Source organism: Epinephelus fuscoguttatus, linkage group LG23 (genome assembly GCF_011397635.1).
Source record: "Epinephelus fuscoguttatus linkage group LG23, E.fuscoguttatus.final_Chr_v1".
Classification (NCBI taxonomy): Eukaryota; Metazoa; Chordata; class Actinopteri; order Perciformes; family Serranidae; genus Epinephelus; species Epinephelus fuscoguttatus.
In genome coordinates, this window is record NC_064774.1 from 26,649,958 (window position 1) to 26,771,853 (window position 121,896).

The following is a 121,896-nucleotide window of genomic DNA, read 5'->3' on the forward strand; positions in this document are numbered from 1 at the left end:
GTTACCACCTATAACTTAACTACTTCTTACCTCTTTCAGCTTTTAACTGTATTGCCCATTCACAATACTGTAGTGGTTAATAAAGGCAGATAACATGACATTTTCATGGCCATCGTGAAACAAAAACGCACAATTTCTACTAATTACTGCTTCTTCTTTTTTTTTTTTTACATCATCTTGAGGCTTTTTACTATTGATTTATATTATAAATTACTGTAAAGACATAATAATATTCTGTGTATCACCCACAAAATGTGCAATTACCTTTTTTTCTGTATAATATAATGGCTTTTGAACTTGGTGGGTTTACCCCTCCTCTCAGCCAGTGGTGGATCTTCCTATAGGCTACATATATTGCTGCCATGCCATGGCCACTGGCATTGTGAACATTTACACTTGTGCAGTGGTGTGTCTGTGCCGCTCTGCAGTTACACCTCCAAAACATTAGTTGGCGGTAGGGTTTCTGTGAAGTGCTATAAAGTTTGACTGGAGAAGTTTAGGAGTATAAGCCTATGACATTTTACATTGCATAAATTAGCGTAGTGGCTAGCGGACTTTCCTCTACTCATAGGCAGCCAAGACGACTCAAACACAAGACTTAAACTGCTGTGTTATGGAGGCTTTATTGTCTTCACAATTTATTGCGTCTTATATGTGAAATAAAAGTATATAAAAGCTTCGTTTCCACTGAGGGAAATGGTTTTCAGCTCAAAAAAATAGACAGGAGGTCTGCATCACTGAGACGTGTAGTTTCTTGGGGAGTGCACATCAGGCTACGCTGTAGGCAAGGGCGTCAGGTAATCGTCTACGAAGAGATTACACTGTAGGTACGGCATCAATTCAACGCATAAGTATCAGTCTCACTTTAGCCATCCAGGGCGCAGTACAGTGTTTATTTGTGTTGATTTTTTAATTTTTGTTTGAAATATAAAAGAAAATAATACCTTTGGGGGGAGGGGCAGGTTTGGTACTGCTTACAGCCCTTATTGTTACATCTTTTTTCCTTTTCTTTTCTTTTCTTTTTTTTTTTTTTTACCAAAAATGTCCTCTGAAACAGTTAAATCATATCTGTAAATTCAGTTGTGTTTCAATGGAGCAGAGACAATGGCCACCCCAAAGTCAATATAATCTCTTCCTTTTCCAATCTGCCCAGAATACTCCCCCTTTTTTCACTCACATAGTGCTATAGAGCTAATCTAATATTAGCTCTGCTCAATGGAGGTAGATAACCTTTGAGTCAGGGTACTTTTAAGCCTGCCATGGCCTGAACAGCTAATGGTGTATGTATAGTCTAAGCAAGTGGGCACAGAGAGCTTCATTGGCTACTTAATGGTGACTGTTTAATCGAATTCTTCTCCCTCTCTTAATTCCTTGTGTCTTTTTTTATTGGTAATGTTTTTCAAAGGGAAGAATCCACTCACTGTGTAGAGAAGAAAGCGGAGGTGGGAACCAGATGTACACTCTGAGTGTGTGTATGTGCGTGTGTTTGTGTATGGGGCCCCATGGCTCAAAGGATAAGACATGGATAAGACAATGGTGTTTGCTGCTGGCACTAAAGGCTCATCATGGGCGGCCCCAGCTGACACACACAAACACAAACATATACACACGGAGAAATACACACTCCAGCTGGGACGGTACCCAATGACAGGCACTAGGACTCACAGATGCCCAGGTGGCGCAGGAAACCCTGGAGCTATGCCCAGACTGGCATAGGAGAGACTGCCTACACACTTAAAAGAAAACGATCACACACACACACTCACACATATAGAAATGTGCACGTATACAGTTGCAACGGCTTACACACACCTATAAAACTCATGTTCCTGTGCACTGACACACACACACACACACAAAAGCACACCCTTGCTCACTCCCCACCTTCTTGCAATTAACACTGCTCCTATAGCTCGAGGCACAGAGGAAATGAGGTTTTGGTTTTGTAACTGTGTGTGTGTGTGTGTGTGAGAGGGAGAGAGAGTTGTAAGAGGTAGAAGGATTAAGGAGGAGGTGGGTGGAGGGTTATGGTTGGCGAAGGAAATATAATGTGTGGCATGGAACTATGTACTCAGGGTACGGTAATGACTGTGCATGAGAGGTGTGTGTGTGTGTGTGTGTGTGTGTGTGTCCGTGTCTATGTGTGCCCGGATGTGTGCATACCCGTGTGTGTGCATACATGCGCCCACATTAAGTTGTTCCCACCCATTCCCTCTCTAAGTATCATGTTCAGAGGCTGCAGTTCATTCCTGTCTGTCTGATTGTGTTGTTGTGCAGTCATGGCTAATTACCTTGATAGTCTGTTGACAGCGCTGAGACAATTAAACAGCCAAATGGAAAACAGGAGGGGGAACTTGTCTGAAATGTCCTCTCTGAGAGTTGAACTAAGGAGTGATTCATCTCCAACATGTGTTTATAATAGGAAATCGTTTACAGGCAAAAGGGATGGAGTTTGTTTAGTAAATTGTAGGATGCCCGCTCCGATGTTAGCTTCAGAGTCAAGGCAATTACCCTTTTGTTTGTCTTGTTGTTAAGACATCTCAATGTATACATCTCAAGCTTGTTAGAGAACAACTTATTCAACATAATCATGAACTTCTGAAGAATGTAGCATTATCCCTGTAAGCTGATCACCAGATGAGTTGATACAGGCTGCTGGTATAAAACAACCAGCATCCAGTTTGCCTGATGATGACTAAAACCCCTCCCAACCAAAAAAAAAAAAAAAGTGAAAAGAGCCTAAATTAAATCAAAAACCAGTTTGCTTTACATGGACTAACAAGCACAAACAATTCACTTTAGTATTCCAATAATTTAGGAAATAATTTCAAGGCTTTCATTTCAGTATGAAATTGTATGTCATTATACTGAACATCTGTTTCTCTTCATCTGTTTTATGATATTATAATCGGAACAATATTTGTTTGAACGTTTTGACCCCTTTTTTATAGTTCTTCCACATGATGTTTACTTTTTTTCTCTGCCTTGCTAGGGGCACGACTCTATGGATGGCAATGCTGGTCTGCTGATTGGTTCAAGACTTTGGTCTGGACTGAAATATCTTAACAACCATTGGATGGATTGCCATGGAATTTGGTAAAGACATTCATGATCCCAAGAGGATGGATCCTATTGATTCTGGTGAGTTTTCATTGAGTAGTGCCACCAGAAGATCAAAGGATTCACTTATCCAGTGAAATATTTCAACATCCACCAAATGGATTTGGACAACTTCTTTTTACAGATGTTCATGTACACCTAAATTTGATTTTTAATGACTCTATCTTTTCATTTCACACAATCATCAGGTCAAAATGTTAATGAAGTCCAATACTGTGGTTCATGACTATTACCTCTCAAAACTAATGAAATTCCCATCAGCCTCAGATGTACTTTGTGTTGAGTGCTAATTAGCAATGCTAACATGCTGAACCCAAGGCTGTTCAGTGAAGGCTGGGACATGGTCTTTGACCCGATGGAAGCTATGGGGTATGACACATGCAGAGTGTAACTGGAGCTAAGATGATGGAGGGTTACAGCAGACAACACTAAAAATAAAGCAATGGTGTCTGTTCAGGTGCTCTTAAGGTGCGCTCTTTTTAGCCTCCTTGGGTGTGCCCGGGCTGACAGAGCTTTTCAGGTATGCTCCAGTGGCGGCTGATATAACATACAGTGTTTTCATATATAAAGCATGTGTTTATGGTGGGGACCTTTTCATTGCAGGACTGTAATTCTCACCCATTTCTTTCTTTTTTTGTATCGAATATATTCTGACTCAAGGCCAACCACGGGCGCCCCAGTGAAACAAATCATTCATCTCCATATTCTATGATAGTGCGCCAGCTATTGAGATTTCACTGGGCATGACAACTGCAGACTACTGTTGAGGACCAACAAACAACTGGTTGTTTTTTAGTGAGCCATTGCAACAGCAGCAACTGTTCCACCAAACAGGTATTTCAAGCCAAGACATGATCTTTTTATAACCATAAGCAAGTGCTGTGTAGTTATGACTCATAACCACACAATAACCACAGCATTGTTGAAATGTAAAGTGTCAACATATCTGCTTCATTATAACATACAAATGTTACATGTCCATGATCCACAGTACAATAGCAACATCTATTCTGGCGATTGCGTTGTCATTATACCTGCTGAACATCAGTATGTTAGCAATGTCACTGGGAGCATGGGATTAGGATTAGAGTGAGCATTGTGCGGCATGCTAACGTGCCACTGTGACTAAGTCCACCCTCACAGAGCTGCCAGCATGGCTGTAGACTTTTAGGCTTTTGTTTACTGTTGCCCTGTCCTTATTTATGCAAAGACACAGCCCACACACCTCAGCTCTTTTTCAGACTACCATTTGAGATAACTTTGTGAAAAACAACCCGAGACAGTTGTGAGTGATCACAGTGGCAATGCTTTAACCAAATCTTATCATTATTTTACCAAACTATCTTTGAATATGACTCTACACAGCACCCCCAGGTTACAGTACAGTCTTTACATAATCAGATTTGGGAGCCTAGCTAGTCTGAAATATCAAAAACCCATTTCTCCCATCTGCAGACTCCACATATAATCTTTATCAGCCTCCCTGTAATAGAGAAACCTGCATATATAAGCCAGGTCTGTCCCATAGGTGATAGCAGCATCCATTATGTACACACATTACATACAAATGGAATTTGCATAAACATGATTAGGGAATTAAGAGGGTTAGGGGTTAGTGTCGCTTGGAGGCTGGGGGCTGGGCTGAGAAGAGGTTTAAAGATGCATTATGGGATTTCTAACAATGATTTTTGAGGCATTTCTCATAAGATTGCATGTATTTTATACAGATGAGGACAACTAAGAGAGGGGACGTCATGCAACAAACATCGTGAGCGGAATTTAAATCCAGAACAAAAGCCGTAAATGTTACTACATGTGGCAGTTGAATCATCACTTCACCCTGGGGAGCAAATAAATTGCGGGTATGTACACAAAGGTTCTCAAAGGCTAATGGTTGCCTATGGAAAACAATCTCTTGACAACTTTGCTCCTAGCATTACACAAGATCCAGGATGATTTTGCTTTCGGAAGAATACAAATATTCTCAAACAATTCACAGCTCAAAAATGCATTTCGACCTCCAAGCGCTGTGATGTGTAATCAGTCTTTGTGTCGAGAGCTCAGTCAACCCGCGCTCTAACTCAGTGAAATATACACGAGCAGGGCCGGCAGCAGGGCGAGCTTGGCACCAGAGTTGTCGCTGTAGACCGATTCCAGATTGGGTCTCTAGGGGTGAGGGTGGATGGGTGGTGGGGGTGGCGGTTGTGGTGGGGGTACAGTTGGCAGAGTTGTTCACACACTTAGGGCCAGGCCTGAGGGTGTGTGTGCGCATGTGTGTGTGTCTGGCTCCTGGTGTGTGTTGGCAGGATGTGTGCTGGCAGCAGCCCCGTCTGACACCACTACAGTTGGTCCCCTCTGGATATCCTTCGCACCCCCTGCTCTCCTGCTCCACAACCTGCCCTCCCTCCACCTCCTCTCTTCCGGGGAGGAGGCCCGGGTGCCTTCTTCCCACTTTTCATACTTCTCCCTGTCGTCCTCCTCCATCGCTTCCCCCTGATTCTGCATATATGAGTTTCAAGGGCCAGTACTGATATTATGAGACTAAAATTGCCAATGTCCAATATTTTCATGCGGCTATAGCTGGCATTTAAAAGGAAAAATTAAATTGCAAAATAATATAACTGAACACTAAAATAATGAAACATCTTCTGCACAGAATATAAAACTTTATTGCGGGTTTAACAGGCTGTTTTCAGGCCGCTTTGGTCAGAGAGGAACTGCCATCATATTGCCAGTGGATGCCATTTGGTATAATATAAAAGCAGTAACTGGACGATGTAACTGCAGATCATCCATCATCACATAACTATAACCAGATATGCACGACAGACCCATCCTCCCTGTCTTTGTTTCTGTTTGGGAGCTACACCTATGCACCAAAAAGTTTCCATAAAACATCTATGAATTTCCTTTTCAACTGGAACAGATTTTCTATCAATATTACAAGTTTCAGCATTGAGGAAAACCTCATATCTACAGTGGTTTTAATTTAATGAACTGTTTTGTAAGCGATTTGATAAGCCTGCAGAATTAGGCTGATATAATACCATCAATGGAAATTAAAACGTGGAGATGCACAGTTTTTACATGGCAACAGTAAGTTCCTCCTTCCCCCCGCAAACCCTCCCTCGCCTCTGACGTCTTTGTTCCCTCTCTGTTCCTCATCTGTTCTACATTCAGGACAGTAGTCTGCCTGCTTCTCTAAGTATTTTCTTTATTTACCATAAGAAGCCTGAGACGGCTCCAGTTTTAAGGAGACAGCGGACAGGAGGTTCTGTATAGATCAGCCTCGGGCTAACAGGAATACATTTTGTTTCTTAGGTGTGTGTGTGTGTTTGTGTGTGTGTGTGTTGTGTTGATATGGAGGGGGAGGGCATGGAGGAAGAACAGAGGGGGGGATCTAAAACCACTAAAACTTCTCAAGGCACCAAACAACACATCTGTGCAAAAGTGAACTGAAAATTTACCGTGAAGACACATTCTTTCTTTCCTAAGTTGCTCCGGTGCCCCCCCCCCCCTCGCCCCGGAGCACTTACTCACTCCCCCTCCCTCAAGACACCCCCACCCTTGTCCCCTCCCTCTGTGCCTCTCTGTGGCAGATGGGCACTGTGTGTGACAGCAGGGTCATTGGGTCACATCCACATGGGGTAGGGCTCTCCTTTTGTGCGTTTGTGTAATTTGACCTTTTGCATGCACACATGTATTTGCGTGATATTTTTCATGTGTGTGTCTACTAAAGTACATGCTCGCGTGCAGATTTTTGGGCCTCTTTTTTTAAGAGCGTTTGTTTTTTATATTTTTACGTGTGTGTTGTTGCATATTTGTGTGTGCGGGAGCTACTGTGTTTGTGTTTGTGTGTACGGGGGTATCCAGTGCAGCCATGTACAAGGGAACTGGGGGAAATGGTTTGTAACCCCCGAAACGGTTTGTAACCTTAAGCAGCCCCTTTTAGCCTCACCGCACACACACACGTATGCAGACACACACACTCCCCCGCCGTGCCTCCAGTCTCAGACATGATATGCGTGACTGTGTCTGTGTGGCACAGTCACGCATGTTTTCACGAGTGTCTGAGCATGTGTGTGCGAGAGTGTGTGTGGGTAAAAGGGACACAGACTGCATGGATGAGAGTATTTATATGCGTGAGTGTGTGTGACTGAATGTTTGTGTGTGTGTGTGTGTGTGTGTGTGTGTGTGTGTGTGTGTGTGTGTGTGTGTGTGACTGTGTGTGAGAGCTATTGTGTATGAGACAGAAGCCTGAGGGCATGCTCATCAGCAGAGAGACATAGATTTGCATAATGAAATTCCCTCTATCGCACTGCCGCAGAGGACAAAATAAAACAAGACCCTTAACAAACCCTTTAAACACCTAGGTGAATATAACAAAAGTACACACACGCACACACACACCCTTATCCTTTAGACCTCTGATTGTACCTCAAGCCTTGCAAGAGGCTTTGAAAGTTTTTTACTATAGGTACCATTTCTGTTGTTGTGCATGTTTGAGTGTGTCCCTTCTCTTCTGCAACAATAACAACAATGCTATTCTGCTTTGCACTTGTTCTCCTCTTCACAACTGTATGTGAATAGCCTTTGTGATGTGTATGTATGTGTGTGTGTGTGTGTGTGTGTGTGTGTGTGTGTGTGAGTGTGTGAATTTGATTCTTTCATAACAGCACACAGACAATCAGGAGCACATCCAGCCTTTCATGGCTAGATTTGTCTGTAAAAAAAATCTCATCACTCTGACCCGGTCATTCAGTTGAAGAATCTACTCTGGAATGAGCATCGTGTGAACGCCCCAGTCGTGTCTGTGTGTGTGTGTGTGTGTGTGTACGTGTGTGTGAGTGAGAGAAAGACAGAAAGTCTGTGCTTTCGTGCGCCACGGTGCTATCAGTGTATCTGTCAGGCGAAATGATAAAGGCAACCGGGGACCTTCACATGTGCACGCCTGGCAGACAGGAAATCTCCCATCACCACTGTTCTCTGCCTGCCTGAATGTAATGTGGTACACGCTTCAACTGCAGAGAGAGGAAGAGAGCGAGGGGGAAGGAGTGGTTGAGGTGGTGGTGGTAGTGGTGGTGGTGGGGGAGTGACTGGTCGATAGAGGAGGGGAGGTGAGGGCACAGAAGGAGGCTGAGTGACAGAGAAAAAGGAGAAGGAGAGAGAAAGAAATCACTTGTTTTGGGCACAAATCATTTTTCCTCCAAAGGACACTGGCAGCTGTTGCGTGTAATGGTGAGGGGTGAGGAGGGAGGGAGGGAGGAGAGAATGGGGGAGACGGGGATGCCGTGAAAGAATTGGGGAGGAAAAGCATCCTTTGGCTATTACAGAGCAGACCTAAAGGGAGTAGGAATGTGTCTGTGTGTTTGTGTGTGTCTGTGTAGGGAGGGGGTGCTGGATCTATACAGAGACCACCTGTTTCATCAGAGGAAAAAACAAAAACATAGATTGAGCATGTCGGCAAACAAGGGCAGAAGCAGCAGAGGATTTCACAGGTCTTAAGGATGTTATTCCTCTCTGTGCTTATAGACAGCATTTAACTACTGCTGGCAGCGGGTCTCTTGAATGAGGCCTTCCACACACGCTCAGCTGGCATTTCCAACCCCATAAAACAGTGCTTTTCCAAAACGCTCTCCACTGTGCATACATTCACATGCAGTGTGTATGGGGGGAAACCAATTGAAAACACTCATGTATGGCTGTAAACTTTTGCAGACGTGATTAAGCCCTTCTGTGTAGCAACCACATTATGCCAGGTTTCTGTCACCTCCAATTGCCTCCGCGATCGCTCATTTTGTTTGTCAATGAAGCCAATCACAAGGTCTCAATGCAGTGACCCAGGAACCACTATTAAGCTGCGTTCAAACCAACATTAGCCCTGCGTAAAAAAAGCCCTTATTTATCTTAATGAGGCCACTAGGTTCAAGCAGCAGGGGTGCCAACGCCAACGTACAGGATAGCACACATTCCTGGTAGATTACTTTGAAATAGGAACACAATATTTCCTCTGTCTACCAGGTGAAATAAAAAATGATTGTCATTGTGATGAATTACAAAATACTTTCTGGAAATACTATAAACCACTGTGCAGTGTTTCAGCAGTTGATAAGCCTTCAAACTCATAGATCTTTTACAAAAACGACCCCTCCTGAATAAGATTACACCGTCTTGCTGGTAACTGAAACAACATGCCATGCACAGAGCAGTCCAAATTGCAGGCTTTTAACACATTTCAGTCTGAACGCCCACTTAGCCTGGGTTAACATGTAGTACTTAGAATAAATAAATTCATACAGGTCTAATGCCAAAAAAACAAAAGATCTGACAATGACAGAACATCTGTTGTGTGCTCTGTTACTGAAACAGAAAGTAGGTGATAACAGTCAGAGGTGTCAGAGAGGTCTGCCAGATTAAATTGTTCTCCTATTGTTGGGTTGTGAGGCGCACTGGCCGTCGTGGCCATAGCCAGAATTGCAGGTCATATGACCTGCAATTCTGGCTCTCCAAAATACTTTTTTTCCATTAAACTATGCAATCACTACAAAGAAATGAAAAAAAAAAACGAACTGTTTTTTCTGATCACAAACACGACAGAATGGCGTGTTTTTAACCATTAGATCTTATAAAAAAAGGTCTCAAAAAGCAGTATCTGTAGCCTATATTATTTTCATGCTACTCTTGTAGGTGTCATAGCCCTTTTCCACCAAATGAGCGCATGAACGCGAGTTTTTAAATACAGCTAAACCTGCTATAAATAGGTAATATTTTGTGCTGGCCTGTCATTGCATCTTACTGGTAAAGTAGCTAAAATGAACGCGTTCATCTGGGTGTTGTGTTTCCATCAATGCCAATCAGAACCGGAGCGAATAAATACCTGTGACTAAGGCAGAGTTGCAATTGGTGTGTATGCTGATTGTAAACTTTCCCATTACGTTAAAAATCCAGATGTTAGCGGGTGTCACCATTTTCTTTTTGTGCAGTAGAAAAGGGGCTTCAGTCAACAAAAAGTCAGTTAGGAGGACTGTAAGCCAAAAATTGTAGATGCCTGATGAACCGGTTTGTGCAGAGCTTTTATTGAAATGAATGTGGCACCACCTTGGAACAGAGTATCCAGTTCTCTTTAAGGAGCTGTACATGCAACATTCACAGGATATCTGTGACTCAGAAGCCCCTTTTACACTGCCAGATTCTTGGCGAATGTTGGGACATTTTGCAGGCAAGCTGAGAGCGTTTTGACACACAGAGGCGGATTGGCGAGTTGATCCGAGGTGCCAAATCTTCCATCGCGTAGGGTAGTCATATTGGTGGAACCCTTTTCGGTTTAAAAAGAACAAGGCGCCCTTCCGCCACAGGAGGAGCTGTTGATGACGCCTGCGCTGATAGCAGGAATGAGCAGCTAGTAGCAAGAGGGATAGCAAACCTGAAAGACACTGTAAAGATGACCAACTGGGGAGACAAGGAATTGCATGTCCTCCTTGCCCTCGCAAACGAAGAGGCCATTAACTGTCAAATGACGGGAATGGTGAAGAACGGGCCAACTTATGAGAGAATTGGCGAAGGACTGACCAGCTCCGGCTTCCCTACCATGTTACTGTTCACGTCACACGCTGAGCTTCACGGTTTGTTACTTGCTCATGCCCCCCATTGCCCCGAAAAAGGCGCATTCTGTATGAACAAAAGTAGGCAGGCGACATCTCGCTGCAATCCCCGATTTTGTTTTTATACTGCCAATGCTGAAAAAAGACTGACTGGGCTTTCCTGCACATTTGCACAATTCCTGTTTAAAAAGGGTTAGAGTCTGGGGCAGGATTGTCTGCACATGGCTCTCAATATGGAGCTGGCTGTGCCAATGGTTAGCAGCTAACTGTGCTAACTCAGCTAACAGCGCTAACAGTGTTAATAGTACTGGCAGTAATAGTTAATTAGGTTAATACTAATAGTATTAACCTGACAAGGACCCAAAGGAGTGGGCGCTATGCTTCCACAACCATATGGTCCCAATATTAGTGTTAACCATTATATAAGTAAGTAAGAGCAGTGGCTATTAGCTAGCAAGTGGGATACACACTCACAAGGACACACATGCACTACCATGTACACACAACTGGACCATCTTCCACACCAACAAACAGAGAGGCTTGCATTACAGCACACACAAAAGGATTGTGACTTCATCCTCTGTCCAGGACGCCATGACTCCACTATATCTTGACATCGCAAATAGCTACTCATTGCTATATTAATGCTCTAAATGTTGCATACAGCTCATTTAATGCATCTCTGGTATGTCTAAATATGTATGTCACCTGACAATACATTCTGGATGTGTAAACATATGCATGTGTGTGCCTTGCATGTAATTTTCTCAAGGAGCTGTGCATGCATAATGTGTCTGGTAACATGCGTGTATGAGCATGTGCTTGCATGTGTTTAGTGTGTGTACAAATGTATGTGCATATGTGTGTCTCTGTAATTATGTAAGTACTTTGTACTTAAGTGTCTGTGTAATGTGTTCATGATTTTGCATAATGTATTTTATAGGACAACGGCACCATGTTTGTGTGCATACAAGTGCACTTGCATGTGTTTGGCGTTTAAGTATGCATAAGTACTTTACTGAGGCATGTGTGTATATGCTTGCTGGTTGTGTAAGTGTTTGATGCAAATGGGACGTGTGTATGAATGTCTGTATGTACAATACAGGCATGTACATTCCTACATGTGTGTGTTAACAGAACATCTGCGTGAAATTCCATGTTTTTCCAGCATCAAAGCAATACACGTATTTACTTTGTGTGTGTGTGTGTGTGTGTGTGTGTGTGTGTATAATAATCGGTGCCTTTTGAGATGCTTTATTTTAGTGGTTTTAGTGGTTTTTCACATGTCTCTCCCCCATTTAGAGATACTGGAGTGTTTTTTGACCCCCCGCCCATCTCATCCCATCAATGCTGCCCCCATCCCAGAGATAAAATCTCTACCCAGAAGCCAAACTTCTTCACCTGCACCACTTCACAAAACTCTTCTCCTGCTATTACGAACCACTTACCACACCTCACACACCAGCTAGAAAATCAATACTTTTACTGTGTGTGTGGTGGTGGTGGTGGTAGGGGGCTGATGCCATCCCCCCAGTTTGCTTTCAAAGCAAAACACCCTATCATTGAACCCCTGCTCCACACACACACACACACACACACACACACACACACACCACATTCAAAGTCTCCACTCAACTACCAGCACCCCCACTCTCTTCCGCCCCTACAACTATTCAAACACTTACACACACTCGCGCACCCTCGCACCCGCATCTTTGAAACAAAGCGCGATGAACACCTTTGTCTGCAGCCAGCTGCGCGGTGTGTAGTCTGAAATAGTTTGAACGCAGGGCATGCACACATCACGACGACACACACACACACTCACAGATAAACTTAATGAGGACTTGGTGAATGTAAAGCGCTAACCGTACTGATGTCATTGGTACAGTGAGGAGCAGGGCCCCTTTGGTATGCTGGCCACACACACACACACACACACACACACACACACACACACACACACGTCTCGATACTGGGCCTTGTGTTCTGTTTCCTTTGGCAACGGAAGTTCAGTATTTAAGAGCGCTGCTAGACAAAACAAATACCCTTCTGCACTCCTCTGTCTCTCACTCCCTCTCTCCCATCATTCTCCCTCTTACTCTCACCCCCTCTCACCCGTCTCCCTCATGCCTCTGTATGTCTTTCTCTATCTCATCATCTTCCTTCCCCCCCCCACAGTCCCCTCATCTAGTTTCAATCTCCATCATTTGTCTTCCTCTTTTTCCTCCCCTTCCTGTCTTTCTCCCTCTTTCTTATGCCCTCTCTCTGCCCGGTTCGCACACTAACACGGCTCAGTGCCTCCCTGGACACACACCATTCTCCATGCTTATTGTTCCCCCTGACAGCTTTTGTAGTAGGGAGAAAAAGCGACCTCTCCCCTCCTCCCTTCTTTCTCCATCGCCCAAATTCAGCAACTCACCCCCCTCGTCTTCTCCTCCCTGCCTGCCTTCACCCCTCTTCTCCCCTTTAGCATAGGCCCTCATCACCACTGATCCACACACACACGCATTCCACAAGCGTAAAAGGTCAAAGGGTGCAGCTGCCTCAATAAAGAGATGGGGGAGGGAGAAAGGGAGAGAGATGGAGATGGAGAGGGAGGCGGGTGACTCATTCACTTTCCTCCCTTTCTGCAGTGGGCAGAAAGAGCATCAGGGTTGGGGGGATTGTTCGGGGGGTTGGTGGGGGTTTAAGGATGGAAGGGAGGCTGGCTCGTTTTTTGGCTCGTTTCGCAGCGTTTTTAATAGCAGTTGTTGTACCTCTTTCTCACACTCTGTTTACTCTCTTTGGCTGCAGCAGATGTAAACACAAACGGTTGGTTACAGCTATTTACCAGAGAGGATCCTTGGCCGTGTCTGCTTTGTATTTATGGCCGCTAACATGCTGGATCTGCTGTTGGCTAATGGACAAAAGCCTCCACTGCTGGGCATGTTTTGGAGCTGAACTGATTTGTGGGGCTGATATTGGCCTTTTTGTGATATCAGATAGCAGCCAGTCATGTCATCCACCTCCGATTAGATGAAGATTTCTATTTGACTGTAACTGCTTGACAGCTATTTGCAAAACCTGCAATTTCTATGTTGTCCATTACTTCATCTCCTAAATACAGCAGTGATATTTACCCAGGATTGAATAGATGTGGTGGGTCGCTTTTCTCGTAACAGAATTTCATCAGTTGTTGTTTCACTGAGGTCAGTAGTAAACGGACGTTTGGAGGACTACGTTTGAGAGAGAAGCAGATTTTCTCTGAGACTTTGAGAGAGGCTTGGTTGGCCACTGGAAGCTTCATGGAGACGCATCATGTAACCTAGCCATAGGCCCTTTTCATGGCAGACATCTTGACATGTCAAAGAAGAAACGCACATGTGTAAATAATCAAATTAATGATGGCTGAATTCAGTTTAGCTGCTTCGGTTTCATGGTCCTGGCATTGTGCATGCTGGCTCACTGTCACACTGTCATGGCTTACTGGGACACTTGAAAAGAACAGAGCCATCGTAAATGTTATTAGTAACACCTGCGCTTTTCCTACTGTGACAAGTCAAAATGTCTGCCAAGGAAAAGGCCTTTTGCACTACTAACCCATTCTTATTCAGTATGTAGACCTCTCTAGCCCCCTCTTTGTGTCCATATATAATGTGTCATTTGTTGTGTTTTGATTTGAAGTATAATAGTAAAAAAGTGGAGCTTTAGACTCTGTGATATTTTGAATGATGAGACTTTTTGATCCTGATAAACTCACAGTTTTGGAGATAATACTGAATAAATGTACATTTTAAGCATAAAATGGTCAAATCTTATCAAACTGGATACTGAGACTTTCCTCCAGCCCACACAACCTCATAGGTCTTTTGTTTCTACCCTGCAAGGGCTAATTTATATTCAGTTTACATATGAAATTACATACGTTCATTTCAAACACTGATGGCACTAAAGGGCAAAGTCCAAAGTTTCTGACAGCAACAAACATTGCAATGTCGGAGGAGTTTGTAATAATGTAACTCTAAACAGAGGCAGCATTGTAGATGGCCATGTGGACGATGAATTCTTTTCACCATATTACTGATTTGTTGTGTTCCTCCACTTCTTAAATGTCTTAGTTGTGTCCTATGGTTGTGACTTGCTTGAAATATACTACACACTACCCTTAATGTTTCCAGTGGTACTGCTCTGTTTCATCCGTATCCGTAAGCTTTCAGAAAACATGCGCAAATACAGATGAAATTAAAACAGACAACACACAGAATGCTTGGTTTGTGTCCGTGTATGCATCTAACGTTGAGCATGAGATCATGAGATCAACACTTCCTCATATCTAAATAACAGAATAGGTTGTTTGCCAATACCTCCCAAAACAATATGTGTGACTGTTGGAGAGTCCCACAAGCACACATGTGGTTAACATTGTAATACAGTCACAGTTTGGTTAGGTTAAGGCAACAAGACTGCTTAATTAGGTTCAGAAAAGAATCATGCTTTGGATGACGATAAGTACAATTGTTACGTAACTTAAGTTTAATACATAAGTTAACTTACATAATGTACATAAACTAAGTTTCATACATTACACATAGTGGTACAAGTGAAGTACGTTATATTAGTTACCTGAAATAACTCAACATTGACTTTTAGTTTCACACCAACATTGATCTCCTGGGTGAAAGTCCTGTGCTTGTTTGACTCATTCATCCACCCAAGCTCTTCCTACACAGACTTTCTCGCTCTGTATACCACGTCACCTGACTTCCCTCTGCTACCATCATCACTGCTATGGCTACTAGAGATTGCTTCACAATAAATGTAAAATATGGGTTGGAAAAAGCTGTTTGTACCTATGGGGTCATTTTTTTAAATAAACAGTTTTGAATATTCATATCAACACTGGTATTCACACAGGCCTCCTACCACCACAACTGTAGCCAAATAATCAAGGTTTTTTACAGACGGTTTAAAAACATGGCCTACCTTCCAAAAGAGGAGATGGCAAAGTCCTTAAATTGTAACACAGTCCAGAACAACAGATCAAACTATTCCCCCTATTCACCCTCCTATCCATGTGGTACAAATCAACATCTCCCTCAGTTCTCTCCTGGCATCTCCCAGGTGTGTCACATCAGTGGCTAATTACAAGTCAGACCCTTTCCCCAATGCATGACATCAGTTCTGACCTTCAAGTCTCTTTCTACACAGTCCCTGCTCAACTACAGCACAAGACTTATTGTAACATTTAAGTACAATCAAAAAGAAAAAAGGAATCAATATCTCAAGGATTGTAGGTGCAGATCATTATGGACCTTTCCTACAGTATTCGTCCTGAGATCTTGCAGCGGTGTTTTTTATACAATAAATATCACGTTAATATTACTACAGAGACAGATAATGTGTTTAAAAACGACACAATAAACTTTTCACAACTGCCACTCTCACACAATGATTGATATCTTTAATACCAAAAACACAGTGGGATGCTGCTGAAGGTAAAATATATCTGATTTAATATCTTTTAAAACACCTGGCTGTGGATCACAGCGGTTGTCCAAGGACTGTAAGTTCCAAAATCAGGGAATGAGCCAGAGAACTGTGAAGAGTGAGAGAGAGACTGACATTATGAATAAAATTCTACTCTCATGGACCGCTACTACCTGCAAAAGCTAATGGGAGGCTGCCACAGCACAAGTGGTGTGAAATCCTTCTTGATGGATTGAAAAGTGTCTTTAGGGATCCAAAAGCTCGCCTTCTTGAGCATCTCAAAGGGTGTGGTGCTAACCAGGATGACTTTGGCATGATCACATTTAGACTTGACTGAGTGAAAATTAAATCAGATTTCCTTTGAACAGGATTCGCTTTGAACTCTGCCCAGGCATCATTTAGAGAAAGGTCTCATGACACAATTTGATCGTGGAAATGTGTGCAGGTAGAAATCCGCCTCCCTGTGGTTAGTCCTAAACTTTGAACTTAACATGAAAAACTTCCCGGCTCTTCATGCAACCTCTCATCTCGTTATGCACACACTTCCTTGCGGCAATGATGATGCATTAAAGACTTGAAATAGGTGTGACATGCACCAATTGGTATGATGAAAATTGTTCTGTATCTTGCATGTTGCGCACTTCTTTGCAAAACAGAGCAAGTCTTTTATTGCTAATTAGTGTGGCTTTACAGTACATGAAGTTCCAGCACATTCCTATCAAATTCCAGAGATACTTGAAAAACAGCACAGATACAGAGGGTGATTCTGGTAAGGAAGTTCTGTCTTTTCTTCCTCCTCTGCAGGGAGGTCAGAAGTCAGGTTCTGCTACACAACACTGTACCCAGCTGGTAGAGATTCACATCTAGAATGCTCTGTGAGGGCTATCTGCATATTTTTTGCGCTTCAGTTGTTTGAACTATAAGTGGAGATTTCTCATCTCAGTCTTAGAAATGTATGCAAATCAAGTTGTGGCACAAACAAGCCCACGAAGACGAGCACTGCTCATCCAAAAAGCCCCCTTCATCACCAATCGCGAGAGCAAATTGCGTGCTTCAGCTGTTAAGACTAATCCAGCAAGTCTGGCACCCGTACACCCTAAAGCCCCTACGTAACTGGAGCTTTTTCTGTTCTGATTTGAGATTCTAAGATGGAAAACCCTTTCCAATGCTTCTACAGCTATTTCTGATGTAAGTTTACAATGACAAGAGTGATTCAGAATGGTGAAATTGCACAAAGGATTTCATCCCATTTTTGTTGAAATCTGGTAAAGAAATATAAAAATATGGATAAGTGTTGCAGTGTTTGAGAATTGTACGCAACCTTGCTTTTTTCTGACCTCGCTTATAAATACTTCAACATGTAAAGTTACTAAGCACATTTTCTAAATAAGCACAACATTAAGTGATAATTTCCTCCAATATTTCAATAATGAGAGACTTAATGTTTTAATCCACTACATCACAGAGGTAAATATCTTACTTTATTTTGGTTTGACGGCATATTTACCTGACAGAATAAGGGCTTAAAGGAAGTTTGTAAGATATAGGAGGATTTAATTGCATCTCGCGGTGAGGATTATAGACAACAACCAGCTGAAACTTCCTCCAGTTAATTTTCCTTTAGTGTTCATCATTCAGAAGGTTTTTACTAAGAGCGAAATTATCCACAGAGGCATCTTCCTCTTCAAAACAAACGGACTAGGTAATTAAAAATGTTTAAAACACTGAATAGATCAGTTTCACATTAGAAATCTGTGCTTCTCCACAGCTGTTTGGCGCATCACAGACAGGCCACTAGTGCCGCACCTGCTAATGTGAGCTTACGTTTTACTCTGATAACTTAATGAGTGCTCACCTTATTTCTGATCCAGACGTTCAGGAACCAAATTAACCGTTAAGGTCTCCTCCTCTCCAAAACAAATGGACATGGTGATTAAAACCGTTAAAGACACTGAATGAAGCAGTTTAACATTACAAATCTGTGTTTTTCCAACACTGTTTGGCATGTGGAAGCGGGCTGCTAGCTTAGCATCGGTTAATGTGTGCTCACCTTTTTTCTCTGATAACTTGAGATCCTTGCAACTTGCACGTGATATCTGCAGAGGTCTCCACCTCTAACTACAGTGGCCAGTGTGAAAACATGAATATCCCTATGAGCCAGTGGTTTGCCTGTTCTGGGCTACTGTAAAAATATAGTGGTGCAACATGGCCTCCTCTGAGGATGAGCACCAACTCCCTATGTAGATATAAACGGCTCATTCTATGGTAACGAAAACACAACACTTCTTATTTACTCAATTTTTTACACACTCAAGAAAACATATTATATTCCATTTTTGTCAATATATCCTTCTAAATCCTGCACACTGGACCATTAATAGATAAAACATACACCGAGCTTTTACAATATAAAACACTGTTATAGTGTAGCCAGTATGACAGACACAATTGTGTTGGCTCCAAAAGAATTTTCATTTTCATAAAACATTTTCCAAGAGCTGCTTTATGGTAATGCGCAGTTAGTAATACAAATGTTTATTTTTGCACATTAAATCTTTAACTGTGCTCAATATGCCGTGATTGTTTCATCATTACTTGACTGGCAGTGCCTTGGGCTTTGTGTCCCTTCACATAAATTTCCTCCTTTGAAAGAGTACAACAGCAGGGTTGTATAGAGCTGTTAGACCAACTACGAGCTAGAATACTTCTCACAGGTTTGTGCAATAGTCATGTAACACTGTGAAAGAAAGTCTTCACAATGGATGCATATACTTCCATACTTTATGATTTGGTCATTTCGTGCGTTTTCTTTGTGGCACAACTGACTCAAGGCTCCCGTGTCTTGCTCAAGGACACGTTAGTGGAGTATATGTTTGTGAACAAAGAACCCACAGCCTTCAGCTGTGGCATTCTTTAACCACAGGACCACCCCGATGCCAGTAATACAGCCTCTTTGTCAGAAAGCGTATGTCAGTTTCACAATGAACTTGAAATCTAAGAAGATTTTTTAATAAATGAGGTTCCTGGTAAACTGTCAGATGAAACAATAGGAGGGTGTTTTGGAAATAAACTTCAGTCGTGACACACCCGCTCACCAGTATGTAGGGTTTGTTTTGCAGGGTTAGATTGGAATGTCTCTGAGAGTGCGGTTTATGTAAAGTCTGCTCCAGTTTGTTTATCTGCTCTGGATGTCTGTGTATGAGTGGGGAATGTATTTGTGTACAGTATCTGGCTGTGCTGGAGTCCTGTGTTGTTCTTTCGTGTGAGTGTGTGTGTGTGTGTGTGTGTGTGTGTGTGTAAGAGAAAGTGACACCTGGAAAAGTACTTTCACAGTATAATTACTTACAATACCTGGATAAAAATAGAATTAGTGAGATAATATACAGGTTTTAGGTTTTATAACCAGATTACTTTCACAGTTTTCATTTGAAATCTCCACATGGCCAACTGAAATTAATTCATCCCACTGCAAAATATTACATTGTGAAGTGCTATTGCCACGATAACCACATAAACAGTACTCTTATGTAAAGTTGGTAAATTAGGCTATTACTACTTGCAGCATTTACCATTACATAGCATTTAGACTAATGCATTTTATTGCTTAGAACATTTAAAGCCCCACTGAAGATTTAAGCTGCTATCTAAGTATCGTAAAATAGTTTGAAATTTTATATTACAAAGTAGGAGTTGTTGCACCAGTACATTCCCTACAACACAAAATATTGCTTTGCCTTTTTGTTATCAGGGTTCAGAGTTAATGCTGATAAATTCACTTTATAACTAATCTAGGTCACCCTACATGGACACAACTAATGGTTACAACTTAAGAAATTACATGTGAGCAAAAATGAATATGCAATATATAAAATTGTTCCTTCACATCAACCAAATGTACTTTCACCCACCATGTTTGCCCATATTATGACGTCAGCCAGCCAGCCCCTTGTCAAGTTTGCTGTTCTTGCATGTCACAGTTTACAATAATAAAAAATTTATGGTAATTTTTGAAATAAGTGATACCCTGGTTTTACCCAGAGGTAGACAAAATCAGGTTTCTCATCTCTGATCAAACTGGCATTTTTTTCTATCTGTTACTTGCAGATTTTATCAGCTGTAGCTAGCTAGCTAGCAAATCAATGCTAACACTGACTTAGTTGAAATTACAGTTTCCAGCTGAAGCTTCATTTCTGAACAGGGCATTTTCTAATGTAACTTGTACCCCTACAAAATAGCTAGTGCAGCACAAGCCACTGATGTGCTAATAAGCCTTGGAAAACAACACAACTTCAGTATGTTATTATGATAGGTAGCCTAGGAAGGTAGTTAGCCAGATGTGCTAATGTTACATCTTACCTGGGGCCCGCAAATTTGCAAATCCTAGAATATTGAAGGAATGACCTGCCCTACTTTTCCTATGATTGGCTAGTACCCGCTGCCTTTGTTGGTTGGATTGCTTAGGTGTAGCCAAGAAGAGTGGGATTGATTGGGGTTAGGTTATATCAGGGTAAGCAAATCAGAATAAGGCAGAGTAAGGATTGCCATTCCTTCAGTATCATAGGATTCATAAAGTCTTGTGGGGCCCATAGAGCAGGCCGTGCTAGAGCCAAGTGGCTGACTTCCAGTTTGGCCCTCCACTAACTTGAATAGAAACAAAGCGATTTAGTTAGCCAACGGAAAGGATCAAATCCTGCTAGTGAAACAAGTTATTTTGCAAAGGTCATTGTAATTTGACTTTTGGCCACTATGTAAAATTGACTTCAGCTCAGCTCAGCTCAGCTCAGCGTACTTCCTGGAGGCTTAATCTGTCCTTTACATTTGTGTTTTTAAAGCCTTATGGACACTGCTTCAACATGTGAAGAAATCCCAAGCATGACAGAGCTGCTGTGCCTAGTTACAGTTGCTAAGTTATGATTGGACAAGTTCTGTGGAGGGTTTAACCAAATGGTCAATTTGATGTGATTACTCCCTGGACCAGAATATTATGCCTCCTATTATGTCTTATTTTTTAAATGCAAAGAAAGAGAAAAAAACTAGGCCTAAAAGCAGTCGGGAATAATGATGAGATCTTTCTAAAGCAGCTGAGGATCAAATTTAGAGGCAAGGCTTTTTAATTGAACACAACCTACTTTGTTTATTTCCTGCGGCTTGAGTTGTGTGCATAATGGTGTGTGTGTGTGTGTGTGTGTGTGTGTGTGTGTGTCTGTGTGTCTGTGTGTATGTGTGTGTGTGGTAGAGGGGGTGGAGGACTTTGGGGGAGTTGTTTGCGTGACAAGCAGAGGCATTACAGAACTTTTGCTTGTCTCTAACAACGAGGGCTGCAGTGGCGCAATCCACTCAGGAATATTAACAAGTTAATCATCTGAAATTAATGCCGTTATATCCTGAAGCCAAACACATAATGTACAACATGCTCCCCCCCACCCCCCCACTGTGCAACCAAGCTATTTTCTAACCGTTTTCCCATCCCTCCCTTTCACTCTCTCCATCAGCTCTGCATTTGCAGATCGCAGCTGCACTTGTCATCAGGCCTGTTATTAACTGCAACATTTTTCTCACTCTGAGATGGAGGGAAAGGTACAGAAAGGGAAAGATTCGGGGAGGTGGGGAGAGAGAACAGGAGAAAAAAAAGACAAAAGACGAGTGAGAGACAGGTGGTGAAAGAGGAGAGAGATTGAGTTAGACGGAGAGCAGAGAATGGTGGAGGGAGGGAGGAGGGCAATGAGAGCAATCTTGAGGCAGAGAGAAATAGCTGCCAGCATCAGTACTGTAAAATCATGGATTTTCTACGATAATTCCTCCTCTGCTGAGGTTTAATTACCCTCTGCCAGAGCTATCTGTCCGCCTCCAGGTCTGGCCACACACTAAAGGCCTTTGCATCCAATCAAACAGCTTGACCTTTTAACCCTTCATCTCTTCTCCAATCATGACATGACATTTCAGGTCTGTCAGGTGCGAGCCATCCGTGCACTCTGTGCAGCTCTCCTCGGGGTTCTAAGGCGCTACACTACATTAATCACAGTGACATTGTAATCACAGCAGTTTTACCCTGATTCAGTATGCAGATTCCTGGGTATATTTCTTTGATTTAGAGCGTTGTCTCCCTCTCTCCCCACTTCTCCCTTACTCTCCTCTTATCCTTGACCTTCACTCATTACCATGGTAACTGCGTCTTACTCGAGGATTGTTTCGTTGGTAAGTCAAGTGGGCCAATCCTTAGGTTTTAAGTTGCGCATCAGCGCCGAAGCTTTTCAAAATCTAATTTAGGGGATTATCTCTCTATTGATTTCACTTAAAACTGATTCTTTTCTCTTTCCATCCTTCTGCTGCTGTGATAAAGTATCAGGGAAGGAAGCGGCGTGTGTGTTTCTGTGTGTGCGACGTATCAAGCTTTCCTTCCTCCACGGAGTTGAAGAGGAGGCTCAGCCGTCTCACTTGGCAAAGCACAGAGAGCACGCAAGATTGCGCGTGTTCGTCTTTGTGTGCCGCCGCGTGTGTCGTTCCAACTTTTTGGCGCCTATCTGCATCTGTCTGTGTGTGTTCATGCAGCACACACACACACACACACACAAACGGCTATCATCCTCCATGGCATTAATATTCATCTGTGTGTGCATTGAGCAGAACAGATTAGCAGGAGTAATGATGAGCATGTAATGATAAGGGGACCACAGCAGTCCCGATAGTCTAAACAGGCCTCCTTTAAACCCGACTGGAAAGAGGCAAGCAAACTCATTACAGCTTAACAGCCATTAGATTAGCATTAGTTCCTCTTTGAAGGGAATATTGCTGCTGGTTTCCATGGATTAGCAACAGTGGTGAGCCATTCAAGGAACATCATCACTACTGGTTTGGTATTACAGTTAGTGATTTGTTGGCAGCGACCAGCTGTTTCCTATTACTATCCAGTCAGGGTTGGTTTTTGCAGATTAGAAATGCATACCGATCATCCAGGTACTCTACGGGTAGAACTAATGGACTACTGACCCACTGGCTTTTTTTCTGAGTATAGGAAGGCTGTGGCAATATCATGGGATGAAAATAAGCCAAATAACATTGCATAAGACTAATATGGACTGTAAAAGTAGTATAAGTTACTTGTTATGAAGGGCCATAGAAATATAAAGGCTCTCAATTTTAGGGCTCTGCACTTACTTTATTCTCCATATTTTGCATCACTTTGGAGAAAAAAAACAGTTACTGCTCGCCTAAATAGAAGCACCAGTTACGGTATGCTTATGTAGATGACATAAACAGGAATGACACCAGCAAACCAGGACACCACTTTCAACGTCACTGATGACATCAATGGATTTACTGAGTCTGTGGTGGATTTAATTTGTCAATCAACAGAGGCAACTGTGTCCAGAACTACAGTTAAATCATTCCACAACCAGAAACCATGGATTACCAGAACCAAACGCACACACACACACACACACACACACACACACACACACACTCTGCAGCCTACGACTTCAGGCTGCAATCTGGAAACATGGACAATTATAAAGCAGCCACCTATAATGTATTAAGAGCAGTTAAAGAGGCAAAAAAAAGGACTATGGGAAGAAAGTGTATCTGCAGTTCTAAGACGGCAACCCCAGAAGCATGTGGAAAGGTCTACGAACTATCAAAGATTACAAGACACAACTGCGTCCATCATAACCTTGTGCGTCATAAAGTCCACCATCATTCCTGTGCCCAGGGAAAAAAGATCAGCCTGTTTAACACCCCTTTTCCTACAACATAGTATGGGTTCTGTTACAGTTCCTGACCTAATTTTGAACTGTTCGGTGAATTTAGACCAAAAATAAATTGGTTCAGAACCCACAAAGTTGGTTCTCAGCTTGCACCAAAAAATGGCAGTTTTTTCTTAACCTGAGGAGTGAACTGTGATGACATCAGTGGGTGTGTCATAATCTCTGCAATGGGAAGAGAGTATAGAGAAGGAAATAAAGGAGAAGTCAATTGAGGAAGTGTTGTCAAAAAAAGAGCAGCCAGTGTTCTCAAAAGTTGGTCCATGCTTATTTTTTGGACAAAATTAATCACCTGTAATAACAGAACAAAATCTCACAGATAATCAATGCTAGCTGCAATTTTGTTACTACTGTTTACTCCTGTTGTGCATTGTGCAGCACTCTGTGTTGATGACACATCCTTGATTACAGTGGCTCTTTTTTAAAATGGTAGACACACGGGCTGGTTGGCTAGAATCCTGAATGTAACCTGTTCACGAACCACAGCTAATTTAGTGGAAAAGGGGTATGAATGACTGCTGCCCAGTGGCACTTACCGCTGTAGTGATGAAGTGCTTTGAACAGCTGTTCAAGGGTTACATCTGCTCCTCACTACCCAACACACTGGACCCACTACAGTTTGCCTACCATGCCAACCAATCTACCAAGCAGGCCATAGCACACATCCTCCACACCACCCCATATCCCCTAGCTATGTCAGATTGTTGTTCACTGACTACAGTTGAGGGAATTGACAGGATTACATTTCACTGAAATTTGTAGGTTATATGATTACATGTGATGTTACTGTTGCAGACCTCTGCTCAGGTTGAAGTTGGGTGGAGCTATGCAGGGTTTAATGTGATGTCACCAAACTAAATGTATAAATACACATTACAGAGGTGTAAGATCTCAGGTGCAACAAGAGTGTGAAGTAGATGTAAATCAAGCCCAGTTTGCACATGACCACACTCCTAAGAAGAGGTCTTTAAGGTAAAATGAGTGTACACTGGGTGTGTAGGAGCTTTAATGTTTCCAATGTGCAATGGCGTTATAGTAATACATAGGTTTTTTTTTTTTTAACAGAGCACATTTTGACATGTCACAGTAGGCAAAGCACAGGGGTACATAATCAAATTAATCATGACCGAATTGCATTTACTTGCTTCAGTTCCAGGGTCCTGGTTACGGAGCATGCTGGCTCACTGTCACACAGTCATGGCTTACTGGGACACTTGAAAAGAACAGAGCCATCGGTAATGTTATTAGTAACACCTGTGCTTTTCCTACTGTGACAAGTCAAAATGTCTGCTGTGAAAGAAAGGCCCCACAGACGCTGCAGGAAATGACAGGAAGTGGTTTAAATTTGGCCAAGCTCTAATTAGAAACCACTTCTGAATTCCAAATGCTAGTCACAGTAAATAACCAGTTTTGTTTACAGGCAGGTTATGATTATGGTTTATGAGATTATGGTTAAATAACTTGCTGCTGAAGTGAATTTAAAAAGGGAAGAAAAGGGGAGGAAATGACAAAATTGCTGCAGAAGGAAGCAGTGGCACTGACTGAAGGTAGATTAGCAGCCTTAGCAGGTTGCTGGTAAATGGAGGTTTACTGTTTGCCAACTTTCATTGTACTTGCCCTCAGTTTCAGTGGCAGGTTGTCATGGCAGAGGCAGTGACAAGTGTCTACTAGGATCAATGCCGGTGTGTTGCAGTGTGAAAGACAACACACCGACATGTGCTAGTGTTTGTGTAGTTGAGGTCAGTGAATGTGAGTGTGTGTGTGGCATGTGATCTACTCTCACACATCACAGATCAAAGGGTAAAGGCAGCTGCCTGGTCATCTCACCCGAGGCCACCCTGGTGGCACACCACGCTATGGAAGGGCCTTTAAAACACACACACACAGATGTACATCCACAACCGGATGAGGCAGATTTCGGAAGGGAGCAAAAGACGCTACCAGTTACCATAGAAACGTGCCACAAAGCCAGAGGGAAAGAGGGGGAAATAGAAGAAGAAGAGTGGTGTTAGAGGGGGAGATAGAGAGTGAAATCAGCTCTGTCAATACGTTGCCAAGCAACACTCAACACTAACGAAGCTGGGTTTGATAACTTGTTGATAACACCAGTGGGGGAGCCAGTGTGTGTGTGTGTGTGTGTGTGTGTGTGTGTGTAATGGCAGTGTTATTAGCAGAGGCAGTGAAAGAGCCCCTGCTGAGACAAGCCCAAAGCAGAGATAAGGGGAGAGACCTTCTATTAAAGGCAGGGTTACTTGTGGGCCTTAGGAACTCTTGCTCGCTCTCTCACACTCTCTCACACTCACACACACACACACACACACACACACACACTAGAACAAAAGACCTAAGCAGACCCTCACACAATAATGAATCACACAACAGGACCCAAAGAGTGGTGCTTAAACATTTTTGTTTGTTTTTTTTATTCAACCTTTTTTTCCAAACCAGGAATGTACTAGTTTTTTCCTCTCTTTTGAGGTGTGTTGGGGGGGGGGGGGGGGGGAGGGCCGGGAGGGGGGGGGGGAAGGAAGGGGTCGCTGTGATGAGTAGACAAAGGGGTAAGGAGGAGAGAAGAAGAGGAGGAGAGGACACAAAAAAAAACCTTCTCACACAGAGGTGTCCCAAATACAAAGTCTCAACACGTTACATACGAGAGCCACCTTCGCTCCGCGGCCTCCGCTTGCTGTCTATTGGCACAAAAAAACCACACACGCACACTCACACACATGTACACACACATACACACTTTCACCAACGGTAGAGGTGAGGGAGCTAGGCGGTAGCTGCTGCTTTTTTTTCTCTCTCTCCCCCGTTCCATAGAAACAGCACTTTTCTTCTTTCTCTTTTCAACATGACAACCAGTGGCTGTGTCCGTGGTTTTTAGAAACACGTTGAGTCGACCAGTCAAACACAAACAGTGAGAGCCAGAGACACAACTTGAAATAACATCGACATGGAAATCAAACAATAGAAAGGAAAAAAAACAGAGTCCGAGAGATACTTGACATTCTGCTGAGGGGGAGGGGGGACAGGGAGCGAAATGGACTGAAAACGGGGCAGTGGCTTCTTCGTCAGAGTTGACGTCGTAAAGTCCGAGGAGATTTGTTTCCCCCCACGCAGGCAGAGGCCATTTTCGGATGAAAAACACTGTCATTTTGGATCGGAGTGCTCCAAAGAGTTGCAGAAGTTGTTGAAGAGAGAGAAACAGACACTTCATTTGGCTTGGAGGATATTTTAGGTACTCTGAGCATGTTTAAATAGACATAGACTTAACAGCATACATAAAAAAGAAACAAAACACAAGTCGGTAGTTGTACAAAAAGAAGAATTTGAGGTGTTTCCAGCCTCATTTTCATCTTTGAAATCAATTTCGATACAGTCAAATACAATCCAAACTCATTCATGGTATAAAAACATATCTGAACATCATCACTGTGTTTTTGAACAAAGTCATTTGGGACGAATGTGACACTTAAGTATGAAAGATATCTCATTATATGATGTTAGATACTGATACAAAACACAGCTGAGAAATGTTGTAAGGTCCAGATTTAACACTGGCTTCACACAGAAAACATGGCTACATCACTGGAGGCCTTATGTGTCTGAAAGGAAAAATAAAAAGCTTAAGCTCTCCACTGCCACCCATTTTACACATAAGCCATAAACATGTTTGAGCAACACAAAACAGCTTTTTTTTTAGTATGCACATGTGAACATATTGCACCTCTGAACACAGCGTTGTGTTATTGCCCTCGAGGTCGAGGTGCTGGGGCACTGGCGTGTTTGTGTGAGTGTGTGTGCGTGAGGGCGTGTGAAAGAGAGGAGAAAACACACGGCACACAAACGCTCTTTTCATCCCTCCCGTGTCCATCGGGTTAGTCTTAATCACAGAAATAGAGTCATATGAAAGCAATCAGCGTTTCTGTCGAGTGTGGGTGAAAGTGTGTGAGAAAGCAAGCGGCAGCGAGAGAGAATGTATGTCATTCAATGCAATCAGTAGGCATTTGTGACAGTCATTAAAAGGTGTGAAATTTGTGTTAGGTTTTGTGGGAGGGGGGTGTGTGTCAAACAGAGTGTACCGACTGCTGGGGGGGAGTTCTCCTGTGTGATTTCTCCTGTGTGCGTCCGCAGCTAGGACTGTACTGTGTGTGTGTCATTATAATAAACGAGAGCGTGTGTGTGTGTGTGTGTGTGTGTGAGATGCATTTCAACACAAATTTTGGCGGAAAAGGAGGAGCAAATCTGAAATGTGCCACCTCACGTTAAGTGTGACCGAGTCACAGTAGATGTGTGTGTGAGAGAGTGAGTGATGAGATCTCTCCTTTCCGTGGTTAAAGTTCAGCTCCTCCGAAATCCGTTTTGGCTGTTGGTTCCGTCGCCTTCGTCGAGGAGGCTCAGACCCCTCCGTTCAAAGAAAATGTTTCTCTCCTTTCGCCAGTCCCTCTGTCATCTGCTCTCTCCATCCTTCCTTCCTTGGGATCCTTCATCTCTCACTCCTGCCGCTCCCATCCTTCCCCTCCCCTCAGCTTCTTTTTCTTTAGTGTGCAATTCCTTCACAGTCTTTTCTTTCCTTGTCTCCCTCCCTCCCTTCCTCTCTTTCTCTCTCTCTTTTTTTAAAGTTCTGCATTCAGACGCCGCTTTATTCCTCCTCCCCAGACAGCACTCTCTCTCGCCCTGTTCTTTTCCCTTTATTCTTCTTTTTCATTTCATCCCCTCTCACCCCCCCACCCCGCCATCACCACCCCTCCCCCCTCACTTCTTTTCACTTCTGCGTTTCAAAAAAAGCGTTTGAAAAAAAAAAAAAACTTTCATAGATGGTTCTACCTCAACACTTCCACAAACGAGGTCTAAACTTCAAAACTACAGCATAGTACAAGGAGCTATAAAAATATACACAGAGTTCAGAGACCCTAGAGGGGTGGGAGGGGGGGTGGGGAGAAAAAGGGAGGGAGGAAGTGAATGAGAGAGGGAAGAGAGGAAGAGAGACACAACCTCTGTTCACCGGGAAAATTAAAAAAGGGATTAAATTAATATACAACGCAAAGGGAAAAGGCAGGAAACAAGGTCGTTCTAAGTTGTGGAAAAAAAACAAAAACAGCAGATAAAAAAATGTCTAGCAACAGAAGTGTAGTTTAAGAGAGTGGGTAAAAATAATAAAAACAATAGAAAACAGAAAAAAAACATCTAGAAATTATTTACTGGATATTCATATATATAATCTATAAGTGTTGATAGCGATAAAAAATCTCACTTTTTTGATATTCGCTCACTATTTTGTGTTTTGGTATTTAAGACAAGTCTAAAGAACGCACGCGTACGCACAGTCACTCACACACAAAGCGTACACACACACACACACAAACTAAACCCCACGCGTGCATATGCAAACTCATATGCAGACTTGCTGTACTGAAAGCACACTAACTGCACGCACACGTCTAATGTGGAGCAGCAGCGCCATAATTATTATCCAAGTTGTATGCACACTCGCGCAGTCACACACGCACATTATTAAAATATACAAGATTCTGAGTGTCACCGATTGGTCAGACCTCCTCAGGCCTGGGCCTGGTCATGTGACCGCCGCCCGGGGCTTGCTGATTGAGTGAGTCCGAGGCCCCCTATTTTCTCAGGAGAAACGAACACAAACAAACTAGAATCCTATTGGTGAGTTAGTGGCAGGGGCCGGTCTCTGGTTGGCTGATGGAGCTCTGAGGGGTGGGGCGTTGGGCTAGGCAGGTATGGCCTCTGGGAATCAGAGTTCTCTGGCGCTAAGTGGGATCAAGGGTGTAGTTTTTTTTTAGTTGTAGTCCTTTTCTTTTTCTTTTTCTTTTGTAAAACATCTCAAGTCCCAACGCCAGGTCCATACTCCTAGAAACAAAGTGTGTTGCCACACACACATACACACGCTGGCGGTATGGGGACGACTCTTCAATTCAGCACGGGTGGGTCTCGTTTAGCTCTGAGTTAACAAGAAGGGGGCACTCAGAGGCTCTTGCCCATTCGTGAGGGCCTTGTTAAGAAGGGCTACGACTTTGCCCTTAACACACGCTTGGTGGCCCAGTTGTGTGGGAATGGGGTGGGGTGGTTTATTCAGCTAAAACACAACTGTGGCTGGGCTCACGGGGCAGTGATTTGGGGGAGGGTCCATGGGGCAATACTGGTAGTATTGAGAGGCTCAGGGTCGGAGCTGTGATGGCGAGCTTTGCTGTGGCTTCATTTGGAGCAGGGGATTGGTCGGTAACGGGTAGAGGGAGGTGGATGTGTCCAGTCGGCCAGAGCAGCGGCCGTCTCATACTTTGTAGTAGATATTGGCCGGGCTCTGAGGCGGCATCTCCTGGACGATGTAGACGGGGTGCCCGTAGTCTCCGCTCACCTTCTCGTAGTGCGGGCAGTAGGCTGAGTCCGACGTCCTCAGTGGGATGATGATGTCGCTGGGTTCGGAACCGTTGTTGTTGGAGCTGCTGATGCCTCCGCCCCCTCCCCGCTTGGGGCTGGTGAGCGAGGACAGCGACAGCGGAGGGTGGTGGGTGTCCGAGTGCTTAGCATGCCGCCTCCTGTAGCACACCACGCAGATCACGGCGGTCACCAGCAGGAGGAAGGCAGAGCCTCCTGCCGCACCGGCAATGAGGGCGATGTTGGAGGGTTGAAGGGGGCCGTTCTCACCGCTGCCCTCGCTCCCAAAGCTGTTGGGTCCTCGAGACTGGGTGGAGTTCCCTGCTCCGCCTGAAACAAATCAGAGCAATCTTACTCCAACATCCACAATATCACAAGCTGCTTTCTCTTTGATTTATATATGCATATGAATCATCATGAATATATCAGAGCAATAACACAGCTTGCTTTCACAATTTGTGTTTTCATGAGCTTTTAAACAAACATACCAATCCTTATGGTTCTGAACCACAATGACATGAGTAATGGCACTGGGTTAGCTCTGCTAGTGAAGACTGCGGAGACTTAACCCAGTGGAATGCGGCAAGTATGCAGCAAATCTCACAGACGCTTATATGTGGTCTCTTTATTGATGTAATGAAGTGGACAGCAGCGCTTGTAAAATGGAGAGGGATGTCCATAGACTTGGAGTGAGAGAGCCCCGCGCAGTATATACTCCTGTGGACAGCCTAGCAAAGCCACAGTGTGTATCAAGGTAACACACTCTATTTCCCTAACCTTAACAACTGTATTTACTTAGCATTACAGCCGACCACATGAAGAGAGCCTCCCTGGTTCAGCTCCTACCACCAGACCACACACTCTGCCTGCCTGCTGGCCTTCCCGCCCGCCTGTCTGTCTTTCTATCTGTCTGTCTATTTATCAAACCGTCTGTCACGCTATCTTTCTGTTTGTCAGCCCGATTGCTCCCTCTGCCTGTTGTGTGTCTGCCTGAAACCTAAGATCTTCACAGCCTCGGGGCTCCGAGTTTTCTCTGCAGGAGGTCGGGTCAGAACTCAGCAGGTGAATGATGGTCTGGACGTGTGTATGTGCATCTTTGTGTGTGTGTGTACGTTTACAGAGTGAGGTGGGGTGGGGGGGTCTAAGGCTCTGGCACAGGACCGTGTGAATGTGTGTGGCGTACTGCTTAAGGCCGGTAATGTGAGTCCCTGCTATATAGAGCCTTTGGATTGGTCTATCATTATTCTTGGCACACATCGCTTTCTTCTCTCCCTGTCCGTCTCTCTCCTGCGTCTCCTCTGCTTCCTCGCCCTCCCTTGCTCCGTGGTTCTCTCTATCTTCGAGTTATTGTAGCTGTAATGACCTACCTTGCTCTGAGCTCAGTGCCTAGCAACACAAAACACACACGGACACACTAAGGTCTGAATATACACAACCACGCAAGGAAATACATGCAAACACACCACCTTGCTGGGCCCCCCTGTTGGGCTGGACTGACTGGGCGAGCAGCGCTAATACCAGACGTCGATTACACTCCCTTCTCGTCCTCCCGCTGTCTTCCTCCCTCCATTAACCCAACATCCCTCATTCTCCATCTCCATTATGATCGCCGCCTTTCACCGGCTCTCTTTATTATATCCTCTTCCTTCACCTCTCCTCCTCCGCCTTTTCTTCTCACTCCCCCTATTTTCCACCTCTCACTCCCTCCTGTGTTTCCTTTTTTTCATCTTGCAAGTCCAGACTTTGACACCTTCTTTTCCCCTTGATCCCACTTTTTTATTTCATTAGTGGATTTCACCTCAGACAGAGACGTTCAACAGGTCAAAAATGAAAGAAAAGGTCAAGGTGATAACATAGTTTTGTTCTCGCTGTTGAGCCAGCTGTACTTCCCCCTCTATTTCTTGAGTGTGATTCACACAGTCAATCTCATATATACAGTTTTTTAAACATATTTTTTGGAACTGTTTCATAATGCTAGAGACACTATCATTTTCCACCAAAGTGTTGCACATGTTTTATGCAAATATCTGAAGATTTTGTCAGCATAAAGTGTGAATCAGTGCGTGTTTCCATCAACAACCTTTATATGAATACATTCAGGAGGATCCGAGAAGATTACATAATTAATGGAGCACCAGTAACTCTGATGCATCGTGGCATTTCATCGCAGCTTCCCACACAAGATAGCTTTTTTTTTTGTATGAATTAATTTGTCTCTATCCATGTGTGCTCTGTGGTGTTTTATCAACCACTATGGTGATACAGAGAGAGCTTGATGTGCACCAAGGGCCCCTGCCTGGCCTCGCACTGGGGACTTTGCGGTTGCAAACACTCCTGACACCCTTGCTCTTTCTGTTTTTTTTTTGTTCCTAATGAATACCTTTTATTTTTATACAATAAAAGATGCAAAAGCAGCGCGTTTGAAAAATCCATCCATTCTATCTTTTTAGTACTTCTGGATAAAAAATTCTCACAGTTTCACTCATGTTATCTGAAAAGCACAGTCTCAAAATGAGGAACTGCCCCATTGACTATGGCAATAAGGGTTGAATTTCAGGTGATTCACGTCTTGGATTGATTGGATATGGGGTGTTATGCAAAGATGCTATCAGTCTATATCTGTTTATTTCACACAAATGTTTGTATTCAGCTTTATACTGGAGGTAAGTGTGGTCTAGGTTGGAAGCTGTTAAAAATGATTAGATTACTCACTGCTGTGTTAAACTTGCATTATTGGCATCATTGTCTTATTACTGTCAAGGTGTGCACAGTGCCAGGCTTCAATATCAGATCATGAGGTAAAACTATCACCTGTGCAACAACAGTGAGCTTCATCCTGCACGGTTCAACTAATGTGATAAAAACTTGAGAATGAATCTTGCCAAATGCCTGAATATTAAAACTGAAAAGGATACTTCACCCTCCAAATAACCATTTGTGCATCAATTACTCACTGAGTGTTATGTTGAATTTCTATAGAAAACTTTGCTTTACTTGCATGCCTCCATGATAAACAAAGAATCCAAAAATTCCCGATTGACTGAAGTCATTGGGTCCATGTTTAACACCTGAAAAATTATATCAAAACATCAATTTACAAACTCTAACACAACTTGTGCGGTATAATCCAAGTCTTATTTACCCAGTTGTATGCTCAGTACTTTTTAAACAGACAGTCCTGTTGATGGGGATCCTAACTAAAGTATACGCTCTTCAAAGCCAGGCTCCATTGACAAAAACTGTAATTTTACCTTGCTGAATACAGGAGCTGCTGGTCCATCGCTGCCTTGATCTGTTAGTTTGTTTGTGTTATTGTGTGACTTTGGTGTTTTGAAGGGTTAGTTTGGATTCACCAAAGTCACACAATAACACCAACAAATTACCGATCTGGGCAGTGGTAGACCAGCAGCTCCCGTGTCCAGCGAGGTAAAATTACTGTTTTTGTCAATGGAGTCTGGCTTTGAAGAGAGCATAGATAAGTTTCACTTAAATCAGGCTCCCATCGGAAAGGGATGTCTGTTCTGGAAGTACTCAGCATATGACTGGATAAATGAGACTTGGATCATAGTGCACGAGTTGTGTCAGAGTTTGTAAACGGATGTTTTGATATAGTTTTGCTGTTGTTAAACGTGGACCCCTATGACTTCAATTCATCAAGAACTTTCTCTGTTTTTGTATCCTTTCTTCACCGTGGAGGCATGCAAGAAAAACAAAGCTTTCTTCATGAATTCAAAGTAACACGGGTGAGTAATTGATGCATAAATGGTCATTTGGGGATTCAAAGTGTCCCTTTAAACTACCTACACCTCCATGCTGCAGGGTATTAGTTTACATTGTGCAAACCTGCACCATGAAAAATCATGCTGCTTTACTAACTAACAGCTCCTCTTTACATTGACAATCAACTGGATTACTGTGATACTGAAGAAAAGTCTGAATCCAAATAATAATAAGACAAGCTCTTAAGTTTTAAGGAGCACCTCTTTTCTATGATTTCTAAGCAGATTCACGGACGTCTATACCCAACAGATTCAGCCACCACTGTAAAGAGTGAGTTATTGGTCTGTGTGTGTGTGTGTGATGTCTGTGTGTTTTGATTTGACTGAGTTATGACTCTGAGGAGGAGTTTGGTTTTGTTTGTAGACCGTTATCCGTTCATATCCCAATCATGCATTTGTTTACATCCCTAGAGAGGACCAGATGAGACAAACAAACAAAACGACTGCGGATAGCCAGCAATATTCCAGTTATTAGCTGAGATGATTCACATGAGGATTAGAAATTCTGGCATAACTATCGTGTCAGGAGTCAAAACAATCATTTCAGACAAGTGTGTGCTAATATGTCCTCGTCGGAGCGTCACGAATGTGTAAAATCCCTCATTATGTGTGTGATGTAAATCAGTCCTGCAGTGTGTCCAGTGCTGTTTGTCTCATTCTAGTAAAAACAATACATACTATTGTTGCTTCCTTCACACATGCAGTTCTCACCTACGTGAGGTATGGACAAGTGATGGGACAACGTGTGAATGCCCTGATTCATGCATTTGGCATTGTACACAAATTCACCACCAAAAACGGGGGGGCAGAAAGGAGAGAGGGAGAAATGAACACAGCTGAGAGCAGATCATGTTCTCTCTCCACCACTGAATGACTTTGAGGGAGAGCATGAATCTAGCCTCTCTCCATTTCCATCTCCTTGTTCTATTCCCTTCTCCTCTTTGCTTTTCAATTATTCTTTTCTTTTTCCTCCTTATGTGCCTCCCACTTCTACCCGCTCCCTTCCATCACTCCCCTGTCTCTTCGTCTCTCTCCCCTCATCTTTCCGTAATTCTCATTTCTTTCTTTCTTTTTCTCTCTTGACGGAACTACAGAATCCAGGCCACCCAAACTAATGACAATAATAACTCTCTGAAATGTCGCCGCCGGTCTAGCCCTCTCTCCTGCCGCCCTCTCTCCCTTTCCCTGCCTCTTTCTTCCTCCCTCTCTTTTTCTTGTCCTTCTCCCAAGGTAGCTATTAGCCATCCATTCCCCGCCTGCAGCACTTAGCTCGGAGGGGCCGGGCGCAGAGACCGGGAGGAGAGGGAAAGAGAGCAGGGGAGAGAGAGAGATATGGAATTAAATAGAGAGATCCACAGATGTCACCGCTGCACATTCTCCATCTGTCGCCTTCTCCCTCCCCTCTCCCCACTGCTTTTCTTTCTATCTACCAGTCTTTGCTTACTCCCTCCATCCATTTTGTGTATGGATCCACTGTGGATTATCTTCACTTGGTCTCCTGCTTACCTGGGTTTCTGCTGGTGGTGCGTCCCGCTGGCGGCTCCTTCTTCGGAGGCAGCCCATATGGGCCTGTGGAGGGAAAAAATAAGGGTGGAATATGAGCAGAATGGAAGAAATACCGAGACTATCTTCCGCGACAGCCAAGGCTCTCGGAATTGGAACCAATAAGTGACATTAGTGAAGAAGGAGCCAGCCAGAAAGAGAAATAGCGACAGAGGAGCTTTAATAAAGGCTTCCCTCCCTTCCATTCCCATTATAGGAGAGCACATATTGATTGGGCTTCAATGTGCCGTGTATGAGCACTTTTCCATTTGTTTGAATGGGGAACTAAAGAGAGGCCGTTTGTTGTTTTGGCCAGAGTGAATTTACACAAGGCCATAACGGCTTGTAATCTGTAGTCGCTAAATCAGGCCATCTGTCTAGCAAGCCCTCAGTAATGGTGATGGCATTAAAGTGCGTTTATGTGACACATGCAAGCACACGCACGCATGCACGCACACACACACACACACACACACACACACACAGATGCAACCATTGTACAAGTGTCACTCCTCACCGCTGAAAGAGATGGTTCAGAAAATACTAATTTTGCTTGCTTCTGAGCCATCTGGCTAACAGTAGGCTGCAGGAATAGAGTTTTATATCGGGATATGACTATTCAGCTCTGCCGTTTATGCAACATTTTAAGAAGAAAGGCTGTTATTGGTCATTGCAGCAGCAGGGGAGAGCTAAATGGATATGACGATGGGGTGCTTATGGATAAAACTGTACAATAAACCCACAGAAACCGCTCACTGCGTCACGCCCATGCACAATCTGGTGAATGTGTGTGTGTGTGTGTGTGTATGTGTGTGTGTGTGCACAGCCATCAACCTATACATACTGACATTTAGAGAAGTGTGAGGCTATTGGCTGGTTGCTCCCTCATGACAGTCGACCAAACAGAAGTTAGGGGCGGTGCTGTCTGGATCAATAGAAACTGCTGTGTGGTCAACAGGGGCTAGCGGAGGGAGGTTCAGGCTGTGTGTGTCTGAGAGAGAGTGTGTGTGTTTGTGTGTGTGTGTGTGTGACAGAGACGGAGAGCAAGCAAGATAGATAAAGAATAAAATAAGAGAAGACAAGTCAGTGTGTGTGTGTGTGTGTGTGTGTGTGGGGCAAGGGTGCAAATGTGTGTTTCACGAGTGTGTGTGTCCCTCGGAGCGAAGCAGAGCGGCATATCTCATCAGAGATCACCACAAGGCAGCACGCCGCTTATTTAGATGACAAACAACACAGACGTGACCTTTCAGCCACATAGCAGATAAGACAGAAAGACAGAGGAAGAGTGGAAATAACAGAGAGGGGGGACTGAGAGGGAGAGTTGGAAGGAGAGATGGCTGGCATGCAAAGTGAAAGGGAAGTGATGAGGACGGGGAAAAGGGGAATTTAAAAAGGAAGCAAGCAATGTTTCTTGAATGGAAAGGGGTTAAAAAAAAGCAAAAAGGCAAATGCAGAGGGAATCGAGAAGAAGTGGAGGAAGGACAGAGGAGGAAAAAAGGCAAGATGACAAATTAAAAAGAGGTGTGTGTGCCTCTTCATAGTAGTAGTTGTGTAAAAGTGGCAGAGAGGTTTGAATGTGTGTGTGTGGGGGGGTAAGGTAGCATTTCCATCGCCCATGTGGTGAAAAAGCCATGGGAAAAAGAAAGTGTGTGTTTCTATTGAGCCGAGCTGACGATGCTGATGTTGTGGCCTGATAGAGCCACAGCAGCGCCACTTGGCTCTTTTGCTGAAGATCACCAACAATACATAAGGCCTGATAACACAGGATAGGCTAAAGAAATAGAAATAGGCGAGTGTGTGTGTCATGTGTGTGTGAGGGGGGTCGTGTGAAGGACAGGTGCCTATTATGTGCAGGAATGCGCAGGTCAGTGAAAATGCTTAAATGCACCTTTTTTCCTGCCGCCTCTCTGAAAAGCCTGCATGTGAGGGTCATTACCTGTGAATATTTCTCCAAACAAATTAGAAGTGTGCGCAGCTACGAGTCATTAAAAATCCCTGACTGCGTGCTTTAACACTGAATGGAGTCATTTTGTTATCGTGCTTGCTCCTGGCAGGTCAGCTGTGAGGGGAAATGTGTGTGTTCTGGTGTGTCCGCACGTCTGCATGAGCACCTCAGTTTGCATGTCTGCGCCCCATGTGTGCGCTCATGCCCTCGCGTGTGTGAGCTAATGTTTATACCTGTAATATGAGTCCCGCGCAGGGATGTGTGAGTGTCAAAGTGTGGGTTTGAGTGTGTGTGTCCAGCGTGAGTCAGTGGTAGTTAAAAGGCAGAGTGAAAAGGGAGTCAACAGGGCTCATTAGAGCTGACTGATCCCACACTTCTCCGCTGTTCTCACCACTTAATGATTCCTAATATGCTCAGAGAGAACACACGCGCGCCGAGAAGTGATGTACGTGTGTGTGTGTGTGCGTTTTGTATGTGTGTGTAAGAGAGCGGGAGATAAGAGGGATGGCTTAAAAAGTGGAGGAGGCTGCGTGTCAGATAAGGAATGTGTACCACTCGGTGCTGTACGGATGGGAGATGGTGTGAGATGCGGTGGACTGGAGCCAATGGTTGTAGTCACACTGTGTGTTAAGTGAGTGGTTGTGCGTGATGCATGAATAACAATGTGTGTGTTATGAGGGAGTGTGTGAAGAAGGGTCCATGTGTGGTGGCGTCCAGGAGTTACACATATGGGAGAGCTCACGTGTGTGTGTGTGTGTGTGTGTGTGTGTGTGTGTGAGAGTGAAAAAGTAATGTAGGACGAGAGAGCTGAGAGGACTTACTCTGCCCCACTTTCAGGACCACCTTCATGCCTTGCGTGGCACACACTCCTCCTCTCATGCTATCCAGGCCTTGACGCGTCCCATCTGATGTAGCTGGAGGGGAGGAAACACAAAATTGCACAATTAGCCAAGTAGCAGGGTGGCATACACACACGCACACACACAGTGAAAACCCATCCGTTAAAGCCACACAAATTCACACTCCCTCTCAATCTATAGCCGACGCCAACAACAGCTTCTATTCATATGGTCAGCCATTCCAGAGTCAGCGAGTGACATTTGCAGAGGCAGCGATTTAAAACTCCACCAGAAGCTCTGAAATGTCAAACTACGAGGCGGCAGCACTTTAATAAGTCCTCATTTAGCAGTCCGCTGGAATGCATTAACACCCCCGCCGCGCCGCATGGACTCAACCGCTTTCAGTCGAATGCAATTGCTGCTGGGGCTGGGAAAATAGCAGGAGAGGGGGGTAATCTAGACAGGCATAGACTGGCTGATGGAAAAAAAGGGGATGGTAATCCAATCAAGGGCGCATATAAAATAAAATGGAGCCCCTGAGACACAAAACACTGTGTGTAGAAAGAAACTGGACCGGTTAGAATACAGACTGTGTTGAATGAGTTAGAGCTCCAGTTTTAAATACCCCATTACTATCACTGCTTATGTTTTAATTACGCGAATTAAAGGGAATTTTTCGATTTGAAATTGAGGGACTGATGTGGTAATACAGGCAATGAGGGATTTAATATGCATTTTTAAGCTATTAGCGCTATTATTACACTGAAAAAATTGAAACAATTCAATCAGAACGGCAGTGTCACATTTCAAATCAACATCCTAACCCATATCGAACAAGCTTCCTTCTAGTGGAGCCAGGAAGGAGACCGAAGGAGGTCAAGCAGTGCTGACTAAGTCTAGAGGCAAGAGGGAGTGTGTGTGCGTGCATGAGTCCCTGTAACACTCTAACACTTATTCTTACATAAAGCATGTCAGCAAGTGCATTACAGATCACTGGTCTGCAGGTCACAGAGGCTGGAGGAGGAGGGAGGAAGACACAGAGAGAATCAGAATGGAGGGATCAGACAGAAAAAGTAGAGGGATGGAGAGATGAAGATGCAGGGATGAGTGTAAAGGCCACTTTCACACCTGCAGTCCATTCCTGAAATGTTCAGGAGCAGGGATCGATATTCGGGAAATCTGTACTGCCAGTTTCCTGCCACAAGGACAAGCACATAAAGGGTTAAGGCGATCTGACGAAAAATCCTTTTACAAGACATATTTGAATCTGTGACTCTGCCGTTTAGCATTATGCAAATGCTTCTGTGGGTGTTGACTGGTAAGCAGGGGTGCACCATCAGGAGAGGCACACCAGGCAAATGTTTAGGGCCCACACAAAAAAAAATATTCAGGAAAAGGGGCCCCTGATTACACAACATTGGCACATTTTGGCAACGACAACAATAAATTGCCGGGGTAGCTGGTGTTACATGGCGTACACAGATTACATTACTTGCCCACTGCCCCTGCTGTTGCTTTGCTTTTTTAATCTCAACACTTGTTTGGACAGATGCTTCAGTCGCAGGAGTCAGATTTCTGTCATCATGTGATGAGAGTGATGAGAACTCACCAGCAAGATGGTGGCAGAAGATCTGGTGTCCAAGCTAAAAGCTAGGGGCCTTGAGGGGCTTCTTTGTCTGGGGCTCCCCGATAGTCTAGGATCACCTCTGCTAACAAGCTTTTCAAGAATGCATTACAGCCATCTGCTGTACTGTCCCTTACTCCATCTATTTCCCGGCATTGCCACGGCATGTGTGAAAAGGCGCAAGATGAAAATATTCATGAATGTAGTGCATGTGTGAACAGTGAAAATCACTAGTACGGCTTGAAAGCTTATCCCGGTAATTTACTGGGAACTGTGTGACAGAGGTCAGACAAATGAAAGGAGGATGAAAAGAGGAGTGAGGCCTTCAAAGTGAGAATCACACCTCTGCAGCTGCACACGAATGTTCACTCATCACTACAGCCGTTCGATCACATTAAAAACAGTTCTTGCTGATGTGTAGCCAGAGTGGCTGGTAGAAAATACAGAAAACATATTCTTCCTCGGTCCACCAGCTCGCCCAAACACCCCTGCACACACCACCCGTCTATCCTTATTTTCCCCGCGTTAGCCCTCGGGGCTAACCCTCACCTTGTCTCCTTAAAGAAATATAAAAAATCATTTTCCCCCCACCACTTGGCTTCAGGCTATAGATTAGCCTGTCTGAAGCGAGGCAAAGAGGGAGGGATGGCGGATGGCTCTGGAGAGAGAGATGGAGGGAGAGAAGGGAAGGTGTGAAAAAGAGGCAGCTTTACTTCTAACACCTCCGTCACTCTCTCTCCCTCCATCTCCGCAGGATGCAGAGTGTGAAAGCAGGAGGAGGAGAGAAGCAGGCGGGGGTCAAGGCGAACAGCAGTGCGGTGGGAAAACCAGGAGACTGGGATGGATGAAGGGATAAATAAAGAAGGTTTAAATGGAGTGCTGTGAAAAGTTTCTCAAGTTTTGCTACTATTTGTTGTGTCACCAAAGTATTTTAAATTATAGTATTTTTTCCCTGTGTGAGACCTGTGTAATAATTTCTGCTACACTAATGTAGGAGGAAAATTAAATTTATTTCAATGAAGTTCAAATAAATGGAAATGGAGTGTGCCAAATTCAGAGCAGCTCTAGTTTCATCAGGGCAAAAATACTTTTCTAAAATATCTCTGGCTGCTCAGATGCCAAATTTCGGTTGTAGCAACATATTTTGAACATTATTCAGGGATGCTCAGAGGCATTCCAGATATATTAAAGATTGGGCCTCATGTAAGAACCACTATTCTTAAAGTGTGTGTGTGAGACATCTTACAATGTGCACCTTTCATAAACAGGTGGCACCAGGTTTGTGCTGTTGGTGAGTCTGACTTGTAACACTCATACGAGCAACGTCACAGAAACAAAGTAAGAGAGGTTTGCGATAAAATTACAAATCTGTTCATGCACAAGACCCAATGTATTGGATGAAACAGTATAACAGTATATAGCACATTTACTCTCCACCCACTCCATCTCACTTTATGCCCCATCTGATATTTCGTTGAATTTCACAACTTGTACTTAAGTGTTTAAGACACCATTATGCTATTTTTTTCATACAAAAATTACCATAACTGTTTCATTTTAAAGCATAATAGAACAGACATTAAAGAGACAGACACATGTGGTCCTAATAACTAATGAAACACAAAGAAAACATATTTATTTCTAGTATTTTTCTGCATCTGTTTGTAGATTTCCCCGTAATAATGACCAAATCAAATATGAAAATATTATTAAAAAATAATATCTATTTCTATGTGGGACTGTCTCCACTGTAAGTGTATAAAAATATCTATTTTATTTAATAAACTAATTGAATGAATTTTATCATATTTAATTTTTACATTAACTACATATTCTTGTGCAGGGGCATAGTGTATGAGGACAAAATGACTTGGTTAGTATATGAATGATTTAATATTTATCATCTATGTTAACTGTCTTAAAGCTAGAAAACATACATACCCTAAACTGCATTCCCGGACAACAGGGTACCAATGTGATGAAGATGGGCCGAGGGGCAAAAACCAAGCGCTCAAGCTCTGACTAAAGAAATGGATGAAGGATGGAGTAAATACCCTTAACTGGTCTGAGAGAGACGTGCTGAGGACTATGATTCCTGAGAGTAATAACTCCTGACACACGAAGGAGGACAAGAAGGTGACGGAAGACGAGGGTGGTGAGGAAGACGAGGGCGAGGAAAGGAGGAGGAGGCCATGCAGGGAAGCGAGGCGGGGAGACTGATTGCCTGTGACAAGCTGTTGGTGATATGATGGGGACAGGAGACTATGTGAGACGATCGAGATGACCCACAGCCCAGTGGACGAAGAGGAGAGGAGAGGAGAAGGAGGGAGGCTGACAAGATTCATAGAGAGAGGGGAAAAGTGGTAGAAGAGACAGAAGTTAAAAACAGAAAGTAAGGAAAGAGTTTAAATGACATGATAGATAGCGGAGAGGTAAAAGAGTCTAATGTCTCCATTATGGAAAAGTGGTGCGGTAATGGATACAAAGAAGGGGGAGACAGAGACTGAGAGCAGGGGAGCCAAATTGAACCAGGAGAGCCTCCACATATGTGATTTTGCAAATGCAAGTTATTTTTTTAACATCGTAATCAACAGGTCACAAATACCACAAAGGCAATTTTTGTTAAAACAGTGAACTGTATCACCACAAATCCTCTTAAATCCATTAGGCGTGTTACAGGTGCCACTATTTCTGTAAATCTCAATTTCACAGGAACGGAGTGAACAAAGAGATCATGGGTGCTTTGTCCTTGGATCGAAAATATTCCCCTTTACCCAATCTTGGTTTCTAAACACAGCAAATGCGGAAATTTTTCCTCGCACTTGAGGGGGAATAGATATCACAGAATCAAGGTAGAAATAATCACAGAACATCTGTGAAATCCTGATGAGAGACAGAGATGAGAGCGGGAAAGATGGAGAGATGTAGAAATGGCGTCAAATCTTTCCCGCCTCACTTTGGGAGGACAGAGAGAGAGAGAGAGAAAAAGAGAGTGGGGAGGAGAGCAATTTGGGATGAGATAAGAGGAGAAAGGGAAGGAGAACAACGGAGAGAGAGAAAGAGGGAGACAGGGGAGGGAGAGGAGGGATGAGTAATTGAGACAATGATCAGCAGTGATGGGGGGGATGTGAAGCGCCAGAGGACAGAGGAGAGGAAGGGCGTCGCTCCGCCACCCTCGTTCGACAGGAAGACAGGAGGGAGAGGCGGAGGAAGTGGAAAAACTTAATTAATGAAATAATACCGCAGTCAACCTCAATCAGACTGCACAGCGCCGGGGCCCTGCACACAAGGAGGCAGGCAGCCAGGCAGGCCGGGGGAGGAGTGTGTATCTAGTCCATAGAAAAGATCACAGAGTGGATGAGAGTCTTTCTTTGTGTCTCTCTTGTTATTACCAAGGTCAGTGCTGGGCCAAACCTCGCCTCTGCCTCCATTCTCGCTGCTGAAGTTGGCCCTACTGTTACATAAAAGTGGAAGATGACCCCGGCGGAATCATATCTCACATCGTTCATTCATTGCGCGACTTAAACCCCCCACGTCTGACATGCGTTCAGCTCTATATTGACTGCAACCGTCTGCAGTGGACTATGCAAAGCAACTTCATTTGCATAAAGACGCAGCCCCGGACCTCAATGTTTGCCATCCCACTCTATTCCTTCCCCCTCCTGTGGTGTGTCTTGCAGCCCTGGTTGTATATTCCGCACATGCTGAGTGACAGCCGGCCTCCCGCAGCAAAACACTTGCTCCTATGTGAGTGATGTGAATTTGCGTACATGCTGATGTTGTTATTTCCATCACGTCCTTCTGTCTACTTTGGGACACGACTCACATTTCACTTTGCTCAAAAGTCACGAGGAGTGCTGGTTTACTGCCTGATTTCACATATTTCTGGTTGAAATTGGATTTTACAGTGGGACACGGTGTATACAGTCCAGGGTTTGGCGCAATATGTTGTGTTAGGAAATGGAAACAAGGTTTTTCTGGGGGTGATTAAGCCCAAAATGTACTGCTCCAAAGCTGCATTATCAACCAGGGAAAGTGGGCAGCTGCCCCAAGGAACCACAAACACAGAGGCCCCAAAAGTCAAAATCTTTGAAGAATATCCACCAATTCATAACAGAAATGAAAAGATAAGTGGCTATAGCTAATATTGTCACTTAATCCTGATGTGCTGTCATGCTGAGGGTCCCTGTGCCCAAGAGCGTAGCTTTGGTTTTAGAGGTGGGGGTAAACAGACACGTTATTGGGGCTTAAGTTGGATTGGGATTTTCCAATTGATTGAAATGCTTTGCACATTGCAGTATTACAAATAAAAATCACATTGTTTTCTTTCATAGAGATCACATACTTTATAATGAACATATTTAATAAAAAACATTTGCATCTGTGCTTCAAACAGCTATGTCCTTGTGCTGAATTAATGTTTAGTTCTAGCATCTATTCAGAATACTGACTGGAGATCAAGGGCGTGGGTTTCATTTCAACAATTGGGGGAACACAGACGACACAGATTCTAGTGAATTTTTATGTACCAATTTGTAAATAAAAACCTCTGCTACTGTCATGTTTTTATCGGGGGGTCAAATGCACATGTTGGAAATATTGAGAGGGACGTGTCCCCTGCGTCCCCCCTGAAATCTACACCCATGCTGGATATCAAGTTGAATAAAATGTGTTTTCGGTTTTCTGTCTCTTTTTATTTTTTTTTAAATACATGAAAACATTTTTTAGTATTTTTTACATCCAAAGTAGTGCCTGCAGTCTTCCTCTCAGCCTGTACTTAGGGCAGCAACCTGTATGTAGCCTGGAAGGCAAATCCGGGGCAATAAAATGGCTGTTAAATAAATATGTGTTCAATATGTTTTACTTGAAGATGACAGAATACATAATGCACTGAGAGGAAGGGGGGTAAGCAGGGGCCCGCAGCTCAATTTTTCCCCAGGGGCCCCGGGCAGATTAATATCATTAAAAACGCTATGAAGCTGCAGGTTTTTTTTTATGATAGGAGAGATTGAGGTGTAGCTGTCCAAGTACTGCTCCTGTGCATAAATACTGTATGTGTGGCCAAGCTATTGCAACAGTCCAAGCTCGCTACTGTATCACATACACACATCAAATTACACATACATGCCTGGAGCGTGAAGTGGAAACATCTTTTCCGATGACAGATAGATTAAAGGGAGCAAAGCTGAGAATGTGGTGCGCAGCAAAACAGCAGATTAAACAACAAACGGAATGAATAAACAAGCAAACAAGGGCCAGGGAGGAACAAAGCTCGCTCGCGCTGTGCTGTCTCACGTTCCACGAGCACAGCGGCGCCCCCGCTAGCCTCTGGTGTGTGATGGCGTGTTAGCCGCGTCACGAGTGTGTCAGGTTAACGAACGCAATGATCTCGAATGCAAATGCAACGTGAAAGACACGAATGCAAGTGGGTGTTTTTGTTTTGCTTGGGGCACGGTGTTGCATGCTAAGGCTGGAGAGGTTTGAGTGTGTATTTCTGTGTGTGTGTGTTTGTGTCAGTGTGTGTGTGTGTGTGTGTGCAAAGTGTTCCCATCTGTGTGAATCAACCTAAAACCAATGTGTTGCTCCACAGCAGCTTTGCCTTTAAAATCCCCCATTTAGTTCCACTTGTTTGGCTTTTGGACCACATTCTCCACCACGAAACTAAGTTTGTCACTCGGGTGGACTGTGAGTGCGAGTGTGAGTGTGTGTGTGGGTGCAGAGAGTACTTGGGGGTGGGATTTACAGTTGCTTTCCTGTTTAAATTTGTAGTCCTCACTCTCCAGAGGTTCCATGAGCTCCATGTGTGTCACCTAGATGATGAAGAGCATATAACCTGATCCCCTTTCCCTTGAGGCAAAGCTGAAGGATTCATTTTCTCTCTCAAGTCCGAGCTGCCCCCCAAAAACTCCTGGATCTCGCCATCGAAATTTCCTGTAACTAAAAACGTCTTCATAAATCTCCTATGGTGCTTTTATAACCTGGCTATGACGCATTAACGAAGCGATCACAAGCCATTACCTTGCCGCGGCGGCAAAGAGGGGAGAAGGCATTAAGTTGTGTACTGAAACAGAACCGGCATTATTTTAGCTCCCCCTCGAAAAAACACACCGGCCAAGTATTATTTTCACATTCCACCTCCAAAAACACAACACACTACATTACTTCCAACCTAGCATGAGGTTTTCCAAACTTTTTTTCTGCTAAGAGTGCAGGTTTCTTGTTCTTTTGTTGCACACAAAGGCCCACTGTTGACTGTGTTGTGGTAGCACTTGATCCACAAATGGGACTGGCTACAAACGAGGACGACACAAAGACGTCTGCATGTTTGGCGCCTCTGTTACACAGCGACATGACGATATGTATGTGTGGTTTGGAGACAGGACAAGTATGATGATGTGTTTGTTACATGAGCCAATGCGAGAATGGGAAGAGATTTGTGCTGATAAAGACTTGTGTTGCTGAACTGTTGGCTTGTTAAAGTGCCTCTTATACCTTAGGCGACATGCTGTGCTTAGAGTGGAAAGAGCACCAAAATATGGCATTTAAAGATACTTTAGTTACTATGGTTACTGTTTGAAAATCTTCTTACTTGTCTTTTTCTTCAGAAGGGAATATTTAATCTGACCCATGCAACACTGAAAGGGTTAGATAAATCTAATTACTTTACTACCTAAAGTGCACGAAAAAATTAAAGCCACATTTCTGCTGGCAACCAAACTGGCTGATCCCTGATGGGACGTCTTCATTTTTCATTTGTACTCTGCAATAATGTGATTTAAAGTGCAGACAAAGTATAAAATTTGTACTTGTATAAAAGAAAACTTGCAATCGGTGCCATTTTAAAGGGGTAGTTTTGATTTTATGAAGTTGGGTTGTATGGGGTACTTACCCAAAGCCAGTAAATTACAAACAATAGATGTCAGTGTGAGTCCGAGGATGGGGACCAGCTACAAAATGTATTTTAGCCACCTTAAAGAAATCCCACCTTAAAAAAATCATTATCAGTTTACGTGTATATTACATTGAGAGTGTTTTCAGAGCTTAACTTTTCTGTCAGACAGCCTGTTCCAACAGAGAAGCCGTTAATGGCTTAATTTCCCCATCTATGCTCTCGTCAAAGCCACCAGACTCCATTGAGAAAAATAGTAATTTTAGCTAACTGAATACATGAGCTGCTGGTCTACTGCTGCTCCAATTAGTTAGTTTGAGTCATTGTGTGACTTTGCTGAATCCGAACTAATATTCTTAAATGCCAAAGTCACACATTAAGACAAACTAATTAACTGTTCCAGGCAGCGGTAAACCGGCAGCTCCTGTGTTCAGCAGTATTAAATCACTGTATTTCTCAATGGAGTCTGGCTTTGGAGAGAGCTATGTAACAGCTTAATTTTCCTGCTGGAAATCACTGTCTGATGGAAAGGTAAAGGCGTGAAAGTATTCTAACTATATCATACGCTCGAGCTGATACGGATTGTTTTAGGTTGGACTTTTTTTTGGTGGTCAAAAATACATTTTGTTGCTGACCCCTTTCTTAGCAGTAGATAGCTTAGCTTCTATGTCAGACTCCAGCTTGCTTTTCCAAACTGGGGGCGTGCCTGACATATCTACTGTATGTAATATACTGTTTATGGATATGTACCTCATACAACCCTATCTAAAAAAAACCCCGTAACTTTCCCTTTAACCTGTGTCCTGCACAAGCTTTTGTGAGAGAGCACCAGAGGCAATGGGACCTGGACAGGCTGCCATCGGGAGCCAAGTCATGGTCACAGGTTAGACTCACATGATGTGTCACATGCTGACCAAAAAGACACATACACACATACATCCAGTAATAATCTCACGCAAGCCCCCAATTTCACACATGCATCCATAGAGGACACCATACCACAAAATCTGGACATGTCACATACACACACACACACACACACACACACACACACACACACACACACACACTCACACACCCAATCCACCAGGGGAAAATGATCTCAGTGTCTTTGCTTGCGTGCGGTTGATCTCTCCTCTGTGCCCGATGACATTTTAATTCTCAGCAGTTATTCGCTTTCCATCCATCCCGTTCTATTACAGTCATCCCCCCCCCGCCTCTTTATTCGCCCTCTCTCTCTCCTCTACCCCTCCCTCCCTCTGTCTCTCCGTCTTTCCGTGTCCCGTGCGCTTGGAGGGTGGGCGACTCAGAATCACATCGCATTAACCTCCAGCACCAAAACACACAACAAACTGGGCCACAGCACAGCAGCCTCCACCCCCCTACTCCCCCTCCTACCGCCCATCAGAGTCCCGAAAAGGAGGACTGGAGTGTGGAGCGCACCTGATCTCTACATCTGACAAACACACACATGCATGCACGGCGCTGAGAGGGACTTTGATTGCTTGTGACAGATCCGCTGCCATTTTATGATTTAGTTCTGAGGCGGTGAGCAAAAAATATTGTTGGAGGCCTGAAAAATGCTGCTGTTTTCTGTCATATTGTTGTTTGCCTTTGACTGAATTCTTATCATGATTTATGAGCCAGTGTTGCTTGTGATAATCTAGTTGGATGTTGTCATGCTGTGTGTGTGTGTGACCTCACTTATGCATTCCCTTACATCTAAATGTTTGCGGATGTGTACAAAGGTCACATGTGTGTATGTGTATGTATGTAGGGCTGTAATCACCTATTTAACCGTGGGGGGTGGGGAGATCATTTTCAATGTGCATCTTCTGTGATGAAACCCCCCTGGAGGGATCTGGGGGGAGTTTCCCAGGGAGAACAGCTAAACTCACCACTCTAAAGCATTTTGAAAATCCTATGTGATTTATGTAATGTTTCTTAAAAGGTTAAGCTGTCATGATCATAGAGGGGAAAACGTATGTAACATTCAACAAGTCCTCGAACCCATTCGACCACAAAGCTAATTTGTTCCTACCCTCTAATACCACACACAGGAGTGTTTCCTACATTAACACCTCAACTGCTGGGAGGAAATCGACACTTCCTTATACCTAAACAACAGAATACTGTTTGTCAACGACTCCCAAAACATCATATATGAATGTTAAGACTGTTAACTTATGTTACGTATATGATATAAGTTAACTTACATATGTAAATTAAAATAAGTCAAAGGTGACTTTTGGTTTTTAGATGGGACATTAACTGCTGTCTCCTGGGTTAAAGTCCTGTGTTTGTCTGAACCATCCAACCACCCTGATTTGCCCCCTACATGGACTTTGTGATTCTTTATGCTACATCACTTGACTTCTTCCTTTGCTCCCATCATAATTACCATAGCCACCAAAGCCCACTGTCAGTATGGGTCATAACAGGCTGCTTCACAGCAAATGAACTATGGGGTTGTTGTTTTTGGGTGGAGGACAGTCTAATAATTGAGGTGAAATATCAAATCATGGGAACATTAATGATTCATGCGTCAGACTGACCATCCCACAACCGACAGCGGGCACAACATGAAAACTTCAGAAGATGTAAACAAGTGTCTTTCCTATGACAAAATAGAAATATATATATATACATATATATATTGAAATTATGGATAACCTTGTTCATGAGCTTTCCAGTAATCAGAGCAGCATACCGATATGTTTATTTTTTTATATCGGTGTCGATGGTAGGGGTGGGTCAACTTTGAAAGCCCCTTTCTCCTGAATGGTTGGTGATTGCGGTTGATCAAACCATGTTCTAACAGTCTATAACGGTCTCATTAACATGTTGGGAAAAATGGGGTCAAATCGAAAGGAGTTTGGTCAGAAAGGTGATTGATTTCTGTTGGAATGCTGGTTGGATGTTCAAAAGTTGCAAGCAAAGTTTCAGATGCTCAGCATTACAAAGCCTACTCGCAGATCAGGGTAAAACAATTTAGGTAAGTGTGTGTTTTGACATTTATTTTTAAAATTCTATATGAGAAAAGATACCTTACTCTAAAGGGTCTTATGGCCCTACTTGAAAACTCCTGTACCTTAATAAAAAGCATCCCAATATTCCAGACTTCTTCATGTGTTTCCAAGTTTTATTTAACTTTTATTTACACATTGTCCAAGAGTCCCTGTCCACCTTAAGATCAGACTTGAACAAATCATTGAGCCACGAACAAATCCCCAAACTCTTTGGTCTTTAAATGTAGATGTAGACAATATATTGTCAAGTACACAAAGTCTAACAGGTGTCTGCCTCCTCAAAGTCACCTGTGCTGCCCTGTCTTCACCTTCCTTCTCCCCCCGATTCATCTGGAGCAAATATGAGACTGTCAGTGACTGTGTGTCTAAGCTGGCCTGAAGACTCACTCACTTCCTCCACGCTACCTGTGTCTGCCCTTTCTCTGTCACTCCCTCTGTCGCCCTCTCTGTCCACCGAGTCCACAAGGGTCAACATGACATTATTTGGTAAACTATTGCATGCTGTTCATATTTATGCAGCATGGGGCTACATGATGGATGACATTAGGTGAATGTAGGCTGTTTCCTTCTGAAGCTTTAGGTTGATCCTCTCTTATTTCCCTCCTCTGCTGCCATCTCTCTTCTCCTTTCTCATTTTAGTTTGCTACTTTATAACAAAGTGAACATGCCACAAAGAGCAACTTGGTTAATATAAGAAACTTCCACAGCTATGGAATCAGCTGCTTATTTTCCTTTTTCAGTTCACTCGCTTTTGTGGTTTTCCAAAGACAAGCCTGACGTCCTTGTTTGCTTCTGGGGTTATCGTTATGGCGTCAAACACAGGCCAAAAGGCCAAAGTGCAAATACTGGGCACGCAAGACTGCAGATTTCTTGCAAGAGCTTGAGAAATGGCTGGGAGCTCATGCCAGCTGTTTATTTATATTAGTAGAATGTAGGCTTACCCCAGCATCACTTTGCTGTTCAGTTTAAAAATATTACAAAAATAAGGTCACGGATTATGTAACCTATGCTTTGCAGTCTTGACAGAACGAGTATCCAGTCTAGCCACAACCCGAGCAAGTGTTGATTCTCTCTCCTTTGATGCCAGATCAGTGCGTTCTCGTTAAATGCATTTAAAGGTTCACCGTGTGCTGGAAATTTGTGTCAATTAGTGCCACATTTTATGCATGTTATACGAGCCTAAAAATGGTCAAAAATCTATATATTATCGGGGAGTAGGGGGACAAATTGATATTTTCTGAACTGTATTGTGATTACGCCCCAGCTGCAGTTCATAATCTGGTTTGATAAACAGCAGCATAATGATGACTGCTGAACGCAGCATTAACACAGTATGGCTGCTGTGTCTCTGCACATCAATAAACAATCTACGCACAAGCCCCTAAAGCTGCTTATAGCCTCTATAAGAGATATATATAGGGCAGGAAGGGGTCATTGTCACTGTCAGAGAGAGTGGGGGGGTGGGGATAAGTCATCAGTAGGCATAAACACAGCGGCCAAATTCTTCCCATTCATTCTCACGTTAATTAAATGGCGAAAAACAAATCGTGGACGACCAAATGTAATAAGTCTGACTGCCCGATTCGGAAAATAATCCACGCCGAATAGATGTGACCGCCAGAGCATAGACATGCATAATGGACCAAAAGAAAGGCAGGCACAAAGCGAGGGAGGGGGAAAAAAAAGCAAAAGAAAAGAGGGAGCCATTAAAAAGAGGCCTAGTGACTGGGTGGATGAGCCTTGTGTAACGTCAGTAAAGTGCTAGCCATGTAGGACAGTCACGACCAATGTTCCTTACAACTGGGTCAATGTTCCCATCCCGGGGCAGCGAGGGCATTCTGCGTGGTTTTTGTGTGTGTGTGTATGTGTGTAGTGAGTATCTATCTGTTAACTTCCACAAACCTGCTAGAAACTGCTATCCCTGCAATCCCTGTCAAGTGCACCTCTGAGTGGACCTCCATGCATATTGAATGAATACTTCAATGACTACTTATCAATACTTAATGAATACTTATCAGTGAATCCCTGAGTGACTTCTACAGCACTGATTTTTTTTAAAGGCTTTTAAAAAGGCATGCGGAGCCTTTTTAGATGCGGCTCGGTACGTAACACACCCCAACATTGGCGGGGTAGAAGAGAGGAGGCTGAGCGGGGCCCGGTGAGTTCACGGTCGCGTTTGAATGTTTGAATGTGAGATTTTCCAGTGCCGGCTGAGGTGAGCTGATTTGCTGCAGTCGCACAGAATGAGAAGTAACACGTGAAGATATCGCGAGGAATCTGGCTGCTTGCAGACTGTCTGTGCATGTGTGTCCTCGTCTGCTGGTGTCTGGTGGCATGTGTCCGTCTTAAGGTTTGTGTGTGCGTGTGGGTAGCTGTTGTGCATTATATCAGACACTAGATTGGAGGCCTGGAGAAATGGGTCAGCGCCAGCCTTGTCGTTCCCTCTCGCTGTCTCTCCTGCTCTTTCCTCATGTTTTTTTTTCTTTCCCAGCCTCTTTTATTCCCAAGTCGCTCCCAGAATAAAAACGAAACACCTCCGGTTGTCCACTCCTCCTGCGGCTGCCTGGATCTGGGTTAAACCGGAGAAGTCCATCACTCGCTCCCCTGTTCCCCCTCCTTCCTTTCTCTTTTTCCAATTACGGTGAAACACTTGCCATCTCCTGACAGTAAGATTGAAGAAGGCATGAACATGAGCACTGTTGAACAGTGTTATGATCAACAATGATGATTTTGATGAATGTACATTTGTCATGTTGCTGAGCCGACTTCTATGTCTCAAGTGAAAACATGTCACAGTCGTGGATGGATTACTTCGCAGGGGCCTAAAGTGTCAGCACCCCTCAATCCCCCTTCCCTGACTTTTACCTGACCAGCACAGACCAGCCAGACTCAAAATGACACCAAGACTACAGAGAGCCAAAAAAATACCACAAAAAGTGCACATGAGCTGAAATGAAACACAAAATAACTACAAAAAAGGGCAAAACAATCACAAACACAAAATGACCACAAAAGACACAAAAAAACCCACAAGGAGACACAAATCAAAAAAATACCCCAAAGTGACACAAAACAACCATAAGGAGATGCAACTCAACTACAAAGAGACACAAAATGACCAAAAAAAAAGACAAAAAAATCACCTAAAGGCGACATAAAACAACTACGAAGAGACACAAAACAACAAAATAGACAAAAATACCACAAAGAGATACAAAAATAGTGTCACAAAAAAGACAAGACAAAAAATCACCTAAAAGAGACATAAAACAACTACAAAGAGACACAAAAGGACACAAAAGAGACAAGAAGTACCTTAAATAGACACAAAACAATTACTTTGAGTCAAAAAACAACCAAAAAAGACACAAAATAACCTCAAAGAACCATAAAACAACTACAAAGAGGCACAAAAGGACCAAAGAGAGACAAAAAGTACCTTAAAGAGACAAAAAACAATGAGGAGACACAAAACAACAAAAAACGACAAAAAAATAAGTTTGAAGAGGTCACATACTTGGTGTCTTTGTTCAACCTATAGCTCAGGGCCTGGTTCATGGTGACCGGAGCTAAGTGAGGTGGTCACAGTCTTACTCACACACGCCCACACACACCTGTTGCAAAACCAGTTGGAGGGGGTGAGACACGACACAGGTAACAGGATACCACAGTCATGACTAATAGTACTGGAGAGATTTCTCCTTCTCCCTTTCTTAACATTAATGCCTCTATTATTCATCCTGTTGTCTTTTTTGGGCCAGTAAGTTGCCCTCAAAACCCTCCCCTCCACTCTCCTATGTACGCACACACTCCCGCACACACAAACACACCTGTGCGATCGCACAATCACCGAATAAAAGCTCTCAGTTTCGCATTAGCCTGATTTACTGTCTCAATTTAAGCATGAATTCTGTGCAGTGAAGAGGAAAACAGGAGACAACTACACCTAACTCGCAGTTCCACATCTTCTGTCACTTTGTCATACTTTCATCAGGGGGGAGGAAGGAGAAAAAAAAAAGCCGTCTGTTGCAGCAATCACTCGGTAGCTCTTGCTTTCCCTCCTCTCCAACATTTCCCTCTGCCTCTCCTTTCAATTATTGCCTTTATGTTTCCAGCCTTCCTGCTGTCCCCCTCTTTGTAGGGGCTTCCTCTCAGGCAGAACCTAGCTGTGACATTGTCTGTCATTGCGGGATTACAGCATTGGCGCCTCGCCACGAACATGCCGAAGACGCGGAGGAGGCGACCCTTACGCTGCGTGCATTCTGCTCTGCCACGGGGTACAAACCCTCTGACTAGAAAAACAACTCACGAAACACTGGATGTATCTGAAGCCAAAACTTCCCTCTGGGACACTGAGCTGTCAGATTGCCTTAATATAAGTGACTTTGAGTCAACTTTGTAGTTGATGGTGACTTTTAGACAATAGAGATATTGCTGAGAAATTGGCGCGATACTGTTTAGGGAGCGGTGAGAATACAGTTTGACCCTCATGGTTATTTTTGGATTCATTTATTGGCTTGTATCTTTCTATTCTTTTTTAAAATCAAAACAGAACTCAGGATTCAGTGTTCCCTTGAAATGCATTTGAAACAACACTTTGAACTGCGTCACGTCCATCCGGCACTGGCTAATATCCATTTTTAATATCAATCGCGCAAAATTCTAAAGAAAACCCTAAAAAGCACCATCATGTTGGAACATCAAGTAATTCTGAGATTATATAAAACCTCTCTGAAGGACAGACGGTCAAATAGCGCCGGGCCTATTTCTCGCTTTTGGGCTTGATATCTGGGTTATGCCTCTTTTGGTGAAATAGAAATTGGCAGTACAGGGGGAACAGGAAGGGGAGAATTTGCTCAACTGAAGGACAAACGTCTGGTAAAACAGGAAGCTAGGAACGATGCAAAAAAAAAAAAAAGAGGGAAGTGGGTCAACGGTCTGAAGGGAGGAACGTGACAGCGATCTGTGACACGTAGCAGGAGAGAAAGGAAGCAAAAGTGGGAAGATGGCGGCAGGGAGAAGGGAGGGGTTTCTAAATTAAGAAGAAGGAAAGCAGAAGGGTGTGAAGGAGGAGGAGGAGGAAGAAGAGTGAGGGTGAAAATGTGAAGGAAAGATGGGAAAAAGGAGAGAGTCCACGGGAGGCAGGAGCTGTTAGAGAAAATGGCCTCATAAATGTCACTCTTTTCTGGGTGATATTAATGGCAAATGTCAGAACTTACAGGAGGTTAGGTCCCCTAAATACACACAAACACATGTATGAACGCTCCCAAACACAGACTTTTTTTCTGCCTTCAGACAATGACTTCTGAAAGGAGGCAGTGAAGGAGTGGGCCTGCAGAGGAGCTGTACATCTTAAAGACTGTAATTACACATAACTGTCAGTCTAATTAAGGCTTTTAATGAACTCCACCAGAGCTCAGAAAGGACAAAAACCGCCAGCCCGACAGAACGTGTGCATGTTTGTTTGCGTGTGTGTGTGATAAATGATGCGCTCGAGGAAGAACGTGCGCATGAACGGCAACACAATCAAACATTTTAATGAGCCCGAGTGCAGCTTTGAGGTCCACCGTCTAATAAACATGCGTACCTGGGTCTCTCGTTTCTTACTGCAACACACACACACACACACACACACACACACACACACACACACACACAAAGACTAATTATTCCTGTCCCACTCTCTATGGTGATAAAGTGTTAAAGCTCTGCCCACTGCAGAAGCGTGACCGGACCTATAGGAAAGACCTTTGGAACAATTGGATTTGCCATTAAGGAAAACTTTATTTAAGATTTTAGTTTAAATGCTTAACAACAGAGAGCTAATCTGCATTATACATCATTAAGCTCGGCTGCTGAAACTCTTGGCTGCACTCTCTTGCTGGCTGGCCAGGTATAGGAAAATAGATTGCACTCTAAGGCTGGAAAAAAGTGTTAGGTCTTGATCTAGTGGCAGATACAGGGCGATAACCAGAATCAAATCTTGTTTGATTTCGGGTGGCTGTGCTAAATCATGTGTAAAGGCGGCACAGGGTACAATCCCAGCTGTGTAGTTTTTAAAGGGTCAGTTCACCCAAAGTACAAAAAATAATTCTCACTTTTTCTCTGCTGATATAAAGAAGATCTGTTAAAAGCACTGACACTTTTTAAAGTAGACACAGAGAACTTTCCCCACTGTTGCCACTGCTGTCATAAGAACAACCGGATCGTGTTCAGTTTTCCTCAGAGCCTGGCAACTACCACAGTTTCCCCCATTTCCTCTATCGAAGATAGGAACTGCAAAAAAAACGTATATTGATACTTTTTGGTAACTGGGGGAAGGTACCGATGGGTCACATGGATGGGTGACTAAAGGGGTCTGCCAGGCACAGAGTATAAGGGGGACCCCCTGGCACTCACCTGCAAAATGTCACTCAATTTAACACATACTGACCAGGAAGAGATTCAAAATGGCCACAAAGAGGTACAAAGGAACTGCAAAGAGATACAAAACAACCAAAAACGACACAAAATTGCCCAAAAGAGGCACAAAACCACAAAAAGGTGCATTACTGCTACGAAGAGATGAAAAAAAAAAAGGCTAAACAACTATTACGTTTGTCCTCTCATATAGGACCTGCAGGGGGCCTTTTGCATATCCGTGCCCAGGGGCCAACTGTCTGATAATCCGCCCCTGCTACCGATAGCTACCGGGAAAAACAAATACGTTATCCTGTTCCTGTTTAGTTGAGCAATGGTTATTGCACTTCCTTTGTGTCGTAAACTGAGCCTTCATTTTGCCGGGAGATCTTACCCGCTGCATAGTGAAAGTGAGGCTTATAGGGAACCAATCAAAGCACTGATGGTGTCATTATTGTATAGCCATTACACTGTACAATCAACATTTACTTCATAATGATAAGTTGAAGCAAAAAACTTGATATCCACTTTATAGGGGAACTATGCTCTCAAAATTCATACATGTTATCCCTATGGTCTAAGACAGTCCGGAAATAATAATAAACATGAGCAACTGTCTCCCAAATCCATAAACTAAACTGCTTAAACACATAGGGTATGAAGTCTGGAGCTGCTCCATAGACAATGAATAGGGAAAGACGTTATAGATGACACTGAGAGCCCCCAAGGGAATGATCTGAGTATATGGATACATCTTCTGTTTCAGAACTGAGAACACTACAATAGAATAAAGCTCATTCGGGTAGAAAAAAAGAGGACAAACATCCTGTGGGTCCACAAAATAAGTCTCCCATTCATTGTCTAAAGAGAAGCTCCATATTTCAAACCCTATGACATCACAAGTTTGAGGGAGAGCAGCTCATGTTCACACATACCAATAGGACTTTCGGCTACGGAAATAACATACTGGGATTCTTCATTTAGGTGGTTTAACTATTACTGCTATTATCATTATTCTATTACTCCTACTTTTACTTTTGCTATTATTATTTCTTTCCATGTCAGGGGCCACCACCACCATCCATTTTAGGGCCCCAATTCATAGATCAAGAAACACTGGAGACATAGAAAACAGTCTCTTTTTTCTTTCTCCATTAAGTTTCCTTCTTTCATTACATGCCTTTCTTTCAACCAGCGGCTATGTCATAGACTGTAGACACTGTGTACACACACACACACACACGCGCGCACACACACATACACACAGAAGCACTTTAAACCTGGCTCAGTTTGAGTGTTTAAATGCACCAGCCAAGACTGAGCTATAACACAATCCTGACGAGCATGGAGGTCCTTCTAATGGATCAACACAGACTCAATTCAATGCGCCAGTGTGTGCATACTTGCCTTAAATGTCCTTGAACCATGACTGTAATACTTGAATCTTGCATTTGCCTGCATGTGTGTGTGTGTGTGTGTGTGTGTGTGTGTGTGTGTGTGTGTGTGTGCCTTTCCTTTGTAATGTACGCGTTAGCCTATACGGGCACATACGTTGTAATTCAGAAATGTTTGACTAATCTTTACCAGTACAGGCCCCCTTCCTATTCCTCACCTCCCCCCCACCATTATTCTTGTTTCCAAAAGAGGAAAGCAGGGGAAACACACACACACACATACACAGAACATGAGAGCCAGCCAGCCGAAATAATACATCTTGACATCTGTGCCTGCATACTGCTCGGGGGAGAGATTGGAGAGGGAGAAAGTGGAAAGAAGAAGGGTGAGATATGAAGGGAGGGATGATGGACAGCAGAAAGCACAGGGCAATTATATACTTTTGTGTGTGTGTGCGTGCATGTATACTAAATGTGTGTGTCAGTGTATGTTTCTATATGTGTGCAACAGTGAGAGAATGGGAGTGATGACAGTTGTGTTTGTTTAGTTCCTCTGTGATTAAAGCAGCCCGCTAGAAGCTGTGTGCTTAGCTGTACAGCAGTCTGTCTGTTTTTTAGCGTGTGTGTGTGTGTGTGTGTGTGTGTGTGTGTGTGTGTGTGTGTGTGCGCTACGTGTGTGTGCACATGCATCTTTGTCTCTGCTTTTCAGAAACAAGGGTGTATTTGCACTCTGCATGTGTCAGTCTGTCTTCAGTTTTGAGTCATGGGAGGGTCTTGGGGTTGATGCATGCAAGCATGTGTGTGTGTGTGTGTGTGCTGCAGTCTGTCAGCACCTCCTCCCCAAATGTGTGTTTTAAACGTCTAATCTCCTGGTCTCGTTTGCTTAAGTGAAATCATCCTCGGATGTCTGGTGCACATGGGACTAGAAAAACCTGTGTGTGCTGCCGTGTGTGTGTGCTCATTAACACGAGGTAGCTCTCGATGCCGTCCTGAGGTTTGTTTGCATTCCTGTCTGTTTGATGGAGACTTTATTTCATCTGACAGCTGAACGACATCTGTCTGTCTCTCCCTGCCACCTCAGTTTCAAGTTCAACAAGCTTTATTAGCCTGATAAGATCATTTGCGCGCTGCCAGAGTAAAGTACACAACGCTGAATCTGTCAAGGTTGATGAAAACAAGTGAGAACAAACCTGTGTGGCAACTATTACTGTAAATCATACTAAAAACACAGAACATTCATGTGTCACAAATATTTTATGGGTAGATGATAAAGAAACTGAAGGAATGTGACTCCACTTGAGAATGTGCAACTTTTCAATACATCAAAATCTGCCGCTGAATGAGAATATAATGCTTCAGTAATCATGCCTGCCAGGATATTGTGACTCCAACAGTTAACACAAATTCAGTCAATCCCTGTGAATTCTGTGCGACCTTGCAATTTTTTCCACTCACCGTAACTTTACCGCAAATTTGCTGATTTAAAACAGGAAAAAAATGTCATTTCATTGTGGAGCTGCGTGCAGTGCATCGATTCTCTCAGCCCCCTTCTCTCTCTTTTTATCGTGAGACTACCACTGTGGGACCGAAGCTCTGTGCTCGGGACTGAGTCGCACGGATACACAGTGACAGGGCTAACTGTTAGCATCACATGGCTAACATTATCCAACAGTTATTAACAGCTTTAACGACAGAGTCCGGCTGTTTTTTTGACATCAGTGAGAGATTAACAGCTGGGTGTCAGATGTTAACTGCTGCTGTGAGGCTTTTGCCCAAGCAGCAGAATATAACGAGTAAGGTTGAGATCCCTTTGTGCTGTGTTAGCTTGTGCTAGAGCAGGAGGAGAGCTGCTTATGGGCTCATTGTGCAAGAGCACTTTGGCAGGGGGATGCTTGTGTGTCTTTGTTCCAAGTCAAATCTGCTGAAACAATCTTATTCACATGCAGTTTTGTTTGTCAGAAAGAGTTAGTTACAAAAGTTCTTTGTATTTTAGGAAGTTTAAATGTAATATTCTCTTTTAAGTGTATTTTTCATCATGTTTTGATGGTTTAAAGTTATCGTTGTATCCTGATCTGGAAACTTATAGCAAAAATTTCATTTTCTGATTTCATCTTTTGACTCATGCATGTGAAATTTGCAAGTGGAAAAGTCATTATTCTGCTGGATCTGATAGCAAAAGGAATGCATGTATCTCCTCACCGCTCACTTTTTCGTGCTGTCTTCGAGTTACAGCAGAGAACCTAAAGAGGTAGAGAGCAACTAAAAGAGTAATGAGTGCGCTGTGCAGAAAGAGAGTGAGGGAGAGAGGAGGAGAGTGACAGACATGCAGGATGACAAAAAAAAAACAGAGAAGAAGAAAGAAGAGGTGCAGAGGAGAGTTTCCCACCTGAGTGAAACTTTTAACAGGGTCAAGTATGGGGTTCTAGTGTAAAAACAGCTCAGGCTAATTCATATTTTAAATGTGCCATTCACACACACACCAACACATCCAACTCCCGTAGGATCACAAGCCCACTACTCTTACCTCCAAGGACTGCTCGCAGCTCTTTTAAAGGCCTGGTTTAAAAAAAAAGAAAGCTGCTGCAGCATGCCAAAACACAGCAGATGGGAGACATTTTCCACTCACAAACTGACTGTCAAAATCTCACATAACAAGAACTGATTTGGTGGTGTAAGGATTGATATAAGTGTGATGTACTCTCGACACTCGGGGAGCAAAAAGAGTGCACTTCAACGTCAATGTCTTCAATGAGGGGTACTTAGCTAAAAATACCAGTTCCACAGGAGTACTCGGTGATAAAAAAAAAAAAAAAAAAGAAAAGGTAGAGCACAAATCACAGCAAATAGACAGAATCGCGTTAGCATCTCACATAACGCACCAGCCCTAAATAAACTATGACTAATTTGTCACTTGGCGTCATATTTGTGGGTTGAGCGACCTTTTTCTTCCCCGAGTGCCGCCGCCAAAACTTCTTCGATTACTTTATCTGTAATCCGTTTAAAGCAGCGTGCTCCAAGTGCCGTAAATCTGTCCTGCTCCTCTAATCTTCAATTCATCACACATTTCCTAATCACACTCCAAAAATAACAAACCTGGAATTACTTGCTCTCGTCTTTCTGTACAATGAGAGCCGAGCCAAATGCGAGCCATCAAAGGTTTATGGCGTGCGTATGAATCACTAAAGACTAACAAACTACCCAGTTCACCTTGTTATACTGTAAAATAAAAGAAAAAAATAGGACTTTATTCTTAATTAAAGCTTCAAATAATTTGAAATGGACCTGCAATAATGTAATAGTGCTTTCTTGGCAAGGTCAGGCTTGTAAAAACAGTTCTTAAATCTTCGAAGGGACAAACCTGGGTAAATAAAGGTTAAACCAATAAAACAGACTGGGCATTAAACCTTGTCTTCCCTCCCAGCCGGCTGGCTTCCAGAGGCAATGACAGCAGAGCAGTTGCTACAGATGAGGTAAGACGCTATTTGCCACAACAGGGCCCTCTTCTCTCGCAGCGCCACCAAGAGAGCAACCGAGCAAGGCTGGAGGTGCCAATGAATTAGTTCACTGTTTTCACTCATTATACCGAACTGACTGCCTCACTTTTTCTCTGTCTTTATTTACACCCTTTTCTTCATCTCCGACTTCTCTGGCACCACACACACATAGCCAACAAAGACCCCGCTCATAATGAGGGCATAGCGGTGTCTGAGTGTGTGTTATTCTTTGTGTAGTTAGTGTGAGTGTGTGTATGTGTTTGTCTGTGGAGGGAGGAGGATTATGGCAGTTCCAAAGCTGTGAATAGGGGCCAGGCTGGGCCTTGGCCCTGGCTGAATTAATTACTCTAATTAGCTTCTTAATTGCATATATTAAACCAGTGGTTAGCAGGGCTGGAGCCATGGTTAGGGCCTGGATCTGAAGCTGGAGCTGGGGGTGGGTACAGACGGACAAAGGGGTATAACACACAAACACACACACACACACACATAGAAGTGGCAAGCCAGCTCCACCTTCCCCCACCCACTTGAGGTAGTCTGAAGTGGAGAAACGAGACCAAGCACTCCCCTCCATGATGAGGGTATTCAATTATCCACCCCCACCGCGTCATCAATATATAATAAGCATATGTAGCAGCGGCAGATGTGTGGTACTAATATGGACGATAAGCCCCCCCCCCCAGAGGGAACAGTAAGGATTAATATTAGACCTACAGGGACTACTTGAAGCAGTCTTCATCTGAACTCTTCACTGTATCACTTATGCAGTGCTTCCCCCCCTCCCAACATTCAAGATGCCAAACCCTGTCGCTGATTTGCGACTGTCGAGCCTCGCCCCGTCTGGCCCCCGCAGCGCGTCACACAGACTTACAGGGACCATGACAACATCAGAACCATTAGTTCCACTGCTCGTTCCACTTCCCAGCTTTTTTGGCTCGTGCTTTTTGCGCATTCTAAGCGATTATCAAAACCATTGGCTCTCTAGAGCGGACAACATGCATCAAATTAAGCTTTTTTGGCTTGAGTTGACCCTAGAGTAAAAATAAGCCAGACTGGGAGAGAGAGAAAGAGATCCTCTTGCCAGTAAAGGTGGAGGGTGTGTGTGTGTGTGTGTGTGTGTGTGTGGGTGTGTGTGTGTGTGTGTGGAGGGGAAAGATTTGGGCTCTGACAGTGAGAGGCAGGGGGGAAAAATTGCAGAAAATGCCTTGTTGTATTTGTGAAATGCACCCAAAGTATCTCACAACAATGACGATTAGTCGAGAACAAGTAAACAGCCAGTCCGCTAATGAATCTCCCTTCAATAAACAAGTGAAGTACACGTGCACACACGCACCAGTGTGCACGTGCACGAGCACAGACTGATAATGATGTTCTTTGTGGAGTTTTTTGGGGTAATTAGGGCCGCTTAAATGGTGGTTAAAAAGGATTTGCAGCTGATTGTTTGTCCTTGTGTCTTTGAGCCGTGGGCCCTCTTGCTCCACTGAGTGTCAACACTGTCTTCTTCTACTGTCTCCTCACAGCACACAGAAATCCTCTTTCATCAGCCCGTCCACAGACAACCCTTCCTCTGCTTCCCTCTCGTCTTCTGTGCGCTCAAATTATTTTAGCTCGTCCGTTTCCCTGTAATTTACTCTCTCTCTTTCTCACTTTTCTTCCTCTTGCTCCTCCTCTTCCTCGCCATCTTCTTCCACTGAACAGCTGCCGCGTCCAATTCATCTCAGAGAGCACCATAATCTCCCTCACACATGGCAAAGATCACGCCTGTTACTGGCATACAAGCCCATAAAAAGCCCAGCAGTGTGCATCAGATTGCTGTGTCTTGCAGGGCTAGATCAGCATTTTGGAAAATATACTAATTTGTTTTCTTTCTGGAAGTTAAGAGAGGTCTGATATCAATTTTGTGTCTGTGAGTCAGGATGCTTCCAGTTTCCCACTGTTTTCACTCGTTGCGCGTTGCTCCAACTATCTTCTCATCTCACTTTCGAAAAGAAAGCATGAGCAGATACACTGTGTAAATAAGACAGCTAACTAGGCTAGCAGTTTTTCCGCTGTTTTCACTCTTTAAGCTAAGCTAGGCTAATCACAGCATAATTCCAGCTGTCTTCTTGTCTCACCTTCTGGGAAAAAAAGTATAGATACATGTAATGATCAACTAATGTTGCTTTTTGATTTTTATTATGGACAGAGCTAGGCCAGTAGTTTCGATCTGTCTCCACTCTTTATGCTAAGCTAGGCTAACTCTGCCCTCACTCCAGCTTTTTTTTAATTCCACTCTCAAAAAGACAGAAAATAGCCGCATTTTCTCAAATTTCGAACCGTTCTATCAAATGAAAAAGGGAGGACAGATGGTTTATCGAGACACATTTCAACACAAAGTTTGTCTGTGTGTGTAAGCAAACACACACACACCATGTCTGCGTGTTGAGCTACGCATCTGTCTGTGTGAATGTTTTCATTATGTTGATCAGGGGTCATGTTTGCGTGAACCTGGACACTAAATCAAAGCTATATTAGCAGGATAATGCCTTCTGCTGATGGCAGAGGTCAGCCGAGAGGTGCGCTTGTTTTGAACTCCCCCATTTCTGATTGCTGCGTAACGCATCCTTCTGCAAAAGGTTCCCTAGCAGAAGGCGACAGCACAATGATGCCTTTGTCTGTCAAGCTGCGGCTGAGAGCGAGTAAAGTTTGTGTATCTGTGTGTGTGTGTGTGTGTGTGTGTGTGTGTGCGCGTGTGAGACAGACAGACAGTGTAGGAAGGTTAAACGAATCATACAATGTTAACCAGGCCCAATCCAATTAGGGAGGGATTCTTCTTGTCTGACCTTTAACAGCAGAGACGTATTCACACTCACTCACGCAATCAGCCCCCACCCCACAAACACAAGTATGCGTACGCAAACTCTCACAAACTACACAGTCACACACCAACACCCACAAATGTACACTCCGCCCAAAGAGACACACATAAGCACCCAACCAACATCACACACATACCGAAACACAGACACACACACACACACACACACACACACACACAGCCGATCTCACAGACAGTAGCGCGGCTCTGATTGCTGACCTAAATCGGCCAGGCGATCTGTCACTTTCTCTTACTCACACTCAGCACACATCTTTTTTTCATCTTTTTTCCGCCCCTTTCTCTTCTCCCTCACTCTTCTTTTTTCTTGCCCAAATATCCCTCGCTCTCTCCCAGTGTCACTTTACATCAGCTCACTCCCGTCCCTCTCCTCTCCCCTATTATCTGTACCACAAATACCTTGGCCTCATTTGTATCCCACAATATAGGTGTCACATGCAGTATGCTGCATGTTTATAGTGTTTTCTCAGTGATCTGCATACTGTATTTAAGTATATGAATATATTCTCATGCATATAATGAAGATGCACACAGTGAAGCTCGGGGCGATCTGACGCTTAATCATTAAAAACACTTGAGTTGAGTACAATCTTTTTAAATAGAGTCATCTTTCCTACTCTCCACTTCCCCTTATCCATTGAGAGATGCAGATAAACTTTTATCTCTAGAGGGGAAATTAGTTGGATCCATTGCACCAAACCCCTGCTGGCCTATTCTATTCCATTTTCCACTTTTGCACTTTATTTGAGGCCATTTTCACACATGAGAGTTTAACTGAAGCGGTTTGCCCCAAGAATTCGATGTGTTTAGTGGAGTGTGAAAAATGTGTTGCGGGCTAGAAAAGCAGTCTCAGGTCCACCTCAAAAATAGCTGTCAGGGGCGAACTCGAGGCATGATGTCTCCTGAGGGCTGCAACAGATGTGAAAGTTTTAACACAGTTGGAGTCGGAAAACGTGTAACACAATTTCACTTGTGTGTCACTGTATGTACAGTAAGACTCGTGGTAAAATGAACAGGTAAAAGGTTTGGCACATCATAAAGTCATATGACATAAGGGCATAGGACCAACAAGTCGGTTTACTGAGATGAAAGAAATCCTTAACATTATCAGCCACATTTGTTAAGGGTTTTCCTTCATCAAGTCATAGGCTCAATCCCAATACACTTCCTTGCCCCTACCACTTAGCCCTTACCCCTTCGGTTTGTGCGTTCACGTCTGGGTGTAGGGTGCTCTGATTTTTGTTGAGATAGAGGGATGGGTGCAATTTTAGGGCTACATGTCCCAAACAAAGGATTCCAGAGGCAGAGTCCAAAATTCAAGATGGCTGCACAAGCAACAAAAAAATCCCCACAAAATATATTTTCTTCATTATCAGAGATTTAAAAATGATGATAACCATCATATTATCATAGTTGATTGTTGTTTTAATGTATTATGGTCCTTTTCTTTATAACAGTGGTAAAAATAAGCGCTAGTAGTATGCTTATGTCTAAGTAGCTAGCTAGCTGGCTAATATTACATTGCTATTGCTGATTTGGCCATGACAGTTGAGTTGCATTGTGACATATTTACATGCTGCATTACTCCCCTAAATGGCATGTGATGCCCGAAATTTAACTAAAGTCCAGCAACTAAGTCGCTGCACTTGTTACTGCTCCTCTAATATCAGTGCAGATTGGCAGGGTGGGAGCATGGGTTGCTAATGTTGGCCTACAGAGCTCTGCTAGTTGCCTGGTAATGAAGCAGTGCTTTTTTAAAAATTTGATTACTTGTTTGATTGATTGTGAACAAATCGCAAGCTTCTGTGCTTTTCTATTTCCACCAGATAAATGGCAAATGTCATTGTGATGATACCATTATTGCCATAGCCGCATCTGTTTAAGTAAATGCTGTTGACGACTACTGACGACGTATCAGGATAGGGGAAGATTTCAAACACCATCCCTTGTAAGTCTGTTCCAAATGGCAATGGGGCACTCAAAAATAAGGGGTAGGGGTAAAAATATGAAATGGGATTGGAACATAGTGTGGGATTTCTGGTTCCCTCTTGAGATTACCAATCACATAGTCTGTTACCCTACTTGAGACGGTTAAATATCTGGTTAAGTATGTGCAACATTTTGACAAATTCTACACTCTATGAAAGCAGAGAGCCTCAATATTCTGTATGTGTAAACTACTTTGATATCTCAAAAGAAAAGCCTTACTTTTTCATGCCTGTGTGTGCTGCAGATTTGTCTTAGTATCACTTGGATTAATTTGGACTTTTTGATCATAAACTCCAAAGAAAGCTAGTGCACAAACAAAGGTGCCGCTTGTTACGGGGTTTAAAAGCATTAAACACCATTAAATAAATGAGAGAAGTGCATAATACGCTCCATGTTTAAATGAGATGTATGACCACTTTCCCAACACGTATTCAAGTTTATCTCTTTATCTGTGACAGAAGTAAAAATGGGATGCTACACAACCATTTAGAATTCAGTGGGATTACTCTGTATGAAACAACCCCTTGCCTCGCTCTAAGCCCCTCACTGTGGTCATCTCGTTTCTGCCTCCTTCGACCTCTCTTCTCCCTCTTTCCTGCAGCTTCCTCTTCTCTCCCCTGTGTCTCTGCTTGCTTTAGAGCCTGGCAGGAGGCTCAAATCTGAGGGCTTAAACTTGATCAAATATTCAGCAGATATAGATTTCTCACAGTCCCTGGATTCTTCACCTCTTCCACCCAGCTGCTTTCCATCACTCCCTCTGCCCGTCCTTCCCTCGAATCTCTCACTTTTGCTCCCCTCTCTGCAGTCGCAAACAAAGTTGTGCGCCGCTCACAAACATACACACACTCGCACAGACAGCCACGCACGTATGCACATGGGGAATCATAAACTAACGCGGAGTGGTGGAGAGGTGCAGCTCATTTAGGCTGCAGTGCAGTGTTTCTCTCCGCTTCCTCTCCTCCATTGTCTCTTCTCTCTCCTCTATTTCACTCTCCGTTTCACTAATGTTCCCCCATCTTTCTCTCTCTTCATCTGTCTCTCACTCTTCCTCTCTCCCCTCTTTCTGCCCTCCCTCTCCCCCATCTGGATTCTGTGTCATTTATTTCAGCTTAACCCTGATAAATAAACCAGTGAGTACCTCTGCATTATTGAACACTTCGACATTGCTGTCTGCACGCGCTGCGCCGACCCTGTGCTGTCCAACAATTAGACCACACACACACACACTCACACACACACACATGTAGCCCCACCCTGTCCCGTGTTGCACACAGAGACACCAACCAAAACTTGCCATTAAAGACACACAAATTCGCATAAAAATACAGCAGGGGAAAAGAGACAGATGGATGGACAAGCAAGATAAACAGAGAGACGGAGGAGAGGAAAACAATACCGAGTCAAAGAGAGAGAAAATAAAGTTTGCAGAAAAGAGACTGAGACACCATGGTATGCAAACAACTCCCATACAAACACACACACGCGCACCAACACACCATTAACTTTCCCGCAAAACTCAGAAACGTACCCACACATGCAAACATGCACAAACACACTTATTTTTCTAGGTGTGCAGGCCCCCGTCAGCTCTTCTATTATTCATATTAGCAGGGGGTTGTTTATCTCCGCTATTGTGCGACAGCAAGCACCAGGCTCTCCGCAAAGCCCCGGGGGGCCCTGCTCCCTAAACACACCGCTGGGAGTCATTCATGTGCACACAGACACAGAAAAATACCTTCATGTCCATCCTACATAGGCATACATGCACATGCTAGCCGCATAGTCGCACACAAAACAGACACACAATTTCATACCTCTACCCGTGCACACACACACACTCACTGACTCACACACATACACACTGCCATCTGTCTGAGTATGCAACAACAACAACACTGCAGTCCCATAGCGACTGACCCGTTCACTGCAACCAATCTTTCTGTGTGTGTGTGTGTGTCTTTTGGGTGTGTGTGTGAGCTATTTTCAGATTTGTGTGTGTGTTTACAACCACAAGCCTGCCTGTATGCCAATGTGTGTGTGAGTGCATATATTTATGAGAAAGCCCCCGTGTATGGCGATGTGAGCATGCATATGTTAGTTCGAGCACCAAGGAAGATTAGTGACATGTGAGTGTGTGTGTGTGTGTGTGTGTGTGTGTGTGTGAGTGAGTGAGAGAGAGAGGTCACAAACATATGAGGTCATATGTATGTTGACTGTGAGCCTGCAATCATTCACTGTTGGTGTGCACACTGCTGTGTTTAAACATATATGTGTGTGTGTGTGTGTGTGTGTGTGTGTGTGTGTGTGTGTGTGTGTGTGTCCTATTCTCCTGACAGCAGCAGCGGTGATTGAAAGTGGCCGCGTTGTTTCAGTGTCACCCTGCAGATGAGAAGCTGTGTCTGTGTGTCAACTGACACTCACATCCCATTGCCATCAGCCACACACACAACGACAGACCTGTCTCTGTCTGTTGCCATCGTCTTCTATCTTTCTCACTTTTTTCTCCCTCTCCTTTTCTGCCCTTTCATCCCCGCACATACATCTTCTTACATTTTGTTACTCTAACTTCGCATCCTCCCCATCTCTCCTCCTTGTTGTGTCGCTCAGCCACTCTATATCTTTCCAGCCTTCACTTCCATCTCTCAGTGTACAAAGAAAAAGACATTGGTTTGACAGCTATCCAGGCCTCTTACTTGTAATGTTGTTTTAGTCCATTTTTGTACTTGATAGAAGGTGCTTGCCACTTTGGACCATAAACTGAACATGATTAATATAATATATAGAAAAGTATATTTAGGCGCAATTGAATAACACTTGTAAGCCATTTTATTTTGAATTTGCCCAATTTTAAAGGTCCAGTGTGTAGGATTTAGTGTGTAGAATTTGCCACTAAATTCTACACACTGGACCTTTAACATATCTTTCCTAATTTGTCTAACAAAAACAGTACATGTTGTCATCAGGTTTTACAGTACAGGGATGATTTCTTTAAGTAAAAACAGTTCACAGTGAGGTCTGTGGATTATCCAGAGCAACATGGACGCTGTTTCTGAAAATGCTGCTGTTGATTTTTTTGATATCAGCAAAAATATCAGGAGGAAATATTTCAAAACCTGAGCAAATTAAACTAAAATGATCTGCATGGCTTGATACCACAAGGAATACGTGAGAATTTTTTTTGCTTTGGTAATTTGAGAAACCGACTCTTTAAAAATCAGCTGATTCCTCCCATGTGTTCCCTGTCCTTTAAGTTGCAGATCAGCTGCATGGAGACGGTTTCCTCTCGCAGTTCTCATTAAGTAAACACGTCATCAAGGCCGCACTCTGATTGTGAATGTGTGCGAACATGTGTGTGAGTTTGTGCATGCATGCGCAGAGTGTGTGTTACACAAGGCCCTGGCGCCTGCTTTCAAAGGATTCATTAAAAGCAGTGAAAGGCTTGATCTGCGGTTTGGGTTGATGTACTGAGCTTGTCTGTGTGTGTGTGTGTGTGTGTGTGTGTGTGTGTGTGTGTGTATATGTGTGTGTGGTGGGATTTGAATGGGGAAAAAAAAGAAGGAGAGAGGAGAAACTAAAAGGGTGGAGAGATGGAGTGAGAGACAGACAAAACTAACAGAGAAAGAGAGGGGGAGAGTATGTGTGTGACAGAGAAATGGGTTTACATAAACTCTGACCTCATGTTATGAATGAAAACATCAATCAATGAGTATAACTAATCAATTTCCCCACTCTTTCTCTCCTCTCCACAGGATACAGAAGCAAAGAATTACATTTAATGGGATTCAAGTAATCTGATTACAAAACAGTGGCATCTGTGATGCATTAGTGGCTGCAAAAACAAAGGAAACTTTTGATTTTCTTCAGACACGAACATTATTCTTTCTTCAAGTGATCAATGATACCACTTGTTGATGATGTCAGCACAAATTATGATGTGGAAATGACATTTCTTTGAGTTTTTAATATCACTCACCGTGCATCACAGTGGCAAACAGCAAAGGAAACTGATTACCCAGTGGACTTTAAGCAAGTTACTCGTAATCTGTAATAGGTTTAACTTTGAAATTAACCTCCACTGCCCGGTCCCCTCCTGCTGCTCCACCATCCAACCCCTCCACATCACCGCACATACACTTTCCGTGTGTGCCTGCATGGTCTGCACTGTGCAAATTAAATCACGTCATGCTATAGGTTAATTAAAACACGATTTCCCTGAGGCCTGCACATACACGGGTGCCCTCGCACACATGCACAAACATCCATTTACTGTTACTGAAGTCAGGGACAAGCCAGTCCACAGTGTGTTCAGTATGCATGAAATTTTCCATATAAGGCCAGTAAGGACACACACGCCACAGCAGATACGTGATACTGCTCTAAATGAGCAGCAGGATTAACAGTTATTAATTATCTCACAGCCTCATTAAGTACACAGAAGCTCTGGTGAGAGACTAAATACAATTCTTCATTAAGAGCACATGATCAAAGACACACTGCACACAAGCTATCTGGTGACGTTATCAATAAGATAACAGCACCAAATGCTCCTTATGATCAGCTACACCCCCGTCTCTTCACCTGTCAAAACTCTCTCTCTCTCTCTTCAAATGTGTGAGTACACTTGTGTGTGCGTGTGTGACCTTGTGTTGCAGCCGTCATTGATTGGGCTAGAGCTGTCAATCGATCAGTCTGGTCTGTGTGTGGAGATAAAGGTGTTTCTATCTCTGGACACTTCAGTTGCCAGGTTTGAGCACAGAAAAGAGGTGGTAAAAAAATGAGGACTGTGGGCCACATTTGGCCCTTTGTTTGCATATTTCCAAGCGTGTGAAGGGTTTTTATGACTGTTTTTACTTTACTGCAATGTAATAAAATTCAAGTTTAAGACAGATGTTGTGAAAAAAGACTTGTTTATTGATGGAAGTTCTCCAGTGTGTACTGGCTTTGTGCACAATAAGCAGTCGACTGGGTGTGTTTGACACACAACCAGCCCAGTTGCCAGAAGAGAATGTGAGCATTGTACATTTCTGCAAAACACAGATACACTACGTTTGTACATTTCTTATGTATCATATCAATGTTTCTGAAGTGATGTAGCTTAGATTACATGTATATATGTTGAATTTCTCATTAGGAGGAGGGGATGTATGCATGTTAATATATCAATAAGCCAATCTTTTAACATATGTGCTTTAACATAACATATTTTAAATGACAAGATAATCTAATTTAGCTATCAGTGTGTTTATGTATGCTGTGAGTGTATCTTGCAGCCATATTTGACGTGACTGTCCAATATCTGTCAGTCACTGAATCAGGTATCAGAGGGTATCACATTGCATTAATTTTCCTCCCTACTTATCACGCCAAAATTCCTGTATCGCTGGGTCCCTGGGTGCAAATGCGGCGCACTGATACACACACATGCATACATGGTGGCTTACTGTACCACCGCATTCTGTCTCACCTCCTCATATCTAATCTAAGTGAAATACTTGTATGTTGATAATGATGCAGGGCGCAGGAGAAATGTGCCCAGTGCCTCACCTCTCTTCACAAACACGCCGGGTATGAGGACTGATAGCGGAAAAACCGAGCGCACCTGAAACCGGCGAACAAATATAGAACACAAAAAGGCATGAGGGACTTCACAGACTTCGAGAGATCTTATATTCTCTTTGTCTCTTTCCGTCTCTCTATCCCCGTCTGTCTCTCCATCTCTGTCCCAGCTTCCTGCTCCTCCTGGCTCTACTCGTTCCGTCGTTTTTAGGGTTTTTTTTTTTTTCAACTCGCAGATGAAAAGAAGTGAAAAGAGCATTTGCACACCTGAGTGAATAGAGCTTGCAGGTGTGTGGGAGGAGAGCTATGGGAATCAAACAGGGTCTCTCTCTCTCTCTCTCTTTGTCTATCCTGCTCACTCTCTCACTCCTGGGGTGTTTTTACAGTGCCTGTGTTTGTATTGGAAACTTGTGGGTGTGCAAAAGTGTGTGTATACATGCATGAGTGTGTGTGCTTTGTGCGTGCCTTACTCCAATTGTGAGCGCCGAACGCTCTTGGCTCTCAGTTCGTTTTTAAAAACAACCCACAGGTTTCGGTTGACGCGACCTTTACTTGCAGATTGTTCCGTCCGATACAAACGCTTGGCCTGGCTCGCCTTGATGACCTCATCAGGTCTTCACACAGGCCTAACTCCAAACAAACCTTCTGGATAAACCAAAACAAACTGTGCTGCGCCATTTGCGGTCACTGCGAGGCTGGCAGTAACAGTAAACAGGCCCGAGGCCAGCACAGCAGCCGAGCAGGACAAAGACTTAGCAATGACAGACACACACACACACACACTTAGAAACGACACTGAAGCACAAATGTAACCATACTTCACTAAACACAAAATCCCACACAAGCTGCACAGAAGGACAAATCCAGGGACATGCTGCAAAAAATGAATAGAATAGAAGGTAGGTTTTTCTTCTGCTTAAAGAAACATCGCCGGAAGTTTGCTTAATTCCACAAAAGTAAAACAAGTGACATTAATAAAAGTTAATCAGATAACCCGCAGCTACAGCAAGGTTTGATTTGGTAAAAGACCCTAACGTATCCCAAAAACAACTGGCTCATCTGGTCATTTTTTACAGTGTAAGTCATTTACTGTATCCACCCATGGACCGGATCACACACAATTCTCAAACCTAATTACTCTAAACACACCCGCCCAATCATCACCATCATCACTGAAATAAACAAACACATTCAGGCACAATCAGAAATCAGCCATGCAATCATAACAACCCCCCCATCACCCCCCACACACTGCTGCAATAAAGCAAAACACACACGCCCACCAACACATACTCCATCCCCTCATCTCCAGTGCTCGTTCTGCCTCCTTGACTCACCGATGATGTAGTAGTCGTGCATGCTCTTGAACTCGTGGCCCCACAGGTTGGGCGAGAACTCCTGGAACTTGATGGTGAAGCGACGTTCGCGGGCGGGCTCGTCGCAGGTCAGCACGATGTTGGGGGCGCCGGTCACCTCGCAGCGGTCCGCCTGTTCTCGCGACGACACGAGGTAGAGCTTGTAGAACTCGTACTCTGGCGTGGACCTGGCGGTGTCCAGCGGGGGGCAGATGAGGTCCAGCCGGTCCCCGATCTGAGGGTACAGAACGTAGCCCTTGTCGTCCCTGAACCTGGAGGGAGGAGAGAGGGAGCAAGAAAATAGAAAGAAAAAGAGAAGAGGGAGGGAATAATTAATTAAAGTGCTCTCTGCAATATAAACCAGTACAGAGCCACCTGTCCTTGGTGCTGAATGAGCAACAGATGGGTCCTTTACCTCTCTTATTTCTCCTACTTCTCTCTTATTTTCTCTCCTTCAGTGGGAACAGGTGCCTTTACAGAGGAACTGCTGTGCAATCAACTGCACAAATAAATTTGTACCACACAATCTCACGTAATCCCCTGCTGACCTCATGAAGTGGTGGAGACGAAAGTTTAGAAATATGACCACCAGTTGATGATCCACATAGAGGAAAATAACCACCAATCCAAAACCAAAATGAATTCAGTTATTAGAAAAACATCTTCTTATTTCTTATCTCTTTTTCCCTGTCAACTACCTTCTGCTTAGAGATGTTTTTCAGTGATCAAAATCTTGTACAGGGCTCATTTATGCTAAACGATAGATTACACATATGGACACTGATGGAGCCTTCTGTGTGTACCACGCGTTCATGTCGTCCATATTTCTGCATGTTCTCTGAAAGCTTACTGATACAGACCAAACGGAATAGTACCACTGGAAACCATGGGGGCAGTGTGAAGTAGTTCAAGCGAGCCACGACCACAAGACAAGACAAAGACATTTAAATCAGTGATATTGCATAAAGAATTGACCATCCACATGTTGCAATGTACTTAATGGCCTAACCGCATTCTATAACGCTGCCTCCATTAAAAGGTACATTATCATGACCTCCTCCACTGTTTGCTGTTGTCAAAACCTTAGCGGATTTGTCTATCCTAACATAAAGGTTGCACAGAAATACTTGGAATGCATATACATGTAAATGTATGCATGGGAAATGAAAGTGAAATATTATAGACAACAAACCAACAACAAAAACTTTTACTTTTCCACTTCTTGCAGAACTAATTTCCTTGTGTTTTCAGCTCTTCTATTTGGAAGTAAGAACTGAGGCGTGTCCGTAGAGGAAGAAACAGGCAGACAACTATCGCCGCACATCAGCAGAACGAGGCTGCCGATGCCAAATCTCAGGTATGTACAGTTAATTAGTTTGCTAATGAGCTGTTTTGATGTCTGTCATCCACTTCTGATATGAATGATGTGCAGTCTGTTTATTTATAGCCGAGCTGACGATTTGACACCTGTCACGTATGGGAAACCTGCAGCCTGAAGTGATTTAAATGTAACTGTTTGACGTATGGTTTATTATCATCATCATTAGAATGTAACTGTGGCGTTTCAGTGAACAGCTCTAATGGAACATGGTCTTAATGAGGTTAAATGGCTTTCCTGGGGTAAACACTGCAGTAGGTTTTGAAGAAATATATTTCACATAAAAATGGAAATGAATTGTGCATATCTGCAAAAACCCAAATTGGTCAAAATCCAGCTAGAAGCCGACATCAAGTGTTTTGTTTTTGTTTTTTTGCAGTAAGGACTGCTGGTGGGCTCACTGTGGCTGCACAGCTTTCAGAGGTCTTTCCAGAGCAGAGAACATGAAACCCAGCAGTCAGAGGGACATAAACTCAACAAATGACTCAAACTCTGTCATTCCCCTCACAGCACAGGGCCATCTCTTGCTGATAAGGCCAACTACTATGAGTTATCAACTTAGCTCCCGAGGCCTGTGATGGCTTTAACACTCCATGCTAGCATGCATGGCTAACAGTGGGAAATCAGAAAGCGGTCTATGCACACCCATAGTGACTTTATCTCAGGTTAAAATAAATGTCGCTACTGGCAGAAAAAGAAGGGAAAGTGTTTATAGTAGTAAAAGATAAAAAGGAGGAGGAGATTTGCTGGATTTTCTTGACTGTTAGAATTCTCACAGAATGCTAAGTGACACTTTGATGTTTAAGTGGGAGGAAGCAAACGCCTGTAATGTTAAGAAGCCCATTTTCTGTTAACTCTGACTCAGACGCTGCTTCTGTTTCCAACAAATCCACATGAGCGCTTGGGAGTCACAGCACTCAAACCTGCTTAATTATTCTCTCTGTTCTGCTGTCAGACAACTGTTTGACCATTAAATAATAAACAATACAGGATCACAAAGCATGAACAGAGCGAGAATTATGTTGTGTAACTGTTCTGTTAAAAAGACTAAATAAATCCTACTAATGTCACTTCAGCAACAAATTACACTTGTATTTGCCTAGATGGACTAAATCAGTGACTCTTTTCTTTCAGGATTCCCCTCAAAAGCTGAAACAAATAAATGCCAAGTAATTATCCACATTATTAGGTAATAATGAAAGGGGCCAAAGTGATCTTAACTGGTATAACTTCATCTGGTAAAGAATAAACCCTCTTTTTATGCACGTTTCTCATAAGTTGTACTTGTGCAAATTAAAGGGGTGGTCCAGAGAAGTAATACTTCACTTCTATAAAGTTGAGGGACTTGCGAGAGGCAGATTTTTCATCATACCTGTAAGAATTGAGGCAATAGAGGCTGAGATATGTTTGATTTTAAGCAGAGTTTATACTTCTGCATTGAATGGACACCGTACCTACAGCATAGGCTCTGCGTAGACTCGTACCTTCCACTGTAGCCTGATGTGCACCTCACCAGAAATGTAAACTGAAATTCATTTCCCTCTCTGGAAACAAAATATTCTTTACTTTTATTTCCCAGACAAGAAACAATAAATTGTGAAGACAATAAAGCCCCCACAAAAAAGCACTTTCAGTCTTGTGTGTGATTCATTCTGGCTTCTTATGAGTAAAAGAAAAAGTCCACTAGCTGATTAGCTAATTTATGCATCAGGATAATGTCAAAGGCTTACGCTAATAATGTTAGCTTGTTGTATACAGTAGGTCAGGAAAATGTTTCAAATGTAAGACAAATGTTTTATGGGTAAATCTTCTTTTGGATGTGCCAATAAATTTCATCTAAGGGAGCAAGAGAGTGCGGACATTTTTTATGTTGTTTATTGCTATTCTTTTTGTCCTGCACCTGCGTTAAACAGCTTTTGGATGTGCGCGTCTGCTTTGTCTTTTATGTAATTAATGCAATGTAAAATGCCATAGGCCTATGCTAATAATGTTAGCATGTTGTATTTGAGGGGAAACATGTCTAGCAGAGGGCAGTTGGTTTATCTATGAACCTTATGAGTTGTAATGGTGCCGAATTTTGTGCTTTTGTTTAATATAGTCGCTAGCAAGCCATGTTTTATGTGAGTTTCATATGTTAATTGAATCAATCACACTTTCCTGCACTTCACAGAGGCTCAACCCAGAGGCATAGAAACCTGACTAATGATGTTATTAACTAGTGTTTGGGAGGTGTGACTGCAGAACGCCTCACAAGTTTTACTTGTCACAATGGTGTGGGCCCCTTGCATAGGCTACAGCATAGGTCCTGCATAGAGCTTACGTAGGCCTACATTTATAAATCAGCCTTTGGTCCCTGGTGTGAGTTAAGCTCCAAAAACACGGGATCCTACATTTTCCATAATGCAACTTTATAGCATTTTTGTTAAACCCTCACTGCCTGCTACACGCCCACATCTGTAAAACTCCACTCCCTCACTTTTAACACAGGCTTTCAATTAAAAATATTGAGGTCTCTAAGCCAAAAATGAGATAACTGACATCGCTATGATGACATTAGTGTGAAATCTCTCTGCAGAGCCACAAAAGACATAAAACTGTTTTCCCAGGCTGTGTAGCACGAACCTTGACAAGTAAACTGATCTGCATGTGTAAAATCGGTGGAATGCCCCTTTGAAAATGACATTTAAAAAAAAAAACTCAACTCAAAAAGACTCAACGCCCCCCCACCCCCACCCACCAATATTTTAACAGTGAACATCAGAGCAAGATGAGCTTAATTTTGCTGTCAGAATAAATCTTGTTAACCTGGAGCTTGATAGCCTTGCTGTTATCAGATCATCTTTGTTTTTGTTCCCACGTGAATGAGATTCATTTAACTTCCTGTTCCGCAGTTTTCCTCTTGGTCATGCATGCCCTGGAGCTGACAGAAATGTCATTATTCGTGCAGCTATTTTGTTCATGCTGCGAGACAACACTGTACTTGTGTTATTTAAAGCACCATTAAGGTCAATATCAGGTTATACAGGACACATTATTAGAGGGATTTTGTCTCTTTGTTGTACCTGCATCTTTCTGACCACATCCTCCCCTTCCATGCAGGCTATATCTCCCTATAGCACTGCGAGCTAACAGCCTTAAACCTGCTGTAAATTGAGATGTAAGCTTTATCTGTTGGTGTGTTTGGCTGCCGGCGCACACCGGAGGGAAACTTGAGAAAGCAGACTTGAGCGGCGGAGGAGCTTTAGCTGAGGCGGGCCCAGAGGCCTGCTGGGAAGCCACTGTTCCACTTCTCATTACCTGGGTCACTCGGGGTTATCAGGCAATACTTAGACTGGAGAGGCAGGCACTCAGCTTCACTCAACACGTACGCACACACGCGCACATATTTCACCTTCCTGTCGGCTTCAGACAGGTGAGTGCAGGCACTCACACCATTTATAGAGTATGAACTGTAAACATGGTGGTGGTTCCTGAGGCGTCTGCTGCAAAGCCTAAACAGAAAAATCTATTCAGCACACACACACATACACACACAGAGGCCCATACAAATGCTCTTCTGCTAAACACAAAAGGTTTGCCCAAACACATCCACCCACATCCAAACACACAGGTTTAGTTTTCCCTAAACATGAGCGCTGGAACCCACTGACACACACACACACACATGCACACACTCTTCTAAAAACAAGCACCTTTTGCTTCCTGCATGACGCATTCTGTGAGTGTATCTGATGGTAGCCTGAGTCACAGTCAAGCTGCATTGCAGAATGGCAGAGCAAACACACACACACACACAGAGGACGGTATGAGTGTTAAGGTAAAATGCCACCGGGCAGGTGCAGTGTTCGAAAAAGAAAAGAAAGAAAGAGGGAGAAATCAGTGATGTGAGAGAGAGGGAGGGGAGTGGAGAAAAAAATATTGAACATGTCAGGCAAGGTATGTAGCAACAACAAAGAAATGTGGTGAACAAGCAGAAAGGAAACGGAGACAAAACACTCCACAGAAGGGAAAGACCTTAAAATATCACATGGAAGAGGAGGAAAACACAGACAAATGAGAGGGATGGAGAAGAGGAAGAAGGAAAGACAGACAGTGACAGTGAATTGCAGCATATTCCTGCTACAGAACTCAATTTTCTGATAGGCTCCGTGTTCAGGGTGTCAGATTTGCAGAGTTAACCCAGAGTTAACCTAGTGTGTTTGTGCACTGTAAACAGGATGGGGGTGGGGACACCTTGACCTAATCTAATCATGTGGTAGAGCAAGAAAAACAGCATTTATCTCACAATTTGCACTTTCCCTCTCTTCTGCGTGACATCCTCAGTGTCAACAAACCTTGACAGCATTCAAACAAGTATGGTGATATACAGTCACTTACATGCAGCTTTTTTTCTCTGTAACTACATGTATTAAATCCACTCTTAAAGTCCTGTGTAAAGTGCGAGGCCGTTTGCGAGCCTTGTGAATCTCCACGATGCTGTCAAACACACTTCCAGTGGAGAAGTGCAGAAGAGAGGAAGGGGAAGTGAAGTGAGGTGAACTTATAAACAACTTTATAGAGTTCGTCTGTGACCACATCTAAATAAATCATCCCATTCAGACACAGCCCTGAGCACCATTACGTTTTCCCTTTCCTCTTTTCTTTCTACGTTTTGCTCTGAGAGAGACACTCTCTCTGTCTCCGTCTGCTTTTTTTTTTCTCCCCTTCTCCCTCATCTCTTTTTGGCTGTCCACTCTCTCCCTCTCTCCCCTTCCCTTTTTCTCAGCCGTTAACAATAGAGCCATTCATGTGGCCACACTTTGAAACACGGTGTGGGGGGGGTTGGAGGGGGGCAGAGGTGACACTGAGGGGGGGAGAGGTGGAAGAGGAAGAAGAGATGGAGGGAGGGGGATGGGGGGGAGCTTTCCTCTCTTTTCTCCGCCGCGGCTCTTTTATGAGGGCAGAAACATCATTTTCTCAACCCAAGCGTCGCCCCGCCGCGAGCTGAGCTGAGAAGACTCAAGTGTCAGTCTCCCTGACCTCCCCCTCGATCTCTTACACCTCCTGCTTCTCACCCACCACTCTCTCCCACCCTTTCAAAGCAATTGTCAGCATATAAACTTGTAAGACATAACTGATTTGAAATTTGCGATAAAAATTAACAACAAAAAAGAACGCAAGAGATGTAAAGACAGCAGTGGCCTCCCCTGTGAGCTCCATGTGTGTCTGTCTTTGTCTTTTCTCTTGTCCATCTGCATGTTGTCTGCAGTTGTACCTGCTCTGGGCGGCGTATCGGACAGCTCGAACATTTCCCAGATTCCACAGTGGCAACCCGAGATGTGTCCGGACCAAAGCCGGGCACACAGGTGCAGCCGACGGGGAAGAGGAGGGGGGACAAGAGAGGGTGTGTGTGTGTGTGCCAGTGTATGTCTGTAGGAACATGAGAATATGAAGGCGGGATGAGGGAGGGCAGACGAGTGTGAGCATCGAATCCGTGAGAGAAAAATCCAAACAAACCGAAGATAGTGTGGAGAGAATTAGGTGGGAGACAAAAGAGAAGAGGTGGGATTCAAAGTGATAAAGCATGAAAACAAACACATAAGGACAAAGAAAGAGCAAGAAGTTGGACAGATTGCAACAGAGCATAATGTGGATAAATAAACTAGTGTAAAAAAAAGGACAGAAGGAGGATGGAGAGGAGGGAGAGGGAAGGACACTGAATTTGGCAGAGAGCGCAAAATAAACTAAAATGAAATCAGCGTGGCGGATTTACTCGAAACTCCACATCAACTTTGACCTCCCCCATCCTCTGTGGGGGTTTTGTCCTTGAGCTAACCACAACCTGGTGCGAGCGGGAAGCCGAGGAGAGACAGCAAAGGACCGATCTATTAGGGAATAATAAACGATGGCGGTATTCGGTTCTGTGGCGGGGGAGATTTATAGCAGGCCCTGCGCATAAAGCTGTCTGCACTAATCTCATGGTATACACAGCGTAATCACACACACAGGGGCCCTGAGTGCTCCCCCCCTTTTAATGTACACACACTGTCAGACGCACGGCGGGGGAGCACGCACACTAAAGAGTAGCAAACCGATCGGCTACGGGAGGAGCACACACTGTATAGGACAAGCGTGCACGCACACACACCCGCTGAGCTGCAACACCTGCAGGCCATCTAGTAGCTGTCTAAAGTAAATCCGCTGGGTCTCATTTGCAGGAGAGGTGCTTTCCAAAGAATGCCACAATGAGCAAACGCACACACACACAGCGGAAAACGTCCATTTTGAACATGTCATTTAAGCCCACATGGAATTTTTTAAACCTCACTCTTGAAGTGAAAATTCTGCGCCATAATTAAATTTACTCCAATGCACTTTCATTTGCTTTAATGAATTTCCTTTCAAACAAGTGTTAGAGTCTTGAAAGAACAAAAACGACTCCTCTGGTAGGAAGAAAATGATTCAAGAGATTTGGATATGTAAAATTATCTCACTCTACTGACAGACTGTTTCACCTACTTTAAGAAAAATATTATTCTAAGCCTCAGTGCTGGATTAAATCACTTGCTACGATGGAGATTTTTTGCGGAGCACCCACACAGAGAGGGGACTGCGGCAGCTATCATTTTCCACTGTTCTGCTGCAGCAATCAGTACCCCTATATGCTGTGCAGCCCCAGACACACCAGCCATATATAATGTAAAACATATGGTCGGGAGTATATAAAACATGTATTCACCCGATGCACAATCTGTCTTTGACACAGTATTTGTTGGAATCAAATTGACCTGTTGTGCTCAGCACGCCTCACCTACATCTTCTGCCTGCTGCTCCATCTGATACGTTTACAATAAAAGATTCAGGAGCTTTTAAATTTTACTCATGTTGCGTTCTTTTATCTTGACCTCGTCTTTGATCGGCTCTGTAATCGAAAAGGGATTTTTCCACGTTGGCAGAAGCCTGTTTGAAGCCCATTTTGCGGGTTGAACTTGAGGCCTTGCATTAAAAAATGCTATTATCATCTTTAGCTGTATCAGTGTGTGAGGCCATCCTGTGAAATATTACTGAATTAATGCTATGTTCATGTTTTTATATAATTATTTAGTCATATATCAGTCTGAGAGGATTAAATTGTTCATTAAAAAATCATGAAGTACCTTGGATCCCTGCTGTAGCTTTATGTAACACTCAAGTTAAAGGACGTTTCCCGATTCCTGTATCATCTCTGACACAATATTTGTCATCTTAAGCTGTTCTCAGGATTAATAATCAATGATCATGATTTAGTTATTTGAAATTCAGCATCATGCAGACACGACAGTCTATGCTTCCATCAGTGCACAGGGCAGACAGACGGTTTTAAAATATCCATAATCATGATTACTGTCTTCATTAAAGAACCATATACCCTGGAGAAGAGCTGCAGAAAGTGGTCTTTGACTGTGTGTATAGAGCTGCAGAGGGATAGAGATACATTTGTACGAAATAGAGGGAGACAGAGAGGGGTTAGGGAGAGACAGAGGGGGGGGAGAGAGAGAGCTGTAATGTAAATTGATGAGAATTTGAGTCTCTCTAGAAGGCATGGCCCAGATACCTCCGAACATTTCTATTATGGATGAAATGGTGGAATGGATGTGAGTTCAACGGGGAGAGAAAGAGGGAGAAAGAAAGTTACGAGCAGGGCTTCCATCCAAGAACTTTTGTTTTGGAAATGATCCCTTTAGTTAGGAAAAAGGGGGGATGTAAACAGAACAGTTTCGATCAGCTTTCTTCTGCATTACAAGACAAGCTTATCCTCACCAACCCCTCTGTCCCGCTGGAAGGTCAGTCAGCTCAAACTGAAGCCCTGTTTATATTTCTGTGTTGAATCTATGCCTTAGGTATACCGTAGGTAACACAGACTCACTTTATTTCAAACATTTGTCTCCTGAGGAGGGTCTTACAAGTCAACGATAATATGAGACCAATAATATGAGAGAAATAATGAAAAACTACCAAGAGACACAGAGTCAGAACTCATGTACTTCTCTCAGTCTCAACTCATGGTATCCTGGGCAGTTCGCATTTCTAAAGAGAAACTATTATCTTGCTCAAATGAATGAAGTAGATACTTCTTGGATGGTCAAAGGGAATGGAAAGTATCTATTAAAATAATGTATGTCAAAAGGTCAAGTGTGCCCGATACTGTGAAGTCCAAATACAGTAAGTCTATGTTACAACGTAGCTGCGTAGCCTCCACCATAGCCTGACATGAATCTCCCCAGAAATGTGACTAAATGCCATGGTGACGCATACCATGTATTTACTTTTATCTCATAGACACAATAAAGTCCCCACAAACAGCATTTGAAGTCTTGTGTGTGATTTATCTTGGCTTCATTAGAGAGGAGGAAAAGTCTGCTAGCTGCTAGGCTAATATATGCAATGAAAGATGCCATAGGCTTATGCTATTAACGATAGCATGTTGCATTAGTGGGGAAAACACGTCTAGTAAAAGCCAACAATTTTGTCTGTCATGGAGACAAGTTTTCTACATTTGTTAAATGCTGTTGCACTCCACGGAAGCTCAACCCAGTAGCACAGAAACCCCACTGCCAACTAGTGTTTTGGAGGTGTAAGTGCAGAATGCCACAGACACACCACCGCACAATGCTAGCAGTGGTGTACACCAATGCACAGGCAACTGCCTAGAGCCTACATACAGCTATAAATCAGCCTTGATACGGTGCAGCCAAATTTTCCTCAAACACACACAGCTGTATTTCAAATTCTAGTGGAGATCCAATTTTAACAAAAGATACCAAATATTGAATTTGTTGGCACAAAAACTCAGCTTCCAGCACCCTCATTTCCAGCCACAGCAGGAAGCTGTTTTCTGTGAAAAATAAACCGACTTCCTGCCCAACACCAAGCAGCAGACAGAAAAGTTAACAAGTAGCTGGTGAACATAGTGGAGCATCTAGCAGCTAAAGAGACATGTATTCCATTCAGGGGTTGGTGGGCCAAAACAAAGCTAACAGCACGACTTATAATTGATGCTAACATGGCTAAATTTGCAATGGTTTGCTAACATTCACTATAACAAGGGGATGATACTTTAATGTTGTGTTTTCAGTCTGTTCCATTGAATCCTAGTAGCCGAAAGAAAAAACATATACAGAAATAACAGAAGAAAAATGGATGTTGAAGAGTTAAATACAAAAACCCGGAGAGACAGAATGAGAGATAAGCCAACGATGAAGAGCAGCGTGAACAAGGAGAGAGGAGCACAAGGTTGATGTAAAGTCAGTGAGCGCTGGAAAGCCCTCAGGAATGTTGGTGGTGAGAAACGACAACGGCGGTAATAGTTTCCATATGGTGAGAGAGGCAGGGAAAGAGAGAGAGAGAGGAGGATGAGAGGAAAAGAGGTGGCAGAGAGAAAGGTAGAGAGACACTGATGATGTTTGGGAGGGAGGGAGGGAGGGAGAGATGGGAGGTGGCAGTCAGCAGGTAGGGATGCAGAGCCTTGTTTGAATAGTTAGTTGGCATCATGGGACTTTGAAGGTAACTGCGTCCTTGTCATCACACTCACACACACACACACACACACACACACACACACACACACACTGTCTCACACACTCATCCTCCTGTCCAGAGGCGGTCCAGAATGCTGCAGCGTCTGTGTCACATCCAGTACATATCACACCCAGCGTAACCACGGAGACACGGGATGGAGGCACGCTGGATGCCTTGGCATTTGTAAAGAGCACGTACACACACACACTGTGTTTGCCTCTCCTATAAACACACACACACACACACACACACACACACACCCTTCATCTCCCTTGATGCTACGCTCCTGCTGCGCTCAATACCTTCCATATGATACAATGCAGCAGATGAGCGTATCACATTAAGTTGAAACTTGTAGCTGCACCATGAAGAGAAACTAGAACTAACTATGGAGAAAGACTTCTTCTCCTCTTTGAACAAAGCTGAACAACGCATCCATATTCAGGTCAACAGAAACTTTTCTCAAGCAAACACCTCCCTCTCTTTTTTTCCTCATCTCTTTTTCTCATTTGCATCCTTGTTCCTGTTTTTTTTCCTCTCTTCATGTTTCTGCTCCTGCATCTCCAGCTCAGAACTTTTGTTCGTTGCTTCTTTTGACTCCTCCAAACATTCGCCAGAAGTGAGTTCTACACACTGCTCTGTATTCAATCCTGTGTCTCACCGAGCCTCCCCTCTTGTTCTGTTTTCTCCGTCTCTCTACACCTTTCTTCATTCCCGTCTTTCTTTTCTTTCCAGCCAATCATATGTCACCTCACTTGTTCGCAGCTTTGCTTTGATTTGAGTTCGTTCAAAAACACTTTAGTGGTACGGAAATGGAATAATGCAAAAATAACTAGATATCTCTGTGAGCCAGGAAAATGTGACTTAAAAACAAATGGTTCAATAATTACATGTTCGTTCACAGCGCGCTTTAAAATCCACAGTATGGTACCCCTGGGGCCTTTTAGGAACATACTTTTAAATATCAGTGTTTTAAACGTACTTGCTTTAGCTCAGTAGAGTCTATTTTTACTTTGGTGTAACATTTATTTTTATATCGATAATGTTCTACTTTGTATTATGGTCTGTATTAAACCTTGCTACTTTTATTGTAATTTAATACATATTACAGTGGTATTTTCTAAACCTGGCCTGATTTTAAAAAGGCTGTTACTGTCCTGAGAAAACCACATATCCCCACAACATTTACTTTTGATTTGTTAATAATAAACATCACTGTTTCAGCTTTGTGAATATGTTGGTTTAAATGGTTTACTCAGGTTGAAAAGTACCCACTAAGGAAGACTTTCAGTTGATTTGAAAAAATCAAAATCACAAAGTTAAGAGATTGTCATTGGACTGCACTTACATATTAATCTCTAAATTAATAGTCAAAGACTGTTTTCCCATGTCTTCAACTATCAATAATGATTGCTTTTATTATTGATAAATTGGTTGATTATTCAGGAAACAGTGACAAATATCCATCCAAATTTCCAGGAGCCCCGTGTCACCTCTTCAAATGGCTAATTTTGTCCAACTAATAGTCCAAAACCAGAGATATTGTTTCATATTCAATATTCAAGACATTAAATTTAAAGTTATATTACGCAGGGAAACCTACAACCCAAATGCCAGAATAAATATTGACATTATATATTTCTGGAAACCACAGATATGTAACATTTGTACATCATTATGTAACGGATATGTTGAAATTTTACATACAGGCACAAAATCCACTTCGTTACCGTTAGGAAAAGATGTTTTGGCTTAAAATACACATTTTCAGTGGCACACTACTCGCTGGAAATGCACTTAAAAAAAAACAGTGATGTTGGTTGTTGGTCTCGAACAGTGGTCTGCATCTTGGCAGCCATCTCAGCGTCACACCATCCACCATCCCATCCACCTCCAAATGACAAAGTCAGCTCATTTACGTTATCAGAACTACATCACTTTAGGAACATAATAATAAAATGTACAAATGTAATGTATCTGTGGTTTGCTAGAATGTACACTTCCAATATGCTCATCTAGTGACTGGAGTGCACCTAATGTTTAGAGGCTGGAACAAGCAAATACTTTTCATTTAACCAATCAATTAAAAAGCAATCGGCTATGTTCCTCCTGTCTGAAACTGTTCAGCCTTGAATATTTTGTCATTTTTCTAAACAGCGTCAGTTAACATTGGCAGGATTTCATGCTTCTGTCTGAAACTGAACATGATGACATGCACTAACCAGCAGCCATAAAGCCACAGTGGAGGCATGTTGTGTTCTAACTGAAGGAGCTGCTCCACCATGAAACCCAACCATTCCTCCGGGGGATCATGAAAACCTAAAATCATACTTTTGACGTCCCTCCTCATGGCTAAAATATCCCCCCATCTATTTCTTTTTCTGTTCTCACTCCTAAACCGTCTGAAACCACCATTTCCTCCTGCTCCTGTGTCTCTTTTCCTCCCACCCCCTCTTTCCCCATTTTCAGCATGTACTCCGGATGATTTGCAGCAGTCTGGATTGGGCCCATTAAGGTGGTCTAGTGGAGGTGTGTGGTGATAGAGCACTGCAGGTCCTGACAATTCTGCATGTGTGTGTGTGTGTGTGAGAGAGAGAGGGGAAGAGATTGAGAGGGCCCCCCCAGTTCACAAATGGATACACCTACACATGCGAACCTCTCAACGGCGACTGAAGGAGACCCTTGAGACAAACACATGCTACAGACCCCCTATAACTCCCAGTGAGGTCTTTAGTGTGTTTAAGTATATAGCTCATGGTGACATACATGCGCACACATACATGGATAGTGGCAGCTGGTGTTTATGCCTGTTGTGGGAAAAGTCTTTGAGCTCCAACTCTTTCACTCCAACCACCTCACTAATTTAATTAGGTCACTCAGGGCTCTGGAGGACTGAAGGTTATAATGCATGCAGTGGCTTTTATTCTCTATGCTTCACACACACACTCACACAGACACACACACAGAAAGAGAACCATCCAAGAGCCGTCCCTCTGGGAGTGAAGGAGTGAGGTGAGACGCTGACCTGCCAAAGTGTGGGTCACCTACGTCTCCAAAGCTCCCCGTATGTGTGTGTGTTTCCACATGGGTTCATGCATGTGGGCGTTCTCCGGAGGGTCCCCTCTCCCCATCTGTGACCCCAAAGGGCCAGTTGTGTGTGTGTGTAGGCTCAACTTTGCTCCGGAGAGGCCACAGGGTGTAGGGAGTCTGAAACTTTAGCTAAAGGCGACTCAACTTAAGCTCCGTCAGGCCACGGTGTCAGGAGAGCAGTGTAATCCATAGGGGGCCCCTAGGGGCCACCAAATATGCAGGACCCCTGGGACATTTTTTTTTTTACAAAGCTGCTAAGTGTGTGAGCAAAAGTACATGCCAGTTGTGTATTTATGTTTATTTGTGCTGGAACTTTAGCGTGAAAGATAAGGCTGGTGTTATTCTATATATTTCTTAATGTCAGCAAATCTCAGTGAAGACAAAAACCAACAGTGTTTCCTTGTCTCTCCAAGTAAAGTTTCCAACTCCTGTATCCTGTGAACTCAGCTCCAAGTTCCTACTGAAGACATTCATAAATATATAGTTTTAGAAAGGCATTATCATTTCTTAAAACAGCTGGGTATTGTAGTTTTTAGCAAACATTACTCAAACATGAGTAAATGCTTTTGCTGAGGACTAGTTTTAATTGTGGAGTAATACGCATATCCTGCTCTAGTGACTTTTTCTGGTAGCAAGCATCCATTTTGCATGTTATCAGCTAATTAAATTAGGGTTATTAGGGGTTGTCAGCATCAAAGATATGGGTTAAAAGGCTCCACAGACTGACTCTGCACAGACTAGTGGGTTTAGAGTGCTGTTATCAGCCCACTGAATGACCATTACTATCATAAGTGGTTTTGTTAGGCTTCACTTTCCTTAGATTTAGGTTCAGAGACTATGCATTTAGGTTAAGAAAAAAACCTAAAATTGCCCTAAAATAAAAATAACCTAACGTTGTGGTTCTACGTGTGGTTTTACACAAGCCCTGTTCTCCTAGGGAAAGTCCTTTGTTTGACCTGTCTACTTAAGTGGACTTTCTTGCTCTTTATACTAATGTTACTTCTCCAGACTTCCTCTATTGCCGCATAACAATAAACACAGCAGTTTAATGCGCTGATAATGACACTGTAGACATGTTAGTCAGTGTAGCAGGAGCCATCTAAACCGCATCTATGTCGCTGATAACCACTTGTGGTGCCTATTTAATCAAGTGACAATATTCACACTGGGTGTAGCAAGACGGTATACTGTATGTGGGGACTTCAAGTTAACTACAGTGCCTATGAGCATCATAATGAAGGAACATCACCCTGGTTGCCAGAAGAAAATGTTGCCAGAAGAAAATGTTGTTGCACATTTTATACATTTCATATCAGTGTCTCTGAAGTGATGCAGTAAATGAGGTGATTTTGTCATCGGGAGGTGGAGGGGCTAGTGGATGGCGTGTCACCTATACAAGTCACCTGCAAAACTGCAGACCACTGTCCAAGACAGACAAAGAACAACAAGTTTTTCCAGCAGGGACAGTACCACAAATGACACTGTTGTTGAACCAAGACATTGCTGCCTTTCCTGCTGGGATAGTGCCACCACAATTGGGTATTTCAAACCACATCGTGATCTTTTCCTAACCCTAAACGATCAGTTTTTTTGCGCCTTAATCTAACGACAGCATTGTTGAAATGTAAAGTTTCAACTTATGCACTACATAATAAAGAACAAATGGAACGTGTCCATAGTTTGCAGAAATGTATAATGCCAACATGTTTTCTGGCGATTGGGTTGGGAACGTATCACCCAGCTTATCAGCGTCGCTGATTAATGTGTTTCTAATAGTTTTTGTTGGTGAAGTTTTGTTCTATCCAAATGTCTTATCATTCAAGCTTCAGTGTACGAATGCAATAAGAAATATCTCTACGTTTATGTTAGGGATAAGGCTAGTTTGTGGTATGGGAATTATTATACTCAAAAGAAGGTTTTCATAAGGATATAAGTCCAAGGATATGTGTATGTTTGCTGTGTGCATCCCAACAGGGGCCTTGTGCATCTGCAGCAGTGCTTAATCCACCATTCGAAATGGGAACCTGGCTTCCATTCCGTTTCCCCAGCGGCTCCGAGCAGCGCTACCCGACTCCCAGACTCTCTGCTACTCCGACTCCAGTGGAACGCATCTTGAAGCGATTTGGGGCTCAAACCCTCTGCTGCTCCCTCTTTTTTTTTCTCTCCTCTTTGGCTCTCTAACACCCCCCACCCTCACGCCTCCTCCCGTTCTCAGCTGAAGGAAGCTTTAAGGGCTTAGGGGAAAGCGCTGGAGCGGCAGTCCCAGCTCGACCCAGGGGTGGTGGAGCCCCGCGGTAAAATCAACAGTTAGCCTGCTGCAAGAGCAGGGAGTCCGAGCAGTCAGGGAGGGATGCGGCCATGAAAGTAGGACAGACAGGGTCTAGGGCTATAGCTGACGGCTGCGTCAATTGCAAACAGACACATATAAGTGCAATCACATGCATACACACACACACTCACACACACACACACATGCCCGCACACAAACCAAAGAGAAAGCCTCCAGGTCATCAAAAATCCTATTCACTCCCGTCAGGATATTGAAGTGTGTCATGCCAATATTTCAGTGCTGATAGCTTTGCCAGAATGTGTGTGTATGAATATGTGTGAGAGTGCACGGCTGTGTGTGGGCGTGTGCTTGAGCACGTCCGTGCGTGCACCTCGCCACTTCTCTCCCACTTTATTTTCTAAAGAGTGGCTTTTTCAAAAGTCGCCCGGGTATTTTCAAGGGGCCTGTCTAATTCATGCAGGTGAAGTGTTTTAAAGTTTCCATTCCCCGTTTACCTGCGGGGCCTGAAGAACACACAACAGAGGTGTTGAAATAACACCTCTCCCCCTACCCCCTCCCCCCCTCCTTCCTCCGCACTCACTTTTATCACAACTTCTATCCTTTTGTCCTTCACGTTCCTCCTCTCCCTCCACACCTGCCTCCTCCCGCCGCACTCCTTCTCTTTCTTGCCATCTTTTCCTTATCCCTCCTTCTCTTCCCTGCTCCTTCGCTCCCCACCTCCCTCCCTGCTCTCTTCTTTACCTCATCCATCCCTCATCCTCTCTCTCTCTCTCTGCCTCTCATAGTGTTTGAAGCAGAGTGTTTGTCTCTAGGGCTGGATGATTGACAGCTGAGAGAGAGCCAGGCAGCTCTCTGGTGACAGATAAGGACTTTGGCTCTATTACTCACTGGGTCCCACAGACACACACAAACACACACACATATAAACTCTCACCCGTCCTCCCACATGCACACGGATTCACTTACTCGCCTGCGCGCACACATAAACACACACTCCGGGTCCCATGCTGCTCCCACAGTTCGGCAGGGAGCAGACAAACCTATTTGCATTAGGAAGCAGCGTGTAAAATAAATAAAGAATCGGATGAATCGAGGAATAAATAGACAGGAGGCACGGCTGGGGATGAGTATGACTGATTTGCAGGGTGTGTGTGCGTGCTCTCTTTTTCAACCTCTGGGCTCCCGAGTGGGGAGAGCGGCAGTGCGGCAAAAGAAACACCCTGCACACCCTGTTGAACACACACAAACATAAACACACACGCAGTCAAATATACATGAAAAGATTCTACAAAGCCCAAATCATTATGGTAATGAAAAATGAAAGGGTCTAAAAATACTGTTTTATTCCTCCCTTTGTTTCGGGGGGATCTCCAGAGAGACCACTGGCTGACAATGAGAGAAGGAAAGAGTGAGACCGAGGAAGAGAAATAGTCCTTTTTCCATGAACATCTCCCTCCACAGCCACCCAAATCTCTGGATTGCAACACTCTCTTCAAAGAGAGAAATTGGATTGAGTGCAACTGGTTCAAATTGGGTGCATGTTTATGTTCTTGGCAAAAAAACAGAAACCTCAGTCACAAGTTGATTGACAGCTAAAAGTGAGAGGAAAGATGGCGAGAAAGAGAGGCGGCGGGCGCATAAGCAGGTGCAACATCAGATACGGAGAGGAAAAACTGAACAAGAGCAGGAAAAGAGAGCAAACGTGGAATTAGAGGAAAAACACAGAGAGTTCAGAACTTACGTAAGTTTGTGCAAGAGTGAAAAATAGGCTGAAAAAAATTTGAGGGGGGGAATGCAGAGATGCAGAACAAGGAGAAGAGAGTGATGAAGAGGAGGAGGGATGGATGAAAGACTGTGAGATGTCATGCTGGGTTACAGGTGTGAGGTGTCAGGGGGGAAAATGAGAGGAGAGATGCGGAGAGAAAGATGAGTGAGGAATAATTAGGGCCGACCCCTGGCAGAGGAGCGTGGCAGGTGAATGGAGGGAAAGCGAGGGGAAAGACGGATGAACAGTGGGGAGATGAAGAAGCGAAAGGGTTGAAGGCAAGGACGCGGCGACATAGCAGGGGAAGGGGAGAGAGAAAGGGAGAGGCTAAGGCATGACTAAAGAGATGGCAGGCTCAGCGTGAGAGAAGGAGGGAAGAAAGGAGAGGAGGGCAGCCTGGAGGACAGAGGTTTAAAAGTGAGAGGAGAGAAGGAGGAGGAGGAGGTGACAGAGATAGACGCAGAGCATGAAAATGGCCTTTGTCATCCCTTCTCAAACACGGAGATGGAAGACAAAGGCAGCGTGAGCGCGAGCTGCTTTTTCCAGCATCTCTTAGATGACAATAGCTATTTGTCTCCTCATCAGAGAGCGCGGAGAGGAGAGAGAAGAAAGTACAGAACGCACTGTTCTTCATGTCCCTTCCTCCTCACTCGCTTCTCATCTCCGTCCTCCTCAATCTCCTCTCCACCCCCTCCCCCTTCATCTCTCTCCCCAAGCCGCAAACACCCTTAAACATAGTTGCGCTCCCTCTGCGTGCCATGGATCTAACTCTCTGTTAATGGGTGTCAGGCAGGGGGGTTTGCAGAGGGACCTCCACACCCCCATCCTCCCTTATTTGAGGTTAGAGGTTAAGGGTCACGCTTGAGTGCTGATGGTGCATCCTGCCAGACAAAGCAGATTAACACACACACACACACACACACACACACACACACACACACACACACACAGGGAGAGCAGTGGTATGTCACCCCCCTCCCAGCTTGTTCCCAAGCCTCGGTCTCATTGGGTGAGATAGTATCATATGTTGCAGGTTGCACCAATGAGAGGTCAAGGCCTCGATTGTGTGCATGGTCAGCGGTCAAACCACCTCTTGCCACAGGCGGTGATGTCACTGCCGAGTTAGTATTCATAGCGAACAAACTGCAGATAAACATTGGGCGTCATTTGGTTTATTCTGTGCATTCTTTCTCATCTCATGTTTGCCATTTAGTCAACACCTCTATCCACCACACACACATTTATCTTATTATCAGTACTTATTGCAGAACACACCTGGATGCAGTGCCATGCTCCACTTAAGATCAACCAAATTCAGTCTCTAAACTCAATAAGAATCAGAAGAATGTTATCTGGGCAGTGTTTAACTCTAAATTAATTTCATTCAGTCATCTAGTCTGACCCCGCACTGGCAGGGCATTTAAGATAAGATTAAAAAAATTGCTTAATATGCAAACTCAATTTATGCTATCGGCTTAAATAATGTAGTATTTCATATCTGCTCAGTGGGAAATTGTCCTATGGCTTCCCCAGCCTGGGATCTCCACCTCAAGGAAAGTTTCTCTAACCACAAGGACTCAGTGTTGCTCCACAGAAATGTTAAGATATTATATTAGTAGGGCTGCAACCAGTGGCAGATCCTCCTATAGGTGGCAAAGGTGCTTCTTTCTGTTGGAAATCCAAAGAAATCAAACATAATGGGATTAAGTGTATGTGGAGGGTTTGAGTAAAAGAAAATGACATAGCAAAAGCCAAGATGGTCGCAGTTAAAAAAAAAAAGGAAACAACAAGAAGATGGAATACCGCATTGACTTCATGTTTATTATTTTTATTAGCTAAGTTGTTTAGTTTTGTTGATTTGTAATTTGCTCTAGTTCTTGTTAGTGATAATTACAATTAAAAAAAAGTGATAATAATTGCTTTGGGGTTTGTTTGTTTTTTTGGTGTGTGTGTGTGTGTCTAACAGTCCAAAACTCAAAGATAATACACTTGCAGTGACATAAGATAAAATCTTCACAATTGAGAAGCTGAAACCACCAAATGTTTAGCATTTTTCCTTGATACTTAATCAATGAAAACTTAACTTTATTACCTTATTACTTTATTTACTTTATTATCCATTGTATTGACTGTTTTCTGTTTATATATAAATATATATAATTTCATAATTTCTTTTTCAACATCTGGATTTTTCAATTTCATACAGACTTCTTTTTAAAATTTTATATTCTAAATTTCATTTTAATTTAACATAATTTAATTTTATTTTGAAAGAAAGTAAGCAAGTAATTTATGGGTCATTAAGCCTTATTGTAAAAAAAGAAAAAGAGACAACATCTGCCGAGGTAGTGATAACATTTAAACCACTTTCCAATACAAATCAACTTTTTCAAGAATTTTCCATATTGAAACAAGAAACGTTGTTGCACTCTAATTCTAAAGATGAAACTTAATTTTGTTAAATAAGTGAAGAAAGCTGATTTGAATTGAAAACCATTTGGAAAAATCTTGCTGCACTGACACTTTTTTTTTTAAAGTCAGACTTTAAGGACTTGGTGAGATGATTGTTCGTACTGTAAAAGCAGTGTTGTGTTCAGCCGAAGAAAGAATGTCAAACAACAACAGGTCAGTTTTGATGTCCTTCACTCCACTGTTGATCTGTGTGTGAGGCCTTGCTTCTGATCTGGCATCAGTGGGCAGCTCTGCCAGTGTGTTTAGAAGTGTTAAATGCCCCCCTGACCTGCTGCAGTCTGTTATTAGGCCTACCGACTGCCAGGCCTGCTAACTCATACTGGCATCAACGCCCACGCCTGGCAACACACACACACGCACACACATCGGTCAGATACACAAACTCACATGTGCAAACACTTACAGGCAAACATGTTACACAGACAGAGACACACACACACACACAACGGGCACTCAGCAGAGGGTGAATAGCCACTGATCCTCCTCCTCCTTCCGCCTTATCAGCGAGTTGCGTTCCGCCTTAGCCACGCATACTGTACAGTCATTAATCATGATTCTCATTAATTATCTATGCACCCGGCTGGCTAATTAACACATCAGCTCAAGCAGAACTAATGCTGCATGCTAGTTCACCTCCCACTCACACCCAACACTCCACAACCCACACACACACACACACACACACACACACACCCTACAAACCAACTCCAACCCTGCTTCTCCCAAACTTCCTGTCTACTGCGAAGAGGAAACGGAAATGTGAGAAAAAGTTCTCATGTGACAACACAGTTACAGCATTAAAAAAACCCACCAGCCGCAGATTAAAGAAACATTCTCCAATGTATAACCAGTCTGTGATGTTTAAAGTCTTGTGTCGTAACTTAGCTCTTCACTTGAACCCATATTTGCTATTCTTGTCGTGTCAGAGTCATGTCATCTCCTAATGAATGACCGTAAACTGCCACTATCTGCAGGTGAAGGCAGTAGTGCGATCATTATAAAAGCAAAGGCTGAATAAAAAATTTACAAAGCCACCATCAACCTTGTTTCTCCTTTTAAAGCTTACTTTGTAAGCATACTGTGGTGTATGCGCTGCTGCTATGATATTAAATGCATTAATGCTCGGTGACACCAGAATCAAAGGAACTGCATGCGACATCCATAGACTCAGTTTGAGACAGGATTGCCTGCACACGGCTCTCAACATGGAGGTGGCTAAACTAGCAGCTAACAGGGCCAACAATGCAAACAGTGCTAACAATAGCAACAGTGCTGACGGAGATAACAGTGTTAACCTGGCGGGTGGGCACTGGGCTTTCATGCCGCCACCATGGGTTGGGATGGTCTGATCAGCACTAAACATGATATGAGCATGTTGCAAAGTGGCGTCGATAGCTAGCAAGTGGGATACATACACAGGTACTCACTTTCACTAATGTGCATGCACAGCTTGACCAGCTACCTCAACAAAGAACAGAGGAGCTCGGATTACAACACACACACACAAACAGAGGAAGTGTGAATCACTCTCTGCTCAGGACACCATTACTCTACTATATCTGGTTACATCGCAAAAAGTTGCTTGCTACTATATAAATGCTCTGAATGTTGTAGGCTTATACAGCACCTTTAAAGTAAGTCAAATTCACTCATAAGGGTGAAGTAACACCTCAAATCTTTCTTGTGAAGTTCAGCTTTGAAATAGTGACACACAAGTTTGTGCTGTTGAACTTTAGAATCACAGTTTTAATAGAGAGGAGAGATGGAGAGTCCAAAACAGCAAAATCGACCGTAGCCTTTTAGCTGTGTTGCATCACCCACTTTTAAATAGGCTAACCATGTTCTGCTGGTGTTTGAACTGCTTCAAAAAAAAAGAGGCATGACAGTTATGAGACAGGAGATGACTATAAATACAGTACGTTCCTTAAATAAACTATGGATTAATTTTATCCCAGCTAGCTTGAAGCGCTATTGCAACTGACTAGCGTTAGCATGTTCCTGGCTCCCTAGCATGGCAGCGGTTGGCCAAGGTTGCCAGCTCTCATGTATCATGCTCTCACGCTGCCTGAACAAATGTCACACCAAATAAGAGGAAGCCTTGAAGTCATTCATGTAAAAATACACACATTTCAGCAGAGCACAGGTTGCATCCTGAGCTCCATCAGAGCTGTCAGGACATTTTTAATTTACTGTAAGTAAAAGTCCGGTCTGTTTACTATGGAAAGTCCAAAATATTTTTCAGTTATGCTGCTTAAATTCAAAGTCTCACAGTAGTGCCATTATTGTGTGAATGGATACTGTGGCTTCACTTATCACAGTCGAGTAAATGACAAAACATGGCAACACAATGTTACAATTAAAACACATTCTCTCATAAGTTACAGTAAACAATGATTATGCATAGGCAAGATTTTCAGTGTTTAGAAAATCCCATCAATAAAAAGACTTTGTTGTCAACAAAGAGAGCATCTTTGGGGTGATGTATATTCATTATTTGGGGTTTCATTGTGTTGTGGGACTGCATGCTTTTTTCCCAGTTGACCATCTACTTAGCATTTCAGCACAAATTCATATGCCTCCCATGTGGATCTCTGCAGTGTGAATAACCTCTTGTTGTTTTTGTATCCCAAGGTTTATGCTGTAAAACTAAAGATTTGCCAGCACATATCTGCACTGATATTACTGAGATATTTATACCAATTTTCTTCAGCAGTTTCTGATATTTCAAATGATAGATCCAAAAGGAGAACATTAAATTTTTCATCGGAAATCCCCCGTACTAAAGGAGTCCAAATAGGAAGATGTGAGGAGAGGGACAGATAGTAAATAACATCCCAGTGTGTAGACACTGCGGTAATTGAACTGGATGAATTGGAAGCACCTCCAGCCTTTACTTTTTGGGAAGTGCAGGCTTTAACCGCTTCACACCAATCACCACAAGGGCCTGATTTTAATTTGGTCATTTCTTCTTGGTTAGGCCATGTGGGGACACTTGGGAGCGGACAGAGATAACAAGCAGCGAGATGGATTCAAACCGACTCCATTCTGAGTTGAGGTGCCACATCCTGCCGGGATATCTGGCCGCTGCATGTGGTTTATATGCTGGTCAGCTTCCATAGTATTTACTCCCTTTAATCTCCCATGAGGCCTTGGGGCTGGAGTGAGATATGTGCCTGGGGGTAAAACGGAGGGTAATTCACACTCAGACATGGAATTATAATGTTTCCATGCATGAAGCCTCTGAATAATTTACAGCTTTCAATGGCTTAACATTACTCATCCTGTGAACATACACACACACACACACAGGTCTGGAACCGCCCAGGCTGCGGTGCAGATTTAGTCATCGCCCTCGCCTCACCAATCTCTCACTGGTGCATCACTAAATACAGCCCCCCTCATCTCGTTCTTTCTGACAGCCTGTGCAGCATATAATTATGTCCCCCCTGAAACCAGGGCGGTAATCTCACACACTTGTCTGGCCATTATTATGGAGGCTCTGGCTTCTCTCTGCCCACACCCTGCCTCCCCTCAACCTCTTTCATCCAGCACTTGTTCTTTCAGCTGAGCTCTGATTTCTCTATCTCTTCATATCTCCCACTCTCTCTTTCTCTCTATGGGCCAAAAGCCTGAATGAGAGAAAGAATGAGAGAGAGGGAGAGAAAGAGATGCTCTGACATTAACGAGATTGCTCGTTAAGAAAGGAGGGAGGGGGAGAAGGAGAGAGGAAGGGAGGTGGGAATGGAGTGGCTGTAATTGGGAGGTTTTTGGAAAGGAGAGAAAGAAAAGACAGAATTAGGTTTCCATCCAGTGCCTGTTTCAAAGTGTGTGTGTGTGTGTGTGTGTGTGTGTGAAGCAGATACAGAGGGGACTAAATATAAGGTGAGAGAATGACTTGTTGGATTTCTCAAGAGGTGCTAAAGGTCAGACACACCTATCAATCAGATTCATACAAAGGGCCCGGTCTGGCCCTCACCAGCTCCCTCCATCTCTCTTCGGAGACAAAGAAACACTTTACAGTAACAGGCTGCTGGAGACTATTTCCTCCCAGAGCTTGTAGCTGCTGCACTGTCAGCAGGTCCATTACAGAAATGCATTTCATTGGCATTTCACTTCTTGTTGGGCAAAGCTGCCTCACAACACCAGACACATCCTGCAGAGACAGCTCGGTTTATAGCAACATAAAGAAGTGTCGACTTCCCTCTGCATGTGGATATATTTACTCTTCCCCCAACATATTAAGCCTCAGTGAGTGATGCACACTACCTTTTTTGTGGATTTATATTTTCCTTTTGCAGGATCTGAACTTCTCTTCCAACTTTCGGCTCATAATACTTGCTAATAAAAATTTTGAGAAACTGATATCCCAGTGTCTGAATGAGCGAGCCACCCCAAATAAGCCCGTGTGTGGCTGAAAGCAAGGGGCTTTGCATTTCTTAACGTGCAAATATGTGCCAATAAATGTGTGTGTGTGTGTGTGTAAATCGGTGTAATCCCTCGCTATGGGACGCCCTCCCTTCTTCCTGTGCCAGATGAGGAGATATTCTGCCAAATTCGACGGGCAAGTGGGCTGCCAACTGCGAACATACACTCTCAAACCGCACACCAAAATCATACACTGGCATGTGACGCATGCATATAGGACACAAAGAGCCATGTGTGTATGTGTGTGTGTGTGTGTGTGTGTGTGTGCAGAAACAGACACAAACACAATCTTGGCTGGGTGTGGGCAGGTTTATTCTAGTCTATAGGTCTGGAAGAAATGTTGGAGGATTAGGGCGAGAGCCCACAGAGAGGTAGATGGAGGCACTACAGGAGGGATGGAAGGATGATGAAGAAGGAGAAGAAAAACGTGAGATTGCAAAGAAAAGATAGACGGAAATTAGATCGAGAGGCATGATGATGGAGGAATAAAAGCAGGCCAAGCCGACGCTATGAAACAGTTAACTCCATGGTTTATACAGCAGGATGGATTATCTCTACCTCTCTGTTTCCCCCTCCTGCTCCAATCTCTCCATTGTGTGCCACTATAGAGCTCTATGGAAGCAGCGGTGTGTATCTGTGTGTGTGTGTGTTGGGAGGAGGGGGGGTGGGGGGGATTGAAAGAAATTCCCTCTCTTTCTCTTTCTCCAGCTAAATTAATAATATGAAGCTCTCTATCCCTCTCAGTCTGCTTTATCCTTTTATTCGCCCCCCTTCTCCGCTTTATCTCAGAGTATTCCTTGATTCTATTATTCCCTTGGCTGTATGCTGGAGTTATAGGAGTATATGCTGGTGTGTGTGTGTATTCAAAGCAAGCTTGACAGGCTGCACACCAAACTGAGCATGAGAAGTTTTTTGCTGGTGAGAGACTGCAGGGTATGAAAGAGAGAAAGAGTGAGAAATAGCGAGAGATAGATACAAGTGCGACAAAGGGAAAGCGGAGGGTGAGAGGGAGAGAAGATGGGAGAGAGACGCGGGGAGAGAACGGAGGGGGGGAGAGGGAGAGAGAGGGTAAGGAGAGAAGTGAGAGAGAAAGTGACGTGCAAAGGCGGAGGTGTGAGATGAGACCAAATAGATCAGAGTCACAGTTTCTAATAAGAGGTATGACACGTTCTCATCTTTTACCTTTCTTCTTTTTTTTTGTTCTTAACCCTCTATCCTCCCTCTGTTTTCAACCTTTCCGCCCTCCCCCCTCCCTTCATCTCTCCTCTACCTTTCCTCTTCAGCAGTGCCTGAACTGGAAAAAAAATCCTGCCAGAACTCCTAACCAGCTGCCAGAACAGCATGCATGCAGCATTCGTGAGCACGAATTATGCGCAAGAATTGTTAATTTGAGGGTATAAATTGCTACTTCATGATACAAAACACTAGTAGAACTTCATGTGCACTAATTACCTGCTGGGCTCTGCGCATACTGTTTATGGCTAGAGGATTTTGCAGGAATCTAAGCTCTAATCCAGAAGCTCTTTGCCTGCACTAGACCTCATATTGTACCTCACACCTCCTCTCACCTCTCACCTTTTACCTCTATAGGCTTTGTGAACAGGAAACAAGCCTATTTTGGCCGACGCTTATATTGTTTTTCCTTTTCCATGGGCCCAGGTTAGCCCACTTTAATTGTGCTGAAGTGTGCTGCTGCTTCATATTAAAAGTTTTACAACAGTGAACCGGTGGGAGCCATCTAATATGATGCATCTATGCCAAGGGCGTAGGTTTCGTTGCAACACCGGGAGGGGGGGGGGGGTGCACATGTGGAACTGAGCACCAAATATTTTTCTGCATTCTGGTGAATTTTTTGGCATCAATTTGTGGTAGAAATGTCTTTAATTCCATCAAAATAGATGTCCTCTGCTACTATCATGCTGCCATCAAATCTTCACCTGTGCTCTATGCAGTGTGGCATTTGCTCTTGAGTTTCTTGAGTTTGCTTCATTAGCATTGCTATTCCTGCATAATGACATGCACATACATAATATGCACATATTCAGCACTATTTGCTCAGCAGATCAGTTTTCAGTATTGCAGGGAGGACAAGTACAAGCAGAAACAGCCACAGTGAGCTGTTGAGCTGCAGACAACAGGCGCTACACACACCTCATGTCATCAAGGTGAACTTTTTTTTCACCTTGTTATGCTGTGCAGGGGGAAAAATACTCAAACTGTGCCGTCATGGCTTGAATGGTTGCAGCTGCTCACGACTCAGCTCGGTGCACCCACCCATATCAAGAAACGGCAGCACTACGCCTAAATTCATCCAGTAGAAACTTGTTGTATTGATTACCAAGTAAAAGACCTGCAGAACATATTGCTTTTTACTCATTATCGCAATGTAATCACATTGCAAAAGGCGATATTGGGATTTTTTTTTTTTTTTTTTAGAAAACTGCACTTGTGTTCAGTTCAATGTTCAATTTGTTCAATTAAAGAATGTTGGAAATAATAATTTCCCTTCATTTATTTAATTAAAGAAGAGATTTTTTTTGTATTTTGGCACTGTGCTGAAAGCAGCAAAAAGGCAGCACTGAGTAATATCTGTTTAATCTTTAGTAATATTGTTATGGTGATATTCAACGTTATCACATTTTCTAGGGCTGCAATAACTAATCATTTAGTTGTCAACTGTTAAATTAACTTCCAACTAATCTGTTAATCAATTAGTCAGTTTTTTTGTGCTTTTGTCTTTTAGTTTTTAAGAAAAAAGTCAAAACTCTCTGAAATCAGCTTCTTAAATGTGATTTTTTTTACTCCCCTATGACAGTAAACTGACATCTTTGGGCTGTGGACATCATTTCGGGCTTTGGGAAACACTGATCTACATTTTTAACAATTGTTTTGACACTTAACTGACCAAAACACTAATCAGTTAATCAAGAAAATAATCTATAGATCGATTGACAATGAAAATAATCATTAGCTGTAGCCCCAATAAGTAATGGCACAGTTCAGGCACTGCTCCTAACCCTCTTTTTCCCCTCACTTCCCTCTCTGCTTTCCTCACCCTTCTTTCTCATCTCACTCCCTCCCTCCCCTCATCTCTGCCAGTGGATGTCTTTAATCAGAGCGTCAATCAGAGTGCGACGCGTGTAAGAGAATGAAGCTTAATCCAATATAAGATACACAAGATAATGCAGCTGTTAAAACCATCAGCTGCCTGCCAGATAACAACCCTGTCACACATTAAGTCTCTCTCTCTGTTGTCTAACATCTCCCTCACTTTCACTCTTTGTCGAATGTAGCTTTCTTAATGGTGAAATGAATGGTTGTTAAATGTCAGCATCTCTCCATCAGTTGCTTTTTTTTCTAATTGAAATCTCTTTGCGTCATAGTCTCCTTCAGGGTTATTACTGTTAACAAGAAGTCTAAATCTAGCCATGAAAAACACTGCTGGATAAACTGAAATTAGATTTAAAATTGTGGTAGAAAAAAGTTAATCAAATCTTGCCCGTGAAGATATTAAATTAAATAATAAAAACTGTTTTTTTTTTTGTTTTGTTTTTTTTTGCCAAAATACGAAGACAATCTTTGACTTTTAAAAGAAAGGACTTGTGACATACAGAAATATCTTTCAAGTATTACATTAAAAGAGGCTAAAACTAAACTATTAAGATAAATAACGGTGACCTAAAAGTGGGAACCCTTGAACCTCAAATGAAACAGAACTTTAATTAAGAGTTGATGTGAGAGTGTAAAAACCCTGACCCGAAAATCTCTTTCACTACTAACAGAAAGTTCAATTACTTCAATGCAGGGCTGGCTGCTGGATGTTGGATTAAAGCAGCGAGAATATACAAAGGATTGGGGCAGATTAACCTGTTAATGTGACCTACTGGCCAAACTGGTAAGATTATCACTGAGCAGACACAGAGTAACAGAGATTACATGCAAAATAGAGAGTGAAGTTAAAAACAAAAGGAGACAGCAAGAGATAAAACAGGACCACAGGTGGGCCAACCGGTTAAAAGGGGTGAAGAGTGAAAGCTCGTCTGCGCACTGACAGACGTTTAAACTAAACAGACAGTTAACAGACAGATAGATGGAGAGATAGTCGGTGAGGAGAAACAGGGAATTAATGGAGGGTGACTGCTGGAGGAGGGGCCTCTGTCACCACCTTGTAGGACCCACTGGAAGCAGTGGTTGGGTTTAAAAACAGCATGGTTAAGGACGGAGAGATAAGATAGGACTGCGAGCTATTCATCACATTTATAGAAGAGGTGACATTTAGCCAGACGACAGCTTGGGGCATGTGTGTTTTCAAGGTGCACAGGCCACAAAAACACAGAAATTGGAAATCAGGTGCACAGCCCAATCACCAGTTAAAAATGTTGGCTTTGTGCATTTCTGCAAACTGAATACGTTACATTTGCCCGGTAGTTAACAACACTGTGGTTAACATGTTGTTAGGTTTAGGCACAAAAACAACTTAATTATGGTGAGGAAAAGATCCTGTTTTGGCTTTAAAGTGCCACTTTTGGGGGCACAATCTCTCCCGGAAAAGCAGTTATGCGTCTTCAAAAACAACTAACTTTACATGCCACTATTCTTGCCATTGGGTCGCAACAAAACACACGTTTAGTGCCTAAAAAGATACTGGATACACAGTAATAGCCCTCTGTATACAGAGATCGCACTATAGGGCTGCTACCAATTCCCTTTTTCACGCCGCCTTTGTATTTTGACACACAACCAAACAACGGCAGCTTCATGCTGCTTTAGTGTGTGATTCTAGACAGCATGCCAGCATTGCGGAGGCAAAAGAGGCGTGATGTGTAAACAACAGCGTTGGCCTCTAATGTGACAAATAACATACGCGTCGGCAGCGCTATATAAACAATTATAAAAGCATAACATGGCGATAACAATTATGGTGACCAATCTTATCCTCTGATCAGAGGGTAAGGAGCTCCCGTACCTCATTGGTTTTTTTCAATTTGCAGATATTTTCAGCCACTGCTCTTCTTCTTTGAGTTAGCTGCTAACTGGTAACAGCTATTTCATAAATCTCCTGCAGTGGGTATTACACATTGTCAAAACATTGCACCCTAGTCGCCCATTATCCTGTCCTACTGGCTGTCCCAAATACAGACATTGTTTCGGCACTGTTACTACGTCCAATGGCTCATTAAAGGTAACACAACTCCGTCCCTTCACACCACGATTGTACCTTTTATACAGAACAGTGAGGCGGAATAATGGCGTGAAATTCCTGCCTTGATGAAGCAGGGTAAAAGGAACTAATAATTCGCTAAAACACAACTGATATTCTTGTTTGTTGGTCTCGAACAGTGGTCTGCACCTTGGCAGACGTCTTGCTAGGCTTATATATTACGTCACCTTTGAAATGTTGATATAACAGGCATGAAACGTGCAAAAGTTCATCATTCATGGTCTGCAGAAGCATATCATGCCAACATTTCCTTCGAGCAACTGGCCTCAGGTGGGAATCAAGGATTGCAGAAAAGAAGAAGATGGTGTTTTGTATGTAATTCTGCAATAAATGCATCAGTTAATGTTTCTTGGAGAATGACCCTGATTGCGAGAACACTTTAAAATAAAAAACGAAGCGAATGAGCTCATTATTTGCACTTGTGCTTTTCTTTTCTTGTTTTTCTAGTTCTTTGATTTGTGTTTAGGCGCAGGGGCTGATTTCCTCAAGTCTGAGTATAGGACACCTGTCACCTCCTAAACACACACACACACACACACACACTAACACCTGTCTCTTGTCTAGGGTGAGGCATAACGCACGGGTGGGACCAGGAGATAGAGAAAGAGCGAGACGGGCTTTGGAGAGAGAGAAACGGGGCTTACGGAGGACAGAGGGAGGACGGATGGAAAGCTGAAGATAAACTAAGCTTCAGACGGCGAAGCGAAATGTGTGTTGGGGGAAAGACGCACTTTGTTGCGAGAGGACAGCGGACACGGGGACTGACGGGCAGGTTTGAAGGTGGAAAACAGGGGTGGGGATGCAAAAGGTGACCTGGGAGAAAGAGGGAGGAAAACGAACGGCCAGAAGAAGAGAGGGGGGGGGAAGGCAATGGGAGGAGAAAAAGCCAGGGGTGAGGAAGAGGGAGGGAGGGTCCATGGGTTCATAATCCCCTTACAGACAGCTTTGTTGAGTGATTGACAGCCCAGCACGCCACGTTAGAGCCCGAGCACACGGAGGCCGCTGTGGCTGGAGGGATTATCTCTCCCCTGGCTTACAACCCCCCCACGCCACCTCATCACCACCTCATCACCCTCCACCCCTCCCCTCAATAGGGTCAAGTGGTACAGGCCAGTTTCTGTTGTTTTCACGCTCTCTTTTCATGCTCGCCCAGAAACCGTGTTTTGTCTCGAATGATTGTGTTGTTTTGCAAATAATACTTAATGCGGTGATGGAAGGGCGGGGGGGGGGGGGTGTACACAAACCCACGCAGGGCATGTATACAAGTGCACGCACCCACGCATGACGCATGCCTGACATCCACACAATCACACTTGCGCGCGCACACACACACACACACACACACACACACACACACACACACACACATAAAAAACTCTATTCAGCATGCAAGGGCATCATGGGGGTACAGAAGCACTTTAACAAGACCTTGAGTGAATTCTTTTGTTCTAGCTAAGTACCACCATAATAGAGTTAGCTCGCCCGTCACAAGAGTGATTACATTTAAGAGGAAACATAAGGAGAAAGCAAAGGTTTTGATTAAAAAGGAGATAACGTAAAAAAATACAGCTGAATTACAGCACTTATGCATGATAGCGGCATTGTTTGGCTGCTGCTATGTTAAGGCTTTGAGAAATCAGATAATACATGCGATTAACCAAGTGCCAGAATACACACCTCAGAGATCGGACGTGTTGCAGTGCTCAGCTGTGTACACACACGCCACACACATATATATAAAGGCCACCCAGGACTAAGGTTCCAGATGGGCTCGGCCTAACTGGGACCAGTGGCTTTACTGAAACACACAAAACGGGAAACCGAGTACAAACAACGCAGCAGCTGCGTGTGTGTTAGCTTGCAGGGACACACGCGCGTACTTTTCAAAAGACCGTACAGCCAGAGAGTTATCGGCGCCACGTGACAGAAAAAGGCACCGCACGCAAATAGCACAAATTCAAGGTACAGAACGGCACATGTTCACCACAGTGACCCACAGTCATGCCACCCATCCATCAACTGGAAAACCAAAGAACACAAGAGGGAGACTGTCGAAAAGGAAGGCTTTTGTCCCACCCCCCCACCCCCCCTGAGCACCAGCATTCTTCTGGCTTGATTTTCTTTGTGGGGAAGTAGAGAAAGAGGGAAGAAAAAAAAGGAAGGGTGAACGAAAGAAAGGAAGAAAGGAGGGCGCTCCATCTGTTTTTTTCTACCCCCCTCCTGTGACTGGGGACCTGCAATACAGCTGCACTCCAAAGGAGAGAGATAAAGAATAAGAAAGAGAGAAAGATTTTTGGAAGGGAGGTTAGAGGACAGGGTAGCTAATGAGGGAATGGCTTCCTGATTTCCAGAGAATTTTGAGGGAGTGGTACATCTGCTCATGGATGTATGTGTGTATGTGTGTGTGTGTGTGTGGTTGCAGGCTGAGCTCTGGCTCACAGTTGCTCCCAAATTACTTTGACACCGCAGTGATAGGCAATCATGATTATTCATCCTGTCTTCGCTACAGAGGACCTATTTACCGCTGGACAGTGATGAGCGAATTGAAGAGAAACAGAGACTACACATCAAAAACCACCCACCAAGAAGAAGAGAGACAAAAAGGACCAGACTGGGGGAAAAAAGAGGAGGAAAAGATGAAGGCATTTCTTTCTTTCTTTTTTTTTTTTTAAAAAAAAAGAGGGAATACATTTTACTGTCTGCCAACTAGCTGTAACATGATAACGGCTTGGATATGTAGAGATGGAAACATACACTAGTGGTGAGGCGGGCAACAAGAGAGAAAGTGAAAGAAAAGACAAAAGAAATGAAGGGGGGATTAGTGCGGAGAAGTGGACTGGTTTTACAGGCGACGAGAGGGGTAAGAGTGCGTGTGGGAGAGTGCGAAGCCCGAGAGCCGAGTGTGTGTGAGGGCTTTCAGTGGAAGCCCATAGGCAAGGGGGGGGGGGGCTCTTTTGTTAACGGGGAGCAGAGGGAGGAGGATAAAGTGAAGGAGGGAGAGTGAGAGTGTGGGGAAGGAGGAGTGGAAGGAAGGGATATGCTACTGACGGAGAGGGAAGGAGGAGGGGGTGGCGTGCATCTCCGAAGAAACTCAACCCCTCCACTTGGACTTTTTCCAGCACTGAGAGCAATAACATTTTTCATCTGTGCATGCATGAGTATGTGTGTGTATACAAGCCCTCCACTGTGTGCATGCGTGCCTGGCTGTGTGTGTGCCAGTGAATGCTGGTGTGTGTTAACTCTGACTGCAAGACATGAGGACAAAAGGGAGGAGAGAGAGAGAGAGAGACAGAGAATGAGAGCAAAGGAGGGTAAAACCGCTAAAAAGCAGCTCCGTCGCTTGAAGCGCGCTCTGAGTCGTGTATTCTAACCAGTGCCGGGGTATCAGATGATGACATGTGGACGGGGCAACAACAATCCACTTCACCGCTCTTTCTATACAAGATGGATCTTGTTAGAGTTACTTGTCCTAGACAACAAAGCACTGTGCAGCACTCTATATACTGCAAGGGGGAAAAAAACGACCATTTGGAGGCAGTCAGCTAGTTTACTTTCATGCTCGGCCTTAAATCATCGCTTCAGGTTGAAATACTTTTATGTCCGCTTTTCAGGAAGTGGGAGAAACGGCCTTGTTTTAGTTTGACAACTACGCATTTTTGAGTTTATCCAATGCAGGTCTGAAAGAGGTTCATAAACCCAGGAGGCTGGATATTCACAGTCCAAAGAGAGAGATGTAATCCAGCTGATGTCAAAGTCAGACTGACATGACATTAACTATCTAAGCATATGTAACTAGAATCACATGTCGGGCTGCAACTAACAAACATTTTCATTATCCTTTTCATCACCCATTATTTTGCCAATTAATCGTTTAATTGTTTCGCCAGTAAAATGTCAGAAATAAGAAAACATGCCCTGTGTAATTTCCCAGAGCCCAAAATGACGTCTTCAAATGTTTTTTTATCAGATCCAGTGTCCAAAAATCCAAAGCTATGTTTCAAATTCTCACATTTAAGAAGCATGGAACCAGCAAACGTTTTGCATTTTTGCTTAAAAAAAAAAATGACGAAAACAATTATTCAATGATCAAAGTAGTTGCCGGATAATTTTCTGTCAATCTACTAATTAATGGTTTGACTGACATTTGGTGTTCTAGCTACGTGGTGATTAGCTTAGCCAAGCATATTATAAAGACTCAAACAAACAGCTAACTGTTAACCCCTGCTTCCAGTCTTTATGCTAAGCTAAGATAATCAATTCGAGGTTCTAACTCCTTACTTAACCCGAAGTGTAGTGTACCAATGGCACAATCAAAACCACGGATTCAGGCAGCCAGGGTTTCCAATGCCACATACCTAAGGAACCAATCTCTTTCAATATCAGGGGCTTTCAATATCATTATCATGCCGCTAAGACGAAACAATGTGTATCAGAGGAGAAGCTTGGTGTAGCTGCATATTGGTATTTTGCAAGCTAACTTTCACTTTTACTTAAACTTGTGAGAGCTGGCGGGAAGCAAATTTGCATTTCCTAGGATAGTGAAGGCATGACCTGATCTACTCTCTCTCTGACTGGCTAGTACTTGTTGCCTTCATTGGTTGGATTGGGTAGGCTTAGTCAAGAGTAGCAAGATTGATTAGAGTTAGGGTACAAATGTGAGAGTAGGCTTATCAGAGGCAGAGTAAGGCAAAGTAGGGCAAGTCATGCCTTCACTGTTCTAGGAAACGCACATTTGCAGTCAAGAACAAGGTTTCTCTGTCATTAGTAACACATTATTAACTGTTTAATAACGTAGTCAAGCTGAAGGCTCAGGTTAGCTGTTACTGTTACATTTCTGATGTGAGAGCGATGAGCTGAGTCGAAGGTGAGCAGGTATGCTCAAGAAGCAGGCGAGCAGCTGAGAGATAGAGGCAGGAGCTAATTTACATGCTTGTGGTTCCATGCATACTAAATGAGGCAACAGTGTGGAGTTGCATCTCAGTCATTTTAAGGCATAAAGGGATTATTTCATGGAAATAAACCTCTTAATGTGTAATTCTGATGAACAGAGATGTGTTTTTAGGGTATTAATCAATGCCACGTGAGGAACGTTAACTGTTCCTTTGGGTGATTATTATACTGTAAGGGTAACGTGACTGAAATATGTGTTGTTGCTTTCACAGTTTCTGTTCATCAGAGAAACATACAAGCAGAAAACCTCGGGACAAAGGTTGCCTGCGCTCAGCCACAAGCGAGAAGTTTTTTTTTAAAATGGAAAAAGCAATTTAAAGAGAAACACTTGGCATGTGCTACCTCCCATCTCAGTATGCGATCTCCACACACTGAGATACAACAACTAACAACTTTCAGTCACAGCTAAGTTACCCCACATGAAGCCCAAACCTCCTGCATCCAAAACTGAACTCATCCTAATCTTATGTTTCCATCTTAATCCTGCATTTTTAATGTCAATCCTACTTAAATCATATTCAACGCAGAACCCAAGAAATGGAGCATGATTTTTTTTTCCCTGCGCAGCTAGCCAAGGTCAGTTTCCCCATAGACTGAAACAACGATGGGCTAATGCCAAAGCCAGATGGACCACGCTCACTGTACGGTCTTTTACCTCCTAATTAGAACTATGCATATGTTCACACGCACGCACACACACACACACACACACACACACGCGAACACACAAAAGCATCCGTGGAGAAGAAAGTGTGAAGCCTGGAAAAATAATCAAGGTGCTGGGCGTTAGTGATGGAGAATATTACAAAAGATCTGTGGTAGAGAAGTAGGCCTGTGCTCACATGGGGTAATAAATGAGTTTGTTTATCAGTGAGCCAAGTTTCCGGATGATTGGTCGTTATAGCAGCAGGGGCAGAGCAGGACGAGGTTCCCAACCAAAGCCTCTTAGCATGAGGATCATCTCTGACCCATTGTAAGTCAATGGGTAAAGATTATCTTAAAGCTAAGATGCTTTTGGAGTAACAGGTCTCCACATCTCCCACACAAGAGACCAAACATCTACTGCAACAGCCAGAGGATCCACACCCCCTCCAAGCACCCCCCGCACAAATAAAAGCCATGTTTTGTTTTGTAGTTGAGCAGTGAAGAGTTGCTCTGCTTTGTTACTAGGCTCCTTGCAGGCAGGGTGATTCATGTATGCTTACTTTTGTGGCTGTGTGTGTTTCTGCAAATCTCCGGATAACAGCTTCTTATGCCAAAAATATAAAATGAGACATTTAAAAGGGAAAAAAAGCCACCTGTAACCACTTACAAAAGCAGCCACCGGCTCATGTGCCTCACATTTCTAGGTCCATTTCGTTGCACATCAGTGTATTTTTCTTATTCCCCGACATGACTTTGTGAGTTCGTGTTCCACCTCAGCTACAATGGAACACAATGAAAGGAGAGCATCCCGGCAAACGTCAGGTTTTGGAGTGTGTTTTGCAGAATCAAAGAGCGAGGACTCCGAGACTCACCAACAATCGCACGGGATGAAATCCATCAAAGAGGAGCCAGAGACACCGTTTGACTGTAGCCTCAATAGACCGGAATGAAAGACTGTCTAAGAAATACTTGGTGTCTTGTATTCATTGCATTATCATCTTTCTTTCCCTTACAAACATCCAAACATTCTCTTTTATGAAATGAAAGGTGGGTTCACCAATAAATGTAAATTACAACACTTCATCCTGGAGTGCAATGAACTTCAAATATCGATTATACAGTGGAACAGTGGAGCTTTCTTTTAAAGGAATTGATTTAGCTTTTGGCAAATTAAGTCTATCAACACATTGTTCAGCTACAAGGCATTTGGCATCATTTCTGCCTCTGTTAGTCCTGCGTACTGTGTGTGAAGTTTAAGCACAGTGTGTGTGTTTGCAGCATCTAATCTTATCGTATGAACTGTGGTAAATACAGAGAAGGGAGAAAACAGCTGCCAGTCTCTTAATCGCTCCACGCTAAGTTTATCAAAGAGCTCATTCCACCCAAAAAGTCAATGAATTCCTCTAAAGCTTACCAGGTTTCATGCTGGACTTCACAGGGATAAATATTATGGGACGTGTCAGTAATGAGAAATGAGGGGCCGGCCCGGTTGTATGTGAGCAGGAAGCAGCTAGTCATGGTGGTGACCTATGGATCATCAGTCACTCTCCCTGTCTGGGCTGTGTCACATCAGCCAGTACCACTGTCAAACCATCCATCTCTCTCTTAACTCGCCTTCCCTCACTGTCTCCTCCATGCTTTTTGTTCCCATCTCTCCTCTATCTTCTCCTCATCTCACCCTGACAACACCCACTTCTTCTATTTCTGCCCTCTCGCTCATATCGGTCGAAGATGTTTGCCAAAAACTTCAGCTGTGACAAGGCACAGCTGTCCGACAGCAAACCCGCTCATTTGTCTCTCTTGTGTAGACACACTCTCTCTCCCTCTCTTTAACATTCAGTTACAAAACCATTTCGGGCCGGCGTCCAATCAAAGCGCTGCGTTGACGTCCACTGGCAGACGGCGAAAGGAGAGTGATGGCGTTTCAGTGTGGATAAAAGTGATGAGGACGCAAAGGCTGAAACTGGAATGAACTCTGGCTGCTGAGGACGTGAGTTGGAGATAAGGCGACAAAACATTTGTTTCTTGTTTTGCATTTTACAAGTTCTGCATAACAGTGTGTAGAGCTATGCAAAAGAGGACCCCACCTTGATGTTGCATAAGGGAGAACAGGTATGAAGAGACTTAACACACAGTGCAAACAAAATCTCCATTTAATCAAGTCATTTTGGTCTTAAAAAGTTTTAAAATCCTCATTTTCTTCAAAGAAGTGAAAAAATCTGCCAAAACACTGAGTGGAAATCAAAGATTTTCACTGCCTGGGAACCAGACAAATCTGTGAGCTCATGTTTTATTTGCTCTGGCTGATGCATCTGGTCCCCCTCTGCTTTTGTCAGATTTTCAGTGGCCTGAGACGTGCCGGGCCAATCACAACCGTTTATCTAATATGGGTGTGTTTGAGATAAGACCGTAAGGAGAAAGGCCGTTCAGGGATTTTTTTGTAAACAACCACGATGGCTGCAGCTGATGCGGAACTTTCTGTTGAAGCTGCGATCGTGTCGGTATTTGCGAAAGAAAAACAATCAACTGAACTAAAAGAGCAGTGTGCAACATTCAGGGAAATTTAGTGGCATCTTGCAGTGAGGATTGTGGATTTCACCCAGCTGAAAATTCCTTTAGTATTCCGTGTTCAGAAAGTTTTTACCTGGAACCGAATTATCTGCAGAGGTCTCCTCCCCTCCAAAACAAACTGACTGATTTAAACCGGTAAAAAACACAGAATTAAGCGGTGTCACATCACAAATCAGTGTTTCTCCGACGCTGTTTGGCATGTCCGAGCCGGGCCATTAGACTAGCACCTGCTGATGAGTTTTACCGGGAGCTGAATTCTTTGCAGAGATCTCTTCTACTCTGAAACAAGTAGGCCGGGTAGTTTAAACTGGTAAAAAGAAACTGAATAAAGCAGCTTCACATATAAAATTTGTTGTTTTCCAACACGGAGGGAGTTCTAACTAAGGTTGCTGATGTGAAAATGAGAATGGTCCAATCTAGAGTCAGCGTTTGGCCCATTCTCTGCTTCTGTATACTATCATATTCCATTTCTGCCAATATATACCCAAAATTGAACACACTGGACCTTTTAAGCTTTTACTGAGAAGAAAGATGTGCTTATTGTACTTCTGAAAGTATTTATCCAAAGCTTGATGTATAAACTCAGACTCAAACTTTTTTCCCCATGCTTTGTGCTAAGTTCTGCCTTAATGTGTGGTGGATTGGCCATCTACACCATTGGGGCCTGGTCACTCAGCAACACGTCACATGTTGTAACCCACCGATAACGCCCCTTTGAATTTGAAAATGACTTGAAAACTCTTAAAGGTCCCAGGCTAATTTGCGATTTAGTCAGGTTATGTTTTTCAAGTATTTCCCAGAACTGAGTGTCTGTATCTTGAGGATAATGCAGGTTGCTGCACTGGAATTGAGAAATTTTCTACTTGATTGTAGAAAATATGTGAAACAATGTGAGTTTTATTGGAAACAGGCTGGAAAAATCTATAACAATGGCAGACTTTGGCCAGAAAATAAGACTTTACGACTCAATTACAGACTGAAAAAAACAAAAGACTTGTTACCGTGCAAGTGCACATGGCATACATCAGAACGGCTTAGAGCTTGGAGATCCTAACACACAATTTAGTATTCATGGCACAAACACACACATACCAGCACATCCTCTGTCACTAACCAGAATCCACACACACACACGAGCGTCAACTCCCTCCTGCTGCTATCCTGTTTATCTGGAATGATGCCGAAGCCACAGTAGCTGCTGCAATTCGAGCCCAACCCAATGTTGTGGAGATGTGCACGGCAGCTGCAGAGCTGGAAGCCTCGTGATACTGAGCCTAAACAAAACTGAAGAGCAAGGAGGGGAGGATGGAGGGATGACAGAAGAAGAAGAAAAGGGGCTGAGGGGAAGAGCTAAGAGGCTGGAACGTGAGTAAAAGGAAGGACGGGGAAGGTGATGAGCAGTGTGACAGAGGTTGCCTCTACGTTGCACACCCGTGTGGCCTATAAAGTCCACGCACACTTTTGTACTGGCTTCTCATCCCACCAGTGCGCTTCTCTGTGTCACCCGGGGGAGGAGGATTGACCTGGCCTAGTCCAAATGCTGCCAGGAGGATTGGATGATCCTTCTTAGGCAGGGTGTGCTGTGAAGCAGGCTAATGAGAGGCCAATGTGTGTGTGTGTGTGTGTGTGTGTGTGTGTGTGTGTGCTGTCTGGCTTTGCTAAGGGGCTCTGGGTTCAGCCACCCAGGGCAATCTGCCCAGTGATGTCGGGACACATGTGACCCCCTCAGACCTATAGGGCTTGGATTACTGTTACCCTTACTACCATTGTGAATGTGTTTGTGTGCGTGCAGTATGTTTCCGGGGGAGAAAGTTGCTTGTTTCTGCATGTGTTCCAACATTCTGAACTAGCTCAGCCAGCCACACGCTTTTAATCTCCTTCATCCTAATCATCAGCACTTTTAACAATTACCAAAATCCCAAAGTCACTTCTAAAGCCCCGGGGACTGGGGAAGTAAATTAGTTCTTTAGCTAACCCCAGCATATTTACAACACCGCTTTATAGCTGTTATGATGTTGATGAATGTGCACTGCCCCTGCCAAATAAACTTATAATCGAGTGATAAAATAATGAATGAATTCCGAGTGGAACAACAGTCCGTGACGCCTGCCAATTTCCCTCACCTCTCCCGTGTGTGTATGTGTGTTTACACACATCTGCCCTCCTGTGTTCACTGTCTCATTGTGTGTGTTTAATGCATAGGTGTAGATTTTAGGGGGCACATTTGTCCTCCCCAATAAACCCCTAACAGTAGCAGAGGACTTTTATTTTGACAAAACTGAAGACATTTACACAGAGGCACAAGCTGGTGCATAAAAACTCCTCGGAATGCTGAAAAAGTAAGTGTTTGATGCTCTAAACCAGGGTCTTTCACATATTTCAGGCCAAGGACCCTAGAGAAATGGAGCAGGGACTCCCTGCTACATATATTGTATAAAATTGAGGTGCACTTGAGAATTTGAGATAATTCACTGAATATTTTTTGGCCTTCTTTCATTTTTACTTGCCTGTAGCTGTTAAGTCAGCAGAGGTTGTAGCATGGAAAGGTGTGTTATTCTCACCAACTGCACTTTCACTGGTGGTTTCTGAGGTGGACGGTATGTCAGAGACTCTTGCTCAAAAAGTTATAAAACAATCCATTGTGGCTCATTGAAAAGTCCGTACACTTGGAATAATAATACAGCTGATTGGCCAGTATGTTTCAGTAGTACATAATTGTTAGCTAACTAGCTCACCTCACCATTATGGACAGGTGCTGCACAGTAATTTCACCATACATTTATAATAATACCTAGATACCGGATGCCAAAATGGCACCTATTCATTCCAATGGAGTTGCTCACCTGGCACATACAGCCAAAACAGTTCTAGCTACCGGATTTGCTTACACGGCCCACTGAACATACGCACTAGTGTTTCTCCAGCTGGCCCCACCTGCAAATTCTTGCTCAGCTCATAGACTCTCTGCTCCAGGAAAGTTTTACAAACATAAACCCTCCATGGACAAAAAAAATCATAATAGAAAAATAGAAAAAATCACAACTGACCTATGAGGTGTTCTGTCAACAGTGTTACAGACATCTCTTTTATTTATATGGTCTGTGGGGAAAAAGCTTTTTGGGTCGCAGGGAATTTTTTTGCTGCAATACTGCAAGTGGCCACTGGGAAAAATTGGCTGCAAGGCTGAGCAGCGTCCCTGGGGCGTGGATTTAGCGTTAGCTAGCTAACATGCTTGCACAACAATTCATGGGTAACAGTTAGCCTATCATAAAGTTGTGTACTGCAAATTAAATTTATGAACAGGCCGATTTATCTTTGCTTGTATGTTGAATTCATGTTAATGTGTATTTTCATAGATATTTTAATTTTAAGGGGAAAAAATTAAACTTAGATTATCGAACAAAAGTTGGGCGGCCCCTCTGCAGTAACTCTGAGGAGCCCTGAGGGGGCGGGAACCCCCTATTGAAGATTTAGGCTCTAAACCTTAAAGTGGAGGACGCCCAAACTCCTCGTTTTATACGTGTCAGCCCAGTGTTGAAACAAAACCTATGCCCTCAGTTTAATGCACACTTGCACATGCGACAAAGGAGATAAATTAGGACCACACACTTGTTACACATGTGTCTGACATAGATGGGAGGGGAGGTCGAGCCCCCTGCATCTCTTTTATGTGTGTGTGTGAAGGCATCTGTTGAGAACATGTGGCCCAATAGATCTGTCTCTTCTCGTCTGTATTTTCACAGTCCGACTGCATACCTGTGTCCATCTGCCCATCTGCCCGCCTGCAACGCCCGGAGAAAGAACGAAAAAGAAAAAAAAAGGTTCCAGCCTCTGGCCAGATTTGGCCGCCTTCTCCTTCTCCTTCCCTTGGCCTTTCCATTCTGCCACATCAGCTGAAACCTCTTTTCACAGCTCCTGTTGCTCTCAGCTCGTAAACTTACACACACTCCTCTTTTTCACCAAGGGAGAGGGAAGTAGGAAGAGAAAGGGAGTGAGGGAGAAAAGGGGGGCTTGCTTTAACAGGCAGCTCCAGCAATATGGTTCGTATTCTTTCCTTCTCTTCTTCTCTCCACGACATTCCTTTCTCTTGTTTTTACACTCCCTCACTCCTTAAACAAAAAAAAGAAGAAAAAAAAAACGCTCCTTAAACAAAAAAAAAAAGAAACAGAAAACACTACCCAGTGGATATTCTCTAATCATTTAGCCTAAGGATGCGTGTAGGCTTACCAGGCTCCTGCTTACTTATCCACACAGCCCAGAAAAGCCTCGCTGCATGCATGCATTATTCATGAAGGGGAAACCTACGGGTGGATTTTTATTTACGAAGGGTGAAACCGGGCGTGGAGTTTCAAACATACAAACAATCAATAAACGGGTGGAATGCTGCTCCTTTGATATGACACCCCGTTTGACCTACTAACACTTATTCCACTCTCCGCGCTCAGTCCCAGAATGCCCTCGCCAAGAACATTTCCAGTGATTTTCTTTTTTTTTTTTTGGAGTCTTTTCTCTGGTTTTTTGTAGTTGAAACACTTAGCCCAGTTAGCTAGTCTTTTATCCGGCGCCAATTAGCCGGCGATTAATGAATTATTGAGAAACGGGAAGGGGGGGATTAAATTTTAATGTGGATCTTAGGGGGAATAGTTGTATTACAAGTCACCGCGAGCGCAGAGAGAGGAGACGCCCACCCTCGGCAGCCGTTTACAATAATCTACAGCCGTTTACGAAAGTATGGAAAGAGAGGAGGGGGGGAAGAGAGAAAGACCGTGAGCGGAGGGAGGGGTGAATGAGAGGTTTTGGCCTTCAGTACAGACGCTGAAATCAAACTTGCAAAAGGGCCAAGAGCTACAAAACTCCATATGCTGTGATCAGAGGAGTGACCAAAGCCAACATTACTTGAAGTCATTTCCTGTGTGTGTGTGTGTGTGTGTGTGTCCGCTGGTGTGACCTACAGTCTTTGATCCATGTGTGGTCACCTGCCATGCCAGCATCCACTCTACCTCAACCACCCTCCCCTAAACTCCTGAGCAGTAATGTAAGATTCGATCTTTCATTAGGGCGCCCGTGTAAGGCCGATAATAGGAGATGCTGAGATAAGGATAATGTATGTCTGGAGGGGGTGGTGGTGGTGGTGGTGGAAGGGGGGGACTCTTCCCCAAGGTGATCGTTCTGGTTCAGTTCTCTCTTCCTCAAGCAGAACCTGTATTGGCACTTGAGACTTAACTGGTATTGATTTACTTAGGGTTAGGACTGTCTCTACCCCCCTCTGCTCCCTCCACCGCTCCTTCTGTTTCTCATTCACCTCCTGGCACCTGCCTCTGTTTATATTCCTCCCTGCACACCTCTGTCTCTTCGCTTTCCGCCGGGCCGGAGCAATTTCAACTGATGGAGCAGTCAATAAAAGGGTGGATGCAGCACTTGATGGCCGTAAGCATTTTTGATACTATATTTTACTGTAACTTACGTCAGTTTTATTTATGTTGTATTCCAGAAATTAATCAGGTAGAGAGGTGTGTGTATCCTCCACTACACCCACGGGTGCCTCCTTTTCCCTCCTCACCTCTGTCACTCCTAACACATCTATGGGTGCGTCAGTGGCTGCTGTAGCGCTATAATTAGTGGCTGGATGTGACACATGTTTCCAATTTGCTACGTCTGGTCACTGCACTGGAGGAGGGGGTGTGGGGGAGTGAGGTAGAGATAGAGACAGACGGGAAGTGACAGGGGGGAAAAGGGGGAAGAGAAGGATGGGAGGAAGCCGGGAGAGAAGGAGGCCGTGGATATAGAGGCGTCACAAGAGGGAGAAAAATATGAGAAAGAGGGTGTAGGGGAGAAGGAAGAGAAGGAGCCGGAGATTGCTCACAGAGGCGGAAAGAAAGATGGGAGGAGAGGTGGAGGGCAGCTGCAGGTGGACGGTCTAAACTTCAAAGCAGAACATCCAGCAGAGGTCTCGGGGTTAACAATGTGACAGTCCATTTGCTACACAGACGAGATGTGAACCATACATGTGCTCCTGCGCCTGATTGATACAGACTACTGCTTCTGCTTACTTTTCGCCTCATTTCAGAAGTACAAACCAGATGTGTGTGGGCTCAGGACTTCTGGACCTTGGAAGATGCGCACAATTTGGACAAGCATGGGCTCTTAACATATTTTTTAGCCCAGGGCCAAAACCTATTTTGCCCCAAGGCAGCTGAAACTAAAGTAGTGCTCTTGTCATGTAGAGACCGAGGAGAGGAGAAACAAGTACATAGAAGTGTGTAAAAAGAGCCAAGAAAATAAACTGGAGGAATGACTAAGCTGATTAACTATGAATAGTAAGCTTCATGAATAAGCTTCGTAGTATACAATAGGCTTTGTATTTTGAATATATGAGTGAGCAAATCTGTGGAAATGACTATGGAGTCTGGCGTCAAAGCCTCCACCCCTCTAATTGCCAGCCAGGCCCCGTTCTTTAAGCCCCAACACCCACCTAACACTAAACTCCATTAGGAGACAATAGCGTGGAATCACCTGTAAGGCCTCAAAAGCCCGAGCTGTTAGCTTCTCAGTGAAAATTACCCTCCCGTGTCCAACTCTACTCCCTGTTGGGTGAATCCACCCACTGCTGACAAAAAGCCCTCATTAAGGGCTTCATGCCTGGCTCCACAGCGGGGGCCCACGCACAGTCACATCTGTGGAGAGGGGAGAAACCGGGCAGGCCATAGCCTACAGCACATTAAAAACCTGTTAGACTCTTAAAAAGCCAGTGGCATGGGTGTGAGCTGGAGATGGCAGGGCTGCCTACAACAGAGGGTCGAAATGTGCTTTCGTAGTTCTTTGCAGTATAAAATGAGTCATTGAGGCAAAGGTTCAAGAAATGGGAGCCACGCAGGGCCAGTGTTCCTTTGACGCTGATAGTTTGATGGCCTTTGTACAGTATTTATTAAGATGAAATATAAAAACAGGGGCGTCCGAGTGGGGGGACATGGGGGTCTGACAGAGTGAAACTCACTGAATACATCAATTGAAAGGCTGAACTTTGTATAAGAAATAGTGGGAGCTCTCTAAAGCTCCTCTCACCCTTTAAAGACGCAAAATGGTTTAGCCCGCCACAGCAAGAGCTGAGAGAGTGCTAGCAACGCTGGAGCACCAATGTACACTGTCATGTCTTTCCCCGAATAAGGAAGACCAGGGTCCACAAAAGAAAAGAAAGATTTTTTGTTTAAAAAAATCTGTACATTGAAGAAGGTAGGAGAGACAGAGATTGGAAGATGGGGGGGGGGGGGGGCACAGACACTGGCTATGCATAGGGCCTAGAATTTGATGCTACGCCCCTGCATATGAAATATCATGGATCTAATTTGTGTCCACAAATGAAGTCAGGTTTTGCAAAGTTGAAGTCTGGTGTCACTAAACCCCCTTCACCTCTATACAAGCCGCCTTGTTATTCCTCAGCCCCCCCCCCTCCTCCTCACCGCCACCGGGCGTCTATTCAGACACTGGGAAATTGGCAGAGGTGTGAGAAAAGTGGTGTCGGTCGTTAAGGCCCGACGGCCGAGAGGTGTTTAAAATGACATTTCCTCAGCTAATGCCTGACACCTTCTCCAGAGGAAAAGAGGAAAAATGCAAATGAGCGTGGCCGAGTGGGCAGACGGGGTGTTCGAGAGGCCTGCGGACCGGGGCCTAGACTTTAATCAAGGTCATCCGGCAGCAGCAATTAGAGCATCACACACACACGTCTTTATTATCCGACACACTGCTTCTGTCTGTTCACCCTGCAGCTTACAGGGACTTTACCAACAAGAAGAACTACAGCTGGATTATCCACAATAATCAACGTGAGGGTGACGAATTCAGGGCAGCTGTGACACAGAGCACCCTGCCTCTGCTCAGGGTGTATACATTTATCTAATTACTCTGTGAACCTCTGTTAGACTGCAAACTATAGTGATGGAATGATGTTATTTTGGGATTAAGAGCAAAATAGCCTGATGGAACTTTATGGTGTTTGCTAGGCCTATGTCATGTTGCATTACTACAAGAGTGCACTTAGAGTTGCTTGCATTCTTTAAATGTTGTCTAAATCCCTTCTTCTCTGCAGAAGTTGCATGTCACACTTCGAACATGCAATTAAAGTAATTATTCCATCCGTGTTTTTCCTCTTTCGTTGGCTGCAAAACTTCCAGTTCAAACATGCAATTAAGCGACCAGTAAAAATGTGAGAAGTGCTCTTACCTTTCGTTCAGGGAATTCCAGTAGATGGGCTCCATATTGCTGGCCGTCGTCCCCAGTAAATCCAGTATGAATATCAGCAGGATCCAAAATCCATTTCCACTTCCTCGACACGCCATTTCAACCCTGACACCCAGCATATGTAGCCCCATTTAACAGAAATGGGCGATATTTTATGCTGTTTTCAATGCTGTGGCGAGGAGATTGCTCAAAACAATGGATGTGCGACTACAGCCGAGCAGGCTATAGGTAGAGGCAGTCAAAGTGTGGAGTGAAAGCCCGGTGTATACAACCTCATGGATCCACAATTCATCAAATTGCACGGGATCAAACCAAAAGCACACTCGTAAGAAACTTGCTCAATCCGTGCGTCTGGATCTCCAAAAACGACGGTTTTTCTGCGCGTCCACGGTCGTACTATTTCAGTGCCAATCCCATGACTTTCCCATTAATTTGTCATTAGTCCTCCTTTTTCCAAAGCAGTGCTCCTCTGCTCGAATATAACTCCACTGAATCGTATTTTCTGAAATTTATCGCCACCCAGGAGCTATTTCTGTTGCATTTCGGTGCGCCCTAATTGTCTTTTCCCGAACAATGTTCCCTTGTTCTCTGTGCCGACTCTGTGTGATTTCTCTCCCATTACCTTGTTTTCTCGAAAGAAGATCTACCTTCCAACATGTCAGGCTGCGCTGAAAAGAAATATTGTCAGTGTGTTGGAAGGAAACAGTCGAGATCACACCAAAAAAACAAAAAAACTGTGAAGGCAAAGCGTTTAAAACGGAAAAGATGTCACTCGTGTCCACAGCTCCATCCTCATAAAGACATGTTGATGCTCGGTGGGCTTAGTCAGTGCGCATTGCAATCCTTATTCTCCTCTTAGGAAAAACACACAGGTTCAACACGGGCTGTAAATCCGCAAATCCTTCAGCAACGGATTCGTTGAAAAATTAAAAATGAAGACCAAAAAAAAAAAAATCCAAATGGGTGATAAGTGAAGGAATCAATGCAGGCTGCAACACAAGAAAACTGAGAGAAACAAACCAAAGAGCTAGAAAAGCATCCCCACTCTCATAATGTCGCACAAAGACCAACGCGAAACTTGTGAAGTGATTAAAAAAATAAGATGCGACTTGTGAGCATCAGTCCCGGTTGGAAATTGACGCCTATCTGCTGTAGCGCATCATTCGGATTCGCTTCTCGGCCGGAGGAAAAAGCGCTTCATTCGTTATCTCATCCGTCTCTCTGCCTCAAAATCCCACTGGTTTGACTTGCCCTAATGCTCGCAGCACATTGACAGACCGACTGGCTTGTTTGAGAGAAGGAGGAGGGAAAAAGGGGACGTGGATGAATGGAAAAAAAATCCCCATCCTCCGACTGGCAGGCAGGGCGCACTGACGGAGCGCAATTCTTCCAGGCTTTTTTCGGGGGGGCGGTATCGAGTCCCTTTTCAGCACCTCCTCTCTCCTCCTCCTCTCTGAGTTTCAGGGGCCCCCCGACTCGGACCTCTGGACTCCCTGGCGCTCTATTCTGCCTCCTTTCAAACGCTCAAGAAGACCCCCACCACCACCACCACCACCACCCCCCAACCCTATAGACGCTCACTAACGTGCGCCCCCTCTGCTCAACGCAATGATGGAAGAGCAAGAGCGCCCTCAATGCATTCCGTGGGCATCACATGTGGCCCTGGGAGAGGATTGCATTGAAAAATCCAGCTGGTGGAATCTTATAAGGATATTAAACAAATGTCACTGCAAAGCTATACATCCCTACAGGAGTATTTAAGGTTTATGAGATATGAAATATGCCTCAAGGTATAGTATGAGCTCATTATGGCTGTATTAGAGGGATATGAAAATATTTTAAAGTAGAATTACACAGTCTCACTATAACTTGGATATTTGTTTGGAAAATATTGCTAAACATATATATGAAAAAAACCACAAAAGAATGGTGTCATGCATGATCAGTGGACTGGATTCACCTCATAAGTCTGCAGGCCAGTCTAAACAAAAAAGAATCCCCTCTCTCTGAGTGGGAGGATGTGGCCCTTCACTCTCTCCTTCTCTCTCTCTCTCTCCGTCCTCCTCGTTGACAGCAGGGGAAGAGTCCCAGCATCCAGCAGCAACGCTTCAAAGTGGGGCCGTTCAGCTTGATGAGGTACAGGACGAGCCGGGTGACAGGCCCCACTGAGGGCCACACACACCAGTGTTTACAGTGAGGCCCCGCTCGCCAAGAACACTGACACTGATTCACTTATACACTGTTAAAGACACACACACA

General features: G+C 43.7%; 1 protein-coding gene across 1 annotated transcript; it reads right to left on the reverse strand.

Moving 5' to 3' along the window:
• Positions 1-26,552: 26,552 nt before the first annotated feature.
• efnb3b (ephrin-B3b) lies at positions 26,553-121,066 on the reverse strand. Its single transcript, XM_049568501.1, has 5 exons — positions 119,620-121,066; positions 73,041-73,330; positions 38,437-38,529; positions 35,635-35,697; positions 26,553-30,679 (listed from the first exon to the last, which is right to left on the reverse strand). Exons 1-5 carry the CDS (start codon positions 119,766-119,768, stop codon positions 30,246-30,248), a joined length of 1,029 nt encoding a protein of 342 aa, XP_049424458.1. The 5' UTR covers positions 119,769-121,066; the 3' UTR covers positions 26,553-30,245.
• Positions 121,067-121,896: the final 830 nt, after the last annotated feature.

Excerpts from the sequence above, each read along its gene's own strand:
- efnb3b (XM_049568501.1), bottom strand. The coding sequence starts at position 119,768 with ATGGGGCTACATATGCTGGGTGTCAGGGTTGAAATGGCGTGTCGAGGA. Across the intron at positions 73,331-119,619 it reads TGGAATTCCCTGAACGAAAG|GTTCAGGGACGACAAGGGCT; the intron begins GTAAGAGCACTT and ends TCCTCCCTCCAG. Across the intron at positions 38,530-73,040 it reads GCACGACTACTACATCATCG|CTACATCAGATGGGACGCGT; the intron begins GTGAGTCAAGGA and ends CCTCCCCTCCAG.